Raw genomic sequence first — 103,410 nt, 5'->3', positions numbered from 1 at the left:
GCTATAAAACTAGTTTGAGTTCTTCTTAAAATGTGAATACTTTTCCCCCACATGTCTTTTTATACTGCTTTATACTTTTAGACAGTATGTTTATATGACTTTTTTTTTTTTTTTAATATAAAGATTTGTGTATAAGTATAAATCAATTATTATATTCTATTATATTATAAGGTATAAGCCTAAAACATACTTTAATTAAAAAAATAATAATAAAAAAAGAAGAAGAACTTATACTTTTACTGATGATTCTGTGTTTCTCCTTTGTCTGCTAGTTCACATCTCTCACAGCTCAGAACAGAAACCACCTCCAAACAATTTATCTGTTCTAAAATCATAATATGAACTATAGCATTCAAGTGCAGACTGTAAAGGAGCATTTCATTGGTTGTGATTGTGAATACTGACAGTCTGTATTTTGAGTCTGACCTTAGAAATCTTGTCTGTGAATGAATATGTATATAGGCTACATAGGCACATATTGCTGTTTCTTTTTCATATTGCGTTTTCCCCACAGGAGACCATTCATCCGGGTGTTTGCCTGTAGCCTACTTGTTAAATGGACGGATACTGTGGTTTCACCAGAAGATGGCGACAAAGCTTTGTCTCAGATCTTGTGGTCTCATATTTAATATCGGCGTGTGCAAATGGAAACATATTATAATGAAACAGGGAAGTCTTCTCTTCCCTGTTGTGATGTATATCCGAGTGAAACATTGTTTTTGTTATTAGTAAAATTTTTATACTTCAGTATCTCCAAACCGAATTTTGCTCATTTTCAAACAGCCTTTTAATTAATTTACACAATTTATTTAGAATCTATAAAGTCTAAAAAAAAAAAAAGAACTGTACTTAATTTAAAATGTGTATGTGATGCCCTTTAATTTTAATGAAATAAATTCAATTTAAAATTAAATTGTATTGAAATTTCAATAAAAAAAATTAAAAAAAATAAATGTAAAGCAGGACTTGATTTTGTCTTTCAGGAATTGAACTGTTGTTTGCTGTTGCCGTGATCTCAAGCGAGTGACAGGTTGTGAGACAGGTTGATCCAACAGAAAAAAAGCGTCATCTGAGAAGCTGCAAGAGGGAGGTGAAGTTATTTTGATTAAAGATTGTGGCGGCACATGAATTTAAAGGATTAGTTCACTTCAGAATTAAAATTTTCAGATAATTTACTCACCCCCATGTCATGACAGTGAAGAGGAAAAATTGTTCAATAAATTAGTTATTTTTTGTTTTGTTTTTGCACACAAAAAGTAATCTCGTCGCTTCATAATATTAAGGAACCACTGCAGTCACAATGACTATTTTAACAATGTCTCTACTACTTCTCTGGACCTTGAATGTGGTAATTTCGTTGCTTTCAATGGGAGATAAAAAACCTCTTGGATTTCATCAAAAATATCTTAATTTGTGTTCCAAAGATGAACGAAGGACTTGAGGGTTTGGAACGACATGAGGGTGAGTAATTAATGGCAGAAATTTCATTTTTGGGTGAACTACCCTTTGATGCCATTTAAGCTGAATGACTTATACGTCGAAGTTGACTGTTAAGATTATTACATGCCTGTGCAGCATTAAGGGGATTCATGAAGGGCGTCATGAGCCATGGTCGGCAGGGGTAACCACTGTCCCCTAGCAGGAGGCCACTGTGGATTCCAGCCTCAAAATCTCTCCTGATGTTGCTCTCTGCCAAAATCCTGGAGTCATGTGTACTCCCTGGCCACAATGCAATGACATTTCTAATTCTGGACAGATGGTTACACACTAACTGCACATTAACTGAATGGTAGTTTTTTTCTGTTCACGTATTGATATTTGTGCATGCAGGGTGCCTGAATTCTAACATATGTGCTGTCAATTACACCACTTATTCGAGGAAACACAACTTTCCGGAAAAAAAGAGGTTTGAATGGCATCCTGTTCATGACAAGATGGAAACGTCACAGTTTGGCTTAAATGATGGCAAAGGGCCCCTGCAACCCAGTGAATAACTACTGACAGGCGATGAATGTGGAAAACATCTTCCACTACAGACTGGAAACTCCCAGTTGTAGCTGTAACACCGCTGGTAGCGGGTGGTTGTGTTGGGTGACATAGTCAAGGTTGCCTTCCAGTTTGTTAGAGATCTCATAGATTGCGCGACAATCAAATCGATATTCTCGCAACAGTTTTTCATCATTAAGATGGTCCAGCGGGTTCTCCCATCATGAAAAACTCGCCTCGGCACATCAATATCTTCAACAGGATCCATGAACTCAGCCATGTCATCTAATTTGTGTTCGTGAAACTCTTAAGGTAAAGTTTGCCCAACCTGTACTTGAGAAAATGACAGGTTATGCAACACTTGAACACAGCTTTTAAGAGATTACTTAAGTGAAAAATAGATAGATACATAAGGGAAATTCTAAGGATTTATGACATTTCACTTAAAGAAACTCTTAAGTAATGCTTAAGGGTTATTTTCTGCAACACCCTTAAGTTTAAGGGATTCTTAAGGGCGAACTTAAGGGAAAATTACAATTAAGGTGCTTTATGCATCCGGGCCCAGGTCCGCATCTACTAGTGCCGTGAGAACTATTGAATTGAAACCTTTGTAGTTATAGTGATGGGACACTGAATTTGGTGGAGGATGGATGTTGACATGCTTGCCATCCAAGGCACCGATGCAATGTGGGAAGTTCCACCTCTCCTCAAATCTAGTGGAGATGTGTTTCCACTCCTCTTCTGTGGGTGGTACTTTGAGGTAATCCTGTTGTAATGCCTTGTAAAGAGCCTCACAGATCTCGACTACAATCCTGGAAATGCTGTGCCTACTAACCCAGAATGTGTATTCCAGAGAGGAGAAGGTCTGTCCTGTGGCCAAGTTCCTCAATGTTATTGCCAGTCTCACAGGTATTGCCTCCCTCATCACTGTGTCTTGCCTTCTTAATGATGGATCTACCAGGTTTACCAGATTGTTAAATGTGTTTTGCCCCATTCTTAACCAGTTTCTGTAGCCAGGAGCATCTTCGTCAGCCAGCTCCCTATAGTTGTCTGTAACACCCCTTCTTCCTCCTCAATAGCCATCTTCTGGTCCATGTCCTTTTTTTCTTTTTGCTGAGATAAACTGAATTAAAAGGTTACCCAATAATAACATGTTATAGCACAGTGATATGCTATAACATTTCCATAACAATATAATGTAATTTAGCCTTATTTAATAAAAACTCATATTATTCATTATTCACTCATTATTCATATGCTATATATATATATATATATATATATATATATATATATATATATATATATATATATATATATATATATATAGGCTACTAGCATTTTGAAATTTTGAAAGCTGACACATCTAAAAAAATGATGGAATGTATGCATGTTATATGAATTAATGCATGTAATAATTATGGCAAATTATCTTTTAACCAGAGTATTCAGTTTTGTGCTATATGTGATACTTACTTAAGTAAAAGCAAATTGTTGAAGCCAAGACAACAGTGACAGCTGCAAAAGTTTCAGCATCCATCTTTGCAGTGTCCGTTTCCCTGGCAATAGATTTGCTCCTCTCTGATTGGTTGCTGCCAACTGCCAACTGCTTCTTCGGGGTTCCTCAGGCAGGGGCTCTTCACTGATGTCCACGTGGATTCGAGGAGCGAAGCTTCTGCTGGTTGAGGAGAAGCTCTCAGTGATCAGGACGCGTCCATCAGGCTGCTCCGTCTCCACCAGTGAAGGGCGCTTGAGTGTCTCCCACAGCCGCTGCTTGATCTTCAGTCCCAGCTCAAGACTGTAGGGACGGCGGCGACCGCAGCGTGTCTTCATCATGGGCTCCACCACAGAGCTGTAGATGTCCTGGTAGTCCTGCACGCTGCAGCCGCGGATGGAGACCGGCTCTTCTTGCTGACACACGTCTACTGAAGACACTGAGGCTGCTGGACGGATGTCAGGAAGGACAGCAGCGTTCTTCAGGTAGCGCTCCTCCAAACCTGTGGGTCTTTGAGCTTTCCCAGAGATACAGCTGTAAGTGTGATCCAACCTGATTACAGCTGCCAGCTGTGAAAGCTCACAGGGGTCTGGACTGGAAGAGACGCCCTCCACCAAGAATCCCCTCAGGTGTGTGGGAAGAGCCCTGGATCTTCTCGGGCGACGCTGCTCTATTCTGATGAATCAAGAATAAAATTGATGAAACTTAGCAAATTGTGGCTTCAAGGTTTCAGGGACAGTTGTGTTGATTTCAAATATCAATTCAAGCTGCTGGACTGACAGAGAATGTTGAGGCTCAGTTTTCTCTGGACATCCATGAGGATAATTTGGTTTTCCTCAGCCAGTAGATGAAGCTGTATTTATAAACCTATTGAGCGGTCTATCCACAGTCAAGCAAATATAAATGCTTATGTATACTGTATATGAGGCAAAATAGGGTAATTAAAGCTGCAGTTCGTAACTTTTTTTGGTTAAAAATTATCCAAAATCAATTTTTGAGCAAGTACATAACCAGCCAGTGTTCAAGACTATCTCATTATCTTGTCTCGATTCACAACGGTAAGCTTGTAATAATGTTTTATAATAAGTGCGACCTGGTGGATTTCCGCAGAAAATTCGAGCATGTAGCCGTTCATCTTTGCGTCATTACGTCACGTCCGTAATCAGAAAGGAAGGAGTCCCAGCTAGTCGGTTTTATCATGTGAGGATGCTGCTGGTAGCGGATCATTTATAGTCTTTTCTCACAGCAGCTGAAATAATTAAACTTATCATTTTGATGGCGGATTGTAATCCAGAAAGGACTACAGAAATTGAAATCTACAGGTAACGCTAATACACAGTCATGCAATGCTGATGTTGTTAACATTAACAATTTGAGAACAATATAACAGTAATAATAATTTGCACGGTTTGGCATGATCCGAGCTAAGCGATCGTTAGATTTAATCATCATTGGCAGCACGATTTATTGTAGGCCTAATGCTTTTTTCCTCAGTTGGTCAGAACAAAAGTGGCAGAAATGTTACTTAACGTTACTTGTTCAGATGATATTTTCCAGTGAAAATTCTTATATTGGTCATACTTTCAAGACGTAGAATCTGTGATTCTGAAGTTCAGTATCCACACCGGCGCAGTGATGACAGCAAGATTCATCCGCGCTGACAAGCTGTGCCGAGGCACAACGCACGTACAGATGACTATTCTGCATATGACTGCAATTGCAGATTTCAAACAAGAGAGGCGACAAGGAGGAAAAATCGCGGACTGCAGCTTTAAATATAACAAATAAATAAAAAATTTTATTGGAAAAATAAACTACATTTTATCAATCCTTGATAATTACCTTAATCTTTTAAACAACTGAAAACTGGACTACTGCATCTCAAGATCACTCATTTAACCGTTCATTACCAAAATTATAAAAAAATACATCAGTCAAGAATAGAGAATTATTTAAAATATTAAAATCAGGAAGTAGTGCATATAAAATATCCGACAAAACCATAGTAATTGTTTAACTAACCTGGCGAAGGTTAATTCTTTTTAGCATGCAGTGTGAAGTATTTCACTCAGTTCCCTTATTTCATTCAATTTCAGCAAGTAAAAAACAAATGTATACTCACGTGAATCATGTATTATGCACGTTAGCGTCTCTGATAGACAGCATGTTGAAACCGCTCAGGCCGCCATTTTGCTTTTCTCGGACAGTGATTTGACAGTCAAACATTCAGGAACTCCAGGAAACGCACACAGTCGTTCTGGACCGCTGCTTTTTGTAAAAACTACCATGTATTCTGCACGTTATTTTTTATTTTATTTATTTATTTATTTATTTTTTGCGATATTCAAATGATGTGGATTTGAAAACAGATGGATCGTAAGGTGATGATTATTTATTTCTTAACCGGCAAGTATGCAGTGAAGTGATTGATGCCCATGAGTGTGATTTTAGTTCAATTCCAGCCTGAAGTGTTTGGGTGATGTGCATGTGATAATGTGCATGAGGGGGAAATGTTTAATTTTTAAAGTTAGGCTAATGAAGGCATAAATATATTACATGTGAGACTGACAGATGCTTGTCCAAAAAGTTAATCAGCTGTCGCAAATTCGTTGACTTTTCAAAGTCAATTATTTTTTTTATTTATTTATTTATTTTTATTATTTTTTAACCAGGAAAGGAGTGGTTCTGATGCAGAAAGTTGTTTTTATTTTCTCTTATAAAAAAATTAATAATAATTTAAACCCATGAAATTGCATATCCAGTTGTAAAAAATAGTGAAAAATCACTTTTTAAAACTTGTTCCATGAACCCTTTTGATTTTGACTCATAATTAATTACTAAAACAAATATTATTATTATTATTTTTTTTTTAGATAATGTACAATTAAAAATGGCCAAATATAAAATTATTAAAATAATTGTGTATGTGTGTATCAATGTGTACACGTACTCTTAAAAGTGCATATGTATAGTTTAGTCATGTCTGAATGGTCTGTCTCTGTCCTTCTAGATGGCTGTTTTCTTCGGTCATTCAGTGATGACAGCTAGGTAGGTGATGTTTTACACCCTGCTGTTAGATGTTTCCTTCACTGAAGGGAGGCTTGATGATTTCACATCTGCTCAGGCTTGCATGCTAATCTAGCTTTCTAATAAACTGGGCCTTGTATACAGTGAATTTTGTTGGCTCTGTGACAAATATTGTAAGTCGCTTTGATAAAAGTGTCTGCTAAAGATAGATAGATCTTGCACTTTATATCTGCAGAAAGAATTATTAAAGCACAATCAGGCATGATTAATAAAACAGAAAAATGACAACTTCAATAAAATGTATATTTTATATATTTTATATATTTTATTTTCTTGCAACCACATACTGTAACAACACTCTGGTAACCAAAGCACAGAGCTTGTTGTTTAGATGTGATTGTTTTAGTTTAGTTTTAGCCTAGTTATATTTTCCATTTTTTCTTAGTACATTGTTTATATTAGTTTTAGTAAGGTTTTGTTTGAAATTTGTTAATAAAACATTCTTTCATATTTTGTATTCTGTCATCAAGAAGGATCTAAATGCATTTTGACAGGGAAAAGAAGTAAATATAGAGTCAATATAGAGTTTAGAAATCTGATTAATATTTTAGTTGACTGACAGTGCTAGTTTTTGTTTGACATGCATAAAGTGTTAGATAGTTCAATTGTAATAAATAGTAATAGTTGTATTACAATAATTTTCACTACTCTTATCAATAGTATTTTTGTGCTCATTTGCCCAACAATTTCAGAAGGTATTTATCTATTATTATGTTTACCACACTCATTATTACACAAGCATTTAAGAGATAAAATTTTGATTAGCTGAGCACGATTACAAAAGTGTTGAAGAAAGACTAATATTGAACCATTTCCTTGTTCTGTTTGAACGGTTGCTTCCATCAATCCATCGATGACTTCCACACATAATGAGTTTGAATTTTCTTCCTTTCATGTAATTCTGCTGTTGTTGTTGTTGTAACAAGACTGATCTTCTGCCAGGAACATCAGGTCAATCTGCTGCTGTCCAGAATCAGGTGGTTTGTCTTCGTCTGGCATCTCTGCTGAGACCTGTCCACTATGGGTGACCCTACCAGTAGTTGTGAAGTACCAGTGGCGTAGCTCTCAGCATCACTGATGCACACAAGCCCTCACAGCACGTCAAGCTGCAAACCGTGTGAGGGACCCTAACCTACCCTAACCGCATATCAACCAGCCACTCAAAACGTCCTAACAACCATAGAGCAACGCACGAAAAACCTCTCAGAAGAGTCCAGCAACCGCAAAGAAACACGCTAACAACCGCGCAAAAAACCTTGTCAACACACAGGAAACCACTCAAAACATCCCAACAACCTTGTAGCAAAAACACTAAGAACATCCTGGGAACCGAATTTCAACGCACCAACAATCACCAAAAACATCCTAACAACCAGACAGCAATGTGCAAAAGACTTACTCCAGAAAATAAAACTTACTATATAAAATAAAACTTACTATAGAAAATGAACCTTATAAGACTATAAACTTACTCTGACTATATACAGTATTTACATGCGTCGGTCCCGCTGTGTGATCCTCCGGCTCCATGTGACACTGTGATGACTCAGTGTCTGGGCTTCTTTCTTCGGGGTTCCTCAGGCAGGGGCTCTTCACTGATGTCCACGTGGATTCGAGGAGCGAAGCTTCTGCTGGTTGAGGAGAAGCTCTCAGTGATCAGGACGCGTCCATCAGGCTGCTCCGTCTCCACCAGTGAAGGGCGCTTGAGTGTCTCCCACAGCCGCTGCTTGATCTTCAGTCCCAGCTCAAGACTGTAGGGACGGCGGCGACCGCAGCGTGTCTTCATCATGGGCTCCACCACAGAGCTGTAGATGTCCTGGTAGTCCTGCACGCTGCAGCCGTGGATGGAGACCGGCTCTTCCTGCTGACACACGTCCACTGAAGACACTGAGGCTGCTGGACGGATGTCAGGAAGGACAGCAGCGTTCTTCAGGTAGCGCTCCTCCAAACCTGTGGGTCTTTGAGCTTTCCCAGAGATACAGCTGTAAGTGTGATCCAACCTGATTACAGCTGCCAGCTGTGAAAGCTCACAGGGGTCTGGACTGGAAGAGACGCCCTCCACCAAGAATCCCCTCAGGTGTGTGGGAAGAGCCCTGGATCTTCTCGGGCGACGCTGCTCCATAAAGATGAATCAAGAATAACTTAGATGTGAAGAGCTTGTAGCTTCAAGGCTTCAGAAACAGTTGTTTTGATTTCAAATATCAACTCAAGCTGCTGGACTGACAGAGAATGTTGAGGCTCATTTAAATGTAAACAACACTTGATATTAGCAGCATGAGCTCTATGTTACATATACAGTATGCTTCTCAATTGCCATTAACATCATATATATCTTATATCTTTTATGTTCTTCATCTTTCTGTATGTAGTAGTGTCTGTTAAGGCCAGAATCACTATTAGGAACTAAATGTGGTCTATAGTGGTTAATGAGTGAATCTGTGTGTTTAATGAAACTTAAAGTGAATAAAGCATTCTCATATCTTTTGCTCACTGAAGTCTCTTCTTTTTAAACTGCTTTGGTGGTTTTTACTGACAGTTTGTGTTTTGAGTCATTTTGAGTTCAGAAGCTGGTGATTGAAATTAAATGCAAGGTGAGATAAAATGCATGCTTATTTGTAAATCAATATATATTTAATGTCTTGTTGATTAGTGCTGGCTAGTTGATGACTAATGGTTAAAGGTTAGTTCACCCAAAAAGTAAATTTCTGGCATTAAGTACTCACCCTCATGTCATCCCAAACCCATAAGACCTTCATTCATCTTCAGAAGACAAATTAAGATATTTTTGATGAAATCCAAGGGTTTCTGAAGCACACATAGTCAGCATCGTCATTGCACCTTTTGAGGTCCAGAAAGATATTAAAGACATTGTTAAAATAGTCAACGTGACTACAGTGGTTCAACTTTAATGTTGAAATCCATGGGTATCGTCCAAACACCGGCTCAGTATTGGCCGACGCCGTACACGTGAGCAGCACGACACATGCATGGCCAATAGTCGGCGTTCTGACGTAAACACGGAAGCCTGCACTGCGTTCACTGTCAACTGCATATGACAACAGTTCAAATTGTTGAATAAAGTCATTATTTTTGTTTTGTTTTTGTGCACTTAACATAACATTAATATTCATAACATTAAGGTTGAACTTCATAACATTAAGGTTGAACCACAATAGTCACTTTGACTATTTTAACCATGTTTTTAGTACCTTTCTGGACCTCAAAAGTTGCAATGACGATGCTGACTACGTGTGGTTCAGATACCCTCAGATTTCATCAAAAATATCTTAATTTGTGTTCCGAAGATGAACGAAGGACTTACTGGTTTGGGAGGACATGAGACTTAATGACAGAAATTTCATTTTTAGGTGAACTTTTTAATAATTTATATTAATGTCAGACCGAGTGAAAACTTAAACCTAATCCTGTCTGTAGAACATGGACCTCTCTCTCTCTCTTTAAATAGGTTTTTTGACCAGTAAGACGGAGCATGTAAAATTTTGGAAAATTAAGTACTGCTATACTTTTACTCAAGTAAAATATGAGTAAAAAAGTAAAGTAAAAAAATTATCACTTATACTTTTATCAGATATATCTCATTAGGGTATATATATTGTTACTCACTTACTTTATTTATGTGCTATGTCCACCAAAGACCGCATTTCTACAAAGGCACTTGAATTTTTGTGTTCAGCTGCATTCATAACACTAGGTGTCAGAATAAGACTTAAACAGTATAAGAAGGATTCTGGCCTGATTCACCCCCCTATTCAACTGAGCTGTAAATACCATGTGACTGCCACAAAAAAAGAGATCTCCTTGCAACATTCAGGGAAAAAATAAGTTAATTTCACATATTTGAATGGAGAATGGGCTTTTTGCCCACAGAATGTAGTTACAGCATCTACCAGCAGCGGCTAACTGCCCTTCCCATGGTATTTCCTTTGTCAGCTATTCTGACAGTGTATCTCTGTATTCTGAATAAATAAATGTAATAGATGTTTTACCAGTGACCACATTTTTGAGGCTTCATATATGTGTGAAAATGCACTTTTCCCTGACAAAATACAAAGAAAACTTCAAACACAGAGTAAGTCACACTGAACAAAAAAATAACCAGAATTTTCAACTGCTCACACGTTTCAACTGCCATTAAGAGAAATGGGAATGCCAACAGATGGTTCTGTCCAGATATTATAGATTCCTTGATGCCTACCAGTTTTTTTTTTTTTATTGCCATCATGCCAGTCATTGAATCTCTCTAATTACTTTAAAAAAATTCATTGCTATTTTATGATTGTTTTATCTCGACCACCTCATTATTTTTAGTCAAGGCAAGGGAAAAAGAAATCACAAAAGGGATGATAAATACCAATAAATGCTTAAAAATATGTAAAGATGAAATATAACCTTACTTTACAGGTGCAGTATGTATGATTTCTGTCCGCTAGAGGTCGCTAGAGGCCTATTCAAAACAATGGCGTAGCTTGATGACACCAAGTTTGGAATCTTGGGACATGTGGTCTCCATCTCAACGGGCGGTGCAAAAGAATAGGGATAGGACTCAGGAAGAAATCATGTTCATGGATGCGATTATTAACGTTACTGTATTATGAAGCAGAGCAGGACCAAGTGTTGTGGGAGCTGAACGAGGCCGCTGGAGCGATTGTGCATGAGTATGAGGTAACACAGCTCTGTTTATCATATTAGATACATTTGAGCATGTTGAAAATGATGTTATAATGTTACTCTGTACGTTCACTCGAGACACTTGTTTGAGACACACTGCAGTAAGATAGATCGATTTTAGAATATCATATTAAATGCTGGATGGCTTGTGTTGATAAATGGCATGCAATTAATTTTAAAACGTATTGTTTGATGGAGAAAATGATGTATTACTGTTACTAAAAATAAAGCTGCATCTGATTATGCTATGTTAGCTACTTGACAAAATAGTGTTTTTCTCTGAGGCATGGTAAAGCATGGTACTCGAAAATTTGATTTAAACAATAAAACTAAACGTGTTGAGCTATATAACAACAATTCAATAATTCATTCCTTGTCTATTAAAACGTGGCATATATTAAAGCGTCTTTGGTGTTTCCATGGTTTCTACAAAATAAAACTGGAAACCGAGGGTAACGCGGGTATGACGCAATTGACAGGCGACTCCTCACACGTCCCGGAGCCTTGGTAAAAATTGCAATTTTCTCATGATTTACAAATAGTTGCAAACATTTGGGATATTTTAAGTACTCAAGTGAACAAAATATATAACACTGGCCTAGTGGTTTTTGGATATTTTACTTCAAAAATGTTACATATCGCATCTTTAACTGAAAACAAATGAGTGAGAAAACACACATAAAAGAATTCTTTCTTTTATTTTTCAAATTTTATTCATGTAAAACCAACTGTAATGCAAAAGGAATTTCAAGTAATTATTTTTGCAAAAATCTTAATGATCAGATTTTATTTTGGAGGGCAGCTAAGCAGAACTTAGTTGATTCCGACTTTAATATTCTTCTCCCTCTTCATCCTCCTCTCCCATGCTGTCAGTGCCGACTTCTTCATAATCCTTCTCCAGAGCTGCCATGTCTTCTCTGGCCTCTGAGAACTCTCCTTCCTCCATTCCCTCTCCCACATACCAGTGCACAAAGGCTCTCTTGGCGTACATCAGGTCAAACTTGTGGTCTAGACGAGCCCAGGCCTCAGCAATGGCTGTAGTGTTGCTCAGCATGCAAACGGCTCTCTGTACTTTGGCCAGATCTCCACCAGGAACCACCGTTGGAGGCTGATAGTTGATACCTACTTTGAATCCAGTGGGGCACCAGTCTACAAACTGGATGGTGCGTTTGGTCTTAATGGCGGCGATGGCAGAATTGACGTCTTTGGGCACCACATCTCCACGATACAGAAGACAGCAGGCCATGTATTTACCATGTCGAGGATCACATTTCACCATCTGATTAGATGGCTCAAAGCAGGCGTTGGTTATGTCAGCCACAGATAGCTGCTCATGATACGCCTTCTCAGCAGAGATCACTGGAGCGTATGTAGCCAGAGGGAAATGAATACGTGGATAGGGCACCAGGTTGGTTTGGAACTCGGTGAGATCCACATTCAGAGCTCCATCGAATCTCAGCGAGGCCGTGATGGAGGACACGATCTGCCCAATGAGCCTGTTGAGGTTGGTGTAAGTCGGACGCTCGATATCAAGGTTTTTACGACAGATATCATAGATGGCTTCGTTGTCCACCATGAAGGCACAATCGGAGTGCTCCAGGGTGGTGTGGGTGGTCAGGATGGAGTTGTAGGGCTCTACCACCGCTGTGGACACTTGAGGAGCAGGATAGATGGCAAACTCAAGCTTGGACTTCTTGCCGTAGTCGACAGAGAGACGCTCCATTAGCAGGGAGGTGAAGCCAGAGCCAGTACCTCCACCAAAGCTGTGGAAGATGAGAAATCCTTGAAGGCCAGTGCACTGATCAGCCTGTTGGATTTGTATAAAATCAGCTTATTAGAAATTAGTCAAATTCAGTTTGCACTCAAATACTTCTTTTGGTTTGAAATTTTTATAAGCCTCACCAGTTTGCGAGTTCTGTCCAGCACTAGGTCAATGATCTCTTTACCAATGGTGTAATGACCACGGGCGTAGTTATTGGCAGCATCTTCCTTGCCTGTAATTAGTTGCTCTGGATGGAACAGCTGGCGATATGTTCCTGTGCGCACCTCATCTGAAGAGGAAAAAAAATTCAATTCAATAAGTAATAATAACTAATGGGAAATCTAAATGGTCCAATAAGTAGTTTATATTTGATTGCTTCTTATAAGGAAATAAATTTTTTGAAATATATGTAAATAAATATATATCATTTAAATTGATTATATTCTGTTCCTCAGGTTCAACTTACCAATCACAGTGGGTTCCAGATCAACAAAGATGGCACGTGGAACATGTTTCCCTGCTCCTGTCTCACTGAAGAAGGTGTTGAAGGAATCGTCTCCTCCTCCTATTGTCTTATCACTGGGCATCTGTCCATCTGGCTGGATACCATGCTCCAGGCAGTAAAGCTCCCAGCACGCATTTCCCATTTGGGCCCCAGCTTGGCCAACATGCATAGAAATACACTCACGCTGGAGAGAAAAGGAGGGTAAAGTATATAAAATATATGAATATAAGTGTCAGCTGTACATATATTTGCTAAATACTCTAACATCTAATGCTGTCTAAGAAATTAAAGATACAGTAACATGGTAGCTCCTAAAATTTAACTAGATCAGGGGGCCAAGCAAATTTCCAAGGGGGCCTCAAGGTGACTTAAACTTAGACAAAACAAGGTTTAAAAAAAGCTAAAACAAGTAAAAATCAAAGGATTCCTTATTGTATGATTTCTAGACCTGAAAAAATCATGTAAATTACTAAAATCTTAAAATGCAATGGCTATTTTTATAATGAATATACATTTTACTAGTTATGCCAGGCAATACAATATTTTTAAAGCATTATTATCCAGTAAATCATGAATGACGCCTTTTTTTTTTTTTTGTGGACAGTGAGGCGCCTTATAGTCAAATAGGTTGAAAACCACTGAACTAGATGCATTCTTTCATTGTTTTGAATGAGGAATTTTTTTTTACAGAGTCTGGTATTTTAGTTGTTAACACGCTGGCTGAGCTCACCCAAAGCTCTATATTGTACCAACTTTATGCATTTTCACAAGCTTTTGGACCTATATTGTTCAATGTAGAACTCTGTTTCTTTTCTATTATATTTACATGCATGATTACCCTCTAATCTAGCCTTGGTCATAGGATCTTTAGAGTGCATAAGAAGAGACTGGGTGAGTTCCTTGGAGGCCTCGGTCCACCCCCTCCCTGTCCCAGCTGTACGCTCTTCTTTGTGTAATACACAGAGATATCTCACTCAGGCCTTTTCACTAGAACAGTTCTATCTATTATTCTGCTATGCTCCAGATTTTGTCACTCATGATCTCATCTACTACTAATGCCTCTTTGTATGTCAAAAAGACATGAATGTATTCATTCTCTGAGTAAAACTGCATTTTTCATGCTGTAGTTCCCCTTTTTCTCCTCTTTAGTTGACAGAGGTTCAGTGAGCTATTTTTGCTCTGCAGATCCGCCAAACATAGAAAAATGTTATATTCAGAAAAGGCGAAGTATTGGAGTTTCCTGCTGACATGTGTGTCATAGTCTGGGATCAGGCTTTGAAGGCCGTAGCCACATCCTCTGTATAATGAAAGGCCAGCTTTGTGCCTGTAACTCTGCATGGCTTAATGCTTCACTCTTGATCACATTCATAAAAACGTGTTTCGGTAGTTTAACTAACTTTGACTCAAAAAATCAAACGAGAATTATCAGTGTCATAGAGTTTAGTGAAATCTAACATGCCTTAAGTGCAAAAGATGTAAAAAAAACCAAAACATATGTGCATTTTAATTGAGTTATTTATGAAAATATAAGAATTAAGAATTTATCAAGCACTAAGGACTTACCATCTTGTCAGATTTCCCTTCAGGCCGACTTGAGGATTCGGAAAAAAGAAGGCAGATGTGGAAAAGAAAGGAGAGGTGGGGTTTTTATAGAGAGGGAAGGAGGAGGAGGAAGGGAGGGGGTTAGCAGGAAGTGGGATCGCCCGTTAGAGTGAGGATAGCCATTCAGAAGGGCCGTCCTTCTTACACAAGCATAGTCTCGCTCCCTCTTGGGAGTTTGGGGTCTGTGAAAACCATCTGGCCCCTTTACTAGCTTTTGGAGCATTTGATAATACTAAAGGATGCCAGCAAGGATTTTTACAAGCTATATGTCAAAGTTCTTCATGGTCATGTGTTAAAGTTGCATAACAACTGCAGGAAAACTGATATCTTGACTATTTTTTTGTAATATAATGCCTACAGCGGGGTATTCTTTGTGATTCCTGCATGAAGAAAAGCTAGTTTAAAGACTTAAGGGTGAAATTGTCATTTCATATCAGTAATTAATCAAGTCTTTTGTCCGTGAAAGACAACTTTTGTGTCGAAGTACTGTAAACGTAGCCCTATATTTGAAAACAGATATGTCTTTCTGTGTTTCTCAGTGTCTACAAAGCAAAAAGAACACTATTGACTAAGGCTTTCTATAGACATGATTCTTGCTATACAGAAAGAAAATGAAAACACATGCCCAATTGTCATCAGACTTTAATTTCTGTGCTACAGTGAAAGCACAGACAATATCCAGCCTCTTATATGATGCCCATTGACATGTACAAACAGCTGAATCATGAATAACAGCTACAGCAGGTGGTCATTTTTGTGCTGCATAGACATCGTGGGGGGAGGGGTGTCATGCTGGAAAATTTTCTGTTTTGCCTGTAGGTCTTTATCGCTTTTGCATGTGCAAATATACACAGATTATAAACAGATAAACAGTCCAACAACATATCATGAAAGGAGTGCAGATCTTTATATAAAAAAAAATATATTTTTTCTTTTTTATCTTGTTTCTAGACTTATTTCTATAGCATTTTTCCAGTTAATCTTTACTTTTTAATATATTTAACTTCTGCATAAGAAATAAAATGTAGAAAAATAATTGGGAACATTTAGTTAATGCGTTAACATTAGGTATCATGAATGTATAGCCCTTCAAAAAAAAAAAAAAAAAACACAGTAAAACGCTACATTTTAGCAGATAAAAATATCTGATTTCCCTGAGATTACAAAAAACGGCATTTAGAATTCCACTCCATCCTCATCATCTCCGATGCTGTCAGTGCCGACTTCTTCATAATCCTTCTCCAGAGCTGCCATGTCTTCTCTGGCCTCTGAGAACTCTCCTTCCTCCATTCCCTCTCCCACATACCAGTGCACAAAGGCTCTCTTGGCGTACATCAGGTCAAACTTGTGGTCTAGACGAGCCCAGGCCTCAGCAATGGCTGTAGTGTTGCTCAGCATGCAAACGGCTCTCTGTACTTTGGCCAAATCTCCACCAGGAACCACCGTTGGAGGCTGATAGTTGATACCTACTTTGAATCCAGTGGGGCACCAGTCTACAAACTGGATGGTGCGTTTGGTCTTAATGGCGGCAATGGCAGAATTGACGTCTTTGGGCACCACATCTCCACGATACAGAAGACAGCAGGCCATGTATTTACCATGTCGAGGATCACATTTCACCATCTGATTAGCCGGCTCAAAGCAGGCGTTGGTTATGTCAGCCACAGATAGCTGCTCATGATACGCCTTTTCAGAAGAGATCACTGGAGCGTATGTAGCCAGAGGGAAATGAATACGTGGATAGGGCACCAGGTTGGTTTGGAACTCGGTGAGATCCACGTTCAGAGCTCCATCGAATCTCAGCGAGGCCGTGATGGAGGACACGATCTGCCCAATGAGCCTGTTGAGGTTGGTGTAAGTCGGACGCTCGATATCAAGGTTTTTACGACAGATATCATAGATGGCTTCGTTGTCCACCATAAAGGCACAATCGGAGTGCTCCAGGGTGTGTGGGTGGTCAGGATGGAGTTGTAGGGCTCTACCACCGCTGTGGACACTTGAGGAGCAGGATAGATGGCAAACTCAAGCTTGGACTTCTTGCCGTAGTCGAACAGAGAGACGCTCCATTAGCAGGGAGGTGAAGCCAGAGCCAGTACCTCCACCGAAGCTGTGGAACACCAGGAAACCTTGGAGGCCAGTGCACTGATCAGTCTTTTGGAAGAGAGGAGAAAGGGCTTACCAAAAAGCCTACAATGCACTACTTTGGCTGAGAACATTCTACAGTAATGTTACAGTTTACAAACTTGTCAACAATAAATCGGACCAAAAATATTACCAGTTTGCGAATACGATCCAAAACTGAATCGATGATCTCCTTGCCGATGGTGTAGTGTCCCCTGGCATAGTTATTGGCAGCGTCCTCTTTTCCAGTGATGAGTTGTTCTGGGTGAAAGAGCTGGCGGTAGGTTCCTGTCCGTACTTCATCTGCATTCATAGAAAGCGGAACGTTTCAATCTGTTTCAATCTTACATGCTATTTTAAACCATTTGTAAACAAAAATATTCTTATACCAATCACAGTGGGTTCCAGATCAACAAAGATGGCACGTGGAACATGTTTTCCAGAAGCCGTCTCACTAAAGAAAGTGTTGAAGGAATCATCTCCTCCTCCTATTGTCTTATCACTGGGCATCTGTCCATCTGGCTGGATACCATGCTCCAGACAGTAAAGCTCCCAGCACGCATTACCAATCTGTGCTCCAGCTTGGCCAACGTGAACGGAAATGCACTCACGCTGGAGAAAGAGATTTATTTACTTAATTTAACCATAAATACTAATATAATAATATTAAAACATGTGTAATACAAAAAAAGTTATGCATTACCATATTGTATTTTGTCTTCCAGCCGATGCTCAGGGTTCGGAACGAAGCTCTAAATGTGTCAAAGTCTGACACAGAATATTTATACCTGGAGCATCATGCGGTAACTGTTCTCTGTAATAGGAGAGGTCACTGATGTCGATACTATCTTCAGGCTGAAAAAGGAGGAAGACAAAAAGAAAAATGAGGTTAGTGCCTCCTACACTCAGAGGAATAGTTTATTGTTAGGGCAAGATATAAAACTGAATAGACTGGTAAACAATATTACAAAAACCATCTTTGATCCTTTGGGGAACTTTCTGACAAAAGCACAGCTGAGCAAACTATATGCCTTTACATGTGCAAGGTCTTGGTTCATGTATTCTCAACACAAAGAAGCATATATTTACGAAAGTATTTGTAGGTTACTCATGTGAAGGCAACACTTTCATGAATTAATAATGGCTCCTCTTATTTCAGAGAGTTAGAGTAATGTGATACCCTCTGTGTGTGTGCTCTGAATGAGGTTTGTTGCAGGAGATTGAGAAATAGTAATACAATAGTTCCTCAGATTGAACTGTATAGATACTGAGAACTACGTACCTTAAATTTTTCTTTTATGTGGCTTCCTGAAAATCACAAGAACGCATGTCACTTCCTTTTTCTTGTAACCTGAGTATGTGCTGCGATGGCAAAACCTGTGCTGTTCATCAAACTGTGAACAGAATTAAGAGGATTTTATACTTCTTAATTCAATTTTATGTCTCTGTATCTGTTTACAGAAGTGTCTGCCTCCAGAGCAATGTTAAAAATGACTGTACTGGGATCACTTTACTTTAGAAGTAAGACTTTTACTCTTAATATGTGTGTAGTAGAAGATCAGATTTCACAGATTCATGCTTTGCTTCCATCCTCCCTCTGGCCTTTATTGTTCTTACAGCGCCATTCCACCGAATGGGTGCCATTTCTGTCCCCAGGACATTATATGTACAAATATGCATGAAAATCCTTCAGAAATCTTTTTTTTTTCTTTTGCATTGTTGTGTAACTCCATATCCCATCTGTGCTTTAAATACATTTTTTAAAAGAAAATCTATAATATTTTAGATAAAATACACATTTTAGTCATGTCTGTTTTCATTCAGTCCTGTTACCCTAACACATCCCCCCTCTAAAAAAAAAAATTCCACAAGACAAATTTTTAACAGGATATTGCATCATCTGGGTTGTCTGAAGATCATTTGAAGACTTAAAGCATGTGGTCTTATTTTCTTTAATGTATATTTGATGATATTGTAACTACAACTGGGAAAGTAAGTCTTAACAAACTGTCCTGTTACCTAAATTATTTCTTAGATTTAATGATTGTTTATTTTAAAAATACACATTTTTGGTGTGTATTTACTCATACATGCTATTAGCATGTATGCCATGTGGCTATATTATATTTATTTTCTATTTCTATCCTAAAAACTCAGTCCTGTTACTTTCAGTCCTGTTACCCATATAAAAAGTAACAGTAACTGGAGTGAGTAGTGTCCTCTGTTGTATTGATTTATTAGTGTGAATATTAATAGATACATTTGAAACCACATCTTTTTCACGTTTTAGCCTTCCAATGTTTTTGTCTAGCGAAACCTGAGCTTTTTAAACACTCTCTCCAAAGCAGATACATTTGAAAATGCATCTTGTGTTTTTGTGCCTGCTACTCACTTTCTCTTTGTTGATAAAAAACTTTGTTTTTTATATTACATTACCGCAATAATGATAGAAATACTCACAATTGCTGTCCTGCAGCAATTACATATTATATCATACATGGAATGGCATTTGAGTGGACCTGCACTGTAAAAAAAAAAAAAAAAAATATCCGCAGAAAAATTGAAAAGGCATTGTCAGTTATTGGGCCCTATTTTTTACAGACTTTTCAGTGTAGAAGTACCAGTGAGTGGTTGGATATTTGCTAATAAAATAATTGTGCCAGAAGAATGACATGAATACTTTACACCATTTTTGGATTAATGTGGGCGTATATGTTTATATATTACTATATAATACTGTTCACCTGATTGAAGTTCCCCCTTGGTAGAAATCGCAGGGGTCCTCTATACCTCTGGGTCCCCTGTACTCAGTCCCACCTTTCCCCCCACTAGCAACGCCCCTACTTCTAGGTCTACGCCGTGTGCAGAATTATTAGGTAAGTTGATTTTCTGATCAAATTTTTTACCAATTCACAATAATCTTAATAAATACTATTAATTTTGTAATTAACAATTAATATTTATAAGTGTATATAATCAAGTTCATGAAGGCTGGAAATGAAAAACGTCTTATATTCAGGTGTGCATAATTATTAAGCAGGGTTTCTTTTACAGGCAAAATGAGCTAAAAAAGATTTGACTGAAAAGACAAAAATTATTAAATGCTCACAAGGATTACCATTGGACAGCAAAATGCTCACTGGTTCAGCAGGGTCAGACAAAAACAGTTGGAGAAGAAAAGACACATTATCTGCAAAAGAATTAAGGTGAAGAATTAAGTGTGAAAGCATCAGGAACCCTTTAGTCTCCAGCACCACCATTTTCCAGAACTGCAACCTACCTGGAGTCTCCAGAAGTGTAAGGTGTCAGGATCTCAGAGACTTAGGTTAGCTAAAGAATCCTAAAAAATGACCCCCACTTAATAAGAATCATAAGCTGAAGTATTGTAAAATACATAAATACTGTTATGTATTATACAACACTTCAGCTTATGATTCTTATTAAGCACCTTGCACTTCTGGAGACTCCAGGTTGGTTGCAGTTCTGGCACTGGAGACTAAAGAGTTCCTGATGGTTTCACACTTAATTCTTCACCTTAATTCTTCATTATTTTGCAGTTAACATGTGTCTTTTCTTCTCCACCTGTTTTTGTCTGACCCTGCTGACCCAGTGAGCATTTTGCTGTCCATTGGCCATGCCTTAACTTTGCAATTTCTAGTATTGCATTAGTATTGCATCCTTCTCATGAGCATTTAATAGTTACATCTTTTTTTTTTTTTTTTGCTCATGTTGCCTGTAAAAGAAAACCTTCTTAATAATTATGCACACCTCAATATAAGACGTTTTTCATTTCCAGCCTTCATGACCTATTATACACATTTGATATAATGATTAATTACAAGTTAATAGTAGTTATTAAGACTGATGTGGTGTGGAATTAGTAAAATGTGCTTGGAAAAAAATATGATCAGAAAATCAACTTGCCTAATAATTCTGCACATGGTATATAGTGATTTTTTTTATGAAAATATCAATTATTTGAACATGAAACCAACAGTTTCTTTAAAATAAACATCTAATTGAGGGGAAAACAAAGGAATTAGCAAACATGTTTTTGAAAAGATGTATTAGTTTTGGTAACAGGACTGAGAAAAATGCATCCATCTTCCACTTGCAAATTTTGTAAAAAATTAAATAAAGTTAACTGAGATGGACTAATACATATTTTAAATAGTTAAATATAAGTGTTTTTAGATTCAGTAAAAAAAAAAAAAAAAAAAAAAAAATGCAGTTTTATTTTCAAGAGTTACCACAAGCAGATGACTCCCATTTGGTGGAATGGCACACAACCAAAAAACAAAAAAAGTATGCTATTGATTTTTGGACTTTTTGGGTTCCATGTAGAGTGTTGTTCATAAATTATTATTCCATCTAACAGATAAAGATTGACTCCATATGTCACCTTTCACTTTCTAACCTCATTCAACTTTAATGCATTGGTTGAACTCTAAAGATATTGATAGGTTATACTGGCGCCTAGCGGTTGTACAAGGTAAACGACAAACATGCAATAATCGAATAAACATTGCGTTTATCAATTTGACCAGCAGATGGCAGAAAAAAACTTTTGGCAGAATATTTTTTTCCAGTTTACTGCATGGATGCAAATCCAATAAAATACATTTTCAACATGTTTTGTATGTTTCCCTAAAAGTTTTGAATAAACATCTTACTCAGATATAGAATTTAAAAGCATACAAGTTAGGGCACTTAAATTGGCTCATTTATTTACAGAGAGAACAAATCATATGTCTTTATGCTAATAGCATCTGACTGCATATCACACATGGTGTAGTGCTAGTAGGTATTTATTTATAATTTGTCCATGTTCTCAAATAGTGCATGTAGCTGGAAAAAAATGGTATGTAGGGTTCATGTAAATGACAGTACATCATTATAAATTTAAATGCCAGAACAAAACCAAAACCATTTATATGCCAGAACAAAACCAATAATCTTTCACATTTATTCTTCTTTTCATACAGCACATATGAGTGTCCAGATGGGTTAAACGTCTGCTTCCTTCAGTAAGAACAGTGCTGGCATATGTGTCCACCAAACCAACTTTGCAACTTTGTTGATCTGGAGCCCTTTGTTATTGGTATGCCAATATTTAAAGTAATAGATAAATGGAAAACAATCATACCATTACACTTCTAATGAGTATTTATAATGATATTTAATTTGTCCAATCAGTATTCCTCTGTGTTGCACAGATTGGTCTGAAAATGCAAACTATTGCAGCTTGCTTGAGAGAATGCAACTGTTATTCCCCTTCACCAAAAAGTGTATTATTCATTTAGCAAAAAGCTCAGCAAACATGTAAATGTTTCTGAAGATAACCAATCCATTGTGCATTGTGGCAAAAACACCACTAGGGGACAGTATAACTCTAATCATGTAGTGAGGAGAATATTTTCATTGATTATATAGTTTTAGTAAGCCAATTTATTTATTTAAAATAATTTCATATTTTTTTAAAGAAAACAAATGAAAGTGCATGACTGCAAGCAGACCCAAATGTTAAAAACATGGGTATTAAAACATTTAAACCATATAGATCTTGGATTGATGAATGAATAGATTTAACAATATGCACTGCATACTACAAATTTCAATACACAGAAATTAGTATATGGGCTAGTGGGACAAAGCAAACCCAAATGCTAAAAGCTGGAAAGTTAAAAAGTGGAAATTTGAACTTGTAACTGAAAAATTATGACTTGTTAAAAAAAGATATATGCAATTCAATTTTATTTGTACAGTACAATATAGAGTGGACAGGAAGCAATGTAGGAGAAAGAGGGGGACGGGATCTGAAAGGACTGCTATCGGGACTTGAACTTGCGTCGTCTGATGTATCAGTGTGCTGCCCACCGTTCAAAGCTTTTTTTTCCCCCCTTCTTCTTATCCTTTGAATTAATTAAAACAATAGTGCATATTTCTCTCATATTTTCACATCAGTGCTCATATATATTCTTCAGTACAGTATATTTGCAAACACAATATAATTTCCAGGTTCACATTCTGATAGTATGTGAATCAGCTGCATATTGTAATATGCAGCTGATGAAAATAGGCAAAGGATCCACTAAGCAGTGGCCAACAGGTCTCAGAGCATTACAAAGAAATATGTTGGCCAGTAGATTTACAACCATCAAGGTCAGCAAGCTCAAAGTGACGTCGTACCTCTTTCCATGTCCAAATTAATCACTAGAGTGACCTTAACCCTGTAGCTCATACACACACAGAGGAATGAATTACACTTTGATTAAGGTTTGCCACAGTTATGTCCTCACCAACAACCCTGGGTCTCATGCTTACAGTGTATTTGATTGTCTTTCATGTATTACCCTTCCACTTTCTGTTTTTAGTAGCCTAAAAGAATATGAAAGGCTCTTCAGTTATTTTTGATTCTGCACACTTATAAGCATTAACTCTCCTTATAATCTCCTTTGTGTTGTCACTTGTAGAAATGGACTGCGCTAGTGTGATATATACCAGCAGTTTGACAGAAGTAAAAACAGTCATAAATGATGGAAAATTTTAGAGTAGGAAAAAATGTCACTTATTTACAATTCGATGAAACATGCTGTGTGATTAAGAAATTATATTTCTTATGTAATCTAATTAAGAATATTTCCCATGCAGGGTTTAGATGGAGCCCCTGGGAGCAACTAAAACACAAATGGTGTGAAACTGGCAATGGCATTCAGCTGTTAGCTGATTACATTGATTCCATTTATTTGTGACCGTTTTCCAGTCACTTCACTCCTGAAGGTGAGTATTTCATCTCCATATAAACACTTTGAGCTCGGAGCCCTTCTGTAGGCTCTGAATCTCACTGAGCAGATTGGAAAACGCAAAGCGTTTTGGGATAATCAATAAGGACATGGATCAATGCAGATAACTATTGATTTAATTCATTTACACACTCAACTTTCTCCCCACTTATGCAATTAGAATATGAAATGGCCAACATAGCATGTTTAATAAAATAGCATTTGCACATATCATCATCTATTTGAGAGTTGAATTTGGGAAATTTTAATAAAATTTCACTGCAATGGTATGTGGGCAGTGATCTTGATCTAAAAACTGTTCAGCAGCCTAAAAAGGCACTTTTAAGTCCCGTTTACACCAAGAACGATAACTACTGTATAATGATATCTATATTAGTTTCCAGCGGACAATATTGTTTTGTTTCTTCTAAAGCCCTGGGTATACTTTGTTTTTTTTTTACGTGTATGCTGGTGTACATGCGCACAGTCGAACACACAGCCTTGCAAAGCATACTTCATTCGACTCGTGCGCATACACAGGCGTTCGACGCATGCTCAGTTTTGAGCAATTTCTCACCATGAGTTACAACCCATGTAAACATCTTTATATTCTTTCATGCTGGCGTGGTACAAATGAGGGTACTTTCTAACCTCTTCGCACAATCTCTCGTCTATGTAGGCCTCCATTGTCGCTGTAGCTTGCATGTGTTCCGTTCTCTTCTGTTTATGCAGAAGACTGCTGACTTGACAGTTGGCCAAAAGACGACAATTGACACCTTGCACAAGGAGGGCAAGACACAAAAGGTCATTGCAAAAGAGGCTGGCTGTTCACAGAGCTCTGTGTACAAGCACATTAATAGAGAGGCGAAGGGAAGGAAAAGATGTGGTAGAAAAAAGTGTACAAACAATAGGGATAACCGCACCCTGGAGAGGATTGTGAAACAAAACCCATTCAAAAATGTGTGGGAGATTCACAAAGAGTGGACTGCAGCTGGAGTCAGTGCTTCAAGAACCACTACGCACAGACGTATGCAAGACATGGGTTTCAGATGTCGCATTCCTTGTGTCAAGCCAGCGTCAGAAGCGTCTCGCCTGGGCTAAAGACAAAAAGGACTGGACTGCTGCTGAGTGGTCCAAAGTTATGTTCTCTGATGAAAGTAAATTTTGCATTTCCTTTGGAAATCAGGGTCCCAGAGTCTGGAGGAACAGAGGAGAGGCACACAATCCACGTTGCTTGAGGTCCAGTCCAGAAAGTTTCCACAGTCAGTGATGGTTTGGGGTGCCATGTCATCTGCTGGTGTTGGTCCACTGTGTTTTCTGAGGTCCAAGGTCAACGCAGCCATATACCAGGAAGTTTTAGAGCACTTCATGCTTCCTGCTGCTGACCAACTTTATGGAGATGCAGATTTCAATTTCCAGCAGGACTTGGCACCTGCACACAGTGACAAAGCTAACCTTAACCCCATAGAAAATCTATGGGGTATTGTGAAGAGGAAGATGCGATATGCCAGACCCAACAATGCAGAAGAGCTGAAGGCCACTATCAGAGCAACCTGGGCTCTCATAACACCTGAGCAGTGCCAGAGACTGATCGACTCCATGCCGCGCCGCATTGCTGCAGTAATTCAGGCAAAAGGAGCCCCAACTAAGTATTGAGTGCTGTACATGCTCATACTTTTCATGTTCATACTTTTCAGTTGGCCAAGATTTCTAAAAATCCTTTCTTTGTATTGGTCTTAAGTAATATTCTAATTTTCTGATATTCTGAATTTGGGATTTTCCTTAGTTGTCAGTTATAATCATCAAAATTAAAAGAAATAAACATTTGAAATATATCAGTCTGTGTGTAATGAATGAATGTAATATACAAGTTTCACTTTTTGAATGGAATTAGTGAAATAAATCAACTTTTTGATGATATTCTAATTATATGACCAGCACCTGTAGTTGTGGTGTGGACTCTGCTTTTCTTTTATATTTAGAATGATATTTAGAACTAAATCTTTATCGTTATAGTTATCATCCTTGGTGTGAACGGGCCTTTAATGTGGAATTCAGATTGAAGTTTTGACCTGAATTTTCATTTAGAACTTCTAAACTATATCTTAAATCCTCAAAGTAGTCAAAGTAATAACATGTCAGCTGTCATTGTGTTGCTTTCTGTTATGTAAGTTTTGAAAGGACAGAGAGACAAATCTATGGTTGACAATCTCTTTGATCTGTTAATCATTACTGGTAACTTCCAATAAAAAAAACTTCCAGTCTTCTCAGTGAAACTTCGCAGAACTTTGACTAAAACATTCTGTAAAGTTTCTCTCAAAATTACAAACAAAATGTTAATGCTGTTAATTTTAACGATAAATGTTCAAATCATTAGCATTAAACCACTGTTATTAATACATTGTTAGTATAACATCTTTAAATGTTGGTTTGAGCAGTATGACCATTCTTAATTTAAATGTATATCCATTAATGAACTTTACATCCATGATTTAATGAATCATCAGTTTAGTTTAGTTCTTTATTGGCCTCTATTATTTTATCATTTTACTTTCTTTTTTTAGTGTTATGAAACTGTATTTTAGCACTAGCTCCCTGGCATCATTTCCATGAATACACTGACAGGATATGTTTGCATAATGAGAAAATGAACGTTCATATAACAAGGGAAAATTTTCTTAAAACATTACAAAATGGTAGTTTTGTCTAATTGGATACATGAGGTATAATCTCAATCTGGGTTGTTAGGCTCAAGACATCTGTTCCTGGTGCGATTTTAGGCTTATGGTTTTGACCGTTTCTTCGGTCTCTCAAAGTTCTGATCATGGTGTATTAAGAATGGATTTACAGAATTTGTAACGGTTTAATCTGGTGACAGTTAAAGCATGCTGGTAATTTATCGGCCATGTCTTAACGTGAGGTTTGATAGGGTCTAATTGGTGGATTAGGGCCTTGTTAAAACAGATTAAGACTGATAGGATTATGTGGCTGTGAGAGAGATGAGACAAAACAGGAGATGCAGCACGAGTTAGGGGTGTCAGTGGGAATTAGTTGATTAAAGCAGCCTCTACAATGGCAGCCCCAGGAGGAGGCGTAGGATTGTGATTTATTCCTGCTAGTGGGTGGTGGAGCATTTGTGTATTCTTCCACATTGTTGTCAGAGCGAGAGTGAAAAGTCTTCATCAATTTGTACCCATTATCATGTCAATAGACTAAGAGGGGTTGGGCATAAACGCACACACACACACACACACACACACACACACACACGCACACACTTCTGTTCCCTCCTTCTGTGTGAGTTTTTGAAATAATTCAGTGGGATTCTTTCCCTGGCACACTCTCTCTCACTCGCTGTCACACACACACACACACCCTCCAGAGTCCTTTTACCGTAAACCTTATTCATTTTCCTGAAACAGTGACATAGACAGGCCTTCATGTTGATTAAATGGACAGGCAGCTTTGAAACACCAGGACTTTGCTACACTGTTGCAAATTTTATCAGAAAATTAGTTATGTAACAGTGTGAGCGCGTATCTAAATGCGCCAAATGTTTTGCAAATGTTTCAGCACTTAATCTCCAGTTAGTTCTCACACTCAAGGTCACATATAAAAGCTGAGTTTGTCCCAGCTGGAACCATTAAGAATTCATTTGCTCATTTCAAGGATTTAAAAGGACATTTTCCGAGAAGCCCGTGATAAAGTTTAGTCAAAGAAACAGAAATAGACAGTTCTAGATATGCAGAACAGGAAAAGAAAACTTGAAAAGCACTTGAATCCCGAATCAAAGTGCATTTTAGACCAATTCTGAACTTAATCTCCTGGTCTCTATTACTGACACTTTATATAATAAAAGACAGATTATATATTCTATAAGGTCAGCTATGCCGAGAGCCTTTAATACCTCATACGCACTTAAAGTTCTCTGTGATTTGTTTTCATTGACCTGTAAACAATACCAGGTGTTAAAATGTCAACCATTGCAAAAGACAAATGACAATCTGTCCTTTGATGCTTATCCATTGAGGACTTCTACTCCCATTGAAGAGTCACACTGCAGTATGGCTCTTTACCAATGCAAACAGCATAAACAAACAAACTCACAGACACAAGTAGGCAAGATTATATTTGTGGGTGAGGCCATATGATTTCATAGTGCATTCATTGTCATTTTATGCTTTATTCAAAAGACCATTTTAGATGATCTAACTGCTGCTGAATAAACTTGAGTGAATGAATAGAAATTAATCCCCCATTCAAGTTTTCTTTGTCTGTAAGTAAGAAAGAAAGAAAAAACAGTTGATACTGTGCTAATACATAAACTATTATTATATTATACTATATTATATTATATTATATTATATTATATTATATTATACTGAATTATATTCCTGTAGCTCAACTGGTATAGCTAACAATGCCAAGGTCACAGGTTTGATTCTCACACCAATAAAATGTGTACTTGAAATTACTGTAAGTCACTTTGGAGCATGCAAGTTTTTTGCATTGAACATGCTTTATGCAAAATGTTTTTGTATTAGTAAAACACATTAAACTAGGCATTCATCAGTGCTTGCAAAGGACATATTAATCACAGTATAGGAACAGCAGGACATTTAACTAATGCATGACCAGATGTACAATTTAGCAGTGCTGCAGTGTTTTAATTAGTCCAATTGCAGCGAGTGTCCAACCCTTCAGCCACACCACAGCATTTAAGGGTTAAGCAGACTGATAAATGGCTTCTTTCACTGAATACAGGCTTTTGGCTGTGCTGGGGCTCATTTTGTCTGCGTCCCCCCCCCATCTCCACCCCCCTCTTGTCTTTCTGGGGTCAGTCAGTGAGACGATAATTGAGAGATTCCCAAACAGTAATCTCTTATCTGCCTGATTGACCTCAAGTCCTATTCAGTAGAAAGCAACCAAGTGACATCTGTTGACTCTGCTTGAAAAGGACATTGCCGGCTGCATTTGTTTAAGTGGCTGTACACCCTTTGGGATCACAGTGTCCCCTGCTTCTATAAACATGATGAGCTGTTAAACACTCCAGCTTGTTTTCGGAGGTGGCATTATCTTCTCTTGATGCTAAGTGGACAATTCAGAGAAAAATAATTGAGCTATAGTCACACATTATACAAAGACAATCTTATATATCAGACACTTTTGAAAAAACACCAAGATTAGTTTATTATTGTACATGTAATAATGGTGATGTTTAATAATGCCTAAGAAATCTTATTTGGAGAAAACAGGTGGTGGAAACCTGTAGTTTTCACAGTTAAAGGGATAGTTCACCCAAAAATGAAAATTTGTCATTTATTCACCCTCAAGTTGTTCCAAACCTGTGTGAGTTTCTTTCAGCTGCTGAACACAAAAGAAGATATTTTGAAGAATATGGGTAACCAAACAGTTGATGGGCCCCAATGACTTCCATAGTATGAAAAAAAGTTGATGGGGCCCATCAACTGTTTGGTTACCCATATTCTTCAAAATATCTTCTTTTCTTCTTTTGTGAAGAAATTCATACAGGTTTGGAACAACTTGAGGGTTAGTAAATGATGACAGAATTTTCATTTTTGGGAGAACTATCCCTTTAAATTGCAATATATGCACCAAAATAGCTTGTACTTTTAAAATATATTCTGCATAAATGTGTTTATTTTAAACTTGATCTGATCTGAGAATGAATGACAAAATTAAAATGGTTAAAAAAGTGTGTGTTTTGGCATAATGGTCGCATTTTGGAATGCATGCGCTTACAAATGTGTGAAACTCCCTATGTATGACCTTCCCAGATTTGACTCCAAACATGTTGCGACCGTTCCTCAATAAATCATCCGTCTTAATCAAAGTAGAGCCCTCCTCCATCACTAAAGCAGTGCAGCGAGTCCAATTCCACTACACAATGCGGCATAATGGAACTATTTATTTCCATAATGCCGCATTGTCACTGTGATGTTGCGCCCTCGGGACGATGACGGAGAGGCGGAAGGATCGAGGAGAGGTGACGAAGTGCTAGAACAGAAAGGGTGGGGGGTTTCTAATTAGCGAATGAAATTTCATGTTGGGCTCCATAGGAGATAAATTAGCTTTTGACAGCTCCTCCCTTTCAGCTTGTCAGAACCTCTGACAGAACGGCTAGTTAACGGATTGCTAATTCCTCTTTTAGGCCTCACTGGTTCGGACTGCTGTACACAGCCAAGACCATTTCCTAAATGGGCTGAAGCCATATGTAGCGGTGGCAACATGCCACTTTACACAGATGCAGTTATACCAACCCGATCTCATGCATAAAACATAACTGTTTTGGTGGCGATTTCTCATGAATTCGTACAACTTTATTCGTACGAAAAATGTAAAAAAGCCAGGCATGAAGGTCCACCCCTAAACCTAACCATCAGTTGGGAGTAAGCAGATCATATGAAAACATGAGATTGTACAAATTAATACAAACTAGCCACTAAGTCACCAAAATGTAAAATTTGCCATGAGAGTGTCTCAGTTACACCTAAAGCAAGTCATCAGTGTTGGGGGTAACACATTACAAGGAACTTGAGTTACGTAATCAGATTACTTTTTTCAAGTAACTAGTAAAGTAAGGCATTACATTTAAAGGTGCAGTGTTTACATTTTAGCGGCATCTAGCGGTAAGGTTGGGAATTGCAATATAGAGAAGCTACGGTGGCCAACACAGGACAAATATGTCATCGTCTGAGACAGCAGAGAGTATCTAGTCAATCAAATGCACTCAGAGCAGTTTGTCCGTTTAGGGTTACTGTAGAAACATGCCGGCGCAAAACGGCGACTTAACATGTAAGGGGACCAGGGGTGTATGCAGACAGAAATGGCTCATTCTAAGGTAATAAAAACATAATGGTTCATTATGTAAGGTCTTTATACACCACTGAAATCACAGTTATGTATATTATATTGCATTTCTGTCAATAGATCCTCCTAAAATTTGTTTAATTTGCCCTCCACTGTACAGGCATGAATTTGCATTTCCTTCCTTCATAAAAAGTAACTAAGTAATGCAATTAGTTACTTTTTTATTCTAATGCATTACTTTTAAAAGTAACTTTCCCCAACACTGCAAACATTCCCCAACATTCTGAAAACTTAGTATAATAACCTTCTTCATTAGCTATGTTTCCATCCAAAGTTGTGAATTTTGGAAACTTATGCACAAAATTGTAATGTCGCATAAACATTTGTGAATAAAGCAGCATTTCCATCCCGTGTGTTCTAAAGAACAAAATTGGCACAAAATATCTGTAGAATCATGTTATATCATGTTTTCTTGCATTCGGATGCTTATTGTGAACGCAGTCATGTGAAATGCTTCTGGGAGGCCATTATACCAAATCATTCTGATGACAGACTGACTCAGGCATTTCAGAATGATCAAACCAACATTTGAGATGTAGTGCAATGAAATTGGTCCACTGGTCCAATTGGTTCATTCAGTCTAGTTATCCAGTCACATCCACTGAAAAGTTGTGATTTTTTTTTTTGTCATCGAGGGATTTATTCGATAAATGTGTTTCCATCATTGTTTATGCACATCTTCTTATCGGACAAAAAATGTATACGCCTCAATTGAGCGCATTAAGTTTTTATGAGCATTTTTTTTAATGCGATATCCTAAAATGCTCATAAAATAGTTGATGGAAACAGCTATTGTTGTTGATCTTCAATCCTGCTGTACTGTTCAGCTTATTGCACGCAAAATCATTTTGAGTACAGTGATAATTATGAAACTTAAAAATTATATTGTTATTTGATGATTCAAGACAGTCGACATGGTTTTAGAGTTTGATTTTTATAGAATTTACACTTTTTTTGTTAAAAAAAAGTCAAAAAAGGAAAAATTAACTAATCACTAATCATATACCTGAATTTGCAATCATATGAACTCCTTTGTACAGATCAGATGTTCTTGCTTCCATTGAAACACAATATGCTTATTGGAATATTCCCAATTTCATTCTTAAATATCAATTTTTCAATTCAACTTTTCACTATTATTTGTAAAGGGAGAAAATATTAAATTTGAAAAAATGCATCATTTTCACTAGTGTTCCAAAGACGCAAGTTTCAGTAATGGTCAAGATACTAAATTATTCACAAGCGAGATTTGTTTCTGGATGAGAATATGCTTTCTAGGACCCTTTTTGTGCCCCCTGACTTGATCCCCCATAGATCATCATACATTTAAATACACCTAGCAGCCTATGCAGTCACTCTGCAAATTGGCATAGATTTGCAAAGCAAATATTAAATTTTAACGACAACCTTCCAGACAAGCACTGAGATTTAATGTGTGCATGTCATTATCTAAGAGAATATTTAATGAATTCCTGATGGAAATCAGATGCTGTAATTTATGAATGACAGGTTTATGATATAAAAGCACAGACATAATCAGTACATAAAGGGATCGCAGTCTGTATACAGATGTTTGTTTCAGGGTTATTCACGAAAATGGCGAATGGTGTGTAGACTATATAAATTTCCATTGGAGTTAAAAGCTAAAGGATATCAGTTTTTGTTGTGTTTTTGTTTTTATGCTTTCTACTTCTCTTTCTACTTCTCTTTATGCTTTCTAATTTCATTCTTGTCTTTTTAAGAAAGCATTACTTAGCATGTGTGCTGAAGGGTGCACAATTCAGAAAGGTGAGGTGGGCTTCAATCATGTTTTTGAATTAAGGCTGCATGCGCAGGTTCCTTCATTCCTGCCAAAGTGAGGACTGTTTGATTAAAAAACATATAGTCTATTGGTGGGTGGAGCTGCTTATCCTGCAGCGGGATTAGGTGCATCCATTTGGATGAGCAGGGCTAATTGAACTGTCATATTTAATTTGCTCACCTCTGACAGCCACACACGCATACAACCCTGGATGAATCTGTGAGCTGACTAGGATGGTCCTGGAAGATAAACATAGAGCCTTATTAGATGTAGTAGTTATCCATCATACCTGTCCTGTTATATATCTCCAGACTGACCAAACACACACATACCCCTACACAAAAGGCCACGGCAATTCAGCCCTGCTTCTGTGCATGTTGTTTGATTTTTGCTTTGCTAATTAAATTTCACCCTGACATATAAAAATACGGCTATACTTTGGAAGTTATTACATTGTGGTTCAGAAATCTGGAATGATATCCCATAAATTTTTGTGGCTCAGGAGCAATAATAGCCCCAAAAAAATGTTCTGATTAAACTTTTTTTTTATATTTTATATGTCTGGAAGGAGATTGCATGGCACATATTTTGTTTATTTATTTACCATACTTTTTTAATGTAATGTATACATTTCATTAAATGTTTCATTAAAATATATACTGTAAAAAAAATCCACATATTTCATGTTCAAACTTAAAGGTGCTGCCTTACATTTTTAAGCATAATCAAAATGGCTGTACAAGTCATTTCAACTTTGGGGCCTTTTACCCGACACCGTTTTCAACTAAAAACGGAAAACATTTTATGCGTTTTGACTGTTCATTTACACGACAATGGCGTTCATGGGGTTCAAAGTGCAAGGTTTTGAAAACTATACCTTTATTGTCTCTATGTAAACTACAAAAAAAAAGCGAATTCGTGAAAATGTGACGTCATGCGCATGTGTATATAGGGCCCTATTTTAATGATCTAAGCGCATGGTCTGAAGCTCACAGCACAAGTGCACTTAGGTCGTGTCCGAATCCACTTTTGCTAGTTTAACAACGGAAAAAATGGTTGGCGCACCCGACGCATTGTCTAAAAACGTTGTTCCTATTCTCTTAATGAGTAATGGGTGTGTTTTGGGCATAACATGCAATAAATCAATCAGAGTCTCATCTCCCAGTCCCTTTTAAAGCCAGTTGCGCTCGTGCCATAGCAGATTCGCTATTTACATGGTGGAATTTGCAAGCTGATAAACTGAACACTTCTCTAGCGAGGAAACGGACCTGCTCGTGCACGAAGCGCGCGAGCAGACCATCTACGGGACAAGCTGGATTCCACCAAAGCATTTTTATCTTTATGCACACAATAATAATCTTTTACATTGTAATCCTTTTATTTTTAATATTTGGCATGTTTGTGCAAAAAAAAAAAATACTGCGGCATTGACTTTAGACCAGGTTTCAGCTGGTCATTTGCGCAGTCTATTTCAGTTGCCTCAAAATAGCAACACGCCAACAATGCGCCTGAACACACCTCATTTTCAGACCAGCACGCCCATGGGCGAACAAATGGGCGCAAATGCATTTGCTATTTAAACAATGTGGCGCAAGACGTGAAAACGATAACTACTTTGGGCTGAAACTAGCAAAAAACACTTGCGCCGGGGGTATGATATTGCCCCAGTGTTTCTTTACAAAGTGACATCGCCAACTACTGGCCTGGCAAGAATAATACAGCGTTTTTAGTCATTTTCACGGATCCGTTTGAACGGGGGTCGTTTTGATAACGTTGTCGTCTGTATGCAAATATAACATAAAGTAAAAACTTTTTCCGTTTTTAGTACATAATTGTCGTGTAAACGTGAAATGTATAATGTCACATTTGGTATTGTACTTTTATTTATTTGTTTATATGAAATGTATAATGTCATATTTAGTACTGCACTTTTATTTATTTATATTTTTTTATTAAATTTATAATGTCATAATTGATACTGCACTTCATTCATTTCATTAACATAAATAAATAAATAAATAATTGATATTGCACTTAATACATTTCATTAAAATAAATAAATAAATAAAGTGCAATGCCAATTAAGACATTATACATTTTATTAAAATAAATAAATAAATAATGTCATAATTGGAATTACACTTTTATTTATTTATTTATAATGTCATAATTGATATTGCACTTCAAAATAAATAAGTAAAGTGCAATACCAAGTATGACATTATACATAAATAAATAAAAAATGATATTGTACTTAATACATTTCATTAAAATAAATAAATAAATCATGTCATAATTGGTATTGCACTTTTATTTATTTATTTTTTTTATGAAATGTATAATGCCATAATTGGTATTGCACTTTTATTTATTTATTTACTTTTTTTTTTAAGTAAATGTATAATGTCTTAATTAATTATTGCACTTTTATTGATTTTTATTTTTATTTTTTTATGAAATGTATAATGTTACAATTGGTATTACACTTTTATTTATTTATTTCTAAAATGTCCCATAATTGGTAACACAGAAATATTTGTGTCTTTTTATGTCAGCGAGAGAACCACCCACGATGCGCCACCAGCTCCTGATGTTGCCACCATTTTTTCCGGAGCAACAGATGTTTGTAGCAGCTCTGCGGGACTAATTATCCATCCCAGTCATCCTCTCTGTGTAGTACGTGCACGTGTGTGTGTTGAACTTTCTGTTATGCTTTAACTCAACAACGGTAGGATTTACCAGTAATTATCCAGAAACACACCCCTCTTGCCTCTGCCATTGTCTTGATGTCTCTGCAACATAGCTGTCATTAATCATACGATTCAACACAGGCCTGAACTGGTTAACCTGCACCGCCCAGCCCTGGTTACTGAGGAAGTTTTCAATTCCCTCTGGTCAATCACAAGGACACAAGAGTGCAACAATGGGATGGTTATGAAAGGAAATTAAAATAAGACGCAACTATTCAGTGGATTCCAGCATGTAATTTAAACTTTTGGTAGGTCTGAACAAAGAGCTAAATTTGCTGAGTAGGAAGACTGGAATTGGAAATTAGACAGCAGCACATAGGTTGTTTCCTTAGCTTTAACGCTGAAATCTACACAAGCACTGCTATTTTTTACATCTGACCTAGAGCAAGAGGTCAGACAGTTACGAAAGGGTTCAGCCCATGTCGCATTTGTGTATGAATAGCTGTCCATTCAGTGGCTCTTTTACAGTCTCTTGAATACAAGTGTTGGCTCCCTTCTGGACAGCCAGAATGCAGAGTGCTTGCACTTTTGGCAGGCTTGTTAGGCATCTGTGGTCTCTTTTTTTAGAAAGAGGACATTTATTTGTAGATCTGTGCCTTGCAAAAAGTGTTAACATTTTACTCTTACGGTGAAATTTAGTTCTCATCATTTTAATCAGACATTTTTTAACTAAAATATTTGTAACCAAAAAACGAGTTGTATTTGCATAGTTATTCAGTCCTCACATTTGTAAAAGACACTTTGCAGTAAGTAAAAAACATTGCACAAAACATTGCATACATTTAGATGTGTTTCTGGCCCATTCACCCAGTTGGATATGGTTGAACAACAATTTTCAAATAGTACCACAGTTTCTGAATTGGTGAAGATCAGGGCAGAAACTTTATCTTATGCTTTTTGCAGAACTCCAGATGAGTTTTCACATGGTTCTTTTTGACTAATGGCTTCTTTTGTGTCACTCTCTTATTTAGTTCTTTGCACAGGGAGTTGAACACTTTTAGGGACCACAGGTACCTAATTCACTACATTAATTTTTTAACAAATTGTTTTCAATTGCATACATGCTGTGCTAATCGATCTTCTTTTAAATGAACTATAGTTTCATTTTCACAGCTGTCCTTCCCAACCCAAAAAATGTACTTAACGTGGTACTTATTGTATTTTATTGTTTGCAGAGTCCAGTGCTCCTTGTCCTTTTTAACACAGTGTTGCATCTAAAAAAAAGTTGTATTAATTATTACTAATTATATTAATTGTATAATGTTTATACTGACTAATAATATTAGTATTTCATAACTAATTCAATTTAGTTCCTTAAAATAATAATATTTTTTAAAAATATTTGTTATTTTGCCATTTAATTGATATTGGAGAGAGACGACTGTACCATACTCAATTTTAGGAAAAAGAAAATCCCATTAATTTTCCAACATTAACAGAGAATTTTAGTTATTGGCGAAAAAATATTTATGTTCATGCAATTGTTTCTAAAATATATTTCAGCTTGGAAAAAAAAAAATGTTAAAATTGTCATCTAATTATTTTAATTTCTGATTAAATGAAAAGTAAGCCACTGACAGTTACAATTTATTGCATTTATATTTGTGACCCTGGACCATAAAACCAGTCATAAGGGTACATTTTTTTTAAATTGAGATTTATCTGAAAGCATGAATAAATAAGCTTTCCATTGATGTATGGTTTGTTAGGACAATATCTGGTCGAGATACAAATATTTGAAAATCTGGAATCTGAAGGTGCACAAAAATATTGAGAAAATCGCTTTAAAGTTGTCCAAATTAAGTCCTTAGTAATGCATATCCACTCACAAAAACACATTTTTGATATATTTACGGTTGGAAATTCATAAAATATCTTCATGGAACATGATCTTTATTTAATATCCTAATGGTTTTTGCCATAAAAGTAAAATCGATCATTTTGACCCATACAAAGTTGGCTATTGCTACAAATATACTCCTGCGACTTGTGACTTGATTTGCATGAATATATATTTCATTAAACAGCACTTTTGTGTTGTTGTTGTCTAATACTGAATGTGTATCACTTGGTCCCTCCTACTTTGTATTGGCCATTTTCAAAACCTCAAAATATTTTATTTGTCTTCCCTGAAATTAAAGAAAAGAAAGACAAATCATTTTATTATCTGTTCTGCTGTGTGTAAACCCAAGCACTGTTAATGATTGACAGGTAGAAGCCTAATAATTGACCTTTATCTTCCTAATGAACTGAGATTAATTATAACCTCAAGGTCTTGTCTGGGAACTCACTGACAGTGCTGAGAGCACAACCAGACTTCCCATGAGAAAAACTATTCACAGAGAGAGAGAGAGAGAGAAAAAAAAGAGTGCAAATAACTGAACATTAAATGAAGACAACAGCAGTTCACCTCAAAAGCCATGACTTTGAGCTATTAAATAATATTGGCTTCTTTCTCGTTTTTGAATCTTTGCTCAGTCTTTGACACAGTAATGATTTTTTGTTGTCTTTTTTTTTTTTTTTTTTTTTTAATTCGTACTGCACTTTCTTCCGTGTTGGCACGCTCTAGTGTCAGATCGTTATTCTCTCCAAACGTCTCAGCAGCCCTCGTGCAAATAAACGGCTGTTTCGACATTATTACTGGAAAAACAAGCAGCAAATAAGCGGCAGATAATGACAGAACATTACAACTGCAGCGTGTCCGTTTGCGTTTATCATGCTTGTTGATTTATTTGTGCATTAGTATATGTTTGCACCAGATAAGAAACAAGGGTGAGCGAGTGGTCATGCAAACACGCCGCATATAGTGTGAGAAAAGCAAGGCGGAATCGCACCTGCGAGCGCGCGGAGTGGAAAAGGTCAACCTGTCCGTGTCCGCCATTGTCCCTTTGTCAAGGTTAGTGTGAGTTAGTTAGCAATGTATTTGAACCTTTAAATATATATTCCACCATTCAGGAGAAACCTGAAACTTAATTTCGAGAAGAGTGGAACTAATGTTTAATTCCTCCTCGTACACTATGAATTCCTCTTCGATGCTCTAAAGAAGATGCTTTAGTCAAGCAGTCTGAGTGAAATTTGAATTACCATCTGATTGTGACAAGACAAGGACATATAGGCTATCTCAGATAAACGACTGGCTATTCAGAAGCAATTCATTTCAGATTAGGCCTACAAGATTTTTATTTTATTTAGATGTTCTATTCTTTTAATTGTTATGATGTAGGCTTATTTAAAATATTTCTAACATTGTAATTTTAATTAATAAAGGGACGTTATTATTAACTTGCACCAAACATCTAAATCTTAAACATTTTTACGAATGTAATTACTGATGAGGAAAATCAAATTTAATAAAGTGAAATAATATTGCCATAACATACAGTGTAATCACATTTTCATACAGTGAAATAAGAAAAATATAATAACATAGATCACCAGTTGAAATCATATCGATAATGTTAATAAATATGTAGACTATTTGTGATATTTTGTTTGCTAAAAAAATGTGTGCAGTATTTAGTGTAAAATAACCATTTTTTGTATATTAATCTCAACCTATAACACATTTACTTATTGTTGTTTACGTTGCTGTTTTATTAATAGCCTATTGCAAACTATTGGTAGACCAAAATTATTTTTCCAAAGGACCAATTGTTGTAAACAAATGTTTGTGTGGCCAATTTATATATTTTTATATAAATTTTTATATATATTTTTAAGTCGTAAGAGATGTGAATTGTATGGCTTGATGTTGAAATAAATGCGTGTGTAGTGAATTAATTAGAATATTTTTGGAAGATTCTCAACTATAAGAGCATCCAAATGAACCAATCAGAGAGTGTTTAGGAGGAGCGTGCTAGAGCGCGAGACAGTCAAAAACTGATGCCTGCTCGCGCTCCAGGCATAGTGTTGCGTCACGGGTATAGAGATGAAAACACAGTTATAGAGAAACAAAATATCCACAACTGTCTTAAAGAGTTAGACAATATTACCAACGGTCAGGTCAGTGGCCTAAGGAAGAGTTCATTGTAAATTAAACCTAGTGTGAAGAAAAAAGAAACTCTTAAACTAATTTATAACCAAATTTTAGCTTGACACTTAAAGTTCAGCTCCATGGATAAGTCGAAGAACTTTCGAATAGACGCTCTGTTGTCAGAGAGCTCTCAGCGGATAGTTCGCGAGGATTCCCCGGGACTGTGCAATGAAGGTACTGACATTGAGCCCGCAACATGCAAACGGACACAAAACTCTCCTACTCGCGCTTTTCAGCTTCAGACAGGGGTCATACCCAAACCAGGCATGCTAAACATTTCTCACCCAGGATTAACATCACTTTCTCAAGGGTCTATGCCAGGAATGTATCCCTCACCTATGTACTCCATCGCGGCACTTGGAGCGCAGCATCCCACCTTCGCGTATTCTGGTTTCGCGCATCCGTACCAGGACCACCTGAAAGCAGCAGCCGTGGCCGGTTCATTTCCGTTAGAACACTGGCTCCGGGCAGGACTCATAATGCCTCGCCTTGCAGACTACAGCGGTATGTGTCCTTTCTGCATACTAGTTTAAGTTTTACTGTTTAAGTGACTTACTTTAGAATTAAAAAAAGTATTGTCAAGCAATTAAAAATGTCTAAATGATGCCACTTTAAGTATAATTTCAAAGTAAAAACTGCTTATTTCCATCAAGTTTGCTATAATTTCTTTAGTTTTCATAGAAAATAATGTTACCAACATATTTATAAACCTTTATGAATCCAAAAATATAGGGAAAATAACATCACATAAATATATAACATATATATGTTCTCTCAGCAAAAACACAAAGTGAACTCACATGCCATAAATATTCTCTAGCATAATTGAATCAGTATTTACTGCTAACGGAACTATAATGTAAGCTTTTTTTTTATTTTCAGTCTTTTCATAGCATCATAAATGACAACTCCATTAAAACAGCCTTCATCGAAAGGAAAACTATAAAGATACACTTAAAACGGTCTGAGCTTCATCAATAAAGTTATCTGGTAGCATTTATTGAATTTTCATTAAGTTAATGGTGCTCTCTGGTGTTTTATTGTCCCGCTAAAGCAATATCTCCCAGCCCTGTCATCAACAATAAACTGAAGTAAAGCTGTTATCATTATCTATTAGGGGGGAGTAACAAGAGGTGAATATGTTCTTGTTTGCTGCGTCTGCTTGGTGTCTTCACCGTATGTCTTTGTGTTTTGGCACGAGTCTTACACCTCCTTTATCAAAAAACTCTCTTCTCAGGGGCACCTCAATCTGGTCTGATTGGAAAGTGCCGGAGGCCACGCACAGCTTTCACCAGCCAGCAACTGCTAGAGCTGGAAAACCAGTTCAAACTCAACAAGTACCTATCACGACCCAAACGCTTCGAAGTGGCCACTTCTCTCATGCTGACTGAGACGCAGGTGAGGAGAAAGCAACACACATTCATGGCTATTCGTAACAGTTTTATGTTTAAACGAATTAGTAGCTAATATGAAATTGTACAATCTCAATTGTACTCAAAGGTAGACCTTTGTACATTTAAAAAAAAAAAAAAAATCATACGTTTTTCTACAAATCGCATTGTACGAATTCCCATGAAATCACCACCTCGTAAGATAGTTAAGTTGTCTCATGAAATCGGATTGGGAGAAAGAATTGCTAAGTGGCCACATACACAAGTGAGGAGAAAGCAACACACTTTCATGGCTATTCGTAACTATTTTATGTTTTAACAAAATGGCTCATTTGTACGTTTTCATACAATCTTCTTACGCCCCATGCCTGGTTAGGTTTAGGATTAGACCTTCATTAAAGCAAAATCATACGTTTCCATACAAATCACAATGTACAAATTCATGCGAAATCGCCACATTGTACAATACTTGCGCTTTCTCATGAAATCAGGTTGTGAGAAAGAAGGGATAAGGTGAAAAAACATATTAAGAACAAAGAGACAAAGAAAATAATTTTAATCATCATTCAAATAAAAAGCTCCTAAATATTCCCAAATGCTAATACCAATGGATCAACCTTTACGTAAATGATTGTGATGTTTGTTATGTATTTTCCAGGTGAAGATTTGGTTCCAGAACCGACGGATGAAGTGGAAGCGCAGCCGTAAAGCCAAAGAGCAGGCTGCGCAACTGGAAACAGATGGCTGTAAGTCAGGCAAGAGAGGAAACAAACCCAAAGACCTCAGTCGCTGCAGTGCACACGACGACGATGAGGATCTGGATGCAGAGGAGGAAGATGAAGAAGAAGAGGAAGAGTTCAGAAAATCCATTAATGTAGGTCTATCTCACCCTTCGGACTTCCTGCAGCACAGCTCCGCGCTGAGCTACAGCTCTCATGGCTCCTACTCTGATGACGACCTGGAAGAGATCGGAGGAGACCGAAAGATCAGGCTAGGGTTATGAGGAATTAATGGCATGTCAGTTCATGAATTGGACAGCTAACTACGTCAAGGTTTAAAATCCAGCACCTCAAGACTGAAAGCTGTTGATGTCAAAATTAACCCATTAGGCCCAATGAGTTCATTGTCCATGAATACTCACAGGATGTTTATAGTCAAAAAGTCTTAAATGATTCATGAAAATGGTCTTCCAGTTTATTTGCACTTAATATTTTTTCTTGAAGGCTGCTTGTAAACTGCAAATGTACACTATTTCAAACTAACTTGTTTTTCTTACTCTTTATTATATATGTTAATATGGACATTTTGGTTGAAAAAATAGAAGCTGTTGAACCAAATGAGGAGGCCTTTCCACTGAAAGTCACAGGCCGACACTTGTGCTCATTGATCTCTTGAACACATTTCGTTTAGTACGTAGTCAAAAGTGGATGCTGAGGAACAGGAAATTATCCAGAGGTCATCAGTGTCAGCATTCTTCCAGTAACCATTGACTAAGAAACACTGAGGAACTGGTAAATCCTCGGCAAATATTGAACAAGGGCAAACTGTGAACGGTTCATTAGTTAGTCCATTAGTTTATGTCATGTTGTTGCTGTCTTTAATGTTATTTAACTGTTATAGATTATATATCTAATTTATTCAACTGATATCAGGACTCCGTTTGAAGGATTGTGTGACCTTCAAAGATTGCTGGTAAAATATGTACTTGGAGACAAAGGGAAATAAACAAAATTGAAGATGAGTTTCAGGCATTCTCTCACTTGCTGTCATTGAACCCTTTTTGTTTTTTTGAGGATGTGAAAATGCTGCATACAGTACAAATGTTTATGCGTCTGGCTCATGAGCAAAAGGTTTAAAACTGTAAACGAATATTACCCCCCATCCTACATATTCATCGTCCCACTCTCCTCTCCCTTTTAACCTCTAGCTGACAGAGATGGTGATTAAAGCGCAGATGAATCTACAGTGCATTATAAACAACGTGGGCCTGGATATTTATGGCCACAGCCTCTCAAATATGAATTACTCAGGGGGGTTTACTGATAGGCAAATAATTAAGTTAATGAAGGAAAAGTAAAATAATCTACTCCTTATGCTGATGTCACCAGGCCATTTAATTTGAAAAGATGAATTACCTCAATGACCAAAAGAGCATTTTTACAGGGGTGTGGTGTAAGGCCAACAATTAAATATTAAAGCAGAGAAGGTGCAGTGGTCCATCTCAGCCAAACTAGAATAGGACATATTTATATGTTGATTAAATGCATTGCAGTGACGGGAATAAATACCCTGCCAAACTATAGGAAACTCGAGCACTCAAAGAGGCAAACTGTGAACATTTATCACGCATTTGGAAAATTGCACCTGCATTTCGATCTCACCTGAAGCTATTGTTGAAGTCCTTGAGCAAAAAAAAAAAAGAAAGAAAAAAAAACTCGCTGTGTGTAGAATGTCCCTTAGCTGTTTCCGTCGGCGTTGTCATGGAGCTCGAATACACAACTGAACTGGGAGCAAAACTTTCAGCATGGCGAAACAAATAAATTGACACATTTCTATTCAGTTTTCTCGTTTTGTTTGAGATATAACTGTGATATAACTGCTGTGGTAAGTTATATTTTTAGTAGGCTACATAAAAATAACGCGAGGAACAAACGTAATATAAGCGCGTGACTGTAAATACTTGATATACATTGTTTTATTGTTTAGCAGTCTAATTTTATGATTGATTTGAACAGAATTACATCATGTATGCAATTTTAACGCCTTGTCAACTTTTAAAAGAAAATATGTCATTCATTTTAGAAATATAAAACAGAAAACCCAGTGTATCTTTATCAATAACATTTCATTTGATGATCCTCTGAGGCAATCACCTTTTCCTTAAGGCAAATCACTTAAGCTAATAGAGATGTAAAGAAATGAGTGACAGGGTCATACATTTACACCAGCCTCAGTTAACCTCAGAGTCAGACAGGCACATAACAGATCCTGCTTTTGCAATAAATGTAAATATATCACTTAGGCATGCAGCTGTAGTACAGGTATTGCCTAATGCAGTATGGACTTTATATGTTCATAATATCAGTCAGATGAAATTTAGGTTCATCACTGATAAAGCCCCAAATCCTTCAAGTACTACAGCCATGTCTGATTAATCTAATTTAATGTGATATAAAAGCTATATGAAATATTTTAATACAGCACTATTGACCTCTGTTGGTTTGGTTGTTTGTTTTAGTTGCAATGTTGACGGATAATCCAGTGAATCCTCTGAGCTCAGGCATTCCCTTTGGAGTTGCACACAACCAGCATAGAAAGGTGAGATGTGTTTTGAAAGTCAAAAAAATGAAAAAATATGTCACACTCTATACTATAGGCTACAGCATGTTGTCACACTAAATGGGTTAAGTTGACAAAGGAACTTGCAAAATTCTCACTAAAACTATTATATTAAAAAAACAACACATATAAAATATATAAACATAACATTTTCCATAATAAAAATTACCTTTACAACTTGTAGTTAGCTCCTATTTCCTATTCATTCTGTCCTCTATTCTTATTTTTTTGCTCATTATTAGCCTTTTATATCTACTTAATCAAGTTTTGTTTCTTCTGCTATTGTTTGCAGCTAGTTTTTAAAGGGTTAGTTCACCCAAAAATGAAAATAATGCCATTTATTACTCACCCTCATGCCGTTCCACACCCGTAAGACCTTCATTCATCTTCGGAACACAAATTAAGGTATTTTAGTTGAAATCCAATGACTCAGTGAGGCTTCCATAGCCAGCAATGACATTTCCTCTCTCAGGATCCATTAATGTACTAAAACATATTTAAATCAGTTAATGTGAGTTCAGTGGTTCAATATTAATATTATAAAGCGACGAGAATATTTTTGGTGCGCCAAAAAAAAACAAAATAACGACTTATTTAGTGATGGCCGATTTCAAAACACTGCTTCAGGACGCTTCGGAGCATAATGAATCAGCGTATTGAATCATGATTCGGATCGCGTGTCAAACCGCCAACTGCTGAAATCACGTGACTTTGGCACTCCGAATTCGATACGCTGATTCATAATGTTCCGATGCTTCCTGAAGCAATGTTTTGAAATTGGCCATCACTATATAAATCGTTATTTTGGGGTTTTTTTGGCGCACCAAAAATATTCTTGTCACTTTATAATATTAATATTGAACCACTGTACTCACATGAACCGATTTAAATATGTTTTTAGTACCTTTATGGATCTTGAGAGAGGAAATGTCATTGCTGTCTATGCAGGCCTCACTGAGCCATCGGATTTCAACAAAAATATCTCAATTTGCGTTCCGAAGATGAACAAAGGTCTTACGGGTGTGGAACGGCATGAAGGTGAGTAATAAATGACAGAATTTTCATTTTTGGGTGAACTAACCCTTTAATCATTTGACTGATTTTGCATTGGCTTTTTTCTGTCAGTCTGCTAAAATGCTTTGCTGCCCTCTGCTGGTGTAAAAAGACAACAGACATTATGACTTGCTTACTTTGTTTTCAGAGGGTCTCGAGCCTCAGGTCAGGGGGCCTTCAGAAGAGAACCCAGAACTGCTTCTTTGGTGTGGAGACCTGTGCTGAGCTGGTCTGGGAGGGCTGGGAGCCAGGGCTAGAGTATACCAAATCTCTGATCCTTAGAAACATACGTGGAAAACTCCAGAAACTCACCTTCAGGTCAATCCACTTAAAACAATAACTCATAAAGACCAACACTTACTTTTTACAGGATTCAAGGCTTAGTGTACTGGCAAGTATGCTACATTCATTCATTTGGAGTAGTTTTACGGTTTAGTTTTAAGGGTACATTTAATATTGTAAAATGTTATTGCAATTTCAAATAACTGTTTTCTATTTGAATATATTTTCAAATGCAGTTTATTCCTGTGATGGCAGAACTGAATTTTCAGCATCATTACCCAAGTTTTCAGTCATATGATCCTTCATAGATCATTTTAATATGCTGATTTGCTGCTTAATATTTTTGTGGGAACCGCTATACTTTTTTTTTTCAGGATTCTTTGATGAATAGAAAGTTCAAATGAACAGCATTTAATTGAAATAGAAAATTCTATTATAAATGTCTTTACTGTCACTTTTGATCAATTTAGTGCATACTTGCTGAATAAAAGTATTAATATTTACAAAAATCTTTTTGATCCCAAATTTTTGAAGAGTAGTGTTTATACTGACAGATTTGTTTATTTTGTCATTTTCAGACCTCCTGAGACCAAGTTCTTCAGCACACCATTTCCTCAGACCATCCTTCTGAGCCCAGGAACATCTTTCTCACTCCCAGTTACTTTTCAGCCTCTTGAGAAAGTAAAGTTTAATTCGCTTGTGTTTCTTATCTGTTATATCTTTTTAAACTTGAGGCATTCAATAATCCTACGATTATAATGAATCAATCAATCAATCAATATTCACAGCAAGTATTGACAAATCTTATTTGCATGACTAGAAGACCTGTCATAATATTGACTTTAGTGTGCACATCAATTCATTATGCAATAATATATTTTGGATTTGTGTATGTTCTTTTTTCTTGCCCTTCTATTTCCAGTGTGAGTATATGGACACTATAGAGTTTCAGGGTAAGGAAGGCACATTCCACGTGTCTCTGCGAGCTGTGATTCCTCATCATGCCCTGGAGGTTCCAGACACGGTGATGCTGCCACCCTGTGCTGCCCAGCACAGCTCCCAAACCAGCTTCCTCTTTCGTAATTCCAGGTAAAGATGTGTTTGCATGTCTAAAGAGCATACAGCTGCCACCTAAGAAATATTAGGTGGCAGCTGTATGCTCTGTTTATCACAGTATAGTACTTTGGGTATTATTTTGAGGGAAACTAGGTGGTCACAAAGGCAGTTGAGTTATAAAGTGTGAAGAAAATAATTTAAAAACCTGTGAATGTACATTTTTCCACTAGTAAGCTGCAGACAGGATTCAGGTGGTGTGTGGATCCTCCGTTCCAGCTGTCCCCTGAGACTGGACAGTTAAAGCCTGGAGAAGAATGCAGGGTTACAGTAGAATTCAAACCCCAGCAGGCTGTAGTGTACCAGGCTGAGGCCTGCTGTGCTTTTGGAGATGATGGGGAGAGCAGCTGTACTGTACTTCTACGTGGGCTGTGTGAGTATACTAAGCTTTTGTTGGACTCTAAATGTCGATTAAATGTCATAGAAGATAGTGACGCTTAAAATTTGGTTGTGCAACATTTTAAGAATTTCAGAAAGCACATTTACGGTGTTTACACTTGCAGTTCAGTTCTCTCGGTTCTTTTGGTCTGGACTTACTAAAAAAAATTTTGGTTTGCTTAGCATTTACACTCATTTTTAACAACGAATCTTAAGATACAAAACAAAAAAACTGTTTTTTAGTTTACTGGACATCCAAAACAATGCTGTGTGCTGGGCTAAATGCATTCATTGTGCGTACATATGATGGTATTTTTACCAGCTGAGAACTCACAGAGAGCTTATAAAATGTGTAAAGGAGTCAAAACACCTCCAGGAATTAATTTGTTATACACACAAACGAATATCTGTTGCAAGAAGACCCATATCTGACGCCTGTACTGAGCTGTAAAGAGCAACATCGTGACTATGACGAAAAAACAGGAATACTTCAGCATCCTGTCCTTTTTAAGATCTCATCTTGTGACATTACAACTTGTTTTAGTTTGTTTAGATGTCTTTAGTCCGTGTTGCATTCATATTTCAGTCGAACCGCACCAGATTTAGTTTGAAAATGGATCGAAACCCACCTTTTCAGGGGTCTGCTTGTTTGGTGCGCACCAGAGTTTGGATGGCAGCGTTCACACTTATTCAGCAATCGCACCAGAGTTTGTTTTAATCGAACCAAACCTGACAAGTTTTGTGGTCTTTTCTAAAATGTTACAGTAGCAAAATCATTCATTTTAAAAAATATTTAACAATTCTTTATAAACCTTTGAAGACAGACCTACCATGAGCTCAGAAGTTGTTAATCTATGAAATATGCTTTTAGAGGCCATCAGCAAAATTTTAACTTTATTAAAAATTTTGTATTAAAAGCCAAATTTCAGGAGAAGAATTACACAACCAATACATCCTGAAGATCCTCCAATCAGAGAACCAAGGCAAACAAATCAGGACAAAAGAGTGGCCGTCCACTCCCATAGAGCATTGTGAATGGCTAATCAAGTTTCCCTACTCTCCCAAAATTAATATATATTTGTGAAAATTAATATTTTGCATAATTTAAAATGTATTGTTTTTTTGTTTTTATAATTGGAACCCTACTATGAATCAAAAGTTTTATATTTTACCATTCTTCTTTATTCAGTTATTTCATTTCATTTCATGTGCCTCATGTGATTATAGTTAATTGCCTCTTAAAGTACAAAGTCTTGTACATTTTTTATTACCTGATTTTCAAATACTTTTTTTCTTCAAATCATAGTTTTCAAAGCAGTGATTCATATCAGAGGTTGGTTTGATTCATGGTGTAGAATTTTTTTTTTTAAATGTTAGACAAAAAAATAGTTTATTCCAAGGCCGCTAATATTGTGTATGTCATTGTTGCAATCTATTACAAAAATAATGACTGTTCATTGGTTAGACAGACATATAATCCTGCTCCAAATTCATGCCATTGGTTGAGCCATTGTTGCTGTGCAGGAGGAATGTTAGTACTGCAGAGCCATAGTGTTGCATAGTTGTCACTGCAAATTAAAGTGAGAGAAAGTATTTTATTGTCAAAATTGACTCAGATCACATTTAAATTCCTTTCAACAGCCAAGTACCCCCACCTCCAAATCAACTCCATGGGACAGGAGGAAGGCTGTAAGGTGCTTGAGTTTGGCAGTGTGGCAGTAGGAAACTCTCTTGAAAAGCACTTTGAGATCTACAACCTCTCCACTGTATGTTTCCCTTCTTTTTTTGCACAAATGAATATTTAGACATTACTCAGATATTTCTCTCTCAGAGTCACTCTCTTTCTCCGTTAGGTTAGCACAACATTCAATCTGTCCTGGCTGAGACGACCCCCTCTGATGGAGTCTGTATTCCACTGTGAGGTGCATGAGGGGAAGATCGCCCCACATTCAGTGTTGAAAGTCCCTGTCTGCTTCTCCCCACTCACAGTGGACAGCATAAGTGTGGACTACCTCTGCCTTACCTGTCATGGGGCAGTAAGTGAAGACCTTCTCAAAGTGTCAGGCACCTGCATAGGTACAATACATAGCGCAACAGTAAGAGCTTCCCAAACATCTGTTTATAATCATATCAAACATGGTTTGATCATCTTCTTCTGTCACCTATAGGTCCAATAGTGTCTCTTAGTACCTCTATACTGGACTTTGGCTGTGTTGAGGAGGGCACAGAGGTCACACACAATGTACAGATCATCAACACCTCTACAGTATTGGCTCATTACCAGTTTGATGTGGACACTGGCAGCCATAGTGTGTTCAGTGTTGATAAGCCTTGTGGCTCTCTGCCAGGCAGCAGCAAACTCACCCTGCGTGTGAAGTTCCGACCACACCACCCTATAGCTTATCACAAGACAATGACCTGTTTACTGCTGCACAGGGTAGGTCTATCTGTCTATTTATCTATCTATCTATCTATCTATCTATCTATCTATCTATCTATCTGTATGTATGTCCGTCCATCCATCTGTCTGTTTATCGGCTTCTTGGTTGAATATCTACTCTTTTTTTTAACTGATTTTCATTTCATTGATAGTGTAGTTCTGCTTTTCTTATTAAAGGAGCCATTGTTTCTGGATTTGATTGGCACCTGTCACTCAGAGCAATTGAAGCCAGCCATTTTAAAGCCCAGACACCTGAGTGTCTACAGATTAAATCTGCTACGAGGGCTCACCTGTTACCCTCCTGACTTACTGAGTGCCTTGCTGGAAGAACGGCGATTAAAACTGGATGAGAGTGGAGCGTTGCAAATGCAGGAGGTGTGTGTTTGTTCATCTGCACTGTGGTATAACATAAAAATGTTCTGATATCTAAGAGTTAAGTCAGATTTCCTTTCATTTCTCTTACATTTTTAGACCAACATCCTAATCAGTTTCTAGTTCGATATTTCTAATTCACAAAAAATAGGGTGTACCACAGCTACATCACATAACACTGCATCTAACTTTCCTTAGATTCCAACAGAGGACACTAACAATACCACACCTCTCTTCAAGCCACGCAGTCCTCTGGACGAGTATTTCCATGTAAATTCAGCACCTGAAGTGGAAACAGAACTTTACAACACCTCAAACTCCACCCGATTCCCTATCCCCCATGTTACAGTTCAGCCCTCTGAGCTCCTTTTTTATGATGGCCCAGCATCTAAGTCAGTCTCCATCACCAACTACACCAAGGGCAAGATCTGTCTGATGTGGTCCCATGGAGCCGAATCCCCTTTCTCCATCTCTCCTCTCTCCTGTGAGCTGGGCCCTCTAAAGACCACAGCCTTCAGAGTGACATACAGTCCCAACCAACAGAACGTCTTCCATGGAGCACAGCTTGAGTGTTTCACTTTTTACAAGGTAATGTGAGACTAAAGGGACATTGACAGTGATTCACAGTGACAAAGGGACCTGAAGTCATTAATTTTCAACTAGTGAATTGACAAAATGTCTTAAAACTCAGCCAAGTTAAAACTTTAACTGTATGCAATTAAGATGTGGCGACTACTATTGATAGTGAAGACAATGAGAAATTTCACGGTTCTATATAAATGGTCTCTGTCCACATACAGCAATAGAATTTAAAAATTGTGCATAGAAAAACAGTGTCACAAGTTCTAAGCATTATGGGTGATATGACTGATTTTTAATAGAAGTTCATCTTGTGCATGATGTGACGCATTATGCATGACTGAAATTTATATATGTTTTTCCCTCATTTTAATCAGCAAGAAAACAGATTTTTGATCAAAGTAGAACAACATCTTATTTTTACCAGCAAAATCAGTAGTAATTAGGAATATTAGTTTGTGATCAGATTTTCAAAAGCCATGATCAGTTGCACAACGCATAATTAAAGGGATAGTTCACCCAAAAAAGAAAATTTGACGTTTATCTGCTTACCCCCAGGGCATTCAAGATGTAGGTGACTTTGTTTCTTCAGTAGAACACAAATGATGATTTTTAACTCCAACCATTGCCGTTTGTCAGTTGCATAATGCGTGTCAATGGCAACACCATCTATAAGAGTCAAAAAAACATGCACAGACAAATCCAAATTAAACCCTGCGGCTCGTGATGACAAATTGATGTTCTAAGACACAAAACGATCAGCTTGTGCGAGAAACCGAACATTATTTATATCATTTTTTGATTTTATCATTGACATGCATTATACAACTGACAGACGTCATGCTGTTTTTTTTTTTTTAAGCAAAACTGAGCTGGTGTAGCTTGTCAACCATGCTTTTGACCAGCAATGCTGGATTTTTCAGCAGGCTAGTATATAGATTTGGTGACCTCCAGCTATTAAATCGCAGTCAGCGTGTAAATGGGACATAAACTGAACATGAGTTCTGAACATGAAGGTTTAGTGTGACAGTAGACCTATTTCTTGACTTGAATTTAGTTTTTGTCACCCCCAGGTTCTGAGGGATCATAGAAATGTAGAGGATCAGACTTTGTGCCCACCCTGGTGCCTTATAGTCAGGGTGAGCGGTCACTCGTTTCAGCCTGGAAAGGAGCACTTCATCCCCAGCTTCTCTCTTCAACACTCCAAAATAGTGAGTCTGATAATGGTGACATCTTTCAACATAATGGCTGTGTCCAAAAGCTGAAAAATGCTACCTCCACTGGCTGCATACAGAGGTAGGAAGGCACATCTGAATCCAATGCTCATACCACATACTGTCAACTGATCGATTTCTGAAGGCAGCACAGATGTATCCTTCGCTGCCTATGATATCACACAATTTTGTGCTTTCAATTAATCTCTTTAGCCTCATTAGGGTTACAGGCAATCAGGATATTTCTAGGCAGTTTGGCAGCAAGCTAGATGGAACGGGGCTGGTTAGCTCAGTTGGTTCGCCCACAGACCTGCCGAAATGACTGAAGATCTAAAGGTCCCTGGTTCAATCCCGGGTTTTAGCAGAGGAGCCACGACCGTGTGGTTTTTTTTGGTCAAGGCGGTACAGTGACCAAACGCCTCTACCTAGCCACATCGCAACTTGCCTCTCAGATGGCCACCAGGTAGTGGTGGTTCCATGGTGTAATGGTTAGCACTATGGACTCCAGCAATCCGAGTTCAAATCTCGGTGGAACCTTTGTAACTTTTTGCGGCATGGGGAGAAAAACAGAGGTGTTGTGCAAAAGCTGCTGTACCTGTAATGTGGTGGTGAAATTGGCGAGTCAGAATCGGGAAAACATTAGCTTAAAAAGCAAAACCTTCACTGGCTCTTTGCTATCGTGCTTCTTGGCTGAAAGACTTAATTCTCTGCAGCTCTGTGAGCAAAGGTGATCCTTGCCAAGGTTTCATGGTGTAATGGTTAGCACTCTAGACTCTGGACTGTAAATCCACTGGCTACCATTTAGTTGTAGATTTAATTAAAAGATTGTGCTTTCGTCTTTAAGGCCCTTCTTGGTCTTGTTCCACAGTATCTGTGTGGACGCTCATAACGCTAACTCTAGGGTCACTCAGGTTGTGCAGCCAACTTCTCTTCCCTGTTTATCGCTCTGGCTTAAAGTCTAAAAGACATCTGGCTTTTTTAGACTCCCTCCCTAAGCACTGGAAGAGTCTCTCTCTTCATCTTAGGTCCACCCCCACTATTGGCATATTTTAAATCCACAGAAACACACTGCTGTTGTTTTTAAATTGCTTCATTATAAATAATTGACTTGGCTATCACAAGATTGTGATCCGGTATCAAAAGGGGGTTCTGTGGTCAGGAAAGCTTGCACCCATGAGAAACGTAACAGGGTAAGTAGTCCCAAGCAACTTTTATTACACCTTCAATTTGTTTTTGCACAAAAAAAGCATCACAGTATGTCTTGGCATTGTTTTTGTCAAGTTTTTTTAGGCAATGCTCATTGTGTCTTGAGCCATGCAAATGGCTATGCTTGCAGCCAGGCAACAGCAAGGCCCTCCGCGTTGGCTCATTGGTCAAGGGGTACAATCGGAGTGGGGCTGGTTAGCTCAGTTGGTTAGAGAGTGGTGCTAATAATGCCAAGGTCATGGGTTCGTTCCCCATACGGGCCACTGTTTTGCTCTCTGGGACCTTCAGCTCTGTGCTTCTCGCAGAAATCCCCGGTGGCCAAACTGCCTGCAGACCTGGCTAAAATAGCTCAAAGGGGTCCAGTGACCAATCGCCTCCACCTAGCCACATCGCTACCTGCCTCTCAGATGGCCACAACTCAGGGAGTGGTGAATCCAGTGATCCAAGTTCAAATCTTGGTGAAACCTTTGTAGCTTTTTGCAACAGGGGGAGAAAAACAGAGGTGTTGTGCAACTGCTGAAAAGTGTAAAGTGGCGGTGAAATTGGCAGTCTCAAACCAAGTCGGAATCGTGGAAATGTTGGCTTAAAAAGCAAAGCCTTCACTGGCTCTGGCACTGGCACTGGCACTGGCTCGTGCTTCTAGGGTGAATGACTTAAAGAGTTAGTTAACCCAAAAATTATATTTCTGTCATTAATTACTCACCCTCATGTTGTTCCACACCCGTAAGACCTTCGTTCATCTTCTGGGCACAATTAAAGATATTTTTGATGAAATCCGAGAGCTATCTGACTCGTCTATAAACAGCAATTTAACAACCACTTTCAAGGTCCAGAAAGGTAATTGATGACAGAATTTTCATTTTTGTCTGAACTAACCCTTTAATTCTCTGTGGCTCGGTTAGCAAAAGCAATCCCTGTCAAGGTTCCATGGTGTAATGGTTAGCACTCTGGACTCTGAATCCAGCGATCCAAGTTCTTGGTGGGACCTGCTTTTGCCACGAATGTGTGCAGGGCCTTGTCCGAAAAATCTTTTCAACAGCAGTGAGCCTTAGAAGCTCATCTAGGGAGGGTCCCTTTGTGCCATAAATGTGCAGTCTGTCCCATTAGGGAAGCAAGCGTAAAAGGGCAAGGCCCCACGTGGAGAATGTGGGCATCGATCCCGCTACCTCTCGCATGCTAAGCGAGCACTCTACCATTTGAGCTAATTCCCCTGGATGGTGGTGAGAAGGTGTCCATTGCTCTCAAAGACACCGGCGAGGAGTGATCCCTAGCAGGTGCTGCAGCAGGATTTCCAATGGGCACCAAGAAAGGAGACCATTTCCTCTGTGCTGGCAACTTTGCACTGGCTACCTTTAGTTGTAGGTTTAATTAAAAGATTGAGCTTTCGTCTTTAAGGCCCTTCTTGGTCTTGCTCCATAATATGTGTGTGGACACTCATGATGCTACCTCTAGGGTCACTCTGGTTGTCTTGTTTATCTTGGCATTGTTTTTGTCAAGGTTTTTTTGGCGATGCTCATTGTGTCTTGACCCATGCAAACGGCCATGTTTGCGGCCAGGCAGCAGCAGGATGGTCTTCTACGCTGGCATGTTGGTCTAGGGGTATGATTCTCGTTTAGGGTGGGAGAGGTCCCGGGTTCAAATCCTGGATGAGCCTGTGCTTCAGCTCTTATTTTAATCTCTTCAGCTTGATTAGGGTTACGGTTCAATCCTGGGTTTCATCAGAGGAGCCACGACTGTGTGCTTTTTTGTCGAGGGGGTCCAGTGACCAAATGCCTCCACCTAGCCACATCGCTACCTGCCTCACTCAGGGAGTGGTGGTTTCATGGTGTAATGGTTAGCACTCTGAACTTTGAATCCAGCAAACTGAGTTCGAATCTTGGAGGAACCTTTGTAGCTTTTTGGAAGTTTTCTAGTTTTGATGTTATTTCTAGCAAGAAATTACTATTGTAGTAATTAAATATTTGCCTAGCTATCACCAAAGCTCTCTCTATTTTTTGTAGATTATTAAACTGTTATGCTGCCTTAGAAGCCTGCTTCCACAAAGGCTGCTTGCAAAGTCATTCCCTGATAGTCATTCCCTAATAGGCAACAAGTCAGCTGTTGCCTAAGCTTTCGGACACAGCCAATATGCAGTGAGAGAGCATAAATGGAAAGATACAGTATGTAAATATACTTATAAGGTTTAACACCATCCATCTCCCTGCAGGTATTCCCTGCACTGAAACAGGTATCATACCGCAGTATTCTCCTGCAGAATACAGGGGACCTGCCCTTGATCTTCAGACTGGACCCAGAGGAATGTCCATCAGCATGTGTGCTGCCATCCAGTGGTCTGGTGCCACCAGGCAGCCACCAGATCCTCATGTTCAGATGCACTCCATCTCCGGATCACCCTTCTAGTATCCCTTTAACATTACAGCTGAATGCCAGCCCCAATCACACACAGGTTAACACTATGTTAACAAAAAATAATATAATGTAGTGAGTTTCCGGACTGAGTGGTTAAAGCCAATTGGATGAGTGATTAAATGTTTTGAGCAACAGAGAAACACGTCTAGTTAACTAGAATACTCTAGATTCATGAAAACTCAGAATCTTCACAGAATTATTCTGTTGTTTTAGTACCTCATTTGTCAAACAGAAGTTCTAAATATTATTAAAAAAAAACTGAAAGCTGTAGTGCATTTTATTGGTCCATTTTAATCTTTTGTAGGTACTGAATGTGGTTGCTGTAGCAGAGAAGCTTTCCATGAGCATGGAGGAGGGTGGCAGTCTGTTCTTTCAGCCCACAGCACTGGGCTCCTGCTCTGAACGAACACTGTGGGTGAAGAATCTGAGCAGGGTGCCAGTGGAGTTCAAGTGGAGGCTTTGTGGATCTGACCAAGGAGTTCTGTCTGTACTGCCAGACACAGACATTCTACAGCCCAATGAATCCAAGGTCAGGCTACGTGAGTATGGTGTTTTTGGACATAGTAGTTTCAATCTTATTGATGAAAGTATTTGTTTGTTTTCAGGTACAGAAGTGGTCCTTTGCCCCAAAGGAGGAAATGATGTACAACATGAAGCCCAGTCTCACGTTCTGGCCTGTCCAAACACCACAATGCAAGAAGTCCCGCCTTACCATTAAAGCTGTCGGATTGGCATCCAAAGGCTCTCTCCAGGTGTGTTACATTAGATTACATTCACACATATCTGATGATCAAGTTAAACAATGCTTCATCTGGAAGACTCTGCTGTGTACAAACATCTGATAAACATTTTTATAAAGCAGTTTTACATATAAACAGCCTAAAAATACATCTTCCAGATGAAAATGCACATTTCAAATAGAAGCCTCTGTGATGTATGTGTGCTATCAGGGGATATTGAACATAATTTGAGAATGATCTAAAGAGCATCTTGTGCTTGAATGGAAATAAGAACATCTGACCTCTACAACAGAGTTTAGGGCTGGGCGATATATCGCATGCGATTCTCACGCGCATTTCGTCAGTAAAGCCGGTTCCCTGATTACCTCTAAATCGCCATCACCTGCTTTAAAATTGAGCGCCTTTTAATAGACAGAGCCGTAGATCACTGATAAGCCACTCAAAATCGGGTTCATTATCGAAGTCGATTCATCTTCGATACTGAACGCGATTTTGCGTGGCTTCTCCGTGAACTACGGCTTTGTCTATTAAAAGGCGCTCCATTTGAAAGCAGGTGATGGCGATTTAGCAGTAATCAGGGAACCGGCTTTACTGACGAAATGCGCGTGAGAATCGCATGCAATATATCGCCCAGCCCTAACAGAGTTCACCTTATCAATGATTTGCTTACATTTGATTAGTGACCTTGGGATTTGAATGCGTTGGATGTGCACATTTTTCTATAATTTCTATACAAAATGATCGTCTGTAACAAATTATTCTTCCCAGGCAGAGCACCCTGTTATAGATCTAGGTGAGGTACTGGTGGAAAGCTGTAAGTCATTTGAAGTCCCTCTACTGAACGACAGCCCTTGTGCCGTCAGCTACTTTCTGACCACACAGCAAAGTGTCACTGATACAGGCCTCCTTGAAGACATGACTCAAGATCCTTTGGGTAGGAGACACTTACATTGTCAACTCCCTGTTCTTAAACAATATGCTTACTGCCATTTCCAGGATGTAATAATAAGGATATTAAATTGAAAAGTGACAGCAAAGACTTACAGTGTTATAAAACAATCTATTTTGAATAAATTTTGTACTTTTGAGCTTTCTATTCATCAAATAATCCTGAAAAAATCCTAAATTAATATCTGCTGAAATTTCAGCTATGCCATCATAGAGATAAATTACATTTTTAAATATATTACAATAGAAAACAGTTATTTTAAATTGTAATAATATCCCACATTATTACTATTTACTATATTATTGATCAAATAAATGCAGCCTTCGTAAGAGATTCTTTTAAAAACATTCAAAACTTTTACAGACCCCAAACTTTTGAACGGTAGTGTATTTGTTTTATGTCATATTTATGATTGCTATTTTGTCTTTCAAGTCAATCAAGCTTTATTGTTTTAGTTCTGGAGATGGATAACGTAAAGGGAACCATACCTGCCGAGTGCAGGCTACCGATCCGCTGCACAGTGAGACCGGCTCGCAGAGCCCATTACTGCTGGACCATCAGTTACCACATCCTCAGTGCCTCTGGTAGCGTACTAAGAAAAGAATGCTTGTTCATGCTTTAAACTGTGATTCTAGTGTTTGCATGATATTAGACAATATTGCAACACCTTGCATACTGCAACCTTTTTAAAAGTTAGTCCAGTATTGGTCACTACTAATCAGCATTAAGCAACGTGGACTAGCATGAAAACTCATGCTGGTATTTTCTTTTGGGTTATTAACACATTTATCACAAAGTTAGATTCTATAATATGCCATTTTTCACATTTGAGAGAATTGCTATGAGTAAATTTCACAATATAAAACTTTTTCTGGTGGCCAGGCTCTGTGGAAGGAGAGCCCCAATCTATATGCCATGTACAGGCCGAGGGAGTGTATCCCATCCTGGAGGTGATGGATGTCCGTAGCTGTGGCAGTGTGGAGGGGCTGAGTAAACTGCAGCTCTGGCGCCTCTTTAATCTGGATGCACTCAACACTTATCTACGCAGAGATCCTAGCCCATCTGAGCTCACCTTCAGGGTGCCCACTAGACACAGGCAATACTTTAAACAGAGTATTGTTTTTGTTTTGCTTCAATTAAAACATTCATAAATTCAGAGATTTCTTTCTACACTTCTTTCTTTTATTAAAACCTTCTGCAGTTTTCGACATTGCCCTTCCATCTTCACTTCAGCCATGATGGATTTTAGCTTCAGTGCTGCTCCCCAGGGCTCAGACCCCACCAGTATTCTGCTTCTGTTTAAGAACCCAGGAAGTATTCCTGTTGAGTGGTGAGCATCCATATCTTGTTTACTGAGTAGCAAATAGTCACACCGGCAATATAAATAAATTATCAAAATGGTCTCCCTTAGGTCATTCTTGTTCCCAGAGGACCAACAAATTGAGCTGGAGTACTGGGCTGAGACTGGAGATTTCAGTCCGTCTGAGCTCCACCTGATGAAGATTCAGGAGCATAGGCTTTTCTCTATCTCCCCACGCTTCTGGTAAACTCCAGCCCGGCCAACAGAGGACAGTGCAATTCACATACAGGTCAGGAAAAATCCACAGTAGTGCTTCTGCACTGAAGTGTTGTTTTAGGATGCACAGAAAACTATAAGGCAAATGCTTCTCTCCCAGACATGAATTTGTGGGGACAGATCGTCTTCCTGTCTTGTTGAAACTTTCACATGGAAGAGAGATACTAGTGAGACAAATTATTATTTTCATTACAGCACATGCATCATTTTTTTAACAAACAATTTGTGCTGATAATTTTTGATTATTCTCGAATCTTTTAGCTGAATTTTACAGGAATAACTGTGGAAAGAGATAGACGCTACATTCACCTTTCCTCCAACCGGCAACATCTTTGCCCCGATGGCAATTGGTGGTTTCAGCCCCCCCAAACAGGTTGGTATTGGTTACCTGAATTGACGTTTTATAATACGTCTATATAATAAACTTTTTTTTTTTTTAAATAGAATCTTACATATAAGCATTATTATATTATATTATATTATATTATATTATATTATATTATATTATATTATATTATATTATTAAAGAGCCCTCCAACAAAGGTCACTGACAAAACATCAATATTTTTTATTATTATTATAAATTTATATGTTGCTTGCCAAAAATATGATTTCCTCAGAATATATATTTGGTGTATTTTAAAGTATCTACCATCAGGGGCTAACAGGGTCATGCAAACCAGCCAAGGGGGCCTCAAGATGACTTAAAATTATTTAAAATAAGACAAAACATGGATTAAAATGAGCTAAACAACGAAAAATCAAGAATAACATTAAAATACTTTTTTAGTCCAGTAAATCACAATCAAAAGACATGCAAGTTTATTGGTTGAAAAGATTGGGATCCCTGAAGAACATTCAGCACTTAAAGGGTTAGTTCACCCAAAAATGAAAATAATGTCATTTATTACTCACCCTCATGTCGTTCTACACCCGCAAGACCTTCGTTAATCTTCAGAACACAAATTAAGATATTTTAGTTGAAATCCGATAGCTCCGTGAGGCCTCCATAGGGAGCAATGGACACCTCCTCTCTCAAGATCCATAAAGGTACTAAAAACATATTTAAATCAGTTCATGTGAGTACAGTCGTTCAATATTAATATTATAAAGCGACGAGAATATTTTTGGAGCGCCAAAAAAAACTAAATAACGACTTATTTAGTGATGGCCGATTTCAAAACACTGCTTCAGGAAGCATCGGAGCGTTATGAATCAGTGTATCGAATCAGCTGTTCGGAGCGCCAAAGTCATGTGATTTCAGTTATTGGCAGTTTGACACGCGATCTGAATCATGATTCGACACACTGATTAATTTATGCTCCGATGCTTCATGAAGCATTGTTTTGAAATCAGCCATCATTTTTGGCGCATTATATATAATATTAATATTGAACCACTGTACTCACATGAACCGATTTAAATATGTTTTTAGTACCTTTATGGATCTTGAGAGAGGAAGTGTCCATTGCTCCCTATGGAGGCCTCACGGAGCCATCGGATTTCAACTAAAATATCTTCATTTGTGTTCTGAAGATTAACGAAGGTCTTACAGGTGTGGAACGGCATGAGGGTAAGTAATAAATGACAGAATTTTCTTTTTTGTGTGAACTAACCCTTTGAAACTTCTGGAATCCTGACATTTAATGTACATAAATTTGGAGCGTTCATAGATTAAGGGAGTCTCCGGATATTGTTGTGGACTATGGGGGCCTTGGAGTCAAAAAGGTTGAGAACCTTAGTGGATGAAGTGAATAAAATAAATATTTTGTATTAATTGTTTAATTATTGGCATTCTAACAGTCATCTGCTAGATATCATCTGTTTATATTTAATAGTCACAAATATGCTAAATGTTTAATCTGCACAGGTGTATGAACTGTATAATGCAGGCACTCTCCCAGTGAGGTACCACATCGACACCACTCCACTGGAGGAGCTGATGGAGGAGAACTTCAGTCACCCAATCTTACAGTGTCTGAACCCTGGTGGAGAGATCGAGCCAGGCCACACCGCCCTAGTGGAGTGGATCTTCTCTCCACTGGAGGCTAAAACATACAGTGTTAGTTACTCCACAATAACATCCTTCTAAATTTGCTGTGAAATGGAAATTGCGATAATCTTTTCTTCTCTATTGTGAAGTATATCCGAGTGAAATGGCTTCTGGTAGGGCGGGACTTGATTTTGTTTATCAGGAATTGATTAGATTGTAGGATCCCTGACAGCAACAGAGTGTCGGCCCAGATCTGGTCTGTATGTAATCCACATGTACCAGATGTGGGCCGGATCTGGGCCACACTATGTTGCTGTCTGGGATGGTTGTTGTTTTGCCTGGTTGTCTCACCCTTGCGACCGTAAAGAGAAGAATAGAACAGAAGAGATGTTTCGCTGCAAGAGGGAGGAGAAGTTATTTTGATTTAAAGATTATGAGGGCACATGCATTAAAAAATGTATATGGAGAAATCATTTATAATGAATGTAAAGTATTCCATTGAAAATAGTCAGTTTCAATTTCATGGTGACTTTAAAGTAAATGTGGTGTTACTGTTTATGCTACTAAAAACAGTCATTGTAGTAACAACTGTTTTTTTTTTTTATCTGAAAAGGCATTGTGGGCAACTTTAATATGCACAACATTAAGTGTTTTGTACTGAGTTTGGTGCAAAACTCCATGATTTATAGGTGGACATTCCTATTCATGTGATGGAGGGGGACAGCATGTTTGTAACCTTTGAGGGCCAAGGCTTTGACGAAAGAGAGTCAGAACCCATTCAAGTACAGGATGGACGTATTACTGTGCCTTGCACTCAAAGAATCCCATTACCTGGACAAGTAAGAAAGTGCTTGATGATACAAGTCATATATCAAGAAGTGTTCCACAAATGGAAGTACAAATAATTTCTCTCTCTCTCTCTCTCTCTGTGTGTTTAGGTGGTGTTCCTGTCAGAAGAGAGAGTGTGTTTTGGTGATATCCCAGTGTGCTCTCGCAAGTACACGCATCCTTTTTTTGACTAATGTCTCACACACAGATGAAGTGTTGTATAAGTGGAATGTAACAAGCACAGAATGCCGGAAGGTATGTAGATTTTAAGTAATAGATCATTCAAAAATGAAAATTCTGACGTCATTCCATTTCCAAAGCCATATACTGTTTTTTTGTTTGTTTGTTTGTTTGTTTGTTTGTTTTTTGTGAAATAATAACGACTTCAAAACTAGTGCAAAAGTCATATGGGCCAGTTTCAGGGTTCTTTCAAATTGCTTTTTGGAGCTTGACAGAAATGGAGCTGCGTGATTACTCAGAAATGTTCCTGTTGTGCTACACAAAAAAATATATATAATTGATCAGATAACATGGCCACTCTACTCATTATATATTGACTTTTGATCACATGTGTTTGTTTATAATGTTGACCATAGACTGTAACGATCCGTCCTGAGGGTGGCCGTCTTGCGCCAGGTGAGAGTGTTCTCTGCATCCTGACAATACAGACCTCAGGCAGCCCCGCTTTCTACAAGCAAGACCTCCTTTGTGAGGTGACAAATACAAAGATACACCAATAAACACATTCACATATAGACACATGATACAGTATGCTTATTCAATAAGATTTCATTTAAAAGTTTAGAGTCGGTAAGATTTAAAACAAAAATGTTTATGAAAGAGTCTTAAAAGTCTTAATGTTCACCAAGGCTGCTACTGTAAAATATTATTGCAATTTAAAATAACTGTTTTCTATTGTAATATTTTGAAATGTAATTTATTCCTGTGATGTCAAAGCTGAGTTTTCAGCATCATTACTCCAGTCTTCAGTCACATCCTTCAGATCCTTCAGAAATCATTTTATATGCTGATTTGCTGCTCAAGAAACATTACTTATTAATATCAGTGTTGGAAACAATTGTGCTGCTTAATATTTTTGTAGAAACTGATACATCAAGATTCTTTGATGAATAGAAAGCTTAAAAGAACAGGATTTATTTGTAATATAAATATTTTGTAACAATATAGTCTTTACTGTCACATTTGATCAATTTAATGCATCAAATGTGAAATGCAAAAGTAATAATTTCTTTTAAAAAAAATCATAAAAAATCTTATTGACACCAAACAGCAGTGTACATACTAAGTTATGTAACACAATCATGACTACACTTTCAACTGAGTAAAAGCAGTCTATTTGAACTTGAGGGGAACTGACTTCAAATATCCACATACATTATTTTGGGGCCACTGTATACTGGAAACACATCTAAATGTTTGTCGCTCTCTTTGACAGATAACACTTGTGAGGATGCTAGCACAGTATCACAAAGACCTACGACAGTGGGAGGAGGAGACAGAGAGACAGAAATATGAGTTTACTCTCACTGAGAAAGACCTGCTACAGACAAAGCAACTGGATAAATGCACTCAGGTCAGAAATCACACATCTTTAACGCTGACAAGAAGCCTTTCAAATCCCATTCACTATATCAAAACTTCATGTTAAAAAAACAAATTATACTCCTCAGGAAGGTGCAATGTTTGGACAGAAAACTGGCACAAAAAAATATAAGGTAAACCACAAAGACGAGACAATTAAAGGAGTCTTATTTACAAGTAACAGTATGTGACGCATGCAAATTTTGAGTTTAGAGACTAATGATTTGTTCCCCATGTGGCAGACCCTTCCGCCCATCCGTAGCAGTGATCATGCTGTGGGCAGTCCCTCACCGAGACCCAGTCGGGCTGAGCAGCGGGCCCAGCAGCAGACAGGGCAGGAGAGGAGGAGACGTCCCGAGCCTCCCCGTCCTACACTACTCCACCTGGGTGTTACTGCACGCTCTCACAGCCTCATGGAGTACCAGACACATTTCCCCACTCAGTTCAACACTCACTACATCAACAGGTACAAAGGGGTGCAAAAGTCAGCAGGGTTCAGAACACTTTTCATTTAAACTTCATTACAGGATTAAAAGTAAATAAAGTCATGATGTGATGTTTAATATTATTATTATATTTCCTTCAGATCTAGGCAGACCAAGCATTCTCAGTCTGGTACAGGTGAGAGCTGCCATCATCCTGCAGACCTCCCCCCTCTCACTCTTGGTCTTGAGAGAGACGTCATCACACACGTGCTCATCTCTTTACTACAGTATGTCTTACGTTGTCTTATTTATAGACTACCGTTCAAAGGTTTTTTGAAAGAAATCAGTACTTTTATTCATCAAAAATGCACTAAATAGGATCAAAAGTAACAGTAAAGACATTTATAATGATATAAAAGATTTCTGTTTTTGAAAATGCTGTACTTTTGAAGAATCATTGTCATTCCTAGTCTTACTTGAAGTGAGATCACATCGGTCACTGTCTTCTACAGGAGTCTTTTAGATGAGCCTCAGTTCCAGCAGTCTCTGGTAGAAGATGACACTGAGCAGTTGCCGTACTTCACACAGCTGCGACCAGCTCCAGCCCTCCTCCCACAAACTCTACCCCGCTCTGCTGAAGACAGCCAGGATCCCTGTAGAAAATGTCTGGTGTGTCCAGTGCCACCCCAGCAAAGACTTTTACAGGGAACTGTAGCACTGCAGACACACCCAAGAGTGAGTGTGACTGTGAGTCTCTGAAAGAACTACAGGAGGAGATAAAAATGAAGGTCCAGGAGTCCATTCGCAGGTATGCTGTTTGAAATCAATCAACATTATTTTTGCAATTCCACATGGTTACATGAGTCTGCAGTGATTCTCAACCTTTCGACTCCAAGGCCCCCCACTGTCCAAGACAGTATTTGATGTGTATATTTCTGCTGTAATGACAAAGCTGCTTGTTTTCAAACTTTTGTATGGCAATATAGTAAAATAATTAAATACAAAATTAAAGTATTTCAATTCCATACATCCATCTGACAAATTTAATGAAAAAATACCTCAGAAATTGGTATGAGAGCAATTTAAAATTAGCTATGTAAAATTCCAGTGCTCTTATATGTTTGATTTAATCATGTAGAGTTCAATTTCAATTAAAAAATAATCAATCAATCATCAATCAATCAATCTATCTATCTTTCTCACTGTCTGTCTGTCAGACTGCATGGCCTTACTATACTTAAAACTTTAAAAGTATTTCAATCTTAAAACGATGTCATGCAGGTGGTGTATAATAACTTCTGTTTGAGATCTAATTTTTTTGTATAAATTACAGACATGAAATCTGAGGACTAATTCTCTTTTTTTCCTCAATTATTTAGCTTTATTTCCAGATTTAATCATAGGCTCTTTCTTACGTACTAGAGCACATACTCACATGCACACTCTTCAAAAACGGCACTTCAAAATTTCTTGACAAACGAAAAGACGTAAATTAAATTTGTATATACTCAAAATGAAATACATAGATTGTAATGAATGTCAGCTTTCTTATTTTGTTCAAGATAGGGATTTATTAAGTCCATGTCATACAAACAAGAAACTATGCTTCTAACCACAGGACAAGAGCTGTAGTTCCAACTACACAACTTTGCGATGCTGTTTGTGAAAGTTCGTTGGAACTATGGTTTCGGGGAAACATCGACTCTTTAAACTGTTGATAACGACGGGACTTGCGACCATAGTTGGCTAATGATGCTTTTGGGAAGAGCTGTCCTAACTTCTTTATCTAGTTAAAATTGAAGTATCAGTTCAATTTCATACTTACAGGCGTTTTAAGAACTGAATATTTTACAGGTTCACACTTTTTATGACCAATTAACTCTTAGATTATAGTATATGGTATTTTACAGTTTTATAGCAATTTTTTGCCAAAGAAAACTGTTTTTCATTATACAAATTTCCATGACTATTCCATGTCTGGGAATCACACTTTTAAAATTTCCTCATATACTATACAGTAACCAGATTTTCCAAGACCATGGGGAACTTAACATGGTTCTTAAAAAAAAAAAAAAACTTAAATTCTTAAATGACAGTTCTTGAAAGAACAAATAAGAACACCTTGGAAGTGTGCCGAGCCGGAGGTCCATTAGTCAATCCCGGCCCCCTGGTTGAGACCCATTGTGCCAGAGGCTAAAATAACACATTTATTTGATGAAAATCTGATTTATCTGATTTCTGCAGGTTGCCTGAGTTTTGTGACCTGCTAGAGGACATTTTGCTCAACACCTTGCAGAACTTAATGATGGAGGCTTTCTTGGGTGAGCTGGTGCTGACGACACGACCCCGAATCATCGCTCTTCCACCTTCTTCTTCCAGGTTACTTGCATCTAAATTTTATTTTAATCTCACTTTATCTTTATCAGATTTTTAAAATGATTTTTTTTGGCCATAACTTTGTAAGCAATGCACTCAAGTGGCATTGACTCTTGTTTGAATAGCCTAAGAGGTATTAGCCAAGATTTTACTTTCTCATTTTATGTATGTGTACTGTAGGAAAAACAGCCTTGGCTCCAACAGACAGTCCAGTGCTGAATCTAATAAGGAACAGTTGCGCCCCCTCGTGACCAGCCCAACCCCCTACAGGTCTACTCAGGCCATAGTCTCAACCCTGGAGCCAGAGCAGTAATGAGCCGTACTGCACTATTAACTTAACATTCTGTATCACCGTATGACGTGCATGAGGCCGATTCATATTAAACTGAATTCAAACTGACAAATCCTGGTGTAAATTCACTGAGTCTCTCCTACCACCAATAACTGTGTCTTCAAAACCAATACTGACTTTTGTTGTCTAAAAGTCCCTTGAATTCTGAAGCAATTTGGTTTAAATGGAAGTACACAGATGTGGCTCACATGAAGTACAGTATGTCATTTCTACGTATATAGACATAAATATATACATTTTAAATAAGCCAGCCACAGTTGTTTGCAGTTTTTTTTTAATCTGTGCTAGACCTGACTGCCTTGCCTGTGGTTAGTCCCAAAGACACATGACCAGAGTCGCCCATTATCAAGTTAAGGACACCATCTGTGAGAAATAACTTCAGCAGCACAAATTTCTGTCCCAGTACATGGAGGATGTCGGCTCTACTATAAGCTATAAGGAATTATAACAATGAGTATGAGTATGATGATGCACTGAATTTTAGCCAATTTTAGGCGTAATTTTGTTTTTGCTCTAAATGGGCGCCTTTTATTCTGGCTGCTGTCCTATTCATGAAACTACTGAGGAGAAAGATTGCATTTTAAGGTAAGTGACCAAATGTTGTTGTTTTTATCTAAATAATTTGTTATGAAAAAAAAAAAAAAAAAAAATATATATATATATATATATATATATATATATAAATTAATACCACAAGCGGTGGGTGTTTTTTTTTTTTTTTGTATTTACAACAGATAAATACAGTAAAATATATTTATAAATTTATATATAACAATTATAATAAATTTATATATAACAATTATAAGAATAATTATTCTCATATATTTGTAAACATGACAAATTCATCAATATAATTTTTAACAGAACTTTATCCAGGTGTGTTTGTGAATTGTAGTTTAATAAAGTCTTTTAATGCAGGACATCCAGTGGCAGTGAGACAGCAGTGTGTCATGAGCTGCAGGACAGCAGATCTGGAGCTGAGAAGGAGGGGAGGACCTGGAGTAGCACTCAAACCTCCATCTCCACTACTGAGGGGGAATCAGATGCTGAATTAAACTCGTTCATTAAGATGAGGAACAAAGTGGACAAAGATACTGAGGTGAGGAACAAATAGACATGCACTTTGAGATGCAGTATGAACAAAGTGCAAAAACAAGCTAGTGAATGTATTTTTTAAATATGGGAACATGAACGACAGCCTATACAATTATTGAAAATAATTCTGGGAAATGTCAAGTTATAATGTAGAGGAGTTTGTGTGTAATTTAGGTCATATTTTTTTAGTTTAATAGGCAGTGAGAACACAGCTGCCTCTTATATTCAGACAGGAGCACATTACATGTTACATTTCAAATGCATGCATTCAAACACTGCTGTCCTACATCAGCTCACACATTTTCAGATTCTTTTATTATTCTGTGCACAAACCAATACAAAATCAATTAGTCCTTCCATACTTACTGCTTCGTGCTTTAGAGCAGATGTGACTTTGACTTTTTTTGTATTGGAGTTTGGCTAGGAGTAAATACATTGGAATTTAGGCCGATGTAATTTGCCAATTTTCTCAAATTGAATTCAGTTCACTCAACTGTACCAGAAAGACAAGTGATGAAGAGTTTACTTCAGACACAAACCTAAGGTGAGGGGAGGGCACTGATCTTGCCCGCTACATTTTAATCATTTTAACTGTAAACCACAATCACATGATCACAGCAATAATTCTTACTCAGTCGGCATGAAATAGAAGTTGTATTTTCTGTCCTACCGTGACGTATATCCAAGTGAAACGGCTTCTTCAACAAGAGAAAATGTACAACGGGACTTGACTTTGTTCATCGGGAATAGATTGATTGGTTGTGGTTTGCTATTGCTTTGATGTCATGTGAGTGACAGGCTGACTCCGCCCTCACGCCAGTAAACATTTCATCAGAGAAGAGATGTTGCTGCAAGAGGGAGGGGAAGTTATTTTGATTAAAGATGATGATTTATATATTGATTAAAGATTATATTAATTAAAAAAATAATAATTTTGTGCACGGATAAATCATTTATAATAAATACTGCAATATTCTATGAAAAATAAGAATTGTTCATTTTGATTTCATAGTGACTTTAATCTTTGGTTCTGTTTTTTTTTTTTTTTATAAATATAATGCAATACATGTTAGTTTCCTGTATGTCAGTCTCCACTTCATACAGGATCAGTAAGCTTTAACTTTTCTCATGTTTATCAGTCTGTGGACAGTTGGAAGAGCACATGGTCTATAATGCGCTTATGACTTGTTAGAGTCAATCGACGGTAACTCAATAGTGATGTTCTACCACGCAAACTACTCCTCCGTCCACAAAGCTCTTCAGAGCATTCTCTATGTCTCTTCCTATTTTTCTCAATTGCTATAGTTTTGGCATTAATTTCGTAGACTAGATGTGGATAGTGATATATAAAAAACATATTTGTGTCTGTAGTCCTGGTACCCTAAATGTCCCCACAACAATAGTAAAATCAGTCATTTCTGAACTTGTGGGGACTTTTTTGGTCCCCATGAGGTAAACAGCTTATAAATCATACAGAATTATGTTTTTTTGCAGAAAGTATTACACTGGTATTATGACGTAAACATGAAATATGAGGACATTTCATGAGTCCTCATATTTAAAATAGCTTTAAAAACATACTAAATGTTTTATTAAAAATGTAAAAATGCAGAATGTTTTCAGTGATGGGTAGGTTTAGGAGTAGGGTTAGTGTAGGGGGATTGAATGTACAGTTTGTACAGTATAAAAACCATTACGCCTATGGAATGTCCTCACTAAGATAGCAAAACAAACCTCTGTGTGTGTGTGTGTGTGTGTGTGTGTGTGTGTGTGTTAGGAATGGGAGAAGCTGAACTATGATATCCACACTCTGAGGTGTGCTCATAAAGAAGTTGGGACACGTTGGAAGAAGATCTTGCTTCAGCTGGGTGAGGTGAACTATATTTATTTTATATTAAAGGATTAGTTCACCCAAAAAAATGAAATTTCTGTCATTAAGTACTCACCCTCATGTCGTCCCAAATCCGTAAGCATAAGACCTTCGTTCATGTTTGGAACACAAATGAGATATTTTTGATGAAATCCAAGAGGCATCTGAACCACACATTGGCAGCAATGTCATTGCACCTTTTAAGGTCTGTAGTTTTGATCATATAAGAACATATAAGCCTGGCAGAAGGGATTCAGACTTATTAACCTTAAACCACTGGGTGGTTATTTATATATATATATATATATATATATAATATTTATTCTCTATTTTAATATTCTCTGTCTTATTAAATTTTCTTGCATACTTTTCCAGCTCTTGTCAGGGTGAGAACAATGTTTATTTTGTGTTTAAAACTTATTTCATCTTAAATGTACAATGCACAATGCAGCGGATAATAGCAATAGCATTCCAGGTCAAACGTGACCCTTATTTGCCCATGTAATGGCAGTGTGGAGAATAAGCATGCCTTGGTGTCTGAAGAAGTGCATTCATGTAAATGTATAAGTGTGTTGTTGATCCAGGTTACCAGAAGGAGGTGGACTCCTTACTGACAGTGAACAGACAAACTGTCCGGAGTGACTGGGAGAATGTGGAGAAGGCCAAAGAACTGCTGCACATTGTGTCAGAGGAGACAAGCCTCTTTCCCCGTGGGCTCAGCAACAACAAAAGATACATCTTCGTCATGGTAAATTACTGTCTGCATAATAAATGACAGTCCTGATCTTTAGCCTCAAGTATGTGTACATTGCATGGACTCATCATTATAAACATGTAATGTAAACAGTGGAGTTATCTACATTATTATATTTTGCTTGATCAAGGTTGTCACAGTTTTACAAGCAGTTCAGTCAGTTTTTGACTCTTAAAAAAAAACATTTTAATTGTAATGATCATTTTTCTAGGATCGCCTGGTGTCTTTGGACAGTGCTGAAGACTTTGTGCGATTGGCCAAAGAGAAATATCCAAAAATTGAGTTTTGAGATGCAACAGAACTTTTGAGTTTGGACTCATTTGCTCTCTTTGATGCTTCTTCTGCAACTGTAAACTCACTGATGTTTTGTCCTGAGAAATAAAGTTAAAGTCATTAAAGACATTAAAGTCGACATGAAACGGAACCTGTGATAGTCTTTTCTTCCCTATTGTGACATAATGTCTGAGTGAAATGGCTTCTTGAACAAGAAAAAATGTAGAGCAGGACCAGTGTTGGGTAAGTTACTCTAAAAAAGTAATGAATTACTAGCTTCTAATTACATCTTTAATCGTGTAATTAGATTGCTGTACTAATTACTCTCTCTAAAAAGTACTGCATTACTTATTACTAATTACTTTCTAAATCCCATATCAACCTCGACCAGTTCAATGATACAAGGATAGACATGAAACTTAAATTTTTGTGATAAGTGGGGTGGGGCCGAGAGCTGTGGAAGCGGAGCAAGGCCAGTGTGGTGCACAAGTGTCTCTCATTAACAGTCACGTCACCGGCATTCCTTCGCTTCCAAAGTTCTCAGCCTCGCTTCACTCATCATACAGTTCATTTACATAAAACATCACATTCAGATCTTGGTTAAATGTTAGATAGCAAATAACACATGCTATTATAACCATCAAAGAGACTGTCATTATATACTTGCATGTATATAATCGAACAACATTCAGTACAGTATATGTGGCCTTAAAAGTTTTGCAGCCCATCCTCTACTCTTCACCACAATGGTAACCCTATAAAACTAACATAACAAAAACCCCCTGTAAATCCCAACACAACACAACATTAAACACAAACTTATGTCTCCCTATATTAATCTTGTGCAAAAACACACAAAATAATGCTTCATTTCAACATTTATTTTTACTGTCTGACGCAAAGCATGCTGGGAATTAAAGATCTTCTGCAACTGAATCATATTAAGTTCAGCTTACTACAATGAAATTTTGAGTTCACACAACTTTTTTCTATTAAATACAATGAACTTTCATTATTATTTGAGCGAAACAAACTCATTTAATTTAATTAATTTCACTGTTCGGTTTTACAGTGTTGGAGAAGCTAGGGCGGCATGGTGGCTCAGTGGGTGGATAGCACTGTTGCCTCATAGCAAGAAAGTCCCTGGTTCAAACCCCGGCTGGCATGTTCACCTTTTGTCAGGTTGGGTTTCTTCTGGTTTCCCCACACAGTCCAAATACATGTATGTTAGAGGGAATGGACATGCTAAATTGGCTGTAGGAGTGTGAGTGTGTCCCAGTGCTGGATTGAGTCAGGAAGGGCATCCAGTGTGTGTGTTGATAATTCTGATGAAGCAGACCGTACAAATGAGTGGGACTAACATTAAAACTGTTTTATGGTGCCGGTCACCCCCCAAATGATGTGCCACACGTAGGAAGGAAGACCGTGAGTGTTTAGGGTGCCATTTGGGACAGGGCCTTTGGCTGCCTTCTCTGTATATACGCTTGTAGCGTTGTGTTGATTAGTGATGTGAAGAGTGAAAATTAGACAATGAAACCCTCTTATTCCAAAGGGCATTTTTATACCCTTTAAGGTCACTCTGGGAAGGGGACGCCATTTGTAGGGTTGTTCCAAATGAAATTGAATAACTGAATCCCTTCATGAAGCGCCCTTCCACAAGTCCGTTAGTGAAGGGTACATGCAGTGGTCACTTCAAGGAAGTAATTTTATCGTCTATGGTCATGTGACCCAGGGTGGCTAGTCCTTGTGATTTATTTTAAAGTCACTATGAAATTAAAATGAACATCAAAAACCTTAAAGGTGCCCTAGATTATGTTTTTACAAGATGTAATATAAGTCTAAGGTGTCCCCTGAATGTGTCTGTGAAGTTTCAGCTCAAAATACCCCATAGATTTTTTTTTATTAATTTTTTTTAACTGCCTATTTTGGGGCATCATTATAAACGCGGCGATTTTATGTTGCGGCCCCTTTAAATCCCGTGCTCTCCGCCCACAGAGCTCGCGCTTGCCTTGAACAGTGCATAAACAAAGTTTACACAGCTAATATAACCCTCAAAATGGATCTTTACAAAGTGTTCGTCATGCATGCAGCATGCATGCGTCGGATTATGTGAGTATTGTATACTGTTATATTGTTTACTTCTGATATTGAATGAGTTTGAGGCTGTGCTCCGTGGCTAACGGCTAATGCTACACTGTTGGAGAGATTTATAAAGAATGAAGTTGTGTTTATGCATTATACAGACTGCAAGTGTTTAAAAATGAAAATAACGACGGCTCTTGTCTCCGTGAATACAGTAAGAAACGATGGTAATTTTAACCACATTTAACAGTACATTAGTAACATGCTAACGAAACATTTAGAAAGACAGTTTACAAATATCACTAAAAATATCATGTTATCATGAATCATGTCAGTTATTATTGCTCCATATGCCATTTTTCACTATTGTTCTTGCTTGATTACCTAGTCTGATGATTTGGTTGTGCACATCCAGACGTTAATACTGGCTGCCCTTGTGTAATGCCTTTTATAATGTTGGAAACGTGGGCTGGCATATGCAAATATTGGGGGCGTATACCCCGACTGTTACGTAACAGTCGGTGTTATGTTGAGATTCGCCTGTTCTTCGGAGGTCTTTTAAACAAATGAGATTTATATAAAAAGGAGGAAACAATGAAGTTTGAGACTCACTGTATGTCATTTCCATGTACTGAACTCTTGTTATTTAACTATGCCAAGATAAATTCAATTTTTCATTCGAGGGCACCTTTAATTTCTTTTCTACTGAAGAAAGAAAGACATGAACATCTTGGATGACATGGGGGTGAGTAAATTATCAGGAAATTTTTATTTGAAAGTGAACTAATCCTAAAGTAAACCCCTCTTTTGTGACTTTTGTGATTTGCCAGCAGAGGTCAGTCTAACCTATTTATTTGAAAATATATACTTTTTTTCCACTCAGCAGTAGTCCAGCATGATCTCACCAATCGTTTGAAGAGATGACATATCTCATGATGAAAATTGACTACAGTATGTTTCGTAACTCTCTGCTTGATGCCATGCATGTCTGTTTAATGTCCTTCTATCAGATAATAAGTGAGTGTGGTCATAGTTTCAGCTGTGCACGTTGACCTATATATTGTTGTCTCCTGGGCCTGATGTGAGGGGCCAGAAACAGATGTGGAGCAGAGAAAGAGAGAGATTGAGAAAGCAGTGTAACGAGAAGGGGGAGGAGGAGGGGGTTTTATTATAAATCTTCCGAGTCTTCAAGCTTGGCTTTCTCGCAGTGCTGAAGGCCAGCAGAAACACCTTGTTCTGATTATGTGTGTGTGTGTGTGCGTCTGCTCATGTCAGTGTATGTGTGTGATAGTCCTGGCTTTGTTGTTGCGTCCCTCTAGCAATTGCTGGAAATGTTCATCCATGACCAAAGGACAGGTTCCAACTCTCTACAGCTTACATCATCTCAGGGTCTGTCTATGAAAGATGATCTGCCCCTATTCACCTCCTCACTGACAGAGAAAAATAGGAGCATTTTATCCTTATGAGGAATATGTGATTGTATTTCATAATGACTGTAATTACTGCATGAGGCCAACTTCATATCAGCTTTACAACTGGGTCAGAGTAGAGTACTATAGTAAAGCAGGGTGCCTGTCCTTTTTTCTTTTGTTTCTTTTTCCACTCTTCCATTCTCTCTTTCTTAACTTTTATTCCCTTTCAAACCCTGCCACCATTTCTTTGGTGCTTTCTTCTTCTCTTTACACAATTCTACAGCTGTGTTGCTCAAGCTTATACTGCTATACACAGTTAAACAAATGCTTTTTCAAAGTTGTAGATAAAACAAAGATTATTGGAGTATGTTTTACAAGAAAATACTATTTTACTACTTTAAATTTGCCATTTAATTCAATGTGGTACTTGCTGTTTCTTTGTAATTGATTGTGAAATTTACTAGCAATTTCTGAGTGATAATTGTTTCTACAACAAAATCTTTTTTTCAATGTATCACTCTTGAACAAGAAATCTTACTCTTTTTCTCTTTGCCAAAATTAGAAGATCTGCTATGCTTGCTGCTGCTTCAGAGCAAGTATGGACTTGTTATTGTCATTAGATACAAAGACATGCTGCTGTGAGCATGTAAGATATGCTACTGCTGCTGCATAAATAGACATATATAAGTTCCATAGCAGATCTAGGCAGGTGGAGCTGGGGAGGTAGAGGGCCCAGCCTACAGCAAGTATTGAACAAGACTATTTAAATGTTCAGCAAGCAATCTCATTGGCTGCAGAATCAGCAGAGGCCATGTGGTAAAGGTGAGATATCTATCTATCTATCTATCTATCTATCTATCTATCTATCTATCTATCTGGGGGGACATAGGTCAACCCCTTATTTTCTTTGGGAACAGCTTCCAGTAAGTGGTATACAAGTGGTATATACAAGCTGAGTGTCTGTCAGTATTTTTTATATAGCAACAGTCTAGTCTCATTGGAATTATGGTGAATTATTACAGAAATGATAGCTTCAGTTTCAGAGCATTTAAGGGGTGAATGCAGGTTGCTGGCTTTTATTCGACCTGAAATCATTCAGGGCTAAATAATGGAATATATGCAGTCAGTGGTGTAACTTTGTTTTAAGAAGTGGGTGGGACAGGAATGTGTGTGGTGGGGTGGTGTATTGTAATTGCATTATCACAATAATAAATGAACAAAATTTATTGACATAGACCTCATGTTTATTATGATAGTTTCATCCTTACATCTAATATAATACAATATATTGTTAGTCTCGAGACTATTTAGATTAGTCAATAAATATGTGGATCTGCATTCAATGTTAGATTTAGACATGTCCTGATGGACTAGTGGTAGAGCTTTTGTTCAGCGTGCCAGAGGTTCTGGGTGCTAATCCGCCCTCATATAAAACCAAAAATGTTCATCAGTGGTTGTATATCAAGATCAGGGACACGTTTATGTGTTTTTTGTTTTGTGATTTCACTGGAACGAATAGAGAGCCTCCACAACAGCATTAAGTGATAGATTGAAGCGAACACAGTTGCAGAACAACAGCGGCAATGAGCACTGAACATGATTTCAAAAACAACACACCCCAGCGCCAGATTGCCTATTATTTAACATAAATAAATAATAGGCATAAATAAATAAATAACATAAATAAATAATATTCTTTTTCTCTTTGCCAAAATTAGAAGATCTGCTGCGCTTGCTGCTGCTTCAGAGCAAGTATGGACTTGTTACTGTCATTAGATACAAAGACATGCTGCTGTGAGCATGTAAGATATGCTACTGCTGCTGCATAAATAGACATATATAAGTTCCATAGCAGATCTAGGCAGGTGGAGCTGGGGAGGTAGAGGGCCCAGCCTACAGCAAGTATTGAACAAGACTATTTAAATGTTCAGCAAGCAATCTCATTGGCTGCAGAATCAGCAGAGGCCATGTGGTAAAGGTGAGATATCTATCTATCTATCTATCTATCTATCTATCTATCTATCTATCTATCTGGGGGGACATAGGTCAACCCCTTATTTTCTTTGGGAACAGCTTCCAGTAAGTGGTATACAAGTGGTATATACAAGCTGAGTGTCTGTCAGTATTTTTTATATAGCAACAGTCTAGTCTCATTGGAATTATGGTGAATTATTACAGAATAAATATGTGGATCCGCATTCAATGTTAGATTGTCCTGATGGACTAGTGGTAGAGCTTTTGTTCAGCGTGCCAGAGGTTCTGGGTGCTAACCCGCCCTCATATAAAACCAAAAATGTTCATCAGTGGTTGTATATCAAGATCAGGGACACATTTATGTGTTTTTTGTTTTGTGATTGCACCGGAACGAATAGAGAGCCTCCACAACAGCATTAAGCAATAGATTGAAGCGAACACAGTTGCAGAACAACAGCGGCAATGAGCACTGAACATGATTTCAAAAACAACACACCCCAGCGCCAGATTGCCTATTATTTAACATAAACTAATGAATTGCTAATCAACTAGAGATGTTTCTTTTGTATTAGTATACATCCGTGCTGTGAGATGTTTCAATAAGTGGTGGGGACAATATCGACCCTGGCAAAAAGTGGTGGGGACATGTCCCACCCGCAAATTACACCTATGTATGCAGTGTACCTGTCACAAACTCCCATCACCAGCCCAGTCACCTTAGCACACTACATTTCCCAGCATCCCTCCTGTTCCTCACTCAGCCATCACCTGGTCTCCTTGCTCCTGCATCTGTTCCTCTTCTCCAGCATTCTCTCCAGCATTTCCTCATTACAAAGACTTTGATTACTATTCAGCCTGCTAAATGGCAACTAAAAGGTGTGTGTGTGTGTGTGTGTGTGTGTGTGTGTGTGTGGATTTACTCACTTGCCAATCCTAAGAACTGAAGTTTAATGCTTGCCTTGATCATCGCTGTGTTATCATTACTCACCTGTGTTAGGAATTTGCTCAAAGTACTGTTATCACTTATCCATCTCTCTCAAGTCTGCTATATGACAGTACCATCTGGCCTCAAATTTTGACATTACCCTGCATATCACACACCACAACACAGGACATAACTTGCGTGTGTGATATGCTAAAGTATATGACTATCTCTGGAAACTTTATTTGCTTACAGGAAACCAAAATATTCAATTACTAACAGAGTTTATAGTCTCAACTCTCCTTATGATGTCCAGCACCAAAATCAGTGCCTGACTGATCAAATAATAGAGCTGCAATTGTGTAACTTACCGGCACTGTCAAATCTCCCAATAATGGCAGAAGGACCCACCATCAAAAAAAAAGAAAAAGAAAAAAAAATCATATAATTTGTTTGCTGATGCCACTTAAATAGATATTTTGTATTTAAAACAATGACATTCATACATTTTGTGTGTCTTATCCTGTCCAAAGGTGTTCAAATACTTTTTGGGGCCAGTGTATATGTGTATGATACCATTATGTGCCTATGTAAGTGCGTTACACAGACTATGTGAGGGGGATGTGAGAATGGTTTTCTCATCATAAGAACACTTGGCAAAGAGAGCAGCCAGACCTCTCTCTCTCTCTCTCTCTCTCTCTCTCTCTCTCCCTGCTCTGCTGCCCTATGAGGTAAATAGACCTGGAGCCAGACATCTCTCCCTATTCCTTATAATAAGGATGTGAGGGATCAGCTAGACTGGCATAATGTGTTAGACTGTTAGTTTAAGAAAGCAAGTAGAAAATGCAACATTTTCAGATGAGCAGACAGACCAGGAGAAAGACAGCAGCTGAACATTTATTTTAAACCTTTAAAATAATTTTCTCACTTGTAATTTTCCTTTTTTTTCTTTTTTACTTTTTTAGTTACTTTTTGCATCTAAAATGTCTGATGGCTTGATTTAAAAAAAAGTCTGTAAAATAATGAACGTGAGCTTCTTTTAACTCTTGCACATGCCATTTCAATACAGATTTGTGTGCTTAATTTAAGAAGTTCAAACCTCATTTGAACCTCATTTGTCACGGAATGAAGGAAGGATGCAGATGCAAGTTAAATCTCTTTAATAGAGCTTCACACCGAAGGTAGTCAGATTCAACATACACAAAGAACATATAACAGTCAGCAGGAGAGTGGTAACACAGGGACGTCGATGGGCGGTGAAGATCCGTGATGAGTGATGACCGAAGAGCAGTGTCCGTGAAGTAATCCGTGCGTGAAGTCCAGAGAGAGATCCAACGAGAACACGAAAACCAGGAAGCAATGAAACAAGGTCCAGTCCAGGGAAACACACAACAAGCAACACAGGAAACAACACGCGGACACCGTACAACGATCTGACAAACAAGAGACGAAAGACAAGGCGTTATATAGGCAGATGGTAATTGCTCCCAGCTGCCGCTGATCAACAATCAGCGGCGACGCCCACACAAAACAATCAGGTGACACACCCACACCATCACACAGACACCAGAATGAGACAGCGGATTCATGAACCGTGACAGTACCCCCTCTCCTAGGAACGCCTCACGGCGTTCCCAGAACTCCTTACCTGCCGATTGTAATCATCGATAAGGGAGTGATCCAGAATGTCTCTAGCAGGAACCCAACTTCTCTCCTCCGGACCGTAACCTTCCCAGTCCACCAAGTACTGGAATCCGCGTCCCCTCCGCCTCGAGTCCAGAATGCGATTAACCGAATAGGTTGGTTCCCCGTCTACGAGCCGCGGCGGTGGGGGAACCGGAGTAGGCGGATTAAGATGTGAGTGAAAAACAGGCTTAATTTTGGAAACATGGAAGGCGGGATGAATCCTCCTGTACGCCGGAGGCAATTTGAGTCGGACTGCCACTGGGCTAATAATTTTAGTGACAGGAAACGGGCCAATGAATTTGGGAGCTAACTTATTGGCAACGGAACGGAGCGGAATGTTCTTGGTAGAAAGCCACACTTTTTGACCCACGACGTATACGGGAGGCTTTGACCGGTGGCGATCAGTCTTAGCCTTGGTGCGCGCCCTCACTTGCAACAGAGTCTCGCGGGCTCTGTTCCAAGTGCGGTGGCACCTCTGGACAAAGGCGTGAGCAGAGGGGACCGCGACTTCGGATTCCAGACTGGGAAACACAGGTGGCTGGTAACCTAAACTGCATTCGAACGGAGAGAGGCCCGTAGAAGACACTGGTAACGAATTGTGTGCGTACTCAATCATAGAGAGTTGTTGGCTCCAGGAGGAAGGATTCTTGGACGCCAAACATCGCAACATACGCTCTAAATCTTGGTTGGCTCTCTCGGTCTGTCCATTGGTCTGGGGATGGAACCCAGAGGAAAGACTAGCCGTCGCGCCCAGCAGTCTACAAAACTCCTGCCAAAATTTGGACACAAACTGGGGACCCCTGTCGGACACCACATCTACCGGGAGGCCATGTAACCGAAAGATGTGGTCTACGACAGTAACCGCTGTCTCCTTGGCAGAGGGCAATTTGGTCAAGGGAATGAAATGAGTCGCCTTCGAGAACCGGTCCACTACGGTCAAAACGACCGTGTACCCCTGGGAGGGTGGGAGGGCGGTGACAAAATCTAGAGCGATGTGGGACCAGGGTCTCAAAGGGACAGACAGCGGTTGGAGTAACCCATCTGGAGGGCGGTTGGACGTCTTACCAGTGGCACAAACCGAGCAAGCCAAAACAAAACTGCGGATGTCCCGAGCCATAGCAGGCCACCAGAATCGTTGCTTAACCAAAAATCTGGTTCGATTAACCCCTGGATGACAAGCCACGTTGGAACAATGCCCCCACTTGATGACGCAGGACCTTAACTCCTCCGGCACAAACAAACGGTTCGGTGGGCACCCGGGCGGAGGCATTACCCCTTCTAAGGCCGCCAGGACCTTCGATTCGATCTCCCATGTAAGAGTGGAGACTACTAATGTCTCAGGAAGAATACACTCGGGAGTAGACGGGCGCTCGGATGGATCAAAAATACGAGATAAAGAATCGGGCTTGATGTTTTTGGAGCCCGGGCGGTACGATAGAGCAAAGTCAAAACGTCCGAAAAAAAGTGCCCACCGAGCCTGCCTGGAGTTGAGTCTTTTAGCCGATCGAATATATTCTAGGTTCTTGTGATCAGTCCAAACGATGAAGGGTACCCCCGACCCCTCCAACCAATGACGCCACTCTTCCAACGCTAATTTGACTGCCAACAACTCTCTGTTACCAATGTCATAATTGCGTTCAGCGGGAGACAAACGATGAGAAAAATACGCGCAGGGATGCATCTTATCGTCCGAGGGCGCCCGCTGGGAAAGAACTGCTCCTACCCCCACCTCTGACGCATCGACCTCCACCACGAACTGACGCGAAGGATCAGGGGCGATAAGAATGGGAGCCGAAACGAAGCGGCTCTTCAGTTTGGCAAATGCAACCTGAGCTGCATCTGACCACCTGAAGGTCGTTCGTGGTGAGGTCAAGGCGGTCAGAGGCGCGGCTAGCTGGCTGAAATTGCGAATAAAACGCCGGTAAAAATTGGCAAACCCCAGAAACCGCTGTAGGGCCTTACGGGAATCTGGACTTGGCCAATCCACCACAGCCTTAACCTTGTCAGGATCCATGCGAATTCCCTTGGACGAGACGATGTACCCTAGAAAGGAAACAGACTGTGCATGAAATTCGCATTTCTCCGCCTTGACAAAAAGCCCATTCTCTAGCAGACGCTGGAGCACTCGTCTGACGTGTTGAACATGTTCCTGGAGAGACGACGAAAATATCAATATGTCATCCAGGTAGACATAAATGAACTGATCAACCATGTCTCTCAACACGTCATTGACGAGTGCCTGGAAGACCGCGGGCGAGTTGGAAAGCCCGAAGGGCATAACCAAGTATTCAAAGTGCCCTCTAGGGGTGTTAAAAGCGGTCTTCCATTCATCCCCCTTCCTAATGCGGACCAAATGATAAGCGTTCCTCAAGTCCAATTTAGTGAAAACGGACGCTCCCTGCAACCTCTCAAAGGCTGAAGACATCAACGGCAAAGGGTAAGTATTCTTTACCGTGATGTTGTTCAACCCTCGGTAATCAATACAAGGTCGCAGAGATCCGTCCTTCTTCCCCACAAAAAAGAACCCCGCCCCCGCTGGAGAAGAGGAAGGGCGGATGAACTTGGCTGCCAGAGAATCAGAAATGTATTTCTCCATGGCCTCCCTCTCGGGAACAGACAGAGAGTATAATTTGCCCTTAGGCGGAGACTTACCCGGAACTAAGTCTATGGCACAGTCATAGGGACGATGCGGAGGGAGAGAAGCAGCACGGGACTTACTGAACACTTCCTTCAGGTCCAGATACTCCGCGGGCACGTTAGACAAATCCGCAGCCTTTTCCTGTAACACAGAGACAGACACAGTGGGACAAGCAGACTTAAGACAAGACCTGTGACACAAAGTGCTCCACTCGGTGATGGTGTTGAGTTGCCAGTCGATCCGAGGATTGTGCTTGATGAGCCAGGGGTGTCCGAGAACTACGGGTGCTTGCGGTGAGTCCAAAAGCATGAACTGAATCCTCTCGTTGTGGTTACCGGAGGTGATGAGGGTGACGTAATCCGTGGTCTGAGAGATGTTAGGAAGACGTTGACCGTTGAGTGCGTTGACTGTAACCAGGTGAGTGAGTGAAGAGATGGGTAGTCCGTGCTGTAGTGCGTAGCTGGTGTCCATAAAGTTCCCCTCAGCCCCGGAGTCAACGAGTGCATTGCAGGTGATGTTGTGAGACGCCCATCTCAGTCTTACCGGGAGAAGAGGTGATGGTGAGGACTTCTCAGCGGAGATCCCGCCCGATAGTAGCCTCGAGTTTACTATCGGGCTTGGTCTTTTACTGGACAAGACCTGAGAAGATGTCCCGATGCTCCACAGTAAAGGCATAAGCCCAGGGATCTCCGCCTTTCTCTCTCCTCCCGGGAAAGCCGAGCTCTCCCAACCTGCATGGGCTCAGGATCTGTGGCGGGACCGACCGTATTAGCAGCGCTGGCCGTCCGGCCCTCCGCTCCCTGTAGTCTGGTGCTGGGGACCTCCAAAAACTCCAGTTTCTGGAGGCGGGAATCCACCCGTAAAGCGAGATCAACCAGCCCGTTGAAAGTCTGAGGAAGGTCCAGGGTGTAAATTTCGCGGTGAATACGGCCGGCCAGCCCATGCAGGAACACATCCCACTGCGCCTCCTCGTTCCAACGGCACTCCGCCGCGAGGGTGCGGAACTGGATGGCATAATCCGCGACCGTGCGGCTGCCCTGCTTGAGTTCGGTAAGCTGGCGAGCGGCCTCCTTTCCTGCAACCGCACGGTCGAACACCCTCTTCATCTCGGCGGAGAGTGCCTGGAACGAGGAACAGCATGGGTCTTTATTCTCCCACACCGCCGTTCCCCATAAAGCCGCCTTCCCAGTCAACAATGTAAGGACGAACGCCACCTTGGATTCCTCACGCTCGAATGTACGAGGCTGCAGAGAAAAATGCAGGGAACACTTATTCAGAAAAGCTCTGCAAAACTCTGGCTCACCGGCGTAACTCTGGGGCACAGGCAGGCGGGGCTCCGGTAGATCGCGTCGCTCCAGCGACGCGGGGGAACAGGCGGTGTGGGTGGCGCAGTGGGAGCGCGAAGTTGTTGAAGCTCCCGGGAGAGCTCGGACACCTGTGTTACCAGCGCTTGGACAGCGCGTCCGGTGGAAGTGATGCTCTCCTGCTGCTGGTCCATGCGGGAGATGCTGTGGTTGATGAACTCCGTTAAAGCTGCTGAACTCGCTGCATCCATGTTGGTCAGATCGTTCTGTCACGGAATGAAGGAAGGATGCAGATGCAAGTTAAATCTCTTTAATAGAGCTTCACACCGAAGGTAGTCAGATTCAACATACACAAAGAACATATAACAGTCAGCAGGAGAGTGGTAACACAGGGACGTCGATGGGCGGTGAAGATCCGTGATGAGTGAAGACCGAAGAGCAGTGTCCGTGAAGTAATCCGTGCGTGAAGTCCAGAGAGAGATCCAACGAGAACACGAAAACCAGGAAGCAATGAAACAAGGTCCAGTCCAGGGAAACACACAACAAGCAACACAGGAAACAACACGCGGACACCGTACAACGATCTGACAAACAAGAGACGAAAGACAAGGCGTTATATAGGCAGATGGTAATTGCTCCCAGCTGCCGCTGATCAACAATCAGCGGCGACGCCCACACAAAACAATCAGGTGACACACCCACACCATCACACAGACACCAGAATGAGACAGCGGATTCATGAACCGTGACATCATTAGTTTAAAATACCAAATCTTGATTTTGTTGATTTTAGCTTTAGGTTTAATCTTCACAATGAATGAGAGCTTTTGGCTGTTGCTCAGCATTTGTGTTGGGAACAAGCAAAAACACGGTCTCATAAAGAGTTAGATATCAAGTTGATATCAGTTCATGCACTACCAGGTTTAAATCTAACTTATTTTGTTTCCTTAACCAATAAAATGTCAGAAAACATAAGCGTAAAGTATGGAGTCCCTCAAGGCCCTGTTTTAGGACCAGTGCTGTTTTATTCATCACAAACATCTGTCTCATGCCCCATATGCAGAAGTGTGCTAAGACATCATGATTTTGTGTCCTTATTTGTTTATTTTATAATCATATTACAATATAATTGACAACATAAATGAATAAAACTCTATACAGATGTGACTGTAAGCCTAGATTATTGAACCATTGGCACCAAAGGTCTCTATGATCAACTTAGCTCACAATACTTTTGAGAACCGCCGCCCAGAGCTTTCTGTATTTCGCCGTATATATGCTTTTTCACTATTTCCATCATTTTCTTTTTCGAGAAAGGAGTAAGGGATTTCTAGGCAGGAGCAGGGAACAGTTTTTTTTTGTTTTTTTATTGTTTCTGAAAGGAGAAAAGGAATTTAATATATGATCCATGTTTCTCCTCTGAGGGGGCCACACCATGTTTCCTTATTGAGAGAATGCAGTCTGGTTTAATGATTGGACATTGGCCTCTTATTGGTGCAGTGAATAGATGACAGTCTTTCTGAAAGAAAAGAAGTTTCTTTACTGTCCTCCTCATGAGGCCCCATGATGTTGGGGTGATATCTCTCTATTCTCATAAAAGAACAGAAAAATCATGAGTTAAAAGTTTTGTGTCACAGTGAAAGAGAGGAGCTTGTAGCCCCAGGCATGTTGGATCACATACAGATTTATTACTTCAGAAGGCAAAAGGTGAAAGGTCACTGTAGGTAAGTAAAAATGCTGCTTATCACATGTGTAAATCATTCTAAATACTGCTTATTTTCCCCGGCCTGCTGTTTTTAATGAACTCTTTACGTCATCATACGAAAATTCAGACTGATTTCTTATGGAAAAAGACAAACTTAGGGAAAAACATATAATAATGGCCATAACTTATATAAATCAGGGGGAAAATAATTACAATGACCATTGAGAATGTCTATCATGTTCACCTGACCATCATGAAATCTAATGTACATTCCCTTCTGTAAAAGAGGTGTACTTTAGCATTTAATCACTTTAGTAATAAAAAATATTACTTATTACGGAAATAACATAGAAAATAATAATAAGGTTGTATTAGTTAACATTAGTTAATGCATTAGTTAACGTTAACTAACCATGAACAACACCTCTGTTCAGCATTAGTTAATGTTTGTTAACGTTAACTCACGCATGTATTAATGCATCTATTCATGTTAACAGTGCAATTAGTTAACATTAGTTAATGCATTAGTTAATCATTGTTAACATTAAATCATGCATATATTAATGAATCTATTCATATTAACAGCGCAAGTAGTTAACATTAGTTAATGCATTAGATAACATGAACTAATCATGAACAATGCCTCTTATTTAGCCTTAATGTTTTAAGGTTAACTTACTGTACTTACATTAGTTTATGTAGCAGTTGACACATTTCTAACTCTCCACTCACTTACACTAAAATAAGGTAAAAAATACCATTGTGTACCTTATCAGCATTATTTATTAACAAGGCATTGATTTGGGCTGTAAATATAATTACGAAGTGCAAACCATCTGAACATTAACAGATATGTTGTTCATGTTTATATGCATTTTACTATCATTACTTACATTCAACAAAGCATTTATTAATGGAATTTGTGAACCTTATTGTAAAGTGTACACTATTTCATCATTAACTGATGTGTTACTAACATTTGTAGATCCTTTATTAACATGACTTACCCTTAACAAAGCATTCATTAATGAAATTAAACGATATTTTGAGCCAATAATCCACACCTACCCATAAACCTACCCATAACCATTTCTTAAATCTCCGTACGGTTATAAATAAAAGAATAAGAGACAAGCGTAATCACAATAATTTATTTTTTTGCAAAAATGTCAAAAGTTGTACCGAAAGTACGTTAGTTCAAATGATGATGACAGTCGCAGTCCTCTCTGGCGGTAATAGTTTTAATAGGGTACAGAGCAGAATTTAAGATAACAATCCATGAAAATATGATGAATCCGGCTTCTCTCCGTGAAGGCGCGCACTCAAATGTCAATCCACTGAAACACGGCATGTCGCAATCTGTGACGAAGCAGGTGAGAACCAATGAGCGTTTGATATCAGTGCCGTAAACCATGCCGTAACGGATCTCGTGGGCGCGCGCGACTTTTTAAAATTTGAATCATAGCGAGCGCGGGCTTTGACTATGACGGTCGCTGCTGAGAATGAAGATGAAGAACGACGGAAAAAACGCAGAATTTGGATATGTTCCTTACAAACATATGGATTATAAAGATTTGGAGTACAGCGAACAAATAAAGTTGATGTGATTTGTGAATTTATGTTGTGCTTTGGTGTGTCTTATGCATTGTCAGTCACTGCATAGGAGAAAACGCCTCACAGCAAACAAACTAAATATTACAAAATGGGTAAACAATTACAGACATTTTATTTTTCATTTAAATGCTTTGTTAATGGTAAGTCATGTTAATAAAGGATCTACAAATGTTAGTAACACATCAGTTAATGATGAAATAGTGTACACTTTACAATAAGGTTCACAAATTCCATTAATGAATGCTTTGTTAATGGTAATTCATGTTAATAAAGGGTCAACAAATGTTAGTAACACATCAGTTAATGTTGAAATAGTGTACACTTTACAATAAGGTTCACATATTCCATTAATAAATGCTTTGTTAATGGTAAGTCATGTTAATAAAGGGTCAACAAATGTTAGTAACACATCAGTTAATGTTGAAATAGTGTACACTTTACAATAAGGTTCACAAATTCCATTAATAAATGCTTTGTTAATGGTAAGTCATGTTAATAAAGGGTCAACAAATGTTAGTAACACATCAGTTAATGTTGAAATAGTGTACACTTTACAATAAGGTTCACATATTCCATTAATAAATGCTTTGTTGAATGTAAGTAATGATAGTAAAATGCATATAAACATGAACAACATATCTGTTAATGTTCAGATGGTTTGCACTTCAGAATTATATTTACAGCCCAAATCAATGCCTTGTTAATAAATAATGCTGATAAGGTACACAATGGTATTTTTTACCTTAATTTAGTGTGAGTGAGTGGAGAGTTAGAAATGTGTCAACTGCTACATAAACTAATGTAAGTACAGTAAGTTAACCTTAAAACATTAAGGCTAAATAAGAGGCATTGTTCATGATTAGTTCATGTTATCTAATGCATTAACTAATGTTAACTACTTGTGCTGTTAATATAGACACAATGGCATTTTTACCTTTAGCGTAGATGAGTTAAAAATGATCACTCTTAGTGTGTCAACCGCTACATAAACTAATGTAAATATGCACAGTAAGTTAACCTTAAAACATGAAGGCTATTTACAGGCATTGCCCATTATTTCATATTATCTAATGCATTACCTAATGTTAACTACTTAACACTATTAACATGAATAGATGCATTAATATATGTGTGAGTTAACGTTAACAATGATTAACTAATGTTGAACAGCTAGGTGTTGTTGGTTAGGTAATGTTAACTAATTGAATTAACTAATGTTAACTAATTGTGCAGTTAACATGAATACATGCATTAATATATCCGTGAGTTAACGTTAATAAACATTAACTAATGCTGAACAGAGGTGTTGTTAATGTTAATTAATGCATTAACTAATGTTAACGACTTGCACTGTCAACGTGAATACATGCGTTAATATATGCGTGAGTTAACGTTAACAAAGTTTAACTAATGCTGAACAGAGGTGTTGTTCATGGTTAGTTAATGTTAACTAATGCATTAACTAATGTTAACTAATTGCACTGTTAACATGAATAGATGCATTAATACATGCGTGAGTTAACGTTAACAAACATTAACTAATGCTGAACAGAGGTGTTGTTCATGGTTAGTTAACGTTAACTAATGCATTAACTAATGTTAACTAATACAACCTTATTGTAAAGTGTTACCATAATAATATACTTAAGTGCGGAATTCATATTAAATGGAACTATCTGAACTTTAGTGTTATTTAATTTTTTAATTTTAATTTTTTTTTGGGGGGGGGGGGTGACATAAGTACATCTTTATATGTAATTTCATAATTACTAAAATTATTACTCCATTGTCTTTGAAATATGGTTGGCGTACTGACAAGCATTTATAGTAAACTGTATGTCATTTCTGTTAAATTTTATGTTGTGTATTAAATATGTTTACACATTTCTAATGATTTTGCAATTTAGTACATTTCAAATATCTTAATTGTAATATTGAATTTTGTCATGCCTCAATATGTGTACTTTAAATGACAAAAGAGTATTAATACAATGATTTAAAATAAATATCTTACAAATATTACAAAGTGTTTAGAAACATTTATGAAAGTGTACTCTCTTTAAATATGGCCTTTTATTTCATTAATATCACTTTCATACACTTTAGTACAGGTTTTTAAAAAATATACTTTTAAAATTTAAAGTGCACTACAAGTGCAGATTCAATAAAATGGATCACGTGTCTTATGGGTTTACATCTGAATGGTACGAAAATTATGGCAATGCAGTCTAACAGCTCAGTCCAGTGCCATTGCGTACACATTTGGTTGAAGGTATTTTGTCTGGGGACATAAATCATGTTAAATCTACAATCTACTTTGCTGTTTCCTTCCTAAACAACACAAGGGTCAGGTCACCAGACTGAGGTAGGATAACCAGCTTTAATCAATCCAGTTGACTCCTGTGCTGTGTCCTTATCTACAGCCTTGCTCTACTCTGCTTTATCTCACCACAAGAGACTCCACAACCTAAACTGACCCCTTTTGGCCAAGCTCACACTACCCCCTCAAGAAACTTTAGACTTATTTGGGTCAGTTGACGTAGCCCACAAATGAAACCCATTATGCTCTGTTCCCGTGAGACTGGACCGTACTGAATCTGAAATTTTGCACGTAAGCATGCTGGCATTGACTCGTCCAGTGTTTTTCATTTCTGATGCAATTCACTGATTTAAACAGTTTGGTTTAAGCTGCTTTGAGGGGTGAAACAGTCTTTTTGGAGCAGAGCAGAAATCCAGATGTGCTTGGAGGGTGAAATGTGCAGTTATGTCACAAGCGCTCAGGGAGGTGAGCAGAGAGATTTGTTTGAGAGAGAGGCCCTCTGAATGGAGATAAACATTCAGAAAAGAAAGCTTTACTGCCGTTTGCATCCAGCATGGGATGTGCTCCAGATATGTGTCAGGTTTGAGTTTTAATGTATCTGTAGTGATGGTAAAGTGTCTGCGGACCCCCGGGAGATCCGTCTTAAACAGGCAAATGGTCAGGAGAAATGTAAACAAAATTTAATTGCAAAACTGTGACATTAAGTATTGTAGAGTAAAACAATAATCTTTATTTTTCCAGTAACTGTTTTTAATATCTTCTAGTAGTTTTTACTGTATTTTTGGCCTTGTTTCCACCTGGTATTAAGATTTTGTCAATCGGATCACAAGCAGACGAGGCAGACGCATTCCCGTTTCCACCTGGTATTTTAATCCGTCTCTTTTGTCCACTTTCAACCACTTCTGTCCTGATTTCTCAAAAACAACTATTTTTTTTTCAAAAACATAAAAAAAATATTACTGACCCCAAACTTTTAAACAGTAGTGTATTTTTTTTTTCTCATTAATTGACTCTATGTGTATTTTTTTTTTTATTTATTTTTTTATTTTTTATTTCTGGAACCAAACCAATCAGCTCTGAGATAAATCACAGCATTTTGTAAAGACCAAAAAGGTAAGATACAATCTTACAATTCTTTAATATGACATGTCAGAGGTTTATTTCAAAATATTCACATATACATGAAAACTTCGCCAAGATACTGTGGAGACTGATTCTATTATGTAACTCACAATGCTTTATTAAGTTGAGGGGATTAATGAACAGTTTGGAGTCATTAAAAGGAGTCCTTGATTCAAAGAAGTTTGATAAATCCTGATGTAGTTCCCAGTCTATGCTATGTTAATCTGACTGTGTCAGTTACCCTGCAAAACTAATGCTCAATTGATTGTGTGTATGTTCCCATGGAAAACTGGCTCTCACCAAAACTGACTCTCTGACCTTGAAATACCAAACCTTCCCATATAACAATAACATCATGCTGACAGCAGTAAGAAAAAGTGTGCAGAAAGAAAGAGAGAAATTCAGACTGCCACGTAATGGGAAAAAAAGAAGAGCACTTTCAAAAACATCTAATTACCTATGAATATAGGCAGACAGAAAACAAAAACAAACATTTAACTTTGACATTTAAGAAGGTTTTTTTTATGAATATCCACTTGCTATTTAATGTTTTTTTGTTTGTTTATGGAAATGATGCTGAGATGGTCACAATTTTGGTTCTTTGTCTTTAGAGACTCTTAGTTTGAAGTTTATTTTGTTCCATTTCTCCTGATTTCCCTTTTCCTGATTAGTTCCTGTTTCCTTGGTTGTCATGGTTTCTAAGTATGTTTTCATTTGTTCCCTTAGTTACTGATTATGTTCAACCACCTGTTTCTTGTTCATTTCTCATTATCTTGTGTATTTAAATCCTAGCTCCTTTTCTCTTTGTTCTGTGTTGTCTTTGTGAATACAAAGATTTCATGGTTCCTTGAAAATGAATTATCTTGTTTTTGTGATGATTAAAGTCTTATTGCTGCAAATAGATCCCCTGTTCTTCATAATGTCTGACCTGTTGTGACAGATGTAAATGACATTTTGGACTTTTGGATTGAATATCTATTTGCCATTTAATAATGAATATATGAATGAACTACAGTTACACTCACCGGCCACTTTAAAGGTGCCGTAGAAAATGTTTTTAAAAGATGTAATATAAGTCTAAGGTGTCCCCTGAATGTGTCTGTGAAGTTTCAGCTCAAAATACCCCATAGATTTTTTTTATTCATTTTTTTAACTGCCTATTTTGGGGCATCATTAAATATGCGCCGATTCAGGCTGCTGCCCCTTTAAATGCTCACGCTCCCCGCCCCTGGAGCTCACGACTGCCTTAAACAGCATAAACAAAGTTCAAACAGCTAATATAACCCTCAAAATGGATCTTTACAAAGTGTTCGTCATGCAACATGTCTAATCGAGTAAGTATGGTATTTATTTGGATGTTTACATTTGATTCTGAATGAGTTTGATAGTGCTCCGTGGCTAAAGCTAACATTACACACTGTTGGAGAGATTTATAAAGAATGAAGATGTGTTTATGCATTATACAGACTGCAAGTGTTTAAAAATGAAAATAACGACAGTCTTGTCTCTGTAAATACAGTAAGAAACGATGGTAACTTTAACCACATTTAACAGTACATTAGCAACATGCTAACGAAACATTTAGAAAGACAATTTACAAATATCACTAAAAATATCATGATATCATGGATCATGTCAGTTATTATGCTCTATCTGCCATTTTTTGCTATTGTCCTTGTTTGCTTACCTAGTCTGATGATTCAGCTGTGCACATCCAGACGTTAATACTGGCTGCCCTTGTGTAATGCCTTGAACATGGGCTGGCATATGCAAATATTGGGGGCGTACATATTAATGATCCCGAATGTTACGTAACAGTCTGTGTTTTGTTGAGATTCTCCTGTTCTTCTGAGGTCTTTTAAACAAATGAGATTTACACAAGAAGGAGGAAACAATGGAGTTTGAGACTCACTGTATGTCATTTCCATGTACTGAACTCTTGTTATTCAGCTATGCCAAGGTAAATTCAATTTTTAATTGTAGGGCACCTTTAATAGATCTGCTCTATTGCTTACCAATGCAAATATCTAATCAGCCAATTACGTGGCACCAACTCAATGCATGTAGACATGCCCTGCATTCTATTCGGAAAGGCTCATCCCTATGCTCTAATCACCTCCAAAGGGTTTAACCTCCGGAGTGAGAGCTTCGAAGGGATGAAGGGTGTAGGGGTAAAAAAAAATCTTCTTTTTTTAAAATGCACTTTTGCGTCATCTTAACGAGACAATCAAAGAGGAGGTACAATCCATCAGTTAGTACCCTTCGAAGTCCTTTATTCTTGAAGGGCCCTTTGAAGTGGCCAGTTTTGAGCACTTCGGTTTGGAACGACCTTTCATTATGGCGGCCATGATTGTTTTCACTCCGAAGTGCCCTTCAGAGGGCGATATATCCCATTTGTAACACACTGATCATCAAGACAATCTTCTGAAGTTCAAACTTAGCATCAGAATGGAGAAGAAAGGAGCTTTAAGTGACTTTGAACATGGCATGGTTGTTGGTGCCAGAAAGGCTGGTGTAATTTTCACATGCAACCATCTCTAGGGTTGAAGCCGTCATGTCAATAATGGACCAAAATCTGAAAGTGGATGGTGAATGTATATAGTAAACGGATATTCATTTCAAAAGTCCAAAATCTCATTTACATCACTATCATTTCCATTAAAATAAATGAATGACGAGATTATGGTGATGTAAGTTACATTTTGGACATCTGTGTGAATAAAATGTAACTTCATAGAATTTTTCATGCCATATCCTTTTAATATGTTATATATCCTGAAATACACAAATTCAATATACACAACAATAATAGGGACAAAACTGTAGGTAACCAAAATAACCAAAACAACAAAAGTTATAAAAACATTATAAAAATTACAAAAAAAATAAAAGTTTTCAATATAGTTTAAATGTCACCTATAACAATGAAAAAGTTTTAATTAAAAAATGTAACAGTTTCAATGAAAATCCAACTCTGGGAACATAAAAGTACCCCAATTTGAAGAAACACCAAGATATCACAGACATATACACAGCTGAATTCACTTATGAGTGAACGCCCAGGGCTGGCAGGCTGGAGAGGTCGACCGTAGAGGAACCCAGTGTGGTGGATATAAGGCTATAATTGAGGAGGAATCTTCCTTTTTATGGTATGATTTATTTGTGCACATTAAAGCATCTGCACAGTACAGTCAGATAATTACTGAACTCAGCAAAATACTTTAGTGCATCCTTTACAGGAACGCCCCACACATTACTACTGCTATCAAAAGGCAAACAAATGTCTGTATTATTATGATGTGACTCACATGTAATTCAGTTCAATTCAATTCACAAAGCAGCTTTATAGAAAATGCATGTTTCTATGTTACATTTTAGTGTAATCTGTTATCAGAGGTGACTGTGTCAAAGTAATGTCCTTACGTCCTAAATGTACAGTTCTAACACCGATCACACAATTAGCTAACATCTAAACCAGCACTATAGGAACTACCAATGACGTAAGCTAATTGGCCTAATGCACGTGAAACACCGGCACCTGCCATTTAACTATTAGTTCTCTGGGTCAGGGAACCACCCTGGTGGCTAGTTCTTAGAACTATCCTGTGGGAAAGCCCCTATCATGTATTCACTTTAGGAAGTTGTGATCATAATGATTACAATATATAGAAAATTTGGCAGTTGTATATGTTGATTCAGAGATAGGATCATCATCAAGTCCTGGCAGGGTTTGGCATCATCTCTTCATGGGTGTTGGGGCATCTGAAATCTTTGTAAGAAGAAGGATCCAAATTGGCATCCTGAGTTAGAAACAGAAAAGCAAATAGAAAATAATTAGCATGGCTGCTGGTCATAACATTTCAAGCAATAGGTAGTTGTGTGCTTTTGATTTGAAATCACTGAATTTAATGAGTTATTTCCAGTATTCATTCTGTTAGTTATTTTTTTTATGAGTTTTTCCTTAAATTTATTAGGAAAAACTCATAAGCATCATTATGTTTTTTTGAGCTTATTATAGAGTCCTCTGTACAGGCTTCTGTATTTTACTGGAAATGCCGATGATTGCATATGCATAGACAGGTTAGGTTGTATTTCAAGGCATGACATCTTTCAGCAAGATCTAATCTGTGTGCTGTGGCCTTTCACCTGGGGGCATGTGTTTGGGACAGACAGAAGCACATATAGACTAAGTTGTTCCATGTCTGTTACCTGTTGGCTTTTATCCTACAGACAGCTCTATATTACCTTCAGCTCTCAGACAGTGATTCACATACTGACATCACCAGCCTGAGGCTAAAAAAATCCCTCTGCTGACCCCACAGAAACCCCCATTCTAATGGTGTTCTACAGAAGAGACACTCTCACAAGTTGCTCTGTGTCTGACATGTTCCCCTAAAATTTAGGGGGGGGGGAAGTATTTTGCTTGGTGGTGGCACAACAAGTGCAACCTAATCTATACTGAAGTAATGATGCATTGTCGATGCATTTACTGATGGATTCAGTGAGTTCATTCAGTGAATGATTTGTCAGACTGATTCAAAATGGTAGCTCATACTGGAGTAATTGAACTTGGTAAATCTAATCTTTGTGTGATCCATTTCTTAGAGACAGAAATGAAATTACCTAGTTTCAGCTTTTTAGATTTTCCAGGAAAAAACAATTTTTCTAATGATTAGAGATGTAGAACAACCACATAATTGCTGATTTATTGGCACGTTTATATTGCACAAGCTACTTCACAGTCAAGCCAGCTGAGGTAACAAAGACACTCTTGGTTCTCTGTCCTGTATGTAGTGCTGTCACTCTCTCCCCAGCCTGTCCTCACACTACATTACCCAGAAGCACCTTTCCGGACTTTTAAAAGCACACACCTGTTCCCCATTCATTATCATTATTGTTCTTTGTATATAAAGCCCTCAGTTTTGTCAGTTCCTTGACAAGTCTTGTTTATGTGACACACCAGAGTGTTGATAGCTGTTGTTAACCCTCTTTTCCGACACCCCAGATTGAAAAGCTACGTGTGTTTATTGTATTCAGTTCCTCTTTATTTCTATGCTCTTGATCTGGTTTCAGTTTCAGTTATATTCCATTAAAAAAACTCTTGCATTTGAGTTCTACATATTCAGTTGTCAGAAACATATTCAGTTGCCTTTGAAATGCAACCCTCCCTGTTCCCCACTGAGCAGGCAAAAGTGGCCTTTATCACCTCCCATCTTACCGACAGGGTTCTCCAGAAGGCATTGGCTCTGTGAGACCAGGACAGACTGTTCCTTAACTCATCTGGAGCCTTAATGAGTCACTTCTGGGAGGTTCAGCATCACCGTAGAGGGATTAAGCACAAGGGGACCATTCCGGCAGAGTACTCCCTGCGATTTAAGATCCTGGCCGCCTAAAGAAAATGGAACGCGCCTGCTCTTCTTACCACATTCCTTCTGGACTGAGATCCAGCTTCAGCTGGTTGGGAAACATGACAACATGGGCGTCGAGGAGGTGATTCGACTAGCCATCCAGGTGGATGAATATCTTCATTTCTGTTAGAGTGGACATCAGGCACCACCACCTCCCCTGGTGAGAAATCCATCCATTCTCAGTCCCTGGAAGAGACCATGCAGCTCAGTTCCTCTCATCTACCGCCCGCAAAATGGCAGAAGGATGGTGATCAGGGTCTCACAGTTCCTTAAAAGCCCTTTACATATCTAGTGTTCCTCACAAGTCCTGATACAACAATTAATACCTCCGACTTAACTGATTTTGGTTCTGCAAAAAACGTAATCTCCCGTGCCCTCTGCTCCACCCTCAAGATCCCTGTGAGTCCCTGTCTGGTGCCCATAGCAAGATGGATAGCAAGTTGCTGTGTGGGGAACCATCACCCATCAGACTGACCTGTTCATATTGGGGTGGCCATAGCTGAAACACCACGAAAGACTGCCATACAGACTGTCACCACCGCTGCGGTTTCATGTTTTTTTGAGCTATCACCATTGAGAGTCCCTCCAGTGACAAGGACATCAACATTCCTACTGAATATCATTCCATCCTGATGTGTTCAGTCCTCAAAGAGCTTCCCAGTTGCCCCTTCATCGCCCTTGGTATTGTTCCATTGATCTCCTCGCAGGGATTCCCACTTCCTCTAGGCGAATCTATCCTCTCTCTCACCCTGAGCAGAAAGTGATGGAGGAATACATTGAATACATCGCCAGCTCTACATGTATCGTTCTTCTCTGGTAGCTTCAAGCTTCCTCTTTGTTGCCAAAAAGGAGGGTGGTCTCTGCCCATGTATACTGTATATTACAGAGTACTCCCCATCAAGTTCAATTACCCACTTCCTCTGGTACCTGCCACCTTGGAACTTCTCCGTAGGCCATCTACACCAAGCTCGATCTTTGCAGAGCATACGATCTGATCAGGATTTGAGAGGGGGACAAGTGGCACTATGAATATTGGGTGATGCCATATGGCCTGGTCAATGCTTTTTCCATCTTCCTGGCTTACGTGAACAAGGTGCTGTGGGATTTCCTTCATTGTTTTGTCATAGTGTGCATAGACAATATTCTCAACAATTTCTCCTCCCTCAATGAACATGTACACCATGTCAAACAGGTTCTGCAGTGCCTCAGACACCATCATCTCTATCTCAAGTTAGAGAAGTGCATCTTCCACCAGACCTTCATCCTCTTTCTCGGCCACCTGATCAGCCGACAGGGAGTAGAGATGGATGCAGGGAAGGTTGAGGCCATCCAATCTTAACCACAACCAAAGACTGTGGAAAATCAACAGTGGTTCCTTGGGTTGCCAACTTCTATCATAATTTTATTTGTGACTTCAATAAGGTGAATGCTCCTCTCATCTATGTCTTCAAAGAGCAAGCCCAAGGAACTCAGCTGGCCATTGGAAGCCATCCACAATTTCTGTCAGCTCAAAACATCCCCCTATCCTCAAACACCCAGATCCATTTGTCGTTGAAGTGGATGTCTCTATCGTTTCAGTGATAGGGGCAGTGTTGTTGTTATCTCAGCACCATGGTAATCTCCAAAAGCATCATCCCTGCACTTTCTTTTCCAAAAAGCTTGATTCCATCCAGCAGAACCTGGAGCTGTTGGCCATGAAAATTGCCCTGGAGTAGTAGAGATACTGGCTGGAAGGGTCAAAGCACCCTTTCCAGGTGATCACTGACCACCGCTACCTGGAATATCTCTTCTCCGCCAAGCACCTTAATCCCTGCAGGCACACTGGGCACTCTTCTTTACCTGTTTCAAATTCACTGTCACCTATAGACCCAGATCAAAGAACAACAAAGCTGACTCTCTGTCCTGACTGCTTACTCCAGAACCTCCTAACAATCCTTAGACCATACTTCCATTCTCTGTGTTCATCAGTCCCATTCAGTGTTACCTAGACCGAGAGATTGCAATGGCAGCCACCCATCATCCCAGCCCAATGGCTTGCCCTTCATGACGTACCTTTGTGCCTGAACAGCTATGTCTCCAGCTCCTAGAGTGGCTACACACCACACCACGCACTCTGGAGCTGGCTTGGCAGAAATATTGGTGGCCTAACATGACTGCAGAGGTGACCCAATATGTGCAATCTTGGACTAAGTGTGCAACCTTCCCTTCTGTTCAAGCTTCATCCTTTTCCTGTTCCTCAATGGCCTTGATCCCACATTAGGCATAGATCTAATAACGGATCTCCCTTCGTCTGACGTCAACTCCTGTATTCTTGTGGCAGTAGATTGATTTCTTCAAGCCCTGCCGCCATATAGGAAGATTTTTAAGCTTTTATAGCAAAGTAATTTTTCAAAAGAAAAGCTTAACTGTACCTCAAATTATGATTAGCTTGTAGCTTGACAAGAAACTTTCAAAGTAGCTTCCATAGCACTACCATGCTGGGAACTGTAGTCTTACCTCTAGCATTACAGACATTGCTGTACAGTATATTAGGGTAAACACTGTCTCAAAAAGGCTACAGAAAGGGGTACATTTCAAAATATTCAAATTTTGATCATATAATAGCACATAATACAGGTCCATCCTGTTTCACAAAGATTTATTCACCTTGTTTGGCCTTGTCACTGTTACTACATTATTTTTCTGAGAAAGTCTAATTTTACTCTCCATTTAATCTCATTGCTGTCTTGGAGAAACAGTTATGATTTAAAATAGATCTTATTTGGGATGTTTCTTTCCTACCCTCCACATGTTCACATTCCACAATAATAACCCACACTGTCCAGACTTTCATAGACCATTGATTCTGTCCAAACTGTTGTATCCATCTTAACTCTCACTTTATCCATTACTTAAAACGCCCGCTACACACATTACCATATAAATTCTGACCACCGGCTAGCTGAAATAGTCTTTGACTCAGGTCACAATGACATCAGAGGGAAAACACATAACTATGATCATCCTTGTAACCATGGCTACAGCCAGACCCTTCACTGTCAGTCCTTGGTCATATGAGAGACATGCTGGTCTAATGGGACCGGTGAGATGCTTAGGGAGCCTGCAGAGCTCTATGGTTATAGCTCAACCACATTTGAGGAGATTTCTTAGACTTTAGCCAGGCAATGAACCCACAGCTAAGTTAAGTTTGATCTATAAATACCAATGGAAGTGAGACAAACATGTTGGGCCAAGATTTCCCATCAGGCAGCAGTGAGTGAGTGTGTACGTCAATGTATGTTATACAACACATCCATGTTGCTAAGGCTTCAGTAGTTGATAAAGGGGTAGTGTATAGTCGAAAAGGGATGTGAAAAAAATATGTAAAAAGAAGTTTCCTAATATTCAAAATATGGTGATGTCTGCAGTTTTATTTTATAGATTGACTTCACCCAGTATGCAGTCAGTCTACAAGATCTGAATTTTCCTTAATGGAATTGTTCACCCCCAAACAGTTCTGTCATCATTTACTCACACTCATGTCATTCCAAACCCATGACTTTCTTTCTTTCTTCCTTCTGCGGAACACAAAAGACTGTTCTGGTTACTCTTTTCCATGCAGTTATAATGAATGAAGATTGAGTTTTTGAACTTCAAAAAGAGCCAAAATGTAAGCTGTTTATGAATGTTCATAAGAGAAGAAATTGTGTCCAGTTTGTTCAGTCTTTTAAGTCTTTTGTTTATACATTTATACAAAACTGATCTTAATGCTTTCATGAATTGACTTCAACTCAGTGATCCATTCCCAGTGGTTAACATAAGATTATCAGTGAATAACAACATAAATTCCAGTTTATTCCTCAAGCAAAGCTATTGTGCAACTTTAGAAGACCTTAATGATCATGGCGTCTTGCATTTATTTTTGAAGCATTTCAGGAAAAAAAGTAATCCAGAAATAGCTGACCAGCACAAAACTTCAGTATTTTTCCTTTTGTGTTCCACAGAAGAAAGAATCATTTCAGAGTAAATTATTTTTCCTTTTAAGTGTTTATTGCTACAACACTCTATAATTTCTCACATTGCACACATGACGTGATTTATGAGGTTTCTGGGATGGACATACATGAAGTATTGATAAATAGCTCATATAAATAATAATGATAAATATAGCTGCAAGCAGCAATTACGGGGCCAAGCACAAAAACGGCACAAGAAGCCAGCCAACACAGCTGGGAGCATCAGACTAACTCCAACAGTAAGCAATTAAAGACCTTTTGAGATCATTTTAGGCAAAAGAGCTGAAAAATGATCAAAAATGGGGATTTACTGGTTCATCACTTTCGACCAATAGGTGGTGCTGTGTCCAAATTGTTGTGGTATGTTCAGAGTGAGGTGACAATGACACTTGCAAAGTTTGGTGTCAATATGTCAAAGCATTGCAGAGATACAGCTTCAAGAGTGTGTTTTGCATCATGCCTCAAATTCGTTACTCCACTATATAAAAATTATTTGACATATCGACTTGAAATCCATAACTTTTTGTTGTCATGGTCTGAAGATGATACATTTCGATTTTTGTGAAAATCAGAGCAACGGTCTAGGAGTAAGTTTTTAAAGAAAAACAATACGGCGGACAGGAAGTTTGATATCTATGTTCTCAGCATGCCCCAAGGAATCTACTGAGGCCAGTTTCATTACAATCGGTTAATATAGTCAAAAGTTATTAGCATTTTAATAACTTTTGACCACAAGGTGGCGCTGCGACAAAACTTTTTGAGTATTGTAAGGGCATGGTGCCAAAGACCCATACCGAGTTTCGTAACGATACGCTAATGCGTTCATAAAATACAGCATTTTAGTACAAAATTCAAAATGGCCGACGGTCAAAATGTCCGATATGGGAAAATTGGATATCATTCGACTCGGCATGATGCCCCGAATATAACGAGTCCAAATTTATTTTTGGACAAACCCATCAGAAGTTATAAGCAAAAACAGCGATTTTTCATATTTCCAGACCAGTAGGTGGCGCTGCGCCTGAAAAGCTGCATGATGCCTCAGGTCATGCTTGTGATGACATGTACGAAGTTTGGTCTGAATACGATAAAGTGTTGCAGAGATACAGCCTCATGTCTATTTTTGCAAGCACTACGTACAATTCGTTTGCGTGTTTTATGAAAACGGTTTGAGGAATCAACTTGAATTCCATAACTTTTAGTCGGCATGGTCTGAAGATGATCTGGTTCAATTTTCATGAAAATCAGAGTAACGGCCTAGGAGGAGTTCGAAAAAGTAGGTTTTTCAGAAAATTCAAAATGGCGGAAAAATTTTTATGACGGAAAATGAATCAGAGGAAAAAAGAATTTTGTTTCTAACCCTTACGGTTCAAAAGTTATTCGCATAAACATAAGTGCAAATTTGGACAGCTGGTGGCGCTAGAGGGATTGAGTTAGAGACTCCAAATTTGCTATGGACAAAGGTCAGACTGTCCTCTAACTGTGTGCCAAATTTCACAACTTTCCCGCAAGCGGTTCTATGGGCTGCCATAGACTTCAAGAGCGGAAGAAGAAGAAGAAGAAGAAGAATCGAAAATAAAAAGAACGCCAACAGATACAATAGGTGCCTAAGCACCTTCGGTGCTTGGCCCCTAATAATAAAGGCTATATCAATGAAAAATATGAAGCCAGAGAAACGAATGGGCTACTTTTACTCTAAATCTGACTCAACAGGCACTGAGCCAAAACCTTCCTCATCCAGGAAGTGTTACCCAGGCCCAATCGTCTGTCTTTTGACTTTTTTTTTTTTTTTTTTGGTACATTCTGCGAAGAATTTCCCAAAGTCTGCAGAATGTCCATGACTAAAGTCAGTAATCCCTGTACTGAGGGGTTTTCCCCCTTACACACACAGCTGCAATAGGATCAGGGCGAATGCCTCTTTCTGAATCCAAATCTGAAACTGTCTCTGCCGTGTCTTTCACTCCCACAGTCCAAACTCTTAACTTTGTCTTCAAGCTGAAACCCTTTATAGTCCTCCGTTTTTTGCTGCCTCTCTAATTCTCACTTTCCCTTTAGTTTCTGTGTCTCTTCATTTGCCCCTCTCACTCCTTCCTCTTAGTTTGTTTCTGTTTTTCTTTTCTTCACCCCACCCCCGTACCCCTTCTGTAGACATGCAGGCAGGGCCTCTACTTGTGTTTCATTCATCACAGCCTGTATGTAATCGATTAAAGAGACGAGGTCGTCCTCCTCCGTGCCAGCAATCAGGCCTTCACGCTTAATATTTCATTATTTATTAAGCAAACCCGCTGCTTCCCTTTCTGTGTCTATTACGAGCTCCAAAAATATTTATGTGAATGACATCAGCCTTGTCTTTTCACTCTCCAGCATGTATTCTGTGAGACGCTGTGGGGCAGAATATGGAAATGTCCTGTGTATAGACACACAAACCTCATAAGAAGCATAGCAAGGGTGTCTTGTGCTCTGGTGTGGGAAATTATAGAAACTCCATAAACAATAACAGCAGTCAGTGACAGCCGTGTCTGAGTACATGTGTAAGTCATTTAGTTTGGCTTTGTGTGTGTGTTGTACTTCATTAGGGGGTCTGCATGGTTTTACTTCACACCAGCGCACAGATCTCCTCACCATGTACTGTATGTGTGCTGATAACTGCCATTTTTGGCCTGTTTGACTCTCCACGGCTCTTTGGTCTGCCCCAGAATTCAGCAGTGGAACTGAGGTATGATAAGTTTTCTGTAAATGCTGTCAACAGTTGTGATGTGCAACAAATTGAAGACATGTTTCTCTGTAATGCGAAGGTGTAAAAATAGTTTGTTCTTCGAGGAACCCATTTATGGAGAAAGTTAGAGTGTGAGGGTCAATAAGCTGGAAAACTATCCGTGGTAAAGCAAAGGAAAAATATTGTATTAATCCAATTTAAAAAAGGGCAATTAAAAATGTACTCTTTGTAAATGTACTGGTTGTTTTGGGTTTTTTTTATTGTTGTTGTTGTTGTTTTTTTTAATACCATTTTCAAGAAAAGTTTACATTTAATGACATAAAATTGTCATGTGGTATAAGTAAACAGTAATATATTTTCTGAATACACACTGAATACATATCTTAATCATTATTTTCACAGTTTTCTATTATAAAATAGATCTTCGTCTCATGGCGCCGTCTAATATTATCACCTTGTTTACACCAGACGCGACTTTTTTCGTGTCGTGCCGCAACAGCTAAACGCTGTCTACACGCGACAAACCGACCATTGCAAAGCACTTGAATGTGTTGTCGCGTCGCATCCAGTGTAGACAATAATACTGATTATAATGGGTTCTATTATCTTTTGACGCGACGCATTGCGCCGCTCGCATCCGGTGTAGACACGGTGTTATAAAACAGCGTCAACTTCATTGCAGATAAGACACACCGACTTGCATTCACAAAACTAGGTAGGATGAACGCATAGTTGTCTTTCCATTCTTCTTTGTATGCCCTATTTTCGCTGTCAACTTTCCTCTTTAGACTCTTTGATAGTGCCATTTTTCTCTCACCAGCTAGCTTCAGTGTTAACATCATTCTGCACACGGCATACGTACCTCCAGCACAAACAATAAAAAAAATGCAGTTTAGTACGTGAGGATGCCAAGGAATTATTCTGAGAGTAAAAGTAGGCTATGTCAAATAATTATTACAATAAGCTAGGCTCCAATTGTGTAACAAGCAAATTAAAGTGATTTTTATAGCATTATTATTCACAATATGGAAAGATGAAATAAAACATAGTTCATTAAAGGGTTAGTTCACCCAAAAATGAAAATAATGTAATTTATTACTCACCCTCATGCCGTTCCATACCCGTAAGACCTTTGTTAATCTTCGTTAATCAATAACCGCTGATTCGACATGCTGATTCATTATGCTCCAAAGCTTCCTGAAGCAGTGTTTTGAAATCGGCCATCACTATATAAGTCGTTATTTTTGTTTTTTTGGAGCACCAAAAATATTCTCGTCGCTTTATCATATTAATATTGAACCACTGTACTCACATGAACTGATTTAAATGTTTTTAGTACCTTTATGGATCTTGAGAGAGGAAATTGCTCCCTATGCAGGCCTCACTGAGCCATCGGATTTCAACAAAAATATCTCAATTTGCGTTCCGAAGATTAATGAAGGTCTTACGGGTGTGGAACGGCATGAGGGTGAGTAATAAATGACAGAACTAACCCTTTAAGAGCATGACATAAACATGCCATTAATGGGCTTATTCAAGTCATTTTTATTTTTTGAGTTATTTTTATCCATTCCACATCTCCCACATATATGTGTTTTAGCAAGGCGGTCTGTGTTGCAAGTTGATGAATGAAGATACTTTCCAGGTTACGTGTCACTACTCTGCTTTACTAATTTATCCAGTGTAAAACCCGGACACTGCCACACAAATGTGGCTTTTTGTTAATGACTTTCCTACAGGATTTAAAACAGAGTAACAGTTCACTAACAGTTACAAAAGACACTTTAACAGTCTGTCACAGGCAATTCTAGATGCATTTTTTATCAATGAATTTCTTAAATTATACTTTAACTATGTTGTGGTCTGCCATCTAGTGGCGAAATTTTTTTTTAGCCCGATGCCAAAATTACTTGCCGACCCCTGATCTAGATCATACATGGAAAAGACCATTTACAGCCAATAAAGGCAATTTACCATAGGAAATAAATGGTTTTTAAAGCTTTTTAAAAACCTAGGACTAGTTCGTCAAAAAGTTGGAAATAATCTCCAATATATAACAAAGGATTTGATGGACAGAGGTGGTCTTAGAGGCAAAGTTGCTCAGAATGAGGAGTTCTACCATGTGATACGAATTTCGTGGATGTGTGCGAAAAATTTCCCGATACACGATTGGTTTGCGCACATAAAAAAAAAAACCACGAAGGTGAAGTAGTTTTTCCATTTCAATTTTTTTTCTGTTATAGTGCCACCAAGTGACCAGTCACTGCATCTTTTTTCACACGACCACAGAATGAGCTCTTACATAGGTGTGCTGAATTTGGTGAAAATACCTCATTCCGTTCACAAGTTATAGCCATTTTAGTAAAAGTGGCTCCACCCACTTCGAAAGATTTGGCGGC

The 103,410-nt window shown here is 38.5% G+C and overlaps 4 protein-coding genes, 2 long non-coding RNA genes, 1 other non-coding gene and 1 pseudogene across 8 annotated transcripts; 5 read left to right on the top strand and 3 right to left on the bottom strand.

Moving 5' to 3' along the window:
- Positions 1-5,483: 5,483 nt before the first annotated feature.
- Positions 5,484-13,604, top strand: LOC125270117. The gene is made up of 3 exons (XR_007185255.1): positions 5,484-5,862; positions 6,492-6,529; positions 13,475-13,604. It is a non-coding gene; the product is annotated as an uncharacterized LOC125270117 (long non-coding RNA).
- On the bottom strand, positions 11,937-15,552 carry LOC125270112 (tubulin alpha chain-like). Its single transcript, XM_048193374.1, has 4 exons — positions 15,088-15,552; positions 13,486-13,708; positions 13,160-13,308; positions 11,937-13,064 (listed from the first exon to the last, which is right to left on the bottom strand). Exons 1-4 carry the CDS (start codon positions 15,088-15,090, stop codon positions 12,087-12,089), a joined length of 1,353 nt encoding a protein of 450 aa, XP_048049331.1. The 5' UTR covers positions 15,091-15,552; the 3' UTR covers positions 11,937-12,086.
- Positions 15,553-15,753: 201 nt separating this feature from the next.
- On the bottom strand, positions 15,754-18,073 carry LOC125270113 (annotated as a pseudogene).
- mnx2a (motor neuron and pancreas homeobox 2a) lies at positions 17,396-42,654 on the top strand. Of its 2 annotated transcripts, XR_007185254.1 has the most exons (6): positions 17,396-17,527; positions 17,646-18,135; positions 18,709-18,768; positions 23,899-24,027; positions 35,277-35,397; positions 40,742-40,874. XR_007185254.1 is itself a non-coding variant. In XM_048193375.1 (3 exons), the coding sequence occupies exons 1-3, from the start codon at positions 39,585-39,587 to the stop codon at positions 41,896-41,898; spliced, it is 930 nt and encodes a 309-aa protein (XP_048049332.1). In that variant the 5' UTR covers positions 37,293-39,584; the 3' UTR covers positions 41,899-42,654. The 2 variants fall into 2 exon arrangements, 1 of the variants encoding a protein (XP_048049332.1); XM_048193375.1 differs by lacking the exons at positions 17,396-17,527; positions 17,646-18,135; positions 18,709-18,768; positions 23,899-24,027; positions 35,277-35,397 and adding exons at positions 37,293-40,008; positions 41,554-42,654 and having other exon boundaries at positions 40,742-40,902.
- Positions 41,572-43,409, bottom strand: LOC125270118. Its single transcript, XR_007185256.1, has 3 exons — positions 43,277-43,409; positions 41,785-41,853; positions 41,572-41,712 (listed from the first exon to the last, which is right to left on the bottom strand). It is a non-coding gene; the product is annotated as an uncharacterized LOC125270118 (long non-coding RNA).
- On the top strand, positions 43,354-66,168 carry cfap65 (cilia and flagella associated protein 65). Its single transcript, XM_048193372.1, is given in 37 exon segments — positions 43,354-43,499; positions 44,134-44,213; positions 45,436-45,605; positions 46,148-46,250; positions 46,492-46,658; positions 46,856-47,055; positions 48,702-48,826; positions 48,914-49,136; positions 49,229-49,497; positions 49,678-49,875; positions 50,071-50,460; positions 51,525-51,662; positions 55,078-55,317; positions 55,585-55,809; positions 55,886-56,032; positions 56,789-56,954; positions 57,425-57,553; positions 57,852-58,065; positions 58,171-58,299; positions 58,381-58,507; positions 58,509-58,558; positions 58,646-58,712; positions 58,807-58,869; positions 58,871-58,918; positions 60,416-60,607; positions 61,228-61,377; positions 61,477-61,533; positions 61,535-61,621; positions 61,963-62,079; positions 62,823-62,960; positions 63,058-63,102; positions 63,211-63,434; positions 63,555-63,680; positions 63,906-64,050; positions 64,053-64,201; positions 65,638-65,772; positions 65,950-66,168. Coding segments are annotated over 36 exon segments (5,361 nt in total). The 5' UTR covers positions 43,354-43,499; positions 44,134-44,138; the 3' UTR covers positions 66,083-66,168.
- On the top strand, positions 53,061-53,134 carry trnai-aau. Its single transcript has one exon. It is a non-coding gene; the product is annotated as a tRNA-Ile (tRNA).
- A 144-nt stretch (positions 66,169-66,312) lies between the features above and the next one.
- On the top strand, positions 66,313-70,243 carry LOC125270116 (melanoregulin-like). Its single transcript, XM_048193376.1, has 5 exons — positions 66,313-66,706; positions 67,040-67,220; positions 68,994-69,084; positions 69,671-69,834; positions 70,052-70,243. Exons 1-5 carry the CDS (start codon positions 66,639-66,641, stop codon positions 70,127-70,129), a joined length of 582 nt encoding a protein of 193 aa, XP_048049333.1. The 5' UTR covers positions 66,313-66,638; the 3' UTR covers positions 70,130-70,243.
- The last annotated feature ends 33,167 nt before the right edge of the window (positions 70,244-103,410 follow it).

This window comes from Megalobrama amblycephala, linkage group LG6, assembly GCF_018812025.1.
Source record: "Megalobrama amblycephala isolate DHTTF-2021 linkage group LG6, ASM1881202v1, whole genome shotgun sequence".
NCBI lineage: Eukaryota > Metazoa > Chordata > Actinopteri > Cypriniformes > Xenocyprididae > Megalobrama > Megalobrama amblycephala.
The sequence above is the reverse complement of the archived record's forward strand: the minus strand, read 5'-3'. Positions and strand labels throughout refer to the sequence as shown.

Excerpts from the sequence above, each read along its gene's own strand:
- LOC125270116 (XM_048193376.1), top strand. The coding sequence starts at position 66,639 with ATGGGCGCCTTTTATTCTGGCTGCTGTCCTATTCATGAAACTACTGAG. Across the intron at positions 67,221-68,993 it reads AAGTGGACAAAGATACTGAG|GAATGGGAGAAGCTGAACTA; the intron begins GTGAGGAACAAA and ends TGTGTGTGTTAG. Across the intron at positions 69,085-69,670 it reads GAAGATCTTGCTTCAGCTGG|GTTACCAGAAGGAGGTGGAC; the intron begins GTGAGGTGAACT and ends TTGTTGATCCAG.
- LOC125270112 (XM_048193374.1), bottom strand. Across the intron at positions 13,309-13,485 it reads TCTGGAACCCACTGTGATTG|ATGAGGTGCGCACAGGAACA; the intron begins GTAAGTTGAACC and ends TTTCCTCTTCAG. Across the intron at positions 13,065-13,159 it reads TGGACAGAACTCGCAAACTG|GCTGATCAGTGCACTGGCCT; the intron begins GTGAGGCTTATA and ends CAAATCCAACAG.
- mnx2a (XM_048193375.1), top strand. The coding sequence starts at position 39,585 with ATGGATAAGTCGAAGAACTTTCGAATAGACGCTCTGTTGTCAGAGAGC. Across the intron at positions 40,009-40,741 it reads TCGCCTTGCAGACTACAGCG|GGGCACCTCAATCTGGTCTG; the intron begins GTATGTGTCCTT and ends CTCTCTTCTCAG. Across the intron at positions 40,903-41,553 it reads TCATGCTGACTGAGACGCAG|GTGAAGATTTGGTTCCAGAA; the intron begins GTGAGGAGAAAG and ends TGTATTTTCCAG.